The sequence below is a fragment of the Oncorhynchus masou genome, chromosome 13, assembly GCF_036934945.1.
Source record: "Oncorhynchus masou masou isolate Uvic2021 chromosome 13, UVic_Omas_1.1, whole genome shotgun sequence".
NCBI lineage: Eukaryota > Metazoa > Chordata > Actinopteri > Salmoniformes > Salmonidae > Oncorhynchus > Oncorhynchus masou.
The window spans coordinates 31850230-31972308 of NC_088224.1; the positions used below are offsets into that span (position 1 = coordinate 31850230).

The following is a 122079-nucleotide window of genomic DNA, read 5'->3' on the forward strand; positions in this document are numbered from 1 at the left end:
TGATAAATACAATCCACCTGTGTGTAATCAAGTCTCGGTTTAAATGCACCTGCACTGTGATAGTCTCAGAGGTCCGTTAAAAGCGCAGAGAGCATCATGAAGAACAAGGAACACACCAGGCAGGTCCGAGATACTGTTGTGAAGAAGTTTAAAGCCGGATTTGGATACAAAAAGATTTCCCAAGCTTTAAACATCCCAAGGAGCACTGTGCAAGCGATAATATTGAAATGGAAGGAGTATCAGACCACTGCAAATCTACCAAGACCTGGCCGTCCCTCTAAACTTTCAGCTCATACAAGGAGAAGACTGATCAGAGATGCAGCCAAGAGGCCCATGATCACTCTGGATGAACTGCAGAGATCTACAGCTGAGGTGGGAGACTCTGTCCATAGGACAACAATCAGTCGTATATTGCACAAATCTGGCCTTTATAGAAGAGTGGCAAGAAGAAAGCCATTTCTTAAAGATATCCATAAAAAGTGTCGTTTAAAGTTTGCCACAAGCCACCTGGGAGACACACCAAACATGTGGAAGAAGGTGTCTGGTCAGATGAAACCAAAATTGAACTTTTTGGCAACAATGCAAAACGTTATGTTTGGCGTAAAAGCAACACAGCTCATCACCCTGAACACACCATACCCACTGTCAAACATGGTGGTGGCAGCATCATGGTTTTGCCTGCTTTTCATCAGCAGGGACATGGAAGATGGTTAAAATTGATGGGAAGATGGATGGAGCCAAATACAGGACCATTCTGGAAGAAAACCTGATGGAGTCTGCAAAAGACCTGAGACTGGGACGGAGATTTGTCTTCCAACAACACAATGATCCAAAGCATAAAGCAAAATCTACAATGGAATGGTTCAAAAATAAACATATCCAGGTGTTAGAATGGCCAAGTCAAAGTCCAGACCTGAATCCAATCGAGAATCTGTGGAAAGAACTGAAAACTGCTGTTCACAAATGCTCTCCATCCAACCTCACTGATCTCGAGCTGTTTTGGAATGGGAAAAAAATTCAGTCTCTCGATGTGCAAAACTGATAGAGACATACCCCAAGCGACTTACAGCTGTAATCGCATCAAAAAGTGGCGCTACAAAGTATTAACTTAAGGGGGCTGAATAATTTTGCACGCCCAATTTTTCAGTTTTTGATTTGTTAAAAAAGTTTGTAATATCCAATAAATGTCGTTCCACTTCATGATTGTGTCCCACTTGTTGTTGATTCTTCACAAAAAAATACAGTTTTATATCTTTATGTTTGAAGCCTGAAATGTGGCAAAAGGTCGCAAAGTTCAAGGGGGCCGTATACTTTCTCAAGGCACTGCATTTGGATATGACCAAACCTTTGACTAATTGGTTCCCTGTTCACTGCTAAATCACTGGTTCTCAGGTGAGAGAGGATATTTTCCCTTAGTTGAGGAGGTGGTAGATGCCTACAGTTCCACTTTAGTGAAGGAAGGCTTGGCAGAATGCTTAGATTCATGGTCAGTAGGCTATGATTAATCCACTTGAACTTCGAGTCAATTTTAACATGAAAAGCTAATTGAGTCATATTGATGGTGTATGTGCATTTGTCACACTACTATTACTGTAACCTTATACAGTAGCCTGGATTTCACCTGGGGTTCGTTTAGTAGCCTACAACAGAACGGTGTTCAATGTTAATCTGAATGGAAACGGTACTGAACAACAAGCTGAGGAAGAGGACTATGGAGGCCCAGATGGGATTGTGTATTGTGTGTGCTGCACCTGTTTTGCAATGGCCACACACATATTGACCAGGCCACACCTCGCTACACCCACTGAACTGTAGAAAACATACCTCAAAGGATGTAACATAACGCACTGTTTCAGGGAAACGTGTTGTTCAGTAGTATGTTGTTCAGCAGCCTATAAACCGTCACGCAATGTAGCAAACGTTGAACCGAACTGATTGGCAGTGGTGGAAAAAGTATTCAATTGTCATACTTGAGTAAAAGTAAAGATGCCTTAATAGAAAATGCCTAAAGTAAAAGTGAAAGTCACACAGTAAAATACTACTTGAGTAAAAGTCAAAAAGTATTTGGTTTTAAAATACCCCAAAACTGTAATTGCTAAAATATACAGTACTTTAGGTATCAAAAGTAAAAGTATATATAATGTCTAATTCCTTATATTAAGCAAACAAGACGGCACAATTTTCTTGATGTATTTTTTATTGACGGATAGCCAGTGGCACGCTCCAACACTCTGACATCATCTAAGAAAAGAAGCATGAGTGTTTCAAGTTTTAATGTCACATGCACAAGTAAAACTACATACAGTTCAAGTCAGAAGTTTACATACACCTTAGCCAAACCCATTTAAACTCAGTTTTTCACAATTCCTGACATTTAATCCTAGTAAAAATTCCCTGTCTTCGGTCACTTAGGATCACCACTTTATTTTAACAATGTGAAATGTCAGAATAATAGTAGAGAGAATGCTTTATCTCAACTTGTATTTCTTTCATCACATTCCCAGTGGGTCAGAAGTTTTATGATGGCCACTCCAATACCTTGACTTTGTTGTCCTTAAGCCATTTTGCCACAACTTTGGAAGTTTGTTCGGGGTCATTGTCCATTTGGAAGACCCATTTGTAACCAAGCTTTAACTTCATGACTGATGTCTTGAGATGTTGCACCACTGTCCCCTCTGAATGTCAATAAAGATACAATGTTAACTCAGATAGTCTATGTATCAGTCTTATTGCTTGGGGATAGAAGCTGTTCAAGAGCCTGTTAGTGTCAGACTTAATGCACTGGTACCGATTGACAATGCAAAGCAGAGAGAATAGACTATGGCTTGGGTAGTTGGAGTCTTTAATGATTTTCCAGGCCTTCCTTCCACACCACCTGATATAGATGTCCTGGATGGCAGGGAGCTCGGCCCCAGTGATGTACTGGGCTGTTCGCACCACCCTCTGTAGCGCCATTGGATCGATGGTGGTGGTACTGCCATACCAGGCAGTGATGCAGCTAGTCAGTATGCTTTCAGTGGTACAGCTGTAGAACCGTTTGAGGATTTGAGGGCTCATGCCAAACCATTTAAACCTCCTGAGGGGAAAGAGGTGCTGTCATGCCTTCTTCACAACTGTGCGCATGTATTTTGAGCATTTTATGTCTTTAGTGCTTTGGACACAGCTCTTGACCTGCTCCACTGCAGCCAATGTGGGTGGATTGGCGGCGTGTGGATGGGGGCATGCTCATCCCCCCTGTTTCCTGTAGTCCACAATCAGCTCCGTGGTCTTACTGAAGTTGAGAGAGAGGTTGTTGCTCTGGCACCACACTGGCAGGTCACTGACCTCCTCCCTGTAGGCTGACTCGTGTCGTCAGCCAACTTGATGATGATGTTGAAGTGTGCGTGGCCCAGCAGTCATTGGTGAACAAGGGTACAGGAGGGGAGTAAGCACACATCCCTGTGGGGCACCTGTGTTGATGGTCTGTGTGGCAGAGGGGAGGTTGCCTACCCTCACCACCCGGGGTTGCCTGTCAGGAAATTCAGGATTCAGTTGTAGAGGGAGTTGTTCAGACCCAGTGTCCTAAGCTTGGTGACGAGTTTAGAGGGGACAATGGCGTTGAATACTAAGCTGTAGTCAAAGAACAGCATTCTCACATAGGTATTCCTCTTATCTAGATGGGTGAAGGCAGTGTGGTGAGCAATTAAGATTGTTTTATTTATGGATCTGTTGGGGCTGTATGCAAATTAGGTTTAGGGTGTCTGGGATGGTGGAGTTAATGTGTGCCATAACCAGCCTCTCAAAGCACTTCATGTTTAAAGAAGCTAAGGGGGGAAGTCATTGTGGTGTGAAGCCTTACAGTTCTTGTGAACAGGAATGATGGTGGTCATCTTAATAAAACTGTGGGGATTACAGACTGGGACAAGGAGAAGTTGAATATTACCATGAATATGCCTGCCAGCTGTTCTGCGCATGCTCTGAGAACGTGCCCCCAGAATACTGTCTGGACCCGCGGCCTTGCGGCTATTGACCTGCTTAAAGACTTTTCTTACATCGGCCTCAGAGAGCAAGATCACCCAATCCTCTGGGTTGGTGATGGCCCTCACACCCGACATGGTGTTGTTGTCAAAGCGTGCATAAAATGCATTGAGTTCGTCCGGTAGAAAGGCATCTTTGGGCAGATCACGGTTGCTTTTTCCTTTTTAATCCGTATTGGACTAAAGCCCCTTCTACAAGCGACGGGCGTCAGAGCCTGTGTAGGCTTGATTCCACCTTATTACTATATTGTCCATTTTCTCGTTCGATGACTCTGTGGAGGTCATAGCAGGACGTCTTGTACTTATTCATATCTTTGGCAGTAGCCTCAGGTTTGTGTAGTCCTTTAATTTAGTGCCAACCTCAGTGTTAATCCAGGGCGTTTGATTGGGGAAGCAACGAACACTCATGTGGGGACAATGTAGCCAATGCATTTTCCAGTGATGGAGGTGGTTAGCTTGTCAATGTTAGTCTCAAAAGCAGTCCTGTACAATAATTTTGGATTCTGGTGACCATTTCTTAACGGTGTTTAGTGAGTCTGACAGAAGTTGTGCACGGCTGGAGGGAATTTAACAAGGAAGCAAGTTTTGAAAATCTAATATCTTAGGGAAAAAAATCATGTTTACATTTTATAAGATTACCAAACATAATAAGGTAGCTGTGATGGAAGGTTTACTTGACTTCACCTTCCTTACCTCAATGCACAATGCCACTCTGAAGGTGAATGTAGGCCTGTTGGCTAAAAACAGTATTTACTTTGGCAACATATTATTTATTCATTTGTAGCATTGCCATTACATAGATTGAGGGCTTGAAACAAGGTTGCTAATTTGCACACTAAATATGAATGGAATCCAGATCAGCGTTTCACTTGATAGCTCAAGCCACTGAGGAGAAATAGGAAACACGTGATAACTTGTCATTTTCAAAGAAACAACTAGCCTACGTGTGGGGATCCGATTCCTTCAAACAAAGTAGGCTACTTTATCCGTGATATATTATTCATCTCCCGTTTTGTAAAATAATTTTTACCCGGTGCCCGAAAAACGGTCTTTTAAAGTTGCCGCTGTCCATGGTAACGGATGTGATAGGCTGAACCAGGGGAAGAAAGAAGCTCGCCTCGTTCAGAATAGCAGCGGCGCTGGAGTAGCCAACAGTCGTCGTCTTATAGCTCCAGCCAAAACGGGACATCGAACCTTTTTTATTTTATTTATTTATTTGGTTCGATTGATATCCTCTTCTTAAACAAGATGTGACTTTTATAACAAGACTAATACCTTTAGAATATTCATGTCAGGATAGCCGGGAGAGAGAACGCCGAGGAGGTTTTGCGAATGGAAGTTATTTGTTGTGAATTGTTTTGAGTATGTTATGCCGACGTGAGTTTGTTTTTGGGTTGTCTCTGTTCGCCGTGGACCTTTAATTTGGAATCTAACGACGAAAACCAGATCGTCGAGGGAAATCCAGAGTGAGGATTCTACGAAGCCAGAGAGCTCCCAACAGACCGGGGATTTAAATTGTGTTTGGTGTGCTCCGGGAGAAGCGAGAGTCAAAGAAAGAAATTCATGTGGCCATTCTCTCTTTAGCAAAATATTTTGGATTGCAGAATGAGCAAGGAAAGACCCAAGAGGAATATCATCCAAAAGAAATACGTGAGTACTTACTTTCATATTATTGTCCTTATGTGCATAAAATAATTTGACCTTTACAAGTTTGCACGTTCAATTCGCCCGTTTCGAAGAAAATGCATCCACTTCGATCACGGAGTAGGAAGGTTACCATTACACAGCTGTGGCCTATTGGGGTCGAATTGCCTTTCAGATATTGAAGTTGTAGAATGTGTTATCAATTAGACGTCTTTGATTTGAAATAGTCTGTTATATTTATACAGTGTCTGTGTTGCTACAGTTGTTCAACATAAGACAAAGCTATTTATTTGGTTATTAACTCGCAATGGAAGGGCAATGCGCATTGAGGACTCATCACTGTACGATAAATCAATAAACCTCACACAACTTAAGTCAGAATTTTCCACAGGAGCTGGCTAATTGTTTTCATAATATATGTTCTCCTTTAGTCCCTTTCAGAGCCATGAAGAGACCGCCATATCTCCCATGGCTGATTCCGGGTTGCATACCCCCATCCTGAGCAGCCCTCTATACACTGTGGCATTTATAAATTAACACTTGTTTTGCTGTTGGCGATCACAACAACATTCACTTTAGTTATGGTGACTTGAGTGTAACTAAAAAGCAAGGTCCGACCATTACGAGTGGACTGTGGCTCTTTAATTTTCTCGGTAGGGAGAGGACGCAGGGGTTAGGCAATTTAACATTTGCGAAGAATTTATAATCATTTTACAATCGTAGTGGAACGCTCAGGGGGAGTTGCTTGTCTGTTGGTTTACTAACATTGATATGCGATAAAGGGTCTGAATTTTAATTTTGTGTTGCACGTCTGTTACCCCAGGGAATTGAATATATTGCAGCCTGAGCTTGCTGAGTCAGAATGTTAAAGCTTCTCGGACATTTTTTTTCCCCTAAATCCGCATTTATGTTTAAGCAGACGGGAGACTCTGGATGCGGCTGAACGAAGTGTTAAAGGGGATAGTAGATTAAATGCGAACTTGTTTTTTGTTCAATTTTAAAGAGGTGGTGTTTCAGTCGCATTGCAGAGGTTCGTTTTGAAGGGGAGGCAAGAAGCGACCATTTTCTATCTGCAACTACCTAATACCGGCGAATTTGTCAAAGGGGCTATACCAATTTAGGTAATTTCAAGATTTTTACCCTCTGTAACCCAAAAGATTTCGGATATTTTAAATAGTTTTAAAACAGGCGTAAACTAACCAATGACGTACTCTCTCAAACGGAGACACTGGCACATCCCTTGGCTGACTTTAACCCTCACGTTACTGCGTGTCCTCGTGTGAATTTTCCTCACGTGGAAACAATGTGAAGTTATTATGAACTACTTTGAATAATAACATAATTTCAGATTATGTACGTTTTTATTTCCATATATTTAATCTCAAAACATTTTGGCCACGTGTGGGTCTGCTGTTTGTGGCCCACAACACTTGAGTTATCAAAGCACAGTGGGACCCTCATAAGGTGTGAATTTGGCCTTTCCCAAACATACCACTCTAACTGATTAAAACGTTATACTTTTACATATTATGAGGTGAAATAATACTAATTTCCTGAAGTGTTAAGCATATAGTTAGTCTATATACTCAATGCTTTCCCCGGAGTGTGATACTATTTTTCCCTAACATACTCAACTCTCACTGCAATGCTAAAGTAATCAATGCACTACATTTCCAACTTTCTTTGGGACAGGTGAGTTAATTTAACAAACGAAAAGGACGCTAGGGAAATCTCAAGAATGAAATTTAAAATGGTCTGATATTTTATTCATAACTTATGTAATTATAGATGTATGCTTATATGGCTATGTGTGTGTGGAATTGGACTGCACAGAACATGGCTGTCACATCTGCTGAGCTGCAGCAGCTGGGGTAAAAATCTGGTCGGACCAAACCATGCGAACAACAAAACAACCTGGAGGTGCCCCCCTTCTCCTCAGGCCCCCAGGGGCCCCCCACTCAGAACGCCCCCCCCCCCCCCAGAACAACTCTTGGCCCCTCTGATTTAACGTCCCCTTAATTAGCGTTAGAAAATTAGCCATGCTTGGCTCCTCAGGAACACTGGAAAAGAGTGAGTTGTGAATATCCCCCATGTGCTCCATCCATGTTATTAAAGTTCATACGTCAGGGGAAAAAACACTTTATAATGCAAACAAGGCAGTTGCCACTCCTTTGATAAGACAAGGTAACCCCCCCCCCCCCCCAAAAAAAAAAAAATGTTTTATTTTAGAGGCAAAAACACTCTTTCTCTCTGAAATTATATATCTGTATATTCAGAGAATTTGGCGGTGGTGTAATAACTCATTTGGGTAGCAGCGTTTGCTAGATATGTGGTGTTTAACTGAACATACCACTGAGAGAAGACGTGCAGCCAGGGCCATTTTGTCCTGACTAGGCTGTTATCAGGATGTGTGGTGGGTTAGAGCTGCCTCTGATTCAGGCTTTGTGGCGCTGGGCTGGCCTCTGTGTGCTGGGATAGAGCTTGGCTGTGTGGTGGGATAAGCACAGCTGCTGCAGGGGTCTTTACAAATGTAAAGAAGCTGTCAGTGTTTGTTTCATCAGGCACACAACTGATGAGGGCCAAGTTGAAAAATCCACCGCAGTGTGTGGAGCACAAAAAGAGGAAACAAAAATAGAGGGGGCCGGGGTCGAGGCCTGTAAAAGTTCCGTCCCCTCTCTCCCTCCCCTCCCCAGGCCTTCAGCTTTACTATTTAAATTTGTGCCTCATATCCACCCATGAGAGTTTGTGGGTCTGAGCCTGAATGTGCTTCATTTAACCTTCTGTTTTAATGCAGATGGTCTTTTTTTAAATCCTCGTTTTCTTCGTGTGTGTGTAACACAGCAGAGTTCACAGTTCCGCTCTGAGGAACATTGACACTGTAACCGGGCCAGTAAGATGCTGTGAGGTAGGTTTCAACGGGAAGGTTTCAGACACCTCATTCAACACCACTACCTTCCAACTTCTTGCTCAAGCAGTTTTAGTGTTAATCTTGGTTTTTCCTCCTTTATATTGGCGGGACCACTGACTCCACAGTACATGGAGAGCCGGCTCTACATGGAGAGAGTGGAACTGGCAGACAGCCTTTTGATGCTGTTGCATTTATTGATGGCTCTATTCAGTTCTCAGTGTTTTGCTGTCTGCCAACAGACAATGTTCCACTTTACTGCGTCGTTACAGGAGCTCCCCAAACTGCCGGATTTAATTTGGGCCGCCAGTGATCAGCTGCAGCCAGCAGATCGCCTCCTATTCTCTGTCTCTCCCTGATTTTACGACAGCTTTACTTCACCCTGCCCCTGTTACCCTGTTATGTAATGTGACCTTTCTCTTATCAGCCGTTACCATCTCGGCACAAGGCCACAGTTCCCTTTCTGTTCATAAGATCAAACACTTGATGGGCAAACTACCAGCCAGGCTCATGCACTATTTTATTAAACTACCAGGGTAGTGCCATACATGCTGTACCAGGCAGATGAACTGCTGTGATATCATATAAATGGGGGGGGACTGTACCATGGATAATGACTCCATATCTGTGCTGAGGAGGATGTGCTCCTATGTACCGTTTGATATTGTAATCATGTGCTGAAATATACTCTTATCATATGTGTGATTATTCTGAGATGGCTGTCTGACAGTGCTGTATTGAAGGACTATTCAGAATATATGTTATGTATGAGACTCGAGTACACCACATATTCTCACTGAATGCACTGCTTAATTTTGCGCCATGATTTATGTCTTCCTACTCCTGTGGGTTTGGCTGGACTGCCCTGAGTGGGACACAAGCTGCACTACACAGTGTGTGTGTGTGTGGCAGCCAAAGCTTATCTGTTCTGAATCCCGGAGGAGCTGAATCAGCATTTTTAGATGTCTTTGGTTTTGCCTCAACATTCTTCAACCCTGAGGTGGGAGGACACTTGACGGTAGTAGGTAGGCTGTATGGGTGTGACTGGAGGGTAGAACCGGGGAGGAAGGAGGACATTATGAACAAGACACTTTGGCCGAGCCCATTCAGCTGGCGAGGGTTGTGTTCAGAGTGCGGTAGACTTCTTCTAGGGAGTCTCTACTGACTGTAAAGGCTAATGGAACCATTAGTCCTGCCATCCAACCACTAACCTAACGTAGCAGGCATAAAAAGATGCCTCAGCAGAGTCCCTACATCTGTTCTTTAGGGCAAACTGAAGTTAGGTTGAAAACCTGAAACATCTGTGTTGTGCCGACCCTGCGGAGAGTGAGTGCATAGACTGCTTCTATGGTTGAGCTGGGGCTGGACACATCAGTTATACACTCTCGGTCAATCCGGTATTATCTCGAGATCCCCTTCTACCACTCTGACTTACTTTCATCAGGCAGCAGTAAGCCTCCAGGGATAAAGCAATAGAGGTTCCATTCTGACTATATTGATCCATGTTACAGACTCCTAATACCTTGGTGCGTGATGAGCTGCTGAATGGGCAACGAGGAGGCTATTTTAGATATATATTGTTATTCAACATGATTTATAAATCATTATACTCTTATGTCTAAATATAGTTGACAATCAGATTACACAGCTGTGTTATACCTGGTTTATAGAACTCGTATTTACTCATGTCTGAGTTTTGAATCTAGGTTTCCACCAATTTATTCTATATAAATCGGTGATGCAATGATGTTTGTAGTGGTATATAATAGTTATATATTTCATATGTAGCTGTATAATATGTTTCCTGCCAGAGAGCCCCACAGGGACCTTTGGCCACTGCCGTGTTAGCTTGGCACACTGACTTATCCACGGGTTAAGAAGTTTGAGTCAAAAGCATTACTCCGATGTCATATTTACTCTGACGATGAAGGTATCTCTTTATTTACATTTTTATTGCAGTCATTTGAGGCCCTTGAACAAGCCTGTGTTGTTTTCTGAAAGATGACCTCTCCCCCGGTGCATGTTAATGCAGCCTTTTCAACCAGCCCCCCCTCTGAGGACAGGCCTAACTCTGGGTGGCAGCTCCCCTCTCGATTTACTACAGTAATGAGCTTGTGCAGTAAGTGGCTGCAGTGTGTACTCTGCTCACTATAAACTGCTGGAGTAGTTGGGTGGGCTGCATTGGTTTTGTAGGGACCGAGTGGCAGGGGGGAAGGAGGGGTGGACTCGCGCAGCTCAAAGGTGGGGAGGCAAGAGACCGTAGTTAAAAAAAACAAAACAAATGTAGGTCAATGGAGGTGAGTTAGTTATCGCTCTGTGTGCTCCAGCACCATGAGAAACACATTCGTCTCCTGCTCCATCTTGTCTGGTAATAGAATACTGAGTTTTTTGTTGTTGTTTTATTCCCTCAGTGTCATTACTCAGCCAGGTGCAAAGAGCAGAGCGACACCGTTTCCAGTGGGATCAGCATGAGAGCAGAAGCTATGGCAGTTCTCTCCCGCTTAGCCAGAGAAGCTCTTCTAAACTGCTGTGGAGTGGTTGGCGGTGGGATATCTTGCTTCTTACAACACTTGTGTATATTTGTCTGTAGTGTGTTTGTATTCATCTGTTTGGCGGGAGATCCGTCTCCTTGGTGGTTTCTTCTCGCTGCATTCTTCCCACATTTTGTTGTTTGGCTTCAGACTGCCAAAGGAAACATTGGAATCTTCCCCAGATAGATGTAGTGTAAACTGTTGGAATACCTCACCTTGCCTCTCCCTCTCTCACCATAAACAGGCACCCTGTGCTTTGTCCCTGTGGGTCAGCTAAACACGAGGCCAGGAGTTTGGTTAGCTACACATTCTGCTGTTGTCTTGGCGGCCTGAAACTTATAAAGATTATTCACAATATGTGGTTTCATAAAGCACGTTGACAGATGTTCATTATGACCCAACAGTGGGATTAATATTTAAAATAGAAGAATTGTCAGAAATCTGATTCAGACAAAAGTAATGCCTCTTTGATCTCCTCTCTGCACAATGGCAGCATTTTAATGGCACTTCTAGCGGCTAAGTTTTCACTAGGCCTCACAGCAGGGGACTGTAGTGTTTGGTACACCGAGGGAAGGGGGCCAAAGCCCAGGCTGAAAGGCTGGCCCTGCCCCATGGCCCTGGATCAAATAACCCTCCCAAAGGAAGCACTAAAAACCACAACCTGTGACAGTCTGAGAACTAAAGAATTTCGATCTTTACCGTTGCTAATGACCGGGTAAAGGAAACTGATCTAAATGTTGATCACGTCATACAATATATGTAGCTCACGTCAGATCCATATACTGTACAGCCTTGCTTAAATCTCATTACATTGGTAATTTTCAGCAGATTTACACTACAGTCATTTAGGCCTATAGGTGTCATCTAGGCCTATAGTATACTGTGTGACTGAGGACAGAGTATGATATTTAGTAATGCTTCAGTTGGTAATCATAGAAGTTCAATCCAAACCAACTCTGCCATGTAATGTAAACTGAATCTGGGAGTCACCTAAAGACAGGGTTACCATAGTGACCAGAAGTGTTTTTTAAAAATTTCTCCATGCCATCGGAGGGGGCCTAGCCACTCCGTTGCTATAGCAACTGCTGGAGTCTGGGCAGAATGGAGCGTCCATCGGTCTGTTTTGAGACACGACACTCCAGTGTCTGAACATAGTAGAGAGCTGAAGTTAGACTGTAAAGTAGCTTTGCACAGACTCTACTGAGGGGTGGTTGTAGGTAACGGGCTGAGAGGCATGGCTGACTTTGGTATGAAATGTGTGGCAATTTACACTCTTGTGCTCTTTCAAGTATTTCACAACTAAGGCATTGCCTGACAGAACTAGCTGTTTGAGGCCTGTTCCCTTTAATATCACACTATTGTATTTTGAATTAAACCAGAACCACTACCCGGTACTGTAAATGACAGTTCCACTGAAATCAACTGAGCCATTATTACTCCTATCAGTCATTGTTGCCACATTTACTTTACTACCTGAATGGAGAGCAAGTGGTGGAGAAGCAGCCATTTAGTTTCCTCCGAGTATTGAATGGTCTCGCTTGGATTGGTGCTCAGACATAGTTAAGTGGAACCGTTTGCCAACCTTGGAGTGTCTGAGGTACCTATATCACTGGACAATCTGCCAGACCCACTGGCTGGTGTTCTGAGGTTTGGTGTGTGGCTTTGTCTGTGACTTGGCCTGACAGGACAGGAGGTGTGTGACTGGTTCTCCTGTTTACTGTGACGTTGGCAGAGGATCCTGTAAGCGGTGACGCCGTGGTAACTAGGTGTCTCCGTGGCAACCAGGTTTGTCTGTGTACCTGAGACAAAGTACATTTCACCTCCACGGGATCCCTTTGAGCTCAATTACCAACTAGAGGGAGAGAATGAGAAGGAAGGAAGGAGCGAGAAAGGGATAGAGGTATGAATCAACCCTGCTGCTCCTCTCTCTAGTCTGCTGGGGACCCTTCCCTCCCTCCCCTTCTGTATCTGATCTAATCGTTTCTCATACATCATAATATTTTGCGCACGGCCCCACCGTACACTGCCTCCCAGTAACTACACCCTGTCCTACTCCTGCAGCTCCTTCCCCGGGCCTCTCCTCTCCTCCAGTCCCCAGGCTGCAGTGTGGTTCTTTGTGAGGAAACGGGCCAAGCTATGAGGTGAAAATCACTTCTTAATTGTCTGTTTTCTGCAGCTCTGTGCAAGCGAGGGGCTTTAGTGTTGCGAGCCCCAAACAACCCGAGCAGCTCCGCTAAACACCTGGCTTTGTGTCTGGGAGTAGGCTTGCCCACTGTAATCTACAGTCATATAGCCCTGCACTCTGAATGGCCAATTTCATCATGATTTTCTCAGCAGTGGTTTGTGTAAAAAGCATATCAAACATCTTTCCTCCCAATGACGTTTCTACAGTGTGTGATCATTGCCAGAACAAGAGATACAAAAAATGTGTTTGGGCTATACGGGCATGGACCTTTTTCTCTTAGTTTCTGTTGGCTATTAGATTTAAAGGCTGTGGTGTAAGAAGCTAACACTGCGTTGGATGCATGTCCATGTCAGTGAGCGTTTGTGAGCCCAGAGCAGTAGCATGGTATAGAGCCAGGCTGGGGCCCCTCTGTGGTCAGCTTCCTGTCAACTGTCTGTTCTGTTGCGGTCTCCTCCACTACCAGCAAAGTAACGGCTAATCTTATCTCCCTGACAGTTAGCATTACACTCAGCCTTCTCTCCTGCAGCCATCTCTTTTGAGCTTCACTCTACCAGTCCACTCATTGTCTCTGCAGAAAGAGAGCGCTTTAGTGACAGTTGAAGTTTCTCCCTCCCAGTCAAACTGGCCTGTAAAGTCCAGGCCAGCTAATCGCTAGCTGCTTGTATCTGTCATTCACAGTGTGTCCTGTTGGTGACCCTGGGCCTGCTGCAGGAGAGCAGAGCTCACAGCTTCATTAAACCACATGAAATCCTCCACTTAATTTCTGTTGGCCTTGATAGTTGTTTTCCTCCAGCTAACAGAGCTGTGTAGTGCGACTACAACCTAACACAATCATTTACTCTCCCAGCATCTGGCAGGCGACTCTACTCTCTGAAATCCATCCACCGCTATTTTTATGGGGCATGAATCTGTTGAAGCCACGGCTGCTGCTGGCTGTCTGGCTTTTTTTCTCCTGTTGTAAATAACTTGTCTCCATCAGAGAAATAGATTCCATTGTTATGGGTCATTTTCAGGCCTACTTTGTTTGAACGTCAAAGGAGAATAGCTTGTGAATAAAATGAATACGGTTGAAATATGATGGTCAAACGCCTCGACTATATTGAGTAACCGTAGTGCTGAGGAAAAACCAATGACATTTTCTGCTGCTATTGTTTTGGTTCCTGGAACATGGCTGGTAGGTCGGTTAGGGGTTAAGCACAGCGTTTGTATGCTGTGAACCCTCTGACCCTGGACGTTTACAGACGGAACAAAGCAGCTTTGCGTCTCTAAGCTCAGTCAGCGCTCTACTGGCTGTGCTGGGGCCCGGCCTCACGCTTGCATCAACACAGCTCCCCAACCGCGGTGATGGTGCATGATGGGAGCTGTAGAGTGCAGAATACTCCTATGTTTTGGGGTAAGCGTAACCCTCCTGTTACCCCATGTGCTCTCCCATGAGCCTAGTTTTTTTTTTTCTTCTCCCCACTACTAATTGACTGGGAACATGGCTCTGGAAGCACGGTGCTGCATGGATCCCCCTGTCTGTCAATCGCTCTGCTTGCTTGTGAGCGACAGCTACAGATGTGTGCCCCGTTCGGTCTGTCCTCAAACCACAGTACCGTGAAACTGTCAGTCTGCCTCTCTTTCCCCACTCCAGAGAAACTCACAATGCCTTTGACTTGTAGTTTCTCAGGTCGTGTCTACACTTGACACTTCCATGCGACTCCTGCTAACAGAATACAAAGATCGCATTGAAAAGACTGGTCTAGATGTACAAAAGTCGCTTTGTGGTCTAATTGTGTTCAGATCTGGCTGACCACATCAGGTGGTCAGGGATGCGTTGTGTGGGATTTTCTCCTTCGTCTGAATACAGTCAAGCTACCGGAAGCGCATACAGTGGGTGAAGCCCAGCAATCCTCCCACCAGTCTCCAGAAATACATTCCTAGCATGCGAGGAACATTTTTTTTTTTTTGCAGGCCTCATCAATGCTCGCCAGCTAGTTCATATTTAGAAGGAAAAACTCAATTGTTTGACTAGATATATGCTCATTCGTTTGCAATCCCTTTAGCATTGCTTGCTGGCGAACTACAGAGGTTAGCTACTGCCGTCAGTTGCGATTTTATAATTTAGCCTATTCCACCGTTTTGTAGAATGCATACTGGCGTTTGAATATAGCCCGGCAAAAGGGAGTCCGGGGACACTGGACACTAGACTCATTTATGTCGGTGTAGACTCCTGAGGCTTTCAGAATTACATGATCAGAACTCTGATCAGAACTCCAAAGCTGCATGAACTGTCAAGTCTAGACACGGCCCACTGTGTCTTGGGGATCCCATGAGGTTTAATAGAACCACTAATGTTTGTGTAAATGTGGTCTGTGCACAGCCTTCTCAGCTGTGTTGGCTATTTATTCTAAATTCTCTTCAGTCCATGCCACTGAAACCGATATTTGAGTTTGACTATACTCCGTTCTGCTGTATTGGAGCTGGTTATTTGCCTTTTTAATTTATAAAGGTCTGAATGCTTTTCATTCATTGATAAAGGTAGACAGTAGTGCTTCATGCTAGTTTGGTTTAATGTTCTCCCGCCTCACCAGAGAGAAGCTAGTCTAAACCATACTGTTTTATTTCAGTCCTGTGACATTAATTCATGGAAAAGCTGAGTGTCTGACTCTGCAGTGTGCATATTCTCTCCTCAAATGAGGGCATTGATGTATGAAGAACCTGTCAGAGGAGTTGATTCCAAAAGCAGCCGTCTCTTCCTCAAACACACGACTGTTCCCAGTGAGCCCACAGATTGACAGCCAAATTTAGATTATCACCTTATCAGTCAGTAGGACGTCTTGGCGTCTATACCTGTACCCCTCTTGGCTTCAGTTTTGTGTTCAGGGCCAAGTGTTTCTTTCTGTCTCACAGGATTTGCTGAATAGTTTTAATATAATGTTTCCTTTTGCTCTCTGAGAAAATAACTCCAATACAAATCAAATCCAACTTTGTCACCTGCGCCGTATACATGTGTAGACCTTACCGTGAAATGCGTACGACAAGCACTTAACCAAGAGTGCAGTTCAAGAAAAGCTAAGAAAATATTTACCAAATAAAGTGACTGTGCAAGGGTCAAACTGTGAGGTATAGAACGACTACTGCCTTTTATTTGTTCTACTTTATAAACTTTTCCCCCTGTGGTTTCTCCTCACCCCTTCACTCTGTTGTTCATTGCCTGTCTTCTCCATCCATGCCGCCATTGTCCGTTCTGAAAGCGACTCTGTGACAATGCCACATACCCCCCCCCTTCGTTTGTGTGTGTGAACCTGTTCCTTCTGTTCCACTAACCTGATGTCTGCAGGTGTTTGGTGTTTAACGGTGTGGTCAGCCATGCGTAGTGTAGGCCAACTGTATGGTAATATGAGACCAGTGATTGTACAGCAGTGATTCTACTCTGAGCAACAACATGGATCTGGGAAGCACCCGGACCTTCACTCATTCAGCTTCTCTTACAATGGCTGATTGACAGCTGGCCCTATTTAATTGTTGTATATTTCTTATGCCAAACAATGGAGTAACGCGTTAAACGTGCAATGTTTAAAGGTCTTATGTGCCGTGATTTTGAATGTAGTTGTATGTATTTGCAAAGGAGGATGGGACTGACGCGGATTGCCAAGCCCAGTATCAATGTATTGTCTACATCTAACTGGCTTTTATTCTTCAAGGCTGTTTGGACAAAGGCAGTTGTCTGAATAGGGATGTGTGAGATATATGCACAGCTGTGCTCTGCTGAAAATAACATTTCCTCTCTAAAGCCACGACGGACAGAAGAAAGTTGGAATAGGAACAGGACAGGTACACAAGGTATCCTCATAAGAACACACACCACCATGTTTTTGTGAACTTATAATTCATTCTTTATTCAATGTATTCATCATACAATCAAATCTTATTTTATTAGACCTTTCTTGTACTACTTCTACAAAATGAATCAATAGTAATTAAACTGCCCATTCGCAGTAGAGGAAGGCTGTCAGAGCCTGTTTCTCCATCTCCTCAAAAGAGCCACTGCTCATCACTCCTCTCACACCTTGCTGCATGATTCTGTCACTCTGCAAATGAGAAGCATATTCCTCACCTTCCTATTTATGTGGACCAGGCAGCTTTGCTCCCGCTCAGCCTGATGCTAGCTGTGTTCGAGGGCCATGTGTCTGTTCTGCTCGCACTCCCTAAGATGTGGGCTGTCCGCCTCCACCTGGGCTATCCATGGTACAGCCTGGACAAATTGCTGGATATAGTAACGTACGTGCGAACACACACAGGCTGCTGCTAACACCTTTCTGAGCTGAAGGGAAGGTCCTCTCTTTCTTTGTTGCCGCTCTGCTCAGAGTGGAACGAGGTAGTACAACGAGGGGAAGGAGGGAGAGCCACAATGACACAGACCACCCCCACCCTTCTCTTCACCAGATGAAACAGAGCTTCACCTGGTCTTATGTGGACCTGAGCAGTCACAGAGGAACTGACCGGCCGCCATTTTTACTCCGTTATCTTCCTGTAGTGACGATTGAAAAGTAGGTCAGATCAGAGGCCTCGTCAACCCTGCGCTGTGCTGCGTCAAGCAGGCCTACGTAGAGCAAATATGCCTCTGCTGTCTCAGCCTCTCTACTGTGTTTCTGTTCAGTGTTTCCTTCCGCCAGCAACCAGCTTGACTTCCCACTGCTTCTGAGCCCCTAGGCAAGAGGCCCAGGAGGCGTGTGTGTGTGTGACCGCTGAACCCCTGTGCTTGGAGGGGTCTGTTCAGTGTCGTGCTGCAGACATGAAACGGACTGACGAGTGATAGGGTTGAGGGGGAAATGGAGATCGGCGTTGGAGAATAATGACGGCTTCTCCACACAGACCGGCAAAACGGGACCGGAAAGGGGTTATGAACAGAGGGAGTGTGACAGAACTGGATGGAGAGAGATTGAGTGCAGTTAGTCTGCTGAGGAGAGAAAGGAAGCAAAGAGGGAGAGACCAGCATGCTGCTGTTGTTAGGGCATGGGGGGAGAATGGGTGGAGCCACCCACATGCCTTGGCCAATCCCTGCCAAGCTCCCTGCTCACTCTGCTGTGTAGTTGGCTGAGGTCTACATGGCAGAACAAAGTGCTTTTGATAGGCGAGCAGCAGTGTAACCAGACTCTGGGGGTTGAGGGGCTTGGGGGGGGGGGGGGGTAGGAAGGTAGTCTCCCTCCCCTGGGTTTTGTCATGTGTTTAAATGGCTAATAGGAGCTGAAACGAGCTCAGGATGGCACTGCCACTGCCCTCCGTTCCATCCAGCCCTGATCTGCTGCTGACGTAAAATATCCTGAATGTAAAGCTGAATAGAGATCAATGAACTGTATCAATAAAATATAAGACAACAGCAGTTTCACAAGGTCCCCCACTTCTGTGTAATGTTGGCTCAAGATTATTTGAAGCTTCTATCACCCTTATCAAACTGCATGGAATCCCAAATGGATGTTGTTTTTAGTCTACAAGTGGCCAACACTCCTGTCTTTTAACTCTCATGCATGGCAACATCAACTCAGGAAGCATGGAGCCGGTCTGTGTGTTTCCACCACACCAGGCTTTGAAATAATCTACTCTGTCAGTAAGGGCTCTCTCTCTCTTCCTGCTCCTCCCCTCTTTCTCACTCACTAGAGCGTTCCACAGACCCTGGTCACTAAGCTATCCCTCCGGTCTCTGCTCTTCTTTTCTCCTCCTTTCATAATTTAGACGATCACATTTACCAGCATTCAGACAGGCACACACAAACATGCACACTCATGCAAAGATAACTGCCAGAAATGCTCCTGTATTTAATTTACAGTACCAGTCCAAAGTTTAGACACCTACTCATTCTAGGGGTTCTTTTATTTTTACTATTGCAGGAAAGAAATTCCACAAATTAACTTTTAACAAGACACACCTGATAATTGAAATGCATTCCAGGTGACTTCCTCATGAAGCTGGTTGAGAGAATACTAAGAGTGCAAAGTTGCCAAGGCAAAGGGTGGCTACTTTGAAGAATCTCAAATATAAAATATATTTTGATTTGTTTTACACTTGATTTTGGTTACTACATGATTCCATATGTGTTGTTTCATATTTGATGTATTCACTATTATTCTACAATGCGGAAAATAGGTCAAATAAAGAGAAACCCTTGAATGAGTAGGTGTGTCCAAACTTTTGACTGGATTGGCAGCCGGGCCTAAAACCAGAGTACGGTTTGACTTAACACCTCTGCAGCAGAAGTAGTTTGTTTCTTTTCTGATGACTGGCACTACCACCCCCCACCCCCCCCTCTCTCTCACACACACACACACACACACACACACACACACACACGTGAAAGTCACCGTAGTCTCCTGTAAGTGGGTGACTGACCAGCCAACCCTAGTCTGTTGGGTGACTTTTCCAGGTTCCATTGAGGTGTGGTTGAGAAGCTTCCTTGCAGTCCTGGCCTGATGAAAGGGAGGGTTTCATTTATTCCTATGGGTTAGCTAGATGGCAGCATTGCAGGGAAATGTCCAGTTTTTCACCATGGCGACCAGACAGGACCTTTTGGCTGCTCTTCCTGTTCAGGTGGTTACATCATTAGGCCGATGACCCACAATGCCACACTGTCCATTCAGAAATCTGATACCTGATAAGAGTAACCCCACTGCAGTCTGACAGGACGACTGGTGTTAGGAGTTTCACTAATGAGAGAACCACCTAGAAAAAATTGTCAGAAGTTCCGATGAAGGGGAAATGGAAAACGGACATCGCTGATTTGCAGGAGAAATTCTGGTCTCAGTAGCTCTTAATCTTTGACCCATGATGATGCCACAGTTTTTGTCTGGTAGCCTGGTCTGTTGGCCACTAAAAACTGAGAGAACAGACCGTAGTGTGAGTCTGTAGCGAAGCATTACATCATGTGGATGGAGATCCCAGGGAGCAGACTGTGTGTGTGTGTGTGTGGGAGCTGAGGGAAAGTGACGGTATGGAAACAAAGGTTTCTGTGTTCTATGGTTGTTCCGTAACCTTGGCTTTATTCTACGAGGCGAAACGCAAGAAGATGGAGTTTCATACTATATCACGGAAGCCTTTATTCATAACGTCATTGAAGTTCCCTACGATGTGACATGATAAGGTGGTACAGTTGCGCGTGTTAAATTGGAGATGAGTGTGTGTGAACCTGAGGAAAAACAATAGTCACATTGGCTAGAACAAGGGGATCTTCCTCTGTCAAAGGTATTCCCACAGAACTGCCTACTCCAATGTAGTATCTTCCAAGTGTTCCGAAGTAGCTTTTATAGAACAGGATGTTCTAGAGGTCAGGGAATAAAATGTGTGCAAAATAACGAGAAAATAGGGATGCCATTTATGTTTGTGTGTGTGGTTAACATTGCTATTGAGGATACGTAGTTGGTTAGTCTGGTTCAAATCAAAATCCCCACCAACCGCTGACTTGGCTGGACTGCAGTGAACTGGCTGTAGAGGAGATTTGGAGGAACCAGAGGAAAAAGACTTGCACGTTTTCAACTGAGCAGATGAGCAAGAGACTAGTGGTGCACTGTCATGTCACACTTTGATTGGCAATGTCCTCTGGCAGTGACAGTAGTGTGAAGGTGGGAGGAGGACTGGGAACGATATCAATGGCTGCTCTCTGAGTAACAGGCTATTCCTCCCAACTCCTGTCATACACGTAGATCATCTGGCCCAGAGGATGAATAACATGTGAATGCAGACTGAGGTAGCTCGGATCAGCTGGAGGTGGGTACAGTCTGCACACAGACGTGGCTCGAGTGTTGTCATCATCCCTCTAATGTATTTTCTGTCTGCCCTAGGTCAATGCTAAATTTAACTAACTATATTGATTATTCTAATCTAGACAAATACTCTGATTTGAATGCGTTGGGTATTTTATTGTTCAAGTAAAAGTGACCGTGGCCTGAACAGAACAGGAGAAACTTGTCACTGATCACAACCTCAACCTGTCCCTAGTGCCGGTAGGAGATATAACTGAACAACAGCCACTGGTACCCAGCCAGCCTCAACAGCCAGGTGTAAGTGAAGACTGTTTGTTTTTTAAAGGAAGAAGATATGGGGGGGGGGGAGTTGACTGATAATGAAGTTTACAATTAGGAGCCACCTGGGTAAGGCGAGGACCTCCATTTTGAGTTTATTGTGCTGTCAAAAATGGACTTTTAATTCTCTGCAGCCTCCTCTGCTCCTGTGTGCTGTCTCGCAAACTCTTCCACCCAGCAGAAATGTGTTCATGAGAACCTCTGTCCGTAGAATAATGATAAAGAATGATTCAGGATGGCTTAGTCACAGTAGTTTCCTCAGAGCTTCATTATGTTGGTTTTAACCTGAGTGGGTTGTTAGGAAGATGACATCAATATCTGAAGTGGTTTTTACTCATCTGTGTATCGCCTACCAGAAGCTCCTTGCTTTGTTGATGAATGTTTCTGAGATCCTCCTCGGTCATGAGACTGAGCCGAAGGAAACTAGTGTTGTCACCAAAGGGAAACTCTCTTTCTCAGTCATTCCTCTCGCTGTCGGTGCCTTGTGGTGATGTCAGAAGATGTGTGAAATGTTCAGCTCAAATCAAATGTATTTGTCACATGCACCGAATAACAAGTTGTAGATTTTACTGTGAAATGCTTCCTTAATAGCCCTTTCCAAACCATGCAGAGTTAAAGTAATACATAAATAAATTACAATATGCTCTAATATGAAATAGTAACACAATAAAATAAGGCTATATACACCGAGTACCAGTACCGAGGCAATGTGCAGTAGTTGAGGTTTGAGATGAGCGTGTTTGCGTTTCTCCACTTCTGTCGGTAGTGTTTCAGCCATTGGTTCTGTGACCCGGTGGGCATTAGGACTGTTTTTGTGGTGTGGTTGTTTCTCCATGTGTCCTTGGTTTCAGGTTGAAGACCCCTGCCTGCCTCCATGTCTCTGCGGGATACCGCCCCTGGCTAACAACATTACTCTTAGCAGAGACGACTTGTCAAGGAGGGGAGGGAGGGGAGACCCAGTGACTAACCGTTAACCATCAGACAAATTACCTCCAGTGGTTTCTGGAGCGGGGAGGCATTCAGTCACCCAAGCATCTAGACCCTAAAGATGGGACCTGGGTGGGGGGGGGGCTTCAGAAGCTTACGAAAGTGGAACTTGATCGGACGGTCAGGCTAAGTAATCTAACACACAGCATTGGCAAGGCTTGAATAGTCTGTTGCTTTAACTGAGTCACGTGATGCACCTAACTGACTGAACCTCCAGTGGTTTGTTCCCCCCCCACCACCATATTAAACAGGCTCTACTGAGTCATATGGTTGCTGGGTATGGGAATGGTTTTGTGTTAAGGCACAGAGGGGCCCCTCCATTAGTCTGTCAGACAAGATCACTGTAGACCTATTAAACACCAATGCAGACTGTATAAATGGGCTGTTTTTTTTAATATAAACGTTATTTGTCTCAATGTCACCACACTGCAGTACTAGTAGTGGGTTCTCCTGATTCGTCTGGTATGGCTCACCCTACTATGGTCTCTCTCAGGGCTGCCCCCCTCTGTAGCCCAGTCTTTGATCTGTCCTCTCTCTCAGGCAGCTCCAGGCTGATGATTAGATGAAGGGTCATGGAGTTTGGCCCAGGAAGGGGGGGGGGGGGTCGGTCTGCTCTGGGGGCTTAGCTGATTACATGTTCTAATAGAACTGAACTGTTTCAGCAGCCGACCGAAGTATGTTATCTACTAAAGAGATGAACAGGGTCTGCTGCAGCACAAGCCTGTAATGCACAGACAGAATTTTGGGTATTCAAATATAGCCAAGCCATAGCAGAGCATGGCTGGTGACGCCGAGTCCTGCGTTTTTTTTAAATTGGACGCTCAAAGACTCAGTGGAATGTAGTTTACACTAGTGCAGAAGTAGTGATGCACTTAGACATTCATGACCAACCTGAGAGTATAGAGGTGCTAGAACAGATCATTTAAAGCCTATTTGTTAACCCTGGAATGTGCATACCATTTGTTGCATTTCTGCATTGTGTTATATAGATTTTACTGGAGGGACAAATTGCAACTGAACATGTGGCAAGTGTTATGTTGGAAGCACTTAACACTATCAAATCTGCAACAGCACTTGTGAACAGTGTTTATGAATGTTATTCTATTTGGTATTACTGTAGCTCCAGGAAGTCTGTCCTAGGGGATATTCTTGCCTCTCTGTGGGTTGAAAAAGTTCCTAAGGCCTCAGCCTCGTCCAAACTCCACTCTTTCTCTCTCACACTATGTTAACATCCATTTTGTGCCTGCCTGGTAAGGTTTGTAGAATGTGGACCCTTGCCATGTCCTACTTCTTCAGCTCATCCAGCCTCCCACTCACTCTGCTGCTCCACCCCACAGCTCTGGGTTTCTGTGCTGTGGTTGGATCAGGTGAGCATGCACTGCTGCTGCTGAACTGCATGCCATGCACTGAGAGCAGAGCTGCTTCTAATGCAGTAGTCTCCACTGGACTGCATGCCATGCACTGAGAGCAGAGCTGCTTCTAATGCAGTAGTCTCCACTGGACTGCATGCCATGCACTGAGAGCAGAGCTGCTTCTAATGCAGTAGTCTCCACTGGACTGCATGCCATGCACTGAGAGCAGAGCTGCTTCTAATGCAGTAGTCTCCACTGGACTGCATGCCATGCACTGAGAGCAGAGCTGCTTGTAATGCAGTAGTCTCCACTGGACTGCATGCCATGCACTGAGAGCAGAGCTGCTTCTAATGCAGTAGTCTCCACTGGACTGCATGCCATGCACTGAGAGCAGAGCTGCTTGTAATGCAGTAGTCTCCACTGGACTGCATGCCATGCACTGAGAGCAGAGCTGCTTCTAATGCAGTAGTCTCCACTGGACTGCATGCCATGCACTGAGAGCAGAGCTGCTTCTAATGCAGTAGTCTCCACTGGACTGCATGCCATGCACTGAGAGCAGAGCTGCTTCTAATGCAGTAGTCTCCACTGGACTGCACGCCATGCACTGAGAGCAGAGCTGCTTGTAATGCAGTAGTCTCCACTGGACTGCATGCCATGCACTGAGAGCAGAGCTGCTTCTAATGCAGTAGTCTCCACTGGACTGCTCATTTTCTTTTTCTTTTTTTTTTTGTTCTACCTATATCGATTACTGCATTGTTGGGAAAGAGCAAGCAAGACATTTTTACTGTACTTGTTTGTGACAATAATACTTGAAACAAACTCTGCAAATTCACAGTCCTACATGACCAGGAGTTGACGTTTAACTTTTTTTGCCACGAGGACAGATCCATTTTTATACAAGCTGAAGTCACTTGTCCCGACCCCAAAAAGGTCTGCAACACAAAAAGGGTTAAGTACAGAGTGAAGTACATAGAAGGGAATAAATAATTTTCTGTGCTTGTCGATATACTATGTTATTCCTCCCTAGCAGCCATACCAAAAAGTAAAAAAACACACCACTATGCATTAGGGTCTTTTTTGCTAATTGAGGGACGAGAGGAATCCTGACATGGACAAAATATATTTAGTGGATCCAAATCTTTTCGAATAGCCTATTCCACTCTGGTGGAGCTGTGGCACGAAAGAGGCCGAGGCTTCTACACATCTGGCTGTGTGTTCTGAAAAACGCTGAAGAAGCGAGTGACGGTCAACGAGTCTCGCTGGCTATGTGTCTTGTGACGGGTTGAAAATCATCATGGGCTGCAGAGCAACTCTGCTGTCCTCAGACCTGGATAATTATAAACTGAAGGCACTGTAGGCCACTACAGTGCCTTCAGAAAGTATTCATACCCCTTCACTTATTTCACATTTTGTTACAGCCGGAATTCAAATTAGATGAGGATCAATTTTTAATTATTTTTTTTTTTTTTATCCACCTACACACTACCCCATAATGACACGTTTTAGTAAATGGATTGAAAATTAAATGCAATATATAATTTGCATAAGTATTCACATCCCGAAGTCAATACATGTTATAATCACCTTTGGCAGCAACCTACAGCTGTGAGTTTTTCTGGGTAAGTCTCAGAGCTTTGCACACCTGGATTCTACAATATTTGTCCATTTGATTGTTCTCAAAATCCTTCATGCTCTGTCATTGGTTGTTGATTATCAAAATATGGTGCGTGGTAATGTATGTTTGAGGCAAATCCAATAACACTTTGTATTCAGTACTAAACGTGAATTGATTAGTCACACTTTTTTTCAGTATTACTTTAAAGCCTTGTTGCAAACAGGACCTATGGTTTGGAATTTTTTTTAATTCTGTACAGGCTTCCTCCTTTTCACTCTGTCAATTAGGTTAGTATTGTGGAATAACTACGATGTTGATCCATCCTCTGTTTTATCCTATCACAGCCATTAAACTTAACTGAGTTAGGAAGGATGACTTTCTTTGTAGTGATTGGGTGTATTGATATATATGTATATGTGTATATGTATATGTATATGTATATGTATATGTATATGTATGTATATATATGTATATATATATATATGTATGTATGTGTATACGTATGTGTGTGTGTGTGTGTATATATATATATATATATACCAAGTGTAATAACTTCACCATGCTCAAATGGATAGTCAGTGTTGGTATTTTTTTAATCAACCTATAGGTGCCCTTTGCGAGGCATTGTAACACCTCCCTGGTCTTTGTGGTTGAAACGGGTGTTCTGAAATTCACTGCTCGACTGAGAGACCTTACAATTATTATTATATTATGTATGTGTGAAGTACTGATGAGTTAGTGTATAAAGTTTTATCTTTATGACTATTGCACACAGAGGGAATCCATGCAACTTGTGACTTGTTAAACGTATTTAGGCTTGCCATAAGGGGTTGAATACTTCTCATTATTTATTTGTGAAGGTAAACAATTCCACTGACGTGTGTGTGTGTAGGCCAGTGACCTAAAATAATTCTCAATTTTAATCCATTTTCAATTCAGGCTGCAAAACAAAATGTGGAGAAAGTCGAGGGATGTGAATACTTCTTGAAGGCACTGTATATGCATTGTGGGTAGGTTGCGCATTGCTAGAGTAATATGGAAGTAGTTCTAGACCAACTGTGTATAATGGATTTCATAAGCTGTTCTCCTTTTAAAAAAATATATCAATTAATTTTTTTTTCTTCCCATCTTGGTATTGTTTGCTCAATCTCTCTTGTTGTGGCCTAAAATATGTTGTCATTCAAAATTAATCTTTGAATGAGAATGGCATGGACTTCCGTACGGATTCTCATTTCAAAGCTGCAACTATAGGACAAACATTGTTAGAATAGTTTGGTGCATACTCTAATTTGTCATCATGCTTTTGATCTTTCAGTTAGTAGGATTAGGCCTTTGGTCGTTTTGGTTCGCAAGGATGGATCTTTTATTTCTGCCTCATGCATCAATTGTCTTATGATTTGTTCCAATTTCTCATTAGGTTTTTATGTCTTGCAAATATTTCTTCGGTCTCTTTTATTACCTTAGGCCTCCCATGGTTTTTGTGTTGTTCATAAACAACTTAACTTTCTGAGATGGCCTAGAACTATATTCATTCATTGTTTTATTAAAAAATCTCGCATGTATTGCAGTGAGCGGCATCATATGCCGAGTCCTATTTCTATCAAATAGAGGAAATAGAACATTTGGACTTGTATAACAATAAGACAATGTCTGCTATAAAAATCTACTTCGGCTATTGGCCCAGATCATTCGAGAGAGAGAGAGAGAAAAAAAGAGATTCTGACCAGATTGTTTTCCGCTACTATGGAGAGACTAGATCACGTTGTAAATACAACATATTTATTGACATAGGAATAGGTCATTCACTCAATGTCAACCATGCACTGCCCCTCATCCAATTCTGATCAAAGTAATTGTTGTAGTTATTTTTTACATGTACATTCGGACAACTGAATTTAAAAAAATATATATATATATTTTTTTGTGCACCTGACAAGTGGACAAGCATTTGACGTCGAGCCCTGCATGCTGCGCTCTCAGCCAACCAGCTAGCATGGAGGCCTTCTGCCTTTTAGTTCATCACCAAAAACTGGTTGAAGCTACAGTATGGCGCCTCGGACCAAGTCAAGCGTACTCTTCGGTCTCTGTACTCAGTGCATAAGAGGTTAACTAGCAGATGCTGCTGTGGTTTTAGCTGGATGTGGATGCGTCTGGATGCGTGTTTGCTCCAGTGGCTGCCCCCACTGGACCCTCCAGGCTAAACCTGTCATCGTTAATATGTAATAGGGTTATGGTTGGGGGGGGGGGGTAGTGAAGGGTTAGGGGGCATTAGGGTCTCATCATACTTGTCCATGATCTTTGATGCCCCAGTTACTGACTGCCTCAGCTGCTGCTCTAAAGTGGCCTTGCTTCCTGTCCAAATTCTAGCCTTTCTCACAGAAATGTGTTTGGGTGTGCATCTGTCTCGTTTTGTGTATTTGAGTAGGATGTGAGGGACAGTCAGACAAGATCTAATTTCTCGACATACACATTTTCGTTGGCTGCACATCAAGATCATCTTTCTGTTCGCTCCGTCTGTTCATCTTCGAGTCTGCTGCCTGAGTCATATGCGTGCCGACCAGCCCTGTGTCCTCTTATCCCAGCCCAGCACGACTGCCAGTCAGTCAGAATGTGACAGCACTCCCCCTTATGTTTCTCTCAATGTAATTGTAAAGTGGAATCTGAGTAGATGAGGAAGTAGCAGAAAGACTAGTCTTTAATTAGAGGGTTGTTGATCGTACTATGACATTAAAACTGTATCTTGTCTGGAAGAATGTTTAGCACAGTGGATGGTGGGATTGTGTTTTTTCTGAGAGGCTGGAGCCACATCAGTGCTGCTGTCTGTTGGGGTGAGATGTGTCTGTCTGGCAGGCTGCCTCAGCAGATGCCATCCTATATTGTATTTCTATCCTGCCCATGAGAAAAAGGATGTGATTTGTTAGTCGAATCTCCTATAAATATTTAACCCCTCCCCCCTCACTTCAAATGGCTGTTAGCAGTTCTAGTTGCCGTGGGGATGGGCCTAGTGTTTGTTTAGCCAAACGTCATCTGTTTCCCTAGTTCTGCCAAATCGTGAGTTCCTGCATTCATGTCCTTCTGACACTGCCTTCCTAAGTGGCTGCATCGCAGCCGGGGCTTTACTGGGTGTTTTTCCCTGTGCTCATGGACTGCTGTGTGGAATAATCAATAACACATTATATAATGTCACCTCCTAGGCTTTAGGGAACCTGCTGATCTGCCCCCTTTCTAATGCCATTGATTTGTGTCCTATCTTTTCCTAGCCTGGAATCCCCAAACTGATTATCACTATTGTTTCATGATATTCCAGGCCTTTTCAGATGAATCTTTTCCTATGTTATATTGCCATGCCGGTCTGTCCTGTGTGTTGCTAGTATATAGCCCTTCCTCTAGAGGTTTTGGGGACATGATTACAGACCGAGGCTGTTAGCCTGGCCTGCTCCTCCTGCTGCTGTTGCTATTTTAAGCACCTTTTGATTAGTGCAGAGGCCCTTGCACATGTTACAGACCGCCTGGCCGACTTCAGTCCTGTGTGTCTCCTCAATCTCTTTCTCTGCTCGCTCGTGTACACTCTCTCTCGTTCCTCTCTCTCAATCTTTCCCCGCTCTCTTTCGCACGTGCTCCCTCTCGCCTCTCTCTCCTTAATGCACTATCGACCTCCTCCTGCTCTCCCGTGGCCTTGTCCTGTTATGTCAACTCCCTGCTCCACCTTGTCCCTCCATCTCCCTGCTGAACCAGTTGACCTTTATCCTCTCAGAAGCAGACTTGATTTCCAAGATGGCCATATCCAACAGCCCCTCTCCCTTCTTCCTCCCCCAGTAGTAATGTAATTAGACTGTCCTGTCTTCCCGTCCTTGAGGAGCAGGGTAATTCAGTTTGCTCTGCTTGAGGCTTTCTGACTGCCATCACCAGACTCACTCTGGCAGTATCCGCCTCTTCTCCCTCCCTCTCTCCTCAGCTCGTTGACATCATGTCATTTCCTGCCTAAATTGGGTAAATCTGCTCTGGCTCAGTCACCGCAGCGTTAATGAAGCGGAACGCCCACTTTACCTGCCGGTTAACGCTCTGCCTGAAGGATGCCTGGGTAAAGCTGTACCGGTTGGCTGCTTGGTTATCAGTCTGCAGAACATGCTTCCTGGATAAACCTTTACCTGCCGGTTAATGGTCTGCCTGGCAGTGGTGTAAAGTACTTACGTAAAAATACTTTGACGGTACTACCTAAGTAATTACTGTACTTTACTATTTATATTTTTGACAGCTTTTACTTCACTACATTTCTAAAGAAAATATGTACTTTTTACCCCATACATTTTCCCAAAAGTACTCTTTGCATTTTGATTCCTTAACAAGACAGGAAAGTGGTCCAATTCACACACTTATCCCTGGTCATCTTGACTGCCTCCAGATCTGATGGCCTCACTAAATAAGCATTCTTTGTTTATAAATGATGTTGGAGTATGCCCCTGGCGCTCTGTAAATTCAGAAAACAAACAGGTGGTGCTGTCTGGTTTATATTTATATATTTAATTTTGATACTTAAGTATATTTAAAACCAATACTTTTAGTCTTTTACTTAAGTAGTATTTTACTGGGTGACTTTTACTCGAGTCATTTTCTATTCCGTTATGTTTACTTTTACTCAAGTATGACAATTGGGGACTTTTTCTACTGCTGCAGCCTGGTTACGGTTCTCTGTGTCTGCCTGGCATTAACTGCCTGGTTAACATGCTGCCTGGTTCATGCTTCCTAAAATGACTCCTTAATCTGCCCTAACTCATTTATCTACAGGTGTGAATTTCATGTGTAAAGTAAGCTCTGAGTATTTTCAGATTTAAGGGGATGTGTGTTTTATTTCAGGAAGATCCCCAGACTGGGTATATTTAGACAGCATTATCTAGATGTGCAGTTGGCTCATGAGATAAAATCGCTTTAAAGGGCAGCATAATTGCCTGAGATATGGCTCGAATGACACCCATAGGAAAAATATGACCTCACCCAGTGAAATGCACTGACTGCACTCGCCCTCTCCTCCAGGGGCTGACTGGCCATCTGGCATTCCGGGAAAGTGCCAGATGGACTGGTCCATTTTTAGTCCGGTGGCCCTGTAACTTGGGTTATTGGCTCTAAAATTAGTTATTTTACTAATAACTGGCTGGGGTGGCAGGTAGCCTAGTGGTTAGGGCGTTGGGCGAGTAACTGAAAGGTTGCTCGATCGAATCCGCGCGCTGACAAGGTAAAAATCTGTCGTTCTGTCCCTGAACAAGGCAGTTAACCCACTGCTCCCCAGTAGGGCATCATTGTAAATACGAATTTGTTCTCAACTAACTTGCCTTGTTAAATAAAGGTTTTAAAAAATAGTAATAATAATGGGGGCCACGGGGAACAAAATGGGCCTGTGCGTGCCTGAAAGAAAAAATGGTCCGGTGTTATAAATGCCAGGACTGAGTTCTGGTCCCAGTCTGCCCCTGCTCTCCTCTCATCCATCTTTCCCTGATCTGAGTCTGATATTCATATGGCACCTCTCTTCTCGCGCTCTATCCATTTTCCATGTGTTTATTCTTCTCGGGGTGGGGGGGGGGGGGGTGTAGTGGAGTGATTTTTATTTTTTAATATGAAAAGTCTCTCTGCCTAAATGAGCTGAAACAGAGAAGAGCACTGCCAAGCCCCCAAAGAGGAACTTTGGCACAATGAGCTGGTTTCTTTAATGACAATGATCTGGGAACAACAAGACCGTCCTCCCCTACTGTACCCGTTGTCTGAGTATTTGATGCTTTAGTTGTGTGGTGTTCTTGCTCTCCGTAATGTCACTAGAGCACGTCTCCTTCAGACACTCAATGGATGGCTGTTATTCTGCCCTCCCTCTCTGCTCCCCACTCCGCACTCTCCCCACGCTCTGCTCCTCAACGCATCAGCAGAACCCCTCCCTCCCTGAACCGCTAAACTGGACCGGGGAAGTCTTCTGCCATAGTCCTGCCCGCCAGGCGGCAGCCACATTATTGCCCGCTTAATTGTGGACAGGAAATCTGGAAGTCAAGCGTGCCCCGGGGTGCTAAGAGGGGGGGGGGGGGGTCGTCAGTGTCAGGAGGGAAGGAGGCCAGAACCCTTTCTGGCTGGGCTCAGTCCTCTGTGTAAGGCAGGCAGCTTGGAGAAATATGGTTGCTCTCTGGCAGCTTGATTTAATGGTTCTAGGTGTAGCTGGGTGAGTAATTGAACAAGCATTTGTTATTTAAAATGAGCCTGGCACAGGTCTGAACTAGCCAGCATCAGCTAGTGTCATTACAATGCAAGTTAGGCTGTGATCAGACACAGCTTTACTTTGCTAAATGTTTGGACCACAAACATGAGTTTTCTACACCCTAGTAGCTGCTGCTCCTTTTGAGATCCACTTTTGTCATTGCATTTTGTGTCTGAGTATTTCAATGCCCTGACACGGTCATTTGACATTCTCACACTATAGTCCTGTACTGTTTTTGGCTGCAACGGAACAAGCTTTCTTTCTGATCCATTTTTTTTCTTCTTCTATCCAGTAAACGAGTGTTCTTTCTTTTCCAGGAGGAGCCTTCAGCTTAAAATCTCCCACTAATTGAAGAGGACAATTTACCAGCGCAAAACCCCACTGCCATTCACTAGGAAATTGAACACCGCACTTGATTCGATTCCATATTTCAGACGTGTGTATTTTGGAGCTGCATTCAGGCTGATTGCAAGTGGCGTGCAATTATGTCCTGTATTTCTTAGCGTTTTTTTCTTTTCTTCTGCCCTCTCTTTTTCCGAGGCACAGTAAAACTGAGATTAAGGCCCTCAGTGAGCTAATACAGGGGAGTTATTGTGCGGTTCGCTAACAGAAAAATAGGTTAAATTCAACGACACATTTTATGATGCCCTATAAATCCCATAACATGTATAAGAGTCACAAACGTACATTAAAACGCCAGGACTGGTTTAAATGCCTAGTAGGGTTTAATATAACAACCCAGTCCTCTGGTCTGTAGACAGACCAGGGGGGGGGGGGGGAAATGTCCTGAGCCAATACTCTCCTTATTTGCATCTTAGAGAAGACAAATCGACACTGTCTGACTTTGCAGTTAGTTAAAGGTAGATGGTCTCCTCCTACAGTGAGTGGGCCTGTATGTGTGCTGTTGTCAGACCCTAGTATGTAGCCTGCTTCTTCTGTCTGGCCTTTACTGTGTTTTATTCACTGCCCTATTCATTGTGATTCCTGGTGGCAGTGGATTCCTGCAAGGTAGTTTTATTTTTTTTATCTAAAAAAAATTCTGACTCCTTCAGGGTTGGTGAGAGGCCGTTTTCCTGCTCTCCTTTGAACGGCAGTACTATCACTCTCCTTCAGCTCGGGGGATGAAAACGATAGGAATGTTGCCGGTTGGGATGAGGCCATAACCACGCAGGACCAGTCTGGGCAGGGCTGAGTCAGACGTGTCATGATGTGCACAGTGAGGCATTGGGTACCTGTCTGGTAACGGCACTAGTGTAGCCGGTCAGGTTCCCAGTAAGTCTACGTCACTACAGACTCATCAGGATCACCAGGTAATTATGTGACCTGGTTTTGACCTCTTAACTGTGAAATGACCAAACTGGTGTTTGCTCCCAATATGCAGTGTCATTTAGTTTCTTAGTAGCAGGGCTGTGATGACATTATGTCCCAGTGACTAGTGCCACACAAACCATTGCCATTAAACAGCTGGAAGGTACCCAACTGTCTCGGGGCCCCTAAACCAACTGTCTCGGGGCTCCTCATTCCAGGTCCTAAAACAACATGCCGCAATCAGTGGATCCAGTGTATTAGCTTTGTAAATGATATTCCAAGCCAGGGTGCTCCATTGACTTCCTTGAACTACATTCTCTCTTTTAAAAATGTATAATTTCACACACACACTCGGACACAGGCACACGCCGCATGTACACAACCGGGCAGCGATTGAAACTGCCTGACTGTCTTTTTTTTTCTTGTCTTTTTTTTTTTTAAATAGACAGTGATCGATGGATGGAAAGTTTGATTTGTTTATTTAGCTGCTGTCAGTGATTGATGGAGAGACTGACTGAAGGTGTTAAGGCGTCCCAGACGAAATGGTTCCATCTCTGGGGAATCTCGACCCCCAACCGAATCTTTACTTGCACAGATTGATGTTGTAGTGTACGTCCTGTCCCATTGATTCTTCAGTTTAAAAGCAGGGTACTGACGATGGACCTGGTGCCATGGGTGTTTCATCCATCCCGCTATTGTATTTTTTCCCCCCTTTCTCTCCTTGTCCTCCCCCGTTCTTTCCCTTCCCTCGTACCACTTTGTCATGTAAAGGGCTTTATCTAAGAGAGACCCTGAGGTTAGGCTGAGCGAGGCGCAGGATGGTAAATAATCAATATTGATTGACGGGCTCTTTGAGCAGAACAACCTAGAGGTGTCTGCTGGGAGTCCCCTTTAACCCCAGAGGCCACCTGCCTCCCTGACCCCCCAACCCCACACTCCCCTGGTGCAGCTCCCTGGACATGTGATCCTGTATCTCTCTTCTGTTATCCCTCCCCCTGCCTGCTCCCACAGATCTATTCTGTCTCTTCTGCTCCCAGACATCCACCAGTCAATATCAATGTTAGGAAGTATTATTATTTTTATTTTTTTAAATTTAGAGCTCCTGAATTGCTGTGGACATTTTTAAAGTGTCCCAACCATTCCTCTTCAAGGTTCCAGTGTGTTCGGACCTCTGTAAACCCCCAGAAGACCAGCCAGCTCCGCTTTTGTTGTTAAACCCGGCTGGCTTCTGTTTAGTGTGTGATTTGTTATTAAACATTTCACTACATTTATTTAATTTTGTTACCTTTAGAAATTGCACTGTGTTGCAGTCTGCCCACCAGCGTTAGACAGTAGTTTCATATTGTCTTGCAAACAGTCACTAACAATGACAAGTTCATGGAAGCTGGTGAACAGGGAAGTGCAAATTCACAAGGTAGACTTCATTTCCCTTTCTGTCTAAATTGGGTCAGTGTGTCAGACTGAGTAAACAGAACAGTGGACCGTGATGACGATAAAAGGTCTGTGTGCCCCGCACTTGTGTTGATATATGGTACGTGTGGACTTCTCTCCCATCCGTGTGAAAAAAGTAAAGTGTGAGGTCCTAGTGGTTGCTGCCAGATGGTTGGAACGGGTCTGTTTCTGTTGACCTCTCTGTAAAGCTACTGGTTACGACCATACCGCTGCTAACCTTGTGATTTAAATTGAGATGGTCATCTCTCTACTGTGAATCTGCTTTTGACAGACATGTGCTGGCTTACTTCTGGATATCTCAGCTGAACCTTCTATTGCTTTGTCCTTCTTACCTGAGATGCCATGAGGTGTTGACACTATTTCAGTAATGCTGCTAGTCTAAATGCACTGTTTTGAGGTCTCAAAATTAAATGAAGCTCCCAGTACACTGGCTCTCTGTAGAGGGGAAACAGCAGCCGTTTGGTCAGTTTCCATGGCCTCTCTTCTGCAGCAGAATCCCTCTAGGAAGTGAAGTGTGTCAGGGTCGACATATGTTCAAGCTGACCCGTCACTCGCAATTAATGCATGCCCATATGGAGCTAGAGGAGAATGGAGGACTTTGCTGGAGAGTGTGCTGCATCCGCCTTCACACACACACACACATCTTTGGTTTTACAGAGCAGAGGAACGCCACAGAATCTGGCTGGCTCACTGAGCCTGCCGGAGGAGAGGAAGCAGAGCGAGTCAGTGAGTTGGCGGCTGGAGTGGGCGAAAATTGAATTACATCACTGAAATGTGTGTTGAATTTAACATCGCTGAGACAGGTTAAGCAAAGAGAAACGGGTGACTCAGTCTACCAGGACCCCTACCGTCTACCCCCACCCCGCTTCACCCTGCATCACACACTGACTGGGAGTAATAAAATAATAACAGCCTCTTAACCATCTACTCATTGCAAAGGTTTATCAAAGACACCAGGCCCCTGTGCTATGAAACACTGGATGGCTGAATGTTTTGCCTGAATGTGTTGCTCTGATGGATATTATGGAGCTGAGCGGTGCTTGTTGGTTTGGCTAGAGGGAGACCAGCTAGAGGGAGACCGGCTTGACCTCGCGCACACATTACAACTAGCTCTGCTCTTGTTACGGTAGGGCAGCGTTTTTATCCAATTACACATTCAGTCTAATTTGATTTCCTGATGTCTGACTACCTGATCCTCACCACTTTGCCTCTGCTCCGTCTATTAAAACTGTGATGTCATCTGAAAACAGCTGTTCATCCTGTTGTCAGTGTGCATACACACGTACGCTCGATCAGAGCCAAGCGCTCAAGCCCAGTAGCGTGCCACAGGGCCAGTGAGCACCAGGGTTGCAGAGGGCATCCCAGAACACTGTGCATTGTTTACCCCGACACTGTGCTGCTCTGTGCCATCCTGCCCTGTGTCCTGGCACCCTCAGTACTCTCTGCTCTGTGCCACTCGCTGCAACACATCCAGGCTCCAGCCCTTCGCTGCCGCCAACAGTTTGGAAAGTATTTACACCAGCTGTGAGAAGAGGCGCTAAAGCTCCCAGGGTTGACACACAGGAGCTGCCTTGCTGTTATCCCCTACGGCTATTCTTCTCCTCTCGCTCGGCTCTCTCCTCTTCTGTCCTTACCACCTCCGTATTCATAGACTACCACGGAACTACATCTACTCAACATCATGCGGTGCAGTTAGTGGGTCACATGGTGGTCAACAAGGTGGGACAGTGTCATGCTAGGAGCTGTGTCCCAAGGGACAGGGCTGAATAATAAGACCAGGACATGCAGGGGGACATGGGAGCAGCCACAGTGTTCAGGGCATGTTTTATTACTATGAAAGAACAGGTCAGGGACAGTAAAATACAAGTCAGGTTTGACTGGGTGGATAACAGTAGTGACGTTGCTGAATTGACATGCTTCCCTGAAATGATATTGTCTGCTTCGCAAAAACATGCAGGTGTGGGGGCTGGCTGGCTTTCACTGTGCACTGCTGGATTCCATCTCCAGCACAGTGCTGATATGTTTGTGTGGAAAAGAGCTCAGTCTGCTGCTGATTCAGATGCCATTTCAAGCTCTGACCTCATATGAATACCTTACGAATACCTTACGAGCTGAGTGCAGGGGCACAAGTATCCTGTGTGTATGTTTGAGTCGACTCTCCTCCACCACAACCCTTACCATCTGAACTCTCCCGGCTGAACTCTCTCGGTGAGCTACCCCGTGACAATGGCCACGGAGAGAGACCCAGTGCTGACTTCAGTCAGGAAGCGTTGCTAAGCCTGAACTCTTAGGGTTTGGTTGTGCATTAGCTACGCTGTGATGAACATCCTATTGATTTAGTGATCAAGGATCGATTCAGAACTGAGGTATAATGCTGCTTTCTCTTACCCATAGTACGTCCTCTTTCTAAATACAGAAACAGATTATTTTAATCCTCCAAGATTATTTAAAATATGGGGCTGTGTGTGTGTGTGTGTATAGAAAGCAATGCATGTTTACTCTTTGTGGTTGGTAGACCAATGTCTGTAGTATTCAGATCGCCAGCGCTTGAATACAGCCTTCAGCTTTCTGTGTAGAAGTTTGTGTGTTCTGTCAGCACTGCAGTGACCTGCAACCCTCGCAGCCAGATGAGAAAATCCCTGTTCAACACATCCAATGAGATCTCAAATGGGGGAACCCCTGAATGCAGTGTGCTAGTCCTATGACTAATCAAATACAACAGTGAAATGCTTACTTAAGGGTTCTTTCCAACAATGCAGAGCGGGGGAAAAAAAAGTGAAATAGAAAAATAATAACACGAGGAACAAATCCACCATGAGTAACGATAACTTGGCTATATACATGGGGTACCAGTACCGAGTCGATGTGCAGGGGTACGAGAGTTTAGGTAGGTATGTATACAGTGCATTCGGAAAGTATTCAGACCCTTTTTATGCTATAGCCTTATTGAAAAATGTATTCAATTGTAAAGATGTTTTTATTTTTATTTTAGCAAATGTATTAAAAATAAAACACCCGAAATATCCCATTTTCATAAGGGTTCAGTCTCCTTTCTCAGTACTTTGAAGCACCTTTGGCAGCGATTTACAGCCTTGAGTCTTGGGTATGACGCTACAAGCTTGGCACACCTGTATTTGGGGAGGTTCTCCTATTCCTCTCAAGCTCTGTCAGGTTGGATGGGGAGCGTCGCGGCACAACTACTTTCAGATCTCTCCAAAGATGTCCGATCGGGCTCTGGCTGGGCCAGAGGACATTCAGCGACTTGTCCCGAAGCCACTCCTGCGTTGTCCTTTTGGAAGGTTAACTTTCTGATAACCTGTTCCAGAGCACTCAGGACTTCATCAAGGATCTCTCGCGCTGTAATTTGCTCTGTTCACCTTTCCCTCGATCCTGACTTGTCTCTCAGTCCCTGCCACTGAAAAACATGATGCTTCCACCACCATGCTTCACCATAGGGATGGTGATGGGTTTCCTCCAGTTTGGCATTCAGGCCAAAGAGTTTAATCTTGTTTTCATCAGACCAGAGAATCTTGTTTCTAGTCTCATAGCAAAGGGTCTGAATTTTGTTTTTAAGACCTTAGCGAAAATGTCTCTGCCTGTTTTTGCTTTGTCATTATGGGGTATTGTGTGTAGATTGAGGATCTTTATTTATTTATTCAATTTTAGCTTAATAGGCTGTAAAAAAATGTTGGAAAAGTCAAGGGGTCTGAATACTTTCAGAATTAACTGTAGGTAGTGATAAAGTGGCTCGTCAACAGGAAGCATAATAAACAGCAACAGCAGCCTCTGTGATGAGTCAATAGAGTTGGTGCAAAAAGGGTCAATGCCGATAGTTAACCAATAGTCACCCGGACTATTTAGCTGTCCAATGGCTTGGGGGTAGAAGCTGTTCAGGATCCTGATTGGCTGTTTTGATTGACTATGTTCTCCACTGAGAGGTATGGTGAGAGTGGGGCAAAAGTAGTGGGATTAATGGGAAGAGAAAGATCTTGAGTAGTATTGACACATGAAGGCAGAGCGACATGGAGGGATGAGAGCAGAGGGGTGACTGTACCATCTGTTCCTCTTTATCTGGTTGATATTATTATAATTTTTTTTTTTTTTTGCCTGTGTAAACAGAGCTGCACGGTGGGCTCTGGGTTGGATCTCACTGAGACTGCTGATCCACTCTCATGGCGGAATAAGTGGACATTGACACACTAAACCGACCTCCCTCTCCCTGTCCACACTAAACCCTGAAAAGGTGAAGTGGGCCCAGGTCCATCTGTCTGTGGCGAGCTGTGCTGTATTAACCTGTGCTTGGGCTGTATGACGTGTTCATGCCATGTCTGCCTGTGGGATCCAGACCATTTCACCTCAATCAGAATCCAGCGGAGTAATGAGACTTTGGACTTCCTGTCCACCCCCCCCCCCCCCTTCCTTTGGTCACTTCCTGAATCTCTATGCATCCACTGAGGGGCCCAGTACACACACACAGTTATTATCAATTCATTCCAAGATGGCGTAGCAGTCAGACGTCTGTCTTTTGTCCTGTCGTGTCCCTTGTGAATATATCTTTTTACATATTTTTCTTCGCATATCTTTTAAAAATATTTTCCTAAATCTCAACTTCTAAATACTCTCCTGCTACCCGCCTAACACAATGTGGCGTGGATCTGCTTTTTTCTAAAGTATTTCTATTTACTTCGGATCTGGAATCCCTTAACTGAAGCTAGCCAGCTAACTACCTACCAGCTATCAGTTAGCAAACCATTTCTAGCGGTCAGCAGCTAACCTTTAGCTCGGAAAGCTCTCGCCAGTTCGAACAATGTGACTTAAACCAGAGCGTAACGGACCTATTTCTCTCCATATCCCCGGAATCCTACCGCAAACTCTGAACATTTTCATCTGAATCTTCGCAACTAGCTAACCGCAATCCCGGGTGACCACTCCTGGCTAGCGTTCCATCCCGGAGCAAGCCTGAAGCTAGCTCGGACAGGGCTCCTGTGCTACCACCAAAGCCCACTCCTGGGCTACAATATCCGGACCCCCTTCTACTGCCAGTATGGAACCCCGCCGATTCTCTATGACTGGAATACAGACATAATCTGCCCAAGGAGTCCAACAGGCTCCTCAGGCGCGAAGCCAGCTGAAGGCCCATTCTGCTAACCTGGTAGGCCTGCTAGCTAGAGCTACTTGGAACCCTACTAGCTCCACGACTGGTCTATCGACGTCACCGCACAGAGGCAAAAACAGACCCATCGCGACATCCCCCAAAGGCTAGCTTGCCTGCCCCGGTCTGCTAACCGCTAGCTTGCCTGCCCCGGTCTGCTAACCGCTAGCGTGCCTGCCCCGGTCTGCTAACCGCTAGCGTGCCTGCCCCGGTCTGCTAACCGCTAGCGTGCCTGCCCCGGTCTGCTAACCGCTAGCTTGCCTGCCCCGGTCTGCTAACCGCTAGCTTGTCTGCTAACCGCTAGCTTGCCTGCCCCGGTCTGCTAACCGCTAGCTTGCCTGCCCCGGTCTGCTAACCGCTAGCTTGTTTAGCACCGGTCAACCCAACCACTCACTGGACCCATATGTTCACTTGGCTACGCATGCCTCTCTCTAATATCAATATGCCTCATCCATTACTCTCCTGGTTAGTGATTACTGTCTTATTTCATTGTAGAGCCTCTAGCCCTGCTCAATATGCCTTAATCAACCATGTTCTTCCACGTCCTACATATGCGATGATGTCATCTCATATTAAACCAGGTGATATCACCTGGTTTAAATGTCTCTAGAGACTCTCTCATCATTACTCAATGCCTAGGTTTACCTCCAATGTACTCACATCCCACCTTACCTTGTCTGTACACTATGCTTTGAATCTATGCTATCGTGCCGAGAAACCTGCTCCTTTTACTCTCTGTTCCGAACGAGCTTGACGGCCAGTTCATATAGCATTTAGCCGTACCCTTAACCTACTTCTCCTCTGTTTCTCTGGTGATGTAGAGGTTACTCCAGGTCCTGCAGTGCCTAGCTCCACTCCCACTCCCCAGGTGCTCTCATTTGTTGACTTCTGTAACCGTAAAAGCCTTGGTTTCATGCATGTTAACATTAGAAGCCTACTCCTTACATTTGTTTTACTCATTGCTTTAGTACATCCAACCCGGATGTCTTAGCCGTGTCTGAATCCTGGCTTAGGAAAACCACCAAAACCCTGAAATCTCCACCGTTAACTATAACATTTTCCGCCAAGATAGAACTGCCAAAGGGGGCAGTGTTTCAATCTACTGTAAAGAGGCTGTCCTACTATCCAGGTCTGTACCCAAACAATTTGAACTTCTACTTTTAAAATCCACCTGTGAATTGATTGCCCCCCCATCTATCTTCTGAGCTCGTGCTAGGTGACCTAAACTGGGACATGCTTAACACCCCGACCATCCTACAATCCAAACTTGATGCCCTCAATCTCACACAAATTATCAATGAACCTACCAGGTACAACTCCAAATCTGTTAACACGGGCACCCTCATAGATGTCATCCTAACTAACTTGCCCTCCAAATACACCTCTGCTGTTTTCAATCAAGATCTCAGCGATCACTGCCTCATGGGTCGCAGACCCATTACGGATGCAGTCAAACACTCCCTAAAATACTTCTGTGAGCTGGCCTTTTTAATCGACCTGGCCGGGGTATCCTGGAATTGACGTCATCCCATCAGTAGATGATGCCTGGCTATTCTTTAAAAGTGCCTTCCTCACCATCTTAAATAAGCATGCCCCATTCAAAAAATGTAGAACTAGGAATAGGTATAGTCCATGGTTCACTCCAGACCTGTCTGCCCTTGACCAGCACAAAAACATCCTTTGTCGTTCTGCATTAGCATCGAATAGCCCCCGTGATATGCAACTTTTCAGGGAATTTAAGAATAAATATACACAGGCATTTAGGAAAGCAAAGGCTAGCTTTTCAAACAGATATTTGCATCCTGCAGTACAAACTCAAAGTTCCGGGACACTAAAGTCCATGGAGAATAAGAGCACCTCCTCCCAGCTGCCCACTGCTCTGAGGCTAGGAAACACTGTCACCACCGATAAATCCACTATAATTGAGAATTTCAATAAGCATTTCTCTACGGCTGGCCGAGCTTTCCACCTGGCTACACTGACCCCGATCAACTGGACCCCTATAAATCAGCCGGGCTAGACGATCTGGACCCTCTCTCTCTAAAATGATCTGCCGAAATTGTTTCAACCCATATTTACTAGCTTGTTCAACTTCTTTCGTATCGTCTGAAATTCCCAAAGATTGGAAAGTCGATGTGGTCAACCCCTCTTCAAAGGGGGTGACACTAGACCCAAACTGCTACAGACCTATATCTATCCTACCCTGTCTTCGAAAGCCAAGTTAACTTCTTAAGGTATAGGGGGCAGCATTTTCACTTTTGGATAAATAGCATGCCCAATTTCAACTTCCTGCTACTCATGCCAGTTTGAATCATGTCTGTGAGTATAACAGAACCTATGTAGCAGGGAAAACCCCGAGGACTAACCGTTAAGGGAAAAAAATATTTTGATTCACTGAGTTCTCATTGGCAAATGATATTTTTTTACATTTATTTTACCTTTATTTAACTAGGCAAGTCAGTTAAGAACAAATTCTTATTTTCAATGACGGCCTAGGAACAGTGGGTTAACTGCCTGTTCAGGTGCAGAACAAACACTAACCACTAGGCTACCCCGCTGCCCCAAATTTCTTAGGAACCTGTTTTCAGTTGCTACCGCTTCTACTGGATGTCACCAGTCTTTGGAATTTAGTTGAGGTTATTCATTTGTGCAATGAAGAAGTAGGCCATCTAGGAACTGGGTAACACTGTTGAGAGTGCGCAAGATGTGAAAAGTAGCATTTGTCGTCTTACTGTATTGAACACAGACCATTTGCTCGATTTTATTAACATTTAAAAATACCTAAAGTTGTATTACAAAAGAAGTTTGAAATATTTTGGCAAGGTTTTATAGGCAACTGTTGAAATATTTTGTAGTGTTGTGTTTTTTGGAAGCTGTTCTTTTCTGGATCAAACGCGTCAAATAAATGGACATTTGGATATATATGGACAGAATTAATCGAACAAAAGGACCAATTGGGATGTTTATGGGACATATTGGAGTGCCAACAAAAGAAAAGCTTGTCAAAGGTAAGGCATGTTTTAAATTTCTGCGTTTTGTGTAGCGCCTGCAGGGTTGAAATATGCTACCCTCTTTGTTGACTATTGTGCTATCATCAGATAATAGCTTCTTATGCTTTTGCCGAAAAGCCTTCTAAAAATCTGAAGTGTTGGCTGGATTCACAACGAGTGTGGCTTTATTTGAGTATCTTACATGTCTGATTTAATGAAAGTTAGATTTTTATATCATTTTTTTTTATTTGCCGCACTGCATTTTCCCTGTTTTTTTGCCCAAATGGGACGCAACAGTTCCCTATACCATAATACCAGATTACCGACGATTTCGAATCCCACCGTACCTACTCCGCTATGCAATCTGGTTTCAGAGCTGGTCATGGGTGCACCTCAGCCAGGCTCAAGGTCATAAAACACATCATAATCGCTATTGATAAGAGACATTACTGTGCAGCCGTCTTCATCGACCTGGCCAAGGCTTTCGACTCTGTCAATCACCACATTCTCATCGGCAGACTCAATAGCCTTGGTTTCTCAAATTATTGCCTCGCCTGGTTTACCAACTACTTCTCAGAGTTCAGTATGTCAAATTGGAAGGCCTGTTGTCCGGACCTCTGGCAGTCTATGGGGGTGCCACAGGATTCAACCCTCGGGTCAACTGTCTTCTCTGTAAACATCAATGATGTTGCTCTTGCTGCTGGTGATTCTCTGATACATCTCTATGCAGACGACACCATTCTGTATACTTCTGGCCCCTCTTTGGACACTGTTAACAAACTTCTAGACGAGCTTCAATGCCATACGACTCTCCTTCCGTGGCCTCCAACTGCTCTTAAACACAAGTAAAACTAAATGCATGCTGTTCATCCGATCACTGCCCACACCTGCTCGCCCCTCCAACATCACTACTCTGGACGGCTCTGACTAAGAATACGTGGACAACTACAAATACCTAGGTGTCTGGGTACTGTAAACTCTCCTTCCAGACTCACATTAACTTCATGATGCACCCATCCCGGTAGCAATATCATTTATCAATGATATTCGTTGAATTGTAGAGTGCCAAATTCAAATTAAAGTACTAAAAATGTAGCAAAACACAGCTTAGCTTGTTGTTAATCCACCTGGCATGTCAGATTTCAAAAAAGCTTTTCGGCGAAAGCATACCAAGCGTTTATGTAAGGACATCTCTCTCAGTAGACAACATTACAAACAGCTAGCAGCCAAGTAGATTGGTCAGAAAAGCAATAAAATAAATAGCTTACCTTTTTGATCTTTGGATGTTTGCACTCACGAGACTCCCAGTTACACAAATGTTCCTTTTGTTCCATAAAGATTTATTTTTATATCCAAAATACCTCCATTTGGTTGGCGCGTTATGTTCAGAAATCCACAGGCTCGAGCGGTCACAACATCACAAATTCCAAATAGTATCCGTAAAGTTCGTAGAAACATGTCAAAAGTTTTTTATAATCAATCCTCAGGTTGTTTTTTACTATGTAATTGATAATATTTCAACCGGGACTGTGGCTTCTTCAATCGGAGAGAGAAATGTCTGCTCCAAGCTCTTGCGCATGCAAAACGCTGCTGGCAGCCAGCCATACAATGACGCGATATGATTTTTCTCGCTCATTAAAAAAAATAAAAGCCTCAAACTATGTCGAAAGACTGTTCACACCATGGGGAAGCCATAGGAAAAGGAATCCGATGGCCTGCCTTCGCTCCATTTAAAGGGATATCAATGGAACCGAGAGCTTTCAGGAAAATCCAAGCCGGAAGTGACGTTTTTCCTAAGGTTTTCACATGCAACATCAGTTCTGTTTTATACTCGCAGACAATAATTTGACAGTTTTGGAAACTTTAGAATTTTCTATCCTAATCTGACAATTATATGCATATTCTGGGCCTGAGAAATAGGCAGTTTCATTTGGGTACGTTTTTCATCCAAATATCAAAATACTGCCCCCTACACTCAGTTAAGCATCTCTAATCCAAAATGTAAATCTAGAATTGGCTTCCTATATTGCAACAAAGCATCCTTCACTCAGGCTGCCAAACATACCCTCGTAAAACTGACCATCCTACCGATCCTTGACTTCGGTGATGTCATCTATAAAATAGCCTCCAACACTCAACAAACTGGATGCAGTCTATCACAGTGCCATCTGTTTTGTCACCAAAGAATACAAGCCTGAAACCCTATCAGACACTATTGTAACAGATTTGGAAACTTTAGTGTGTTTTCTATCCAAATCTACCAATTATATGCATATCCTATCTTCTGGGCCTGAGTAGAAGGCAGTTTTAATTTGGGAACTCTTTTCGTCCAAAGTCTGTGGCTACAATGCTGCTAGCGGTACGTGGTCCCACAATGCCACGTACTGTGGCAAATCAACTAGATTCTTGTGATGCAGGCATTTGCAACATCGTGCTAAAACATGCAATCAAATGAATTATATATCGTCCAACCCTACATACTCCAGTTTAATGACTCTGACAATGACAGGCTGAATGACAGTGCAGTCTGTCACTGTCAAGGGAGGAAGAGAAACCACACCATGATAAAGCTCTTGTTTATTAAGCTCTTGTTCACCATGATAAAGCTCTCGCATTCTGTGGCGCCTGGTAGTGTGTCTCAGATCAACGCAGTGTTTTCTCTCAGGGTGATCATGGTAGATCCCTGGGTACTGGAGATGGGTAGGAGGGCAGGAGACACACACAGAGATGAAGCGAGGCAACTCTTCCCCCTCCGAGTCGACAGTCCCTAACATTTCAAAAGTTCCCAGAACGGGATAATGTTTAGCGACGGTGCAGATGGAAGTGCTCTGGGTCTGAGACGGAGAACAGGAATGTGGTCGATCCCAGCATGAGGGTGTTTTAATGGTGGATACGGCCCGGGCATTCCGATGCGCTGTAGAGGTGTAATGAGGTGAAGACATTAAGTTCCTCACGCACCCGTTAACTCCCAGTTAGTTAGGCACTCTTACTAGGAGCAGACTTAGTGACCGACTCAGCCCTGCACTCTGGAATGGACTTCTGCTTGTGACTCAGTGAAATCCTGTCTGCTCTGCAACCCCTCCAATTAATTCGCAGCTTGCAACTTGTAGAGGTCGACCGATTAATCGGAATTGCAGATTAATTAGGGCCGATCGGAAATCGGTATATTTGGGCGCCACATTTTTTTTAATACCTTTTAATTTATTAGGCAAGTCAGTTAAGAACACATTCTTATTTTCAATGACGGCCTAGGAAAGGTGGGTTAAATGCCAGATTTTCACCTTGTCGGCTCGGGGGATCCAATCTTGCATCCTTACAGTTAACTAGTCCAATGCTACAACCACCTGCCTCTCATTGCGCTCCACAAAGACTGCCTGTTATGCGAATGCAGTAGAAGCCAATGTAAGTTGCTAGTTAGCATTAAACGGATCTTATAAAAAACAATCAATCATAATCACTAGTTATAACTACACATGGTTGATGATATTACTAGTTTATCTAGCATGCCCTGCATTGCATATAATCGATGCAACGCTGGAGGATGATCTAACAAAAGCGCATTTGCGAAAAATTGTTGGACCTAACCGTAAACACCAGTGCCGTTCTTAAAATCAATACACAGAAGTATATATTTTTAAACCTGCATATTTAGCTAATATTAGCAGTATTAACCAGATGAAATTGTCACTTCACTTGCGTTCATTGCACACAGTCAGGGTATATGCAACAGTTTGGGCAGCCTGGCTCATTGCGAACTAATTTTCCAGAATTCTACGTAATTTTGACAACATTGAAGGTTGTGCAATATAACAAGAATATTTAGACTTAGGGATGCCACCCATTAGACAAAATACCGACCGGTTCCGTATTTCACTGAAATAATACACGTTTTGTTTTCGTAATGATAGTTTCCGGATTCGACCATATCATTTCTGTGTTATTTTATAATTAAGTCTATGATTTGATAGAGCAGTCTGACTGAGCAACGGTAGGCAGCAGCAGGCTCGTAAGCATTCATTCAAACAGCACTTTTGTGCGTTTGTCAGCAGCTCTTCGCAATGCTTCAAGCGTTGAGCTGTTTATGACTTCAAGCCTATCAACTCCTGAGATTAGGCTGGTGTAACCGATGTGAAATGGCAAAATAGTTTGCGGGGTGCGCAATAATAGCGTTTCAATTGGTGACGTCACTCGCTCTGAGACTTGAAATAGTTGTTCCCCTTCCCCTCTGCAAGGGCCGCGGCTTTTGTGGAGAGATGGGTAACAATGCTTCGAGGGTGCCTGTTGCCGATGTGTTCCTGGTTCGGGGTGAGGAGAGGGATGGAAGCTATACTGTTACACTGGCAATACTAAAGTGCCTATAAGAACATCCAATATTCAAAGGTATATGAAATACAAATGGTAGCGAGAAATAGTCCTATAATTCCTATAAGAACTACAACCTATAACTTCTTACCTTGGAATATTGAAGTCTCATGTTAAAAGGAACCACCAGCTTTCATATGTTCTCATGTTCTGAGCAAGGAACTGAAACTTTAGCTTTCTTACAAAGCACATATTGCACTTATACTTTCTTCTCCAACACTTTGTTTTTGCATTATTGAAACCAAATTGGACATGTTTCATTATTTATTTGAGACTAAATTGATTTTTATTGATGTATTATATTAAGTTAAAATAAGTGTTCATTCCGTACTGTTGTTATTGTCATTATTACAAATACATTTTAAAAAATCGGACGATTTTAATCTGTATTGCCTTTTTTTGGGTCTTCCAATAATCTGTATCGGCGTTGAAAAACCATAATCGGTTGACCTCTCGTCACTTGTATCTGCAAGCTAAGTAACGGTTTGGGAGAAAAGCTGTGAATGTGTTAATGATGTGGGTGAAAACCTCTCCTGTTAGTGCTGGGACACGTGGAGACCCTCATGAGGGGAAGCGCGAGGGAGACCCTTCCTAGCTACACAAACACTAAGCCCTCTTCACCCCCTAGGAGAATGTGTGTTGTACAGTACTAAAACACATTTCAGACGGATCTGTTGGCGCGTGGCCCACATTCTCCAGTTGATGAGATCCAGACCTTCAGCACTGTTATTAGTAGTCTGCCATGTGAACCACGGCACGCGTGTTCCTTTTTTGTTTTGAAATTGGGACAATCCCTCTCCTGTGTGTGGGAGGGTGTTCTGTTCCTGTCAAATGAATCCATGGTGGCTGACAATCTGCAGACGGGGGTGTGTGAACTTCCTGCTTGGTTAGATGGACTTCCTCTCGGCATCAAATCTTTCAGCCAGTCCTTAAATTTGAAAAAAAACGTACCTTTTATTTAACTAGGTAAGTCAGTTAAGAACAAATTCTTATTTACAATGACGGCCTACCGGCGAACAGTGGGTTAACTGCCTTATTCAGGGGCAGAACGACAGATTTTTACTTTTACCTTGTCAGCTCGGGGATTCGATCCAGCAACATTTTGGTTACTGGCCCAACGCTCTAACAACGAGGCTACTTACCACCCCAAGTGCACAGTAGGTTCATCCAATCCCCGTACAGTACACAGTAGGTTCATCCAATCCCCGTACAGTACACAGTAGGTTCATCCAATCCCCGTACAGTACACAGTAGGTTTGAAGAACCAGTGTTCTTTTATTCCTCATTGCAGTGACCTTGTTTTCATTATTGTTCACCTCACAAGACAATTTGTATTTAGTCATGCGTCAGCGCTACGGACATCTCAAGAGCTTGGGAATGAATTAATGAATGGATAAATTACATTTATGTTCGTGTCAAATCGCCAGTTGGCAACCCATCTCTTATGAGATTAACAAAAACAAACCTTACAACAATTCAGTGATAATTATTCTGTTGATCTGTGCATTAATAAATTAATAATAACATTTATTGTTATTATATCCTTAGAGCAGTAAAAAAAAGAAATCTATATATACACAGATATAAACTTAGTATTTATCAGCATTTTTGTCAAAATTGAGTTGACAGCTCTGTTCTGTTCAATGGTCTCTACCTAATATAGTACTCTAAATACCTCTCATATCAAGTTCAAAAGAATACGTTGCTGACACAATTCAAACCAATGAGGGTTCAGAACCTTAAAGCCAATGATCGCAATCATTTTTGCAGATTGAGAGCACTTAGAACCTTACAGTCCCATCTACAACTACATTCAAGCTTTTCCATCCATCATGCAATGTTCGAGTTGACAGACGAAACTGAGTTGTCTCTGTCCTGGTTATTATATTAGTCCTGGTCTTAATGGATCAGGTGGCTTTGGACAGGAATGGTTAGAGGTTTACAACCCAGTGATGTGTTAACATGGGACGTCTCACTGCTCAATAAGATGCACAGGACCCGCAAACGCCTCCCACTACTACTGATGTTGCTGGTAAAAGGACATTTCAAAAACAGTAAGAATCTACAGCGCCACCCCAACAATAACATATGTGAAAATGGCTTTTTTTTTTTTTTTTTCCACAACATAAACACTCCATTTTTCACATGTGCTGGAGATAATGAATATGAAGTTGAAACATTTTTGAAGTTTCCCTTTAAGACTTGCCCCTGCTTTAGACTCCGGTACCAACGCTATAAATAACCAATCCATTGGGCTTCCAGTGTAAACGGCAGCCTCCGAACAATCAGGTGTAGACTACTTATCTTCCTGAAGCCGAGTGGGGAGGTTCCAGACCGTAAAGCGTTTACAAGTTGACATGGTTTCTTTCTGACGTCTAAGTCTCTACTGGCGTGTGTTTACAGTGTGGGGGAGCCAGCATGTTGTCTGATGTAGAGTCTCCTCCGTCTGCTGTGACAGACGTCTGTCTGGGACTTTAGTCTCGGTCTGCGGATATTCACCTTCCCCATCCTGGCTCGTCTCAGTGGGAATGTTGAAGGAGTAGATGCTCTTGATGTCATTTAGAAGAGCCTCCGTGTGTCTTTCTGTTCTCTGTGTTTGCCAAGGTGGTGCGCTGTGGTATGAAAGGCAGCGGGTTCTGAGTCCCTTTGGGGCCCCTAAAACGTGTGCGTGCTGTGTGCCAGTCGTCCCGCAACAGTAGACACACAAAGGCCTCAGCGTTCATTAGCAGGCTGTTGGTTCCCAGTGGGAGCGGGGGGGGGGGGGCGGGTGTAAGCGGGCAGGGGTTGTCAGCTCAGTGCTGCGTGTTGTCTCTGTGTGGTGGTGCCAGCTCCTCAGCTCTCATCTGAGCCCAGGCACTACTTTGCTCTGCCAGCAGCCCGACTCTCCCTCTGAAGAGGCCTGGCAACCCTCCGCCAGTCAGCCCTCTCAACGGCCTGCTTACCTGCCTAACTACCAAACTCCTGCCTCTGCTAGTCTCTCTGCCTACCTACGGTCTGTCGGTCGTGCCAGGAAAAATGCATTTACTTACAGCAAAGGCACGATAGCAATTTTGGGATAGCAATGTTGGGTTTTTATACAGTTTTTGGTCTCTTCTGAAAGCATTCAGATGAACATGTTGTGACGTATGACACAAGGATTGAGCATTTAGAGAGGGTTTAGCCCTTACTAAGCAGATGGGCAGAGCTGCTTTCTGTTAAGACAAGCGATCTGCAAAATAAAGTCCTATTTTAATGATTTAAGTGTTGCGTTTCAGTAGAATGTTGGAAATCTTTTTGACCTCTTTCAGTTTTTTTTTTCATTTCTGTTGATGTTTTACCTTGTGTTGTAAAAAAATTTGCTACATTTTGTTGCATCTCTTTGCGGGGCTCGGCTGACGATGCCTTTCGGCTGAGGAGCCCAGCACTTCGCAGTTTCCAACTCTGCGTCACTCCGTGTAGGGAGATGAGGAAATCACTCCGGCAGCCTGCCAGCCTCAAAGAGGAAGAAGGAGAAACACACACACTTGCAAGCACATTTTTGATCTGCTCCCAGAGTTCAAAGCCAGAGGTGTCAGCTGTGGGTGTGTGCTAGCTTGCGTGTGTTTGTCAGTCAAAGCTAAGTGTAATGAGGAGCATTGTTGCACAGCATTGGCGACACAGTTGTGTGTCTGCAAGGAAACATGGCTGTCACCCCTCCGCTTCATCAGGAGACAGTAGATTGTCTCGAACTTCATCATGTTGATTCTCATGGAATATCTCAGTGATGTCCACTACTACAACTTTTTTTTAAACTTTAACATGTATGCCAAACAAATACCACATTTTTCAAAGTTTAACAAAACATACAACTCTATGCTGAATGACTACTTCAAACAAATTACACAGTATAAAAAAATATATACTTTTGCTGGAAAAACTTATCAAACTTTCCATGTGCAGGTTTTTCCTGAAATGCGCTTTTATAAAATGTTCAGTGGAATTGTTGAAAGTAGTCCTTGATCGTGCAGTTTTTTGGTTTTGTTAAACTTTGAAATCAAGTTTTTTTTTTTGCTATAGATTTAAAACTGAAATCTTGAGTGTAATTTCGTCATCATGGAATTACCCTACGGCTACACCATATATACAGAAGTATGTGGACAACCCTTTAAATTAGTTGATTTGGCTATATCAGCCACACCTGTTGCTGACGGGTGTATAAAATGTAGCACACAGCCATGGAATCTCCATAGATAAACTTTGGCAGTAGAATGGCCTGTACTGAAGAGCTCAGTAACTTTCAATGAGGCACTATCCTAGGATGCGATCTTTCCAACAAGCCAGTTCATCAAATTTCTACCCTGCTAGAGCTGCCTTGGTCAACTGTAAGTGCTGTTATTGTGAAGTGGAAACATCTAGGAGCAACAATTGCTCGGCTGCGAAATGGTAGGCCACACAAACTCACAGAACGGGGCCAGCGAAGGCTGAAAATCCTCTGTTCTCGTTTGCAACACACTAGTTCCAAACTGCCTCTGGAAGAAACGACAGCACAAGAACTCACGCTTCATGAACTGGGTTTCTATGGCCGCGCAGCCGCACACAAACCTAAGATCACCATGCGCAATGCCAGGCGCTGGCTTGAGCAGTGTAAAACTCGCCACTATTGAACTCTGGAGCAGTGGAAACGCCTTCTCTGGAGTGATGAATCACACTTTGGCGGATGGCAGGAGAACGCTACCTGTCCCAATGCATAGGGCATTGTAAAGTTTGGTGCAGTAGGAATAATGGTCTTGGGTTGTTTTTGCATGGTTCAGGCTCCTTAGTTCCAGTGAAGGGAAATCTTAATGCTACGGCATACAATGACATTCTAGACGACTCTGTGCTTCCAACTTTGTGGCACCAGTTCGGGGAAGGTACTTTCCTGTTTCAGCATGACAAAGTCTCTGCACAATGCGAGGTCCATACAGAAATGGTTTGTCAAGATTGGTGTGGAAGAACTTGACTGGCCTGCACAGAGCCCTGACCTCACCCATCGAGCACCTTTTGGATGAGTTGGAACGACGACTGTGAGCCACGCCTAATTGCCCAACCTTACTAATCCTCGTGGCTGAATGGAAGCAAGTCTCTGCAGCAATGTTCCAACCAGAGGTCGACCGATTTATGATTTTTCAACGCCGATACCGATTTATTGGAGGACCAAAAAAGCCGATACCAATTATTTTAAATGTATTTGTAATAATGACAATTACAACAATACTGAATGAACACTTATTTTAACTTAATATAATAAATACATTTAGCCTCAAATAAATAATGAAACATGTTCAATTTGGTTTAAATAATGCAAAAACAAAGTGTTGGAGAAGAAAGTAAAAGTGCAATATGTGCTTTGTAAGAAGGCTAATGTTTCAGTTCCTTGCTCAGAACAAGAGAACATATGAAAGCTGGTGGTTCCTTTTTTAACATGAGACTTCAATATCCCCAGGTAAAAAGTTTTAGGTTGTAGTTATTATAGGAATTATAGGACTATTTCTCTAAATACCATTTGTATTTAATTAACCGTTGACTATTGGATGTTCTTATAGGCACTTTAGTATTGCCAGTGTAACAGTATAGCTTCCATCCCTCTCCTCGCTCCTCTCTGGGCTCGAACCAGCAACACAACAACAGCCACCACATCGAATCAGGGTTACTCATGCAGAGCAAGGGAAACGACCACCCCAAGGCTCAGAGCGAGTGAAGTTTGAAACGCTATTAAGGGGGTGCTAACTAGCCAGCCATTTCACTTCGGTTACACCAGCCTCATCTAGGGAGTTGATAGGCTTGAAGTCATAAACAGTGCAATGCTTGACTCACAACAAAGAGCTGCTGGCAAAACGCACGAGAGTACTGTTTGAATGAATGTTTACACGCCTGCTTCTGCCGACCACCGCTCAGTCAGATACTTGTATGCTCAGTCAGATTATATGCAACGCCGGACACGCTAGATAATATCTAGTAATATCAACCATGTGTAGTTAACGATTAGCGATTAGGATTGTTTTTTATAAGAAGTTTAATGCTAGCTAGCAACTTACCTTGGCTTACTGTATTTGCGTAACAGGCAGACTTGCCAAGTCAAATAAAGATTAAATAATGGTGTAAAAAATTGGTCAAATCGGTGCCCAAAAATACCGATTTCCGATTATGAAAACTTGAAATTGGCCCTAATTAATCAGCCATTCCGATTAATCGGTCGACCTCTAGTTCCAACATGTAGTGGAAAGCTTTCCCAAAAGAATCAGGCTGTTATAGCAGCAAAGTAGCCTAGTACAGCTGCACTGTGTAAGAAGCAGTGCTTTACTGTGAGGGGAAGTAGGGTTATAACAGTGTTATACATTAAATCTGCTCTGTGTAGGAAGCATGTTATTTCTGTATTCAGACACTGGAGACCTTAATAATGAAGCGTGTTGGAAAGTTAGTGCAATGTAACGGAAGTTTGACACAATCCTATTCTTCTGTCTTTCCTGGTGGGGTACTGCTGTGAGTGTCTGTGCCACATTGACCTCATGGACTGTCCCTACCATTGTTTTACAATTCACAATAAAACTGAGATGGAACGAGGGTTATTGTGAAAGATGACAAGTGATGAAGGAAAAGGAAGCAGTGTGATTAAGACGTCTGTCACCCTTGTTACAATAACATCCTGTGTCTTTGTCAGCCAAGGGAATCAACCAGAATCTGTCATACTAGGCAGCCGTAGTCTCCCAATTTAATTTGTTATTAGGCTTTATTGGTTCTGGGTGCTCACAAATATAAATATATGTAAAATACCAACTCCAAAGGACCCTTCTATGGATTACATTTTGTGAAAATCCCCCAAAACATGGTTTTGTGAGCAATCACCCTTCTGTCTTTTATGTTGCGAGACACAAGTGAGAAACTTGATTATGTTGTGAGAAACGCGATGCTACTTGTAACGATTTGCTATGTTATGCTAATGTGCCTTGTTATTCTTATACTAACGTCTATCATCTACTATGCTGTTATGTTGCTGTGTTATGATAATCAGTAGTCCTCTGTCCTGTGTTTTTTTAGGATGATATTGATGGGATTCCCTGGTCAGAGGAGAGGGATGTGAGGAAGGTGCTCTATCTCTCCCTGAAGGAGTTCAAGACTGCTCAGAAAAGGCAGCTCGGAGACGGCATCGGCGATGGAACCAAATACACTAATGGTGAGTTTCTCCTTGGGTTTCTCCTGACCCAGTCAGGCTTTTGTCTGGATGCTCACAGACCTGCGATAGGCTGCTCTGTCTTTTTGTTTGCAGTGGACCAGCTGATAATGATAGGAGTGATAGAATAGTGACACATTAATATAGCAAGGTGCTTTGGTATGCACAATGAAACAGAGGATGTTGCAGGTTTTTTTTTCTAAGCTGGTGCAATAACATCCAGGGAGCTCAGGCTGCCTGTTTGTGTCCGCCTGCGGTATAAAGGCTGGTCTGAATGATCGACTGCTGCTTTGTTTGACACCTTCGCCGTGCTTCACACGGGCCTCTGAACCTATTCTCAGCTGTCACGACACAACCCAGAGGCCGAGAGGGAGAGAAAGGCCTCTGGAAGTTTACACCGTGCCAAGCGGGCATGGAGAAGCCTCAGCTCAGATCTAGGTCATAGGATCAGTTGCACACAGACTGCCCTGTACCGGCCGAAACTGTCCCCCCCCCCCCCAGTGTTGTCAGTCTCTTAGAGGAGTGTGTCTGACTGGCTGTCTGGAGCCAGCTACCTACAGAGGGATGTGAGGAAGGTGCAAATTAGATTAGGACAAGATGACCAAACAACACGCTGGATCTCTACTGAAATACACTACATGACCAAAAGCATTGATCCAACAGCAGAGTGAAGGGACCGAACCTGCAAGGCCCTAAGCGTGTCTCCCCTCCTACTCGGCCCCCTCCGTCTATCTCCCATCCCATAACTGGCAATCATGCCATCTCCCTTACCACTTTACCTCTCAGTGTTGGCAGGCGTCCATCTCTCCATCTCTCTTCCTCTTTCCCTCACTCCCCCCCTCTGCATTATTCAACTAATTACATGATGCCCCTTTTGCATCCTCTCCCCTCCCTGTTATCCCTCCTTAGATGGAAGGCATCATTACATCAATAGGCCCCTGGTTACTGCTGCTCAGGAAGCTTTCCTCCTGCTCCCCCCCCCCCCTCCTGCTCCCCCCCGCCCCCATTGATGAAACTACTGGCTGTGTTCCAAACCATTTGGAGATGGTGGATGGTAGTGAGTGTCTGCCCAATAGCGCCACTGGCCTTGTTCTGTCTGTCCCTTAGCACTGACCCTGTCCTGTCTCATGGGGACCTCAGGGCTTGACACTGGAAGTTTTGACACGAACATAGTGGAAGAGGGCAGTGGAAGAGAGCCTTGGTGGTGGAGCTGGCTTTCTCTCAGATAGGGCGAGTGATAGACTGACAGTCTGCAGCATGTCATTCTCACATAAATTTAAAATAATTTGAGTAGATGTGTTAAGGTATATTTAAGTTATTTTATGAAGATGACAGTGGGGAAATAGAGGTTGTGTCAAAGGGCAGTAGGCCTGAGTCCAACCTTTGCCAACACTGTAGACATACAGTATGTGCCAGAGGAGGTTGCGGTTTAGACTGCTAGACCACCCTAGGCCACATTGACAATAGTTACTAAATAGTATCTGTCTATTTCGGTCTGGTGTTGATTTGTGGTCAGAACTGTGTGGTTGAGACAGTCATTTTAAAAACACTACTTTTCGTTGTCCTCTTATAGGGTTGTCTTCAAGAGTTCCTTTTTTAGTATCCCATTCTATTGTCAGAAGGGGTTAAAATGGGTTAAAAATCCCACACAACAAACACATTGTTTATTTTTATACACACTACAGTCCCAATCATACTGTGTCATTAACTGAGAGAAATAAGTATTTTGTTACTAGCCACAGTACAGTGGACCAGTGAGCAGGTTACTGCTACAGGCTGCTGATGGACACTAAGCTTACTCCATTAGAAACATTAATATTCAGTCGTAATCACTCTCTGTTTTGTAAAGGTGATTTAAGCTGAAGTAATGCCACTTTCCTGTCTGTTTAATATTTTCTGTCTGCATCTGGGCTTCCTGTCTGCATTACTCCACCTCCCACTAATGGGCTACACTCTGTGACTTGTTGTGGTACGCACCCCCAACCTCGCTCCTCTATCTCCTTCATTCTCTCACTCTCTGTCTGGAGAGCAGGAGTGAACATAGCAAGGTGAGGGGCTTATTGAAACACGCATAAATCTGATTTGAGTCCCTTGCGGATCAGCCGTCATCCTCCTTCCCAGCTAGGCCTCACTGGGACCAGGGGAAAGAATTTAGGCCCCAGCCCAGTCTGGCTCCCTTTCGTGACTGCCAGTTTGCATCCCTGTCTCGCCCTCCTTGCCCGGCCCCTCACAAAGGCACTGAGGTGAAACCAACATATGTAAAACGTCTCGGAAGGGCGGAGAGGGGAGGGAGTAGAGAGGAGAAAAGATGGCCCCTCACCAGGCTGTTTATGCTCAGTATGAATATTATTAGTCACCTAGTACTACAGATTCGACTATAATAGCTGAATCAGAAGAATGGTTTCGTTGAGTTCTTGGTATTATACTCTTCACCCTGAGCACAACACACACAAACCAAACATAACCCAGTCAGTTCCCTGAGCATCACTGTGGTTTGACTCATACTGCCAGAGCATGTTAAGAGGTCTACAGACATGTTAAGCTCTATGGCTGGTCTCCTGCTATCAGGTAGTGACCTGCACTCGGTACACAGACTTCAACTACCAGCTGCCTGGCTTTGTTCTGGGTTCTTCAAGGTTTTCAGAGGAAGCCGCCACTCAACTCAACCATTAGCCACTCATTATTACCATTCTAATTTATGTTTCTTTGACACCTGCAGTTAAGGGTTGTGGTTTTAGGTTGGCACGTGATTTAAGGACTCAGTCCTAAGGAATGTGATGGGAGGGTCATGTGTCAGCTAGAAATGCCAGTACCAGGTAGACTTTTACTACCTACAAAGATTTAGTGGATCATAATTGATCTGTTTTTCTTAACCATGATTGCTACTTCCACCTTGTTTGTGTAATTGCAGTGAATGCTGTTTCGTTTGATCAAGAGGGTTTCACTTCAGTTTCATGTCTTGGTTACGTGTCAATGCTGTCTTTATTTGACTGGAATGTATTTTTGAGATCTGCTCAAGTCCCGACTTGTTCACTTTGTTCAGCTAACGGGCTCCAAACACAAATCAGCGCCCTTACTTTGGTCACCGTGTTTCTCTCCAGTCAACATGTCCTAGCAGTACATTGCATGGTCTCTAACCCATGTCTTGTCTCTTTTTAGGTTCCCATGCCCGCGGGCAGCTCAATGGCTCAGGGCAGAAGGGCCTCAATGCTGACGGGTCACGGTTCCAGAGCACCGACGGCAGCAGCGAGTACTCTGAGGATGGCCCTGCCAAGAAGAGGTGAGCGTGTTAACCTGTACTCTGGAGCGATGGCTCTCTCGCTCTGCTCTCTCTCTCTCTGATCGGCAGCAGCTTTGAACCAGAGAGTGCTTGAGTGAAGGTATTGATAGGCAGGGGGAGCTCTACAGTACCTGGGCCCAGATTCACAAAACCTTAAGAAGAAATGTCTTAAACTGGCATTTTTCCTTTAATTATAGACTTAAGAAAATGTAAGCAAAGTTGATATTCCTCAAAGTTATTGAACATCTTTCTTGTGCCATTTCTTCATGTTTCTCCTTAAGCTAAAAGTTAAGAAATTTGATTATTGAAAATAAAATTATTGGGAATGTTCCTATTTCCAAGATGGCTAAACCCTTAATCTTAGGGCAATGAGAGAAAGTTCATGAAAGCAATTGAAAATATTAAATTCACAAATGTCATCTGATAGTTTCAGTATTGATTATTTTAAACCCAACAACATGTTTTAGACCATTAATCTTAGTAAGAAATATGCTAACATGATTGCCAGATAGCTAAAATGGTTGCCTAGCAACATACATTTTAAGAAGATATTTGAGAAGTTAGTGAGAAAATCATTCCATTTTAAGATATTGTTGAGGATTTGCTCTCATGAACTTTAAGAAGCTAATGTTTTTTTTCGTAAGTAGTGTTTTGTGAATCTGGACTTAATTTAAAAATATATATATTTTTTTTATGGCCTGCAGTACAGCCGAGGTACAGTATCAGAGGTGTTTTGATCCTGGTGATGTCAGCATTGGTTAATTCAGCGCTCTCAGATTCATGTGTGTGAATTATCAAAATAAACAATTGTGGTAGTAAATGTATAAAAAGCCTCTGTCTTTTTATTAATTAACTTCCTTTTTGCTGTATTCTCTTCTCTTGTTCTCCAGTAATGTGTTTGGTTAAATCAGGGAATTACAGTAATGGGACATGACAGCATCAACAGTGAAGGGTAAAGAGGAGTTTGATTCAGAAGAATGGGAGCTCTTTAACCAGCGTTCATTCTTAAAAGGCGGAAAGATGTTTCAGTTTTTATTTAACTAGGCAAGTCAGTTGAGAACAAATCCTTATCTACAATGAAGGCCTACCCTGGCCAAACCATAGCCCGTACGACGCTAGGTCAATTGTGCGCCGCCCTATGGGACTCCCAATCACGGCTGGTTGTGATACTGCCTGGAATTGAACCAGTCTCTGTAGTGAGGTTCTGGGCTTTCTAGGGAGTTTTTCCTAGCCACTGTGCTTCTACACCTGCATTGCTTGCTGTTTGGGATTTTAGGCTTGGTTTCTGTACAGCACTTTAATATATCAACTGATATATAAGAAGGTCTTTATAAATACATTTGGCTGGGAGGCGTGTGGGACTAGAGGAGACTGGGCTGGGGGGCGTGTGGGACTGGAGGAGACTGGGCTGGGGGGCGTGTGGGACGGGAGGAGACTGGGCTGGGGGCGTGTGGGACTGGAGGAGACTGGGCTGGGGGACGTGTGGGACTGGAGGAGACTGGGGTGCAGGAGTGGTGTGAGCACACTGGTGGGTTCAGACTGGGATGGATTCCCTCTCAACTAGCAGGTCCTGGTTCTATAACAGACCAGCCACTGTGGATTAAATGCATTGCTTGGCACACACACACACACTCACAGCTACATTAAATCATATATATTCATATGCACATACTGTACTGCAGCGGCCATAGCACAGAGATCTGCTCTGTAATCTCTCACCGTGAGACCCTCCTCTGTGTAGCCAGCCATCGCATGATTCCTCAGCTCCCTGTCTCCACCACCTCTTTCCACCCTCCGTGTGTGCAGTACCTGTTATTTAATAGTCCAGCAGAACTTGTCTGTAAGAGGTCTGGCAAACCTGAAAAGGAGAGCAAGAGAACAAGATGGACAGGGAGAAGCAGAAAGGCGTTGCGTCAACAACAGGCTTGTGTTCAGTACAGTGGTTTGATGGTTTTCATTAGTTCTCATGCTGGAATAAAAGTAGGCTCTCTCCCTCTCTTAATGAGCAGCCGGCTCAGAGTGCTTGGCAATAGCTCAGGTCTTTTGGTGTGGGGAGTGTGTGTGTGTGTGGAGGATGACTTCTTGGCCCTGGCATCTGCAGCCCACGCCACTCTATAACAGGGTGGCTGATTGAGGAGGTGCCAGGACCTTTCACGCCTGGCAACGCAAGAACTAGTGGAGAGAGGCAGCGCAGGTATGTGATTTTGGCTGCTTCATCCTGGGGTGCAGGGGAGGGTCCCAGTGTGTCTCGGGAGGGGATGGGCGGTCCCGGGGAGGCGTTTGGGGACCTTAGGTGTTTGTCTTCCTAGAACACTGAGATTAGAAATCGGGCCCCAGCATCTTAGAACCCTGCCAAGTACTGGAGAGGTTCTTCCCTCCTCCCCTTCCCAGCCACACCACGAGGCTGGAGTAGGAAACACACGGTTCAGCCATGGTGACCAATGTTGGAAAGCTCCACTTCTTAGGGAGATTTTGAGGCAAATTCTCCTCAGTAATAAGAGCCAAGTAAAGCTCATTGAGCTGCTTGTTGTTTGTTTTAATGAATGCCAAGTTAGTAAGCACTGCCTTTGTCTGCCGTTCTGTTGTCGACGTCCCCCCCCCACCCCCCAAGTTTTCTGAGAAAAAGTGGAGATCAAATACTTTTTTAATTGTGGGAATGTGTTCCAAGGTATTCCCATGTGTAATAGAGCAATGCTTACATTTGTACGCAATCACAAGGTTTGAAATGATTGTTTTTAATCAAATTATTCTATCTGCTTGTGTTTCTTGCGGTCAATTTGCAGTCTACAAATGATTTTGTAAATATGTTCCGGCCCCCTGACCATACGCTCAAGAAAGAATCGGTCCGCAGCTCAATCTAGTTGATGATCCCTGCATTACATACTGTCACACATTCTGAATAAACTCTCACAATACTGTCTGCTGAGCGGAGGAGTGTGTATTATCATGCATTGTGATATTGTATACCCTGTTACCAAGCAGGGAAGACGATAGGTGAGATCAGAGGGAGCAAGGCATCGTCATGAACAAACACTTTCAGTTTCTCTATTCTCTGCAGGCTGTTTGTATTCACTGAAGACAATAGGCACATCAAAGGAATAAAACGGCAACATCACAACAAACTATACAGCAGTTCTGAAGAGAAGTAGTTTTGTTCTATCATAATCGGATGTGGACTGGATGGCATATCCCATGTTCCACTGCTGTGGCCAGAACTAATCAGAGCCTGTGATGTCGTGGCTTATGTCCTGATTTTAAAGTGATGTCGGCAATAACACAGCTTTTCTCTGAGCTTGCTCGTTATTGATCTGGCTTAGTGTGATTTTTAAGATGGCCGCCAAGCTCATGGGTCAGAGGTCAGAGACCAGGGTAAGTCCAGTGAAGTGGTCGACACACTGACCCGAGGAGAAGGTGACGTTGTCCAGTGAAGTGGTCGACCCACTGACCCGAGGAGAAGGTGACGTTGTCCAGTGAAGTGGTCGACCCACTGACCCGAGGAGAAGGTGACGTTGTCCAGTGAAGTGGTCGACCCACTGACCCGAGGAGAAGGTGACGTTGTCCAGTGAAGTGGTCGACCCACTGACCCGAGGAGAAGGTGACGTTGTCCAGTGAAGTGGTCGACCCACTGACCCGAGGAGAAGGTGACGTTGTCTAGTGAAGTGGTCGACCCACTGACCCGAGGAGAAGGTGACGTTGTCCAGTGAAGTGGTCGACCCACTGACCCGAGGAGAAGGTGACGTTGTCCAGTGAAGTGGTCGACACACTGACCCGAGGAGAAGGTGACGTTGTCCAGTGAAGTGGTCGACACACTGACCCGAGGAGAAGGTGACGTTGTCCAGTGAAGTGGTCGACCCCACTGACCCGAGGAGAAGGTGATGTTGTCCAGTGAAGTGGTCGACCCACTGACCCGAGGAGAAGGTGATGTTGTCCAGTGAAGTGGTCGACCCACTGACCCGAGGAGAAGGTGATGTTGTCCAGTGAAGTGGTCGACACACCGACCCGAGGAGAAGGTGATGTTGTCCAGTGAAGTGGTCGACCCACTGACCCGAGGAGAAGGTGATGTTGTCCAGTGAAGTGGTCGACACACCGACCCGAGGAGAAGGTGACGTTGTCCAGTGAAGTGGTCGACACACTGACCCGAGGAGAAGGTGACGTTGTCCAGTGAAGTGGTCGACACACTGACCCGAGGAGAAGGTGATGTTGTCCAGTGAAGTGGTCGACCCCACTGACCCGAGAAGGTGATGTTGTCCAGTGAAATGGTCGACACACCGACCCGAGGAGAAGGTGATGTTGTCCATTGAAGTGGTCGACCCCACTGACCCGAGGAGAAGGTGATGTTGTCCAGTGAAGTGGTCGACACACCGACCCGAGGAGAAGGTGATGTTGTCCAGTGAAGTGGTCGACCCACTGACCCGAGGAGAAGGTGATGTTATCCAGTGCCAACTTAATACACAGTTCATCAGCTCGCTCGAATGTACTGGGACCAATGGTGGTAGTATACTAAAGCACAATAGTGGACACTGTAACGTCATAGTATACAGTGGTGTAAAAAAATACTTAAGTTGTTTTCTGGGGTATTTGTACTTTACTTTGCTATTTTATGTTTTTGGCTACTTTTACTCCATGACATTCCTAAAGAAAATATGTACTTTTTACTCCCGTATGTTTTCCCTGACACCCAAAGGTACTCGTCACATTTCTCAGGCAGGACAGCAGTATGGTTCAGTTCACACACCTATCAATATAATACGTTGTCATCCCTACTGCCTCTGACCTGGCAAACTCATTAAACACAAATAGTATGTATGTAAACGATGTCTGATTGTTGGAGAGTGCCCCGGTCTGTCCGTAAAATAAATAAATAACTAGAAAATAGTGCTGACTGGTTTGCTTAATATAAGTAATTGGATGTATAGCATTTACTGTTACTTTTACTCAAGTATGACAATTGTGTACTTATTCCACCACTACATACGTACATTTTAAAACTACTGGCTAATTTTAACTTGAGTCATTTTCTATTAAGGTTTCTTAACTCAAGTATAACATTTCAATTACATTTTCCACTACTGGTTCTATAATAGAAATAGTGGCCACAGTAACATGGTAGTACTATACTAAGGGAAATGGTGGACACAGTAACATGGTAGTACTATACTAAGGGAAATGGTAGACACAGTAACATGGTAGTACTATACTAAGGGAAATGGTGGACACAGTAACATGGTAGTGTGGTAATGCATTATGCAACACGTAGGCTTAGGTTGCTTTAATTAAATTATGCACAAAGTGGATTGTGTGAAGGTCATCGTGTAGGACTCATTTAAGCCTTATGTACACATCACACACCAACACTGCCCCAATATATTTGTTAGTCTGTGGTAACTCTCATTGGAATGCTCGCCAACACTCAGTTTCACATAATTTAAAAGAGAAATGTGTTCACTGGTTTCTTTTTTTTTAAACTAGCAACTCGGAAAAATGAGGTGAAATCATGACGTCAATGATCTTCAGGTTGGAAAGTCAGAGCTCTAGAAAGAGTGGTGAGTTGGAAGACAGTTCAGAATGATTTATCCCAGTTGGAACTTGTTTTTCCCCTCAGAGTTCCCAGTTTTGTTGAATGCACTGAAGTCGGAAGTCTGAAATTTCAGAGATCCCAGTTTTGATTGTGGCAGAAGTCTTGGTTAAGTCTTGGTTTTGAATAGACTAGAAACTGCCAGCCAGCTTGGATCTGCATCAAGCAGTACTATCAGGGTCATTCTGGATCAGCAGATTCCACACAATGGTATAGTTAGAATGTTTCAAGGTGAAATAGTTGTAATGAATTCTTAGATGAAATTCAAGAGTTCCAGACTTCAAGGGTCTTGTTTGTCTCTCACCCTCATAGCCTTGTCTTTCAGCTTCTCTGACCAATGACCTGTTATGGCATGGGGAGTGTTGAGCCCTGGGGGGGTTACAGGGTCACCAGGTCACGCAGTCGGCTCAAGCAAGGCCGTCTCTCCTCCAAGCGCTCAACACTCAGACAGAAAAGCAATAACACATTAGCCGGAGTGGCTCTCTCCGTGAGCGCTGTTTATGCTAACCCTGACCCTAACCCCCTACTTTAGAATCCCAGTCATTTGATTCATCCAGTCTTAATGTTTGTATTGACAGCCGTGGTTATGGTGTTGATGTTCTAGGAGAATGGTGCTGCTGTGAGGAGAGATGTTTGGCTGTAGTTTCAACTGGATACTAAACCCATCGGTTTAATCAATCAAATGTATTTTTAAAGCCCTTTCGATGTCCGCGGATGTCATAGTGCTATTCAGAAACCCAGCCTAAAACCCCAAACAGCAAGCAATGCAGGTGTATCAGCCACATACTCCCCTTGTGGCTGTATTGTTAGTTTGATGACAATCCAATACTTTTAAACAAGGATGCAGTAACCATTACTGCAGCGTAACTGAATGTTGCTAGTCTGGCTACCTTGTCTTTACACTCTCTGTCTCTCTCCGTCTGTCTCGCTGTCTCTTCTCCCGCATCTGCGTCTGACGGTCTCCTGTCTCCTCTCCAGCTGCTGAGCGCTGCAGTGTCTGCTGGTAGAGTTTATTAGGACCATGTGGACCATCTGGAGCGGTTTAGAACCTCATTCCTCCCTTCATTTAGCCGGGGGAATCTAGACATTGTTTCTGTTCCGGCGCTGGGTCACCCTCCTGTCTGAGAGCTAATCAATGATACAGAGCGGAAGCACGTGTAACATCAGAGGAACGGCAGCTTTGAAGAGCGGTGGAGGCAGAGGGGGAGGAGGAAGATTAGTTTGGGATGAAGGGGACATCCTGCAGTAATCCCTCCCCTGTAAGCCTGTGCCTCTACTGCAGGTGCTCTGCTCTCCCTCCCTCTTTCGCTCCCGATCTCTCTATTAGGCGTGTGTAGAGCAGTGCCTAGGCAGCGAGTATAAGTCTGGGTTAGGTGGTGGTAATAAACGGCAGACATAGCATGTCTTTAGACCCCTATAGAAGGATTGCACCTCATCAAGCAACTCCAGTTTTACCCCACTTCTGACACAGGGCCAGTGTTAGAAAATATGCTTATCACATCTGCTCATATATATATTTTTAAAGATCATAGACGTGACGGTGTTGAAGTTTGTGCGAGAGCTTTCTACAGGGAGGCTCTGGGTTTGAGAGGCTTGGTGTCTGCTATTTGTCTCTTAAGTCCTGCTGGGCATTGTGGGTACATCATGGCGCCATGATATCCTGACTAGATGGTCTGTACTCTGCCCTCCTGGGGAAAGGGTCCAGGTTTTAGTCTTGTGGTTCAGTTCACTGTTGAATGTCTTTAACTTGCGCCGAGCAATCCCGTATCCGGGAGCGTAATCATAGCCTCAAGCTCATTACCATAACGCAACGTTAACTATTCATGAAAATCGCAAATGAAATGAAAGAAATATATTCACTCACAAGCTTAGCCTTTTAACACTGTCATCTCAGATTTTCAAAATATGCTTTTCAACCATAGCTACACAAGCATTTGTGTAAGAGTATTGATAGCTAGCATAGCATTAAGCCTAGCATTCAGCAGGCAACATTTTCACAAAAACAAGAAAAGCATTCAAATAAAATCATTTACCTTTGAAGAACTTTGGATGTTTTCAATGAGGAGACTCTCAGTTAGATAGCAAATGTTCATTTTTTTCCAAAAAGATTATTTGTGTAGGAGAAATCGCTCTGTTTTGTTCATCACAACTGGCTAAGAAAAAAAAACGAAAATTCAGTCATTACAACGCCAAACTTTTTTCCAAATTAACTCCATAATATCGACAAACATGGCAAACGTTGTTTAGAATCAATCCTCAAGGTGTTTTTCACATATTTATTCGATGATAAATCATTCGTGGCAGTTGGGTTTCTCCTCGGAAGCAAATGGGAAAATATACGCAGCTGGAGATTACGCAATAATTGGGACGGGGGACACCAAGCAAGCACCTGGTAGATGTAGTGTAAAATGGTCAATCTTCCAATGATATGCCTACAAATATGTCACAATGCTGCAGACACCTTGGGGAAACGACAGAAAGTGTCAGCTCATTCCTGGCCCATTCACAGCCATATAAGGAGACATTGGAACACAGCGCCTTCAAAATCTGGGGCACTTCCTGTTTGAAATTTCATCTTGGTTTCGCCTGTAGCATCAGTTCTGTGGCACTCACAGACAATATCTTTGCAGTTTTGGAACGTCAGTGTTTTCTTTCCAAAGCTGTCAATTATATGCATAGTGCATATATGCATTATATGCATAGTCGAGCATCTTTTCGTGACAAAATGTAAAATATCTTGTTTAAAACGGGAACGTTTTTTTTATCCAAAAATTAAAAGAGCGCCCCTATATCCAAGAAGTTAATAGTCAACAGGACGAGCCCCTCCAATAAAAGCCACTGTGCTCATTGGGCTCAGGTCTGTCTAGAGCCATTGCACTTCTAATAGTTTAATGGGCTATCCTACCTTTTAACAACCACGTCCAGTTAAATGGCTCCTATTTATCGCTGGCTCTATTCTCATGAGCAAGATCATATCATAAGGGGTTTATTGAAAGCCATGTTTTGAAAGCCATGTTTTTCTCATGTTACTGTCTGGGAGGCAGTCAGTAAATTCCATCATCCACGTTCTAATGGTCCACTGCTGTCTGCAATGTTGGTTCTGCCTTCATGGAGCTGTAGTGTTGGTTCTCCCCCAAGTAAGTTGTAGTGTCGGTACTGCCCTATGGGAGACATGGTGTCAGGGAGCCACTGTAACTAATGCATTCTGCATCTCTAATCTGCACCAGTCTCCATGACTCACAATATCTCGCTCTCTCTCGCCATCCTGAGGCCCTGCCAGCTATAGGGCCATGAGTCGGGCTGTTTAAACAGCTCATGTTTTACCAGTCTGGCAGGGAAACTAATAGCTCCATTCACAACATAATGATGGGCTGGTGACACCTGTCATGTTCAGGTGTTTGAACCATGTGACCTGCAACAGCCATTGGTCTTTCCAGGGGGAACAGAACCTTTTTTGTTGTTCTCTTCACTGGCTGAACTAAAGCGTGAGAACAGATTGGTTATCATACTGATGCACCTGCTCATCAAATACAGAATCATTCTTGAACAAAGGCTTCTCTCAGGAACTGAACAGATTGTTCCGTCACTGAACCCAGTGTATGAGTGTATCGACGCCATCTCTTCACAGCTTCTTGTTCAAGGTATTTAGTCAGGGTTGGTGTTATATAGGCTGTGTATTGCTTTGTGATTGAAGTGCAATTGGAGAGCTGTAGGTTCCGGGGGTTTGATGGAAACAAAATACACTGGGTGTTTCAGGGTATAGTTTGCCAAATGTCATGTGTTCTTTTTTTTTGGGGGGGGGGCGCTCACTGTAGGATATCATGGAGCATTTCCCTCCCTACATGTAGCGCAATGAGACAATCAGCCGAGTAGTCACAATCTGTCTGGAGCAAGTGGCTGTGGTCTCAATTGATTAGTAATGCTGTCTGTGTCTGTCAACCTGCCTGGAAGGCCTGAAAATTCTCCTCTAAACAAGCATCAGATTGAATGGGAGGCTGTTTCAAACAGGATGGTGGAACACAGGGAGGCAGTATGAGCGTGGCATTGTCTTTTTCGGTTTACCGTGAGACCGGCCTGTATCTGGCATCAAACCTCTTTGAAACAAGGAGATGGTGAAATTAAATGGCACACTTCTCTTAAATGCAGGGTGCTGTGTGTGTGATAAAAGATGAAGAGCTGTGACCAGGTCCATCTCCAGACAGGCTGCTCTTAGTATTCCATCCTGTCAACCTGCTCCCTCTGTGGAATCAGAAGAAAGAACGGACGCAGAAAGCGATCTGGCCTGGAGAGACGGAAGGGGAAAAAATAAATCTGGCCTTGAAAGTCTGTCTGCAATTTGACACCTCCTTTGTACTTGTTATCAGTTGTCAGCTGCTGCAGATGTCTTGGCTTTAATGCAGAACTTAATTACAATTCAGAGTCAACATGGATCAAAGTCTTTTATGAGGTGGACGGCTGCTTGCAGGTGCTGCTAGGGGTTATTCTGAAGGAGGATTATCATTGTTTTAGCCCCCGTGGACACTTCAGTCAATGGCCACTGCAGTGTTATTAAAGACTGACTAAATTAGGCATACTAACTACTGAGGCCAGAGCTCTGTTTAAACCGCTGAACAGAGGGGTATACAACAAACCAGGATTAATGACCCCCCACAAAAAAAAAAAAGATTTTTGGGTTCATTATTAAGAAATCTAATTGGATACAGTGTTTTTTTTGGTTGTCGGGTCAATTAGACTATGCCCATTTCAGGTCCTAGGCTGTGGTCTGCGGTTGTGAGGCCGGACGTACTGCCAAATAATCTGAGACTACATTGTATGCAGCGTATTGTAGAGAAATGAACATTTCAATTACCTGGCAACCGCTCTGGTGGGCGTTCCTGTAGTCGGCATACCAATTGCACGCTCCCCCAACTTGACATTTTAAAGTAGTCTATTTCATTGTCCCTAGCACAAGTTGCTCCTGTGTAATGATCAATATCAGCTTGTTAATATACCACACCTGTCAGGTGGCTGGATCAGCTTGGCAAAGTAGAAATGCTCACTAACAGGGATGTAAACAAATTTGTGCACCAAATTTGAGAGAAATAAGCTTTTTGTGCGTATGGAACATTTCTCTTGATCTTTTATTTCAGCCCATGAAACGTGGGACCAACACTTTACATGTTGTTTATTTTTGTTCAGTGTAAATTTAAATGCATACACAAAACAGGGTGAGCTATATGTCAGTTCCTATCGTAGGTCTGTGTAAGAATGTATGGAATAAAACGTATCTCCTGTCTCTTCCCAGGCCCAGACTGCAAGCACAGAGGAAGTTTGCCCAGTCTCAGCCCAACTCTCCCAGCACCACCCCGGTCAAGGTGTCTGATACCGCCCTGCCCGCACCCTCCGCTCACATCAGAGACATCTCCAGACGAAAACCCAAGACCGAAGATTTCCTCACCTTCCTCTGCCTGAGAGGTACAGTAACCCTGTGGTCCATGCCTCACATCTCACCTTTTCATCCACAAACCCCTTCATCCACCCCCACACACACCCAGTCCTTCATCCTCCCAACTCACTAATTTACTCATTCAGTCGGCCACTTACTTGCCCAGTCACCCTAGCACCATGAGTCTCGTCACCAGGCCAACATCAGGGCCCTGCTTCTCTGACCTCCGCTAGGGCTTCAGTTCAGCAGCCACACATCTCAGGAGAGTTCCAGGCCTTCCTCCCGGCCTGCCTTTGACCTAGATCCAGGCCTAGCTGTGCAGAAGGAATCGTTCAGTCAGAGGTCCAGGTTCATTGACCTTGATAAGGCAAACACCAAACCCATTCTGTCCTCACAGGTTACACATTGGATAATGTTTCAACAATGAATATTGAATATTGTTATCTGCACACAGTCAGCTTTGAGCACCCCCTACGCACACACCCACACATACATCCTGGTAGAGCCAGATAACCCTGCTCCTGTACCTCAGAGCACAGAGAGGCCTGGGTTGCTCTCTGCCGCCCACCAACGCAAACACGGCCAAGCTAGGGAGAACAGGGCAGCATTTCAGCTTCAGGGTTCAGCTGAAATCCCACCTCGCCTCATTTCTGTATTGGTATAACAGGTTTCTTCAGTGCTATACAGGACTCAAGAAGTTCACTATCATGGACATGTTCCCCTTTACTCTTTACCTCAATGATGAATTGAAACACAAAAAAAGAAATGGAGAAACTGAGTGGAGTATAGCCTCACCTCAGGAACAAAGAGGATTCTTGGATGTTTGTTTTTTTAATGAACAACCTTGGCCTTGGCTTTTACTGATGTCTTCAATCCCAGAGAGTGTTTAACTCTGAACAGTGTCTCCTCCCACCCAGCAGAACCCTCCCCGACTCATCACAACCAGAAATAGCCCTTTAGGAAGAGTAATGCCTTGATTAGATTAATTTGGTATTGCCATTAACCTCGGCTGGCAACATGAAGTAGGTTAAAACGAACTGGAATCAGCTGGGAGCTAAGATGCCCAGAGGAGAAGATGAGATGAAGACTCGTGTTTTAAAAGCCAATGTCACTTCAATGTAACGTAATTAGCGATCAGTCAAACGGACAGGGTTGGCAGCCTTATTCTTAATGGAACATATCTGTTCTCAGAATCTTCCAGTAAATGTCTTCTATTGTTCAGGTTTTGGACAACTCCGGGATGCTATGCTAACTCCTGACCAGTTTCCTAGTATTATTATTATTATTATAATTTTTCCTTTCCACCCCACCGTGCCGCGCTTGGTTGACCGCTGCACCCAGTCTCCATGGCAGCCTTATTTATAGCTCTGTTACCCTGCCGAGAGGCGGCCTGATTCCTTTGCAGAGCTCATGCTGCCTTAATGGCATTTTCATACACAGGGTTGTGCTCTCTCTTCCTTCACTTTAATGGCCCGTGTGGAAGATACCAATACATCGAGGAGACGTGCAAGAATGTCAGGCCAGCGCAGGGGTGTGCGTGCGCACAAGCACGGTCGGTGTCCTGGGGACAGAGATATAGACCATTAAAGCAGCAATGTTTTTAACGTTTTATTTTTCAAAGGCGCCTTTGCCCTTTTGATTTAATTCAAAGGATTTTGTTCATCTGAATCCACTTTGGTGGCCCACGCTAGCTAGGTATTTCACTGTAGTGGCCCAAGACCAGGCAGCTATGTTTGAGTCTAACACTTACACTTTGTATCAATGTATTTATATTTTCCCCAGAGCTGAGAGGGAGGGGCTTGGGAGGCAAGGGGCCGGCACACGGTCTGTTCTTCTAGCTCTGGAACAGATCAATGGCGTTCCTGGTCGATATTAGAGGTCAAACGGTCATTCTGTTCAAACAGCTCCGCTCCTCTCATATGTTTATCTTATCTGACAAACATGCCACATTTACCCAGCAAGCCTCCTGTCTGACCGCTTTAGAAAAGCGTTTGATAATAAAGCGTTGGTTATGAAAGCAGGCCATTTCCACCATGATTTCATGGGGAGAAGTTTTCCTCTGTTCTCTACCGCAGCAGCAGCTTGTAATCCCCCCTGCTTATTCATCTGGGACTCGGCATCATAATGAGCTGTTTTCTTTCTCCCGATTTTGTTTTAAACAGGAACGATATATTTTTAATCCCTCTTGGGAAACTGCTGGCTGTTCTGATGCAATGTGGAGTAACATGCGGCGGTCACAAAACGGAGTGAATCGGTCGTGCTACGTGCCTTCTCGCGTCCCTTTTTATTGCGGCGGTGACAATCCATTTGGAGCCTGTCCAGCCAGCTCGTCTCTGAGGCTGGGGTAGTAGTCCAGCCAGCCTGTCAGCTTGTGTAGGCTGTCGTAGTATGCTGCAACTCTTGAGTCTTTAGCCTTGGATACAGGCAGCACAGAACCTTGCCTGTAGAGAGGGTAATTGTTGGTAGTGGCTGTGACAATGTCCACGATTCCTCATTGCAGCTGCGCCTCTCTCTGTGTACACAAACACGCATGGCTGAGAGTGCCAGATATAGTAGATGAGTAACCCCCACTAATATGCTTGTCCAATGTTACATAACAGCTACTACTATGTGTGTGTGTGCCATGGCTGGCTGAGCATTGAATGTGTATGGGTCTAGGTCGGAGGCTGCGGCCGTGGTTGTGTTTACGAAGGCTGATTTAAAAAAACAAACAATGTTTTTCTAAATAAGCCAGCACCTCCTCGAGCTGACTGGAGCCGAGGGCAGCATGGGTTAATGGATTTGCAGACCTTCAGGAATGTAAATCAGAGGCGATATGATCCCCAATCCTCGTAGATTCACTCTGCTGCAGCAGCCTGTAAAACCATATTGAAAAAGTCCCAGTCCACTCTCTTCCATTCCCTCCCCTCTCCACCCATCTTCTTCCTGACGAGGTGAAGTGGTGAAGTATGAGGGTTTTGGAGAGGGGTTGTCTGACATGGTCTCTCCACACACTGGCTCTGTCTATGACGGGGGATTCAGCCAGGGATTGGCCCCCTACTTCCATCGAAGAGGAAGGTCATACACTTGACTCGATGGCGTCTGCTTTTTTTTATACACATCTTGGAACTGCTTTTCTGAGAGGCTCGAGAGATTCCGGAGGGTCTTTAGGCTATACCCGAGAACCAGTAGAAGTGCTAATTTTCCCTAACATGGATGTTAGTCCGATTATACATTTGTGTAAAAAAAAAAAAAAAAAAAATCAGTTAAAGCTCTCGATTGGCTGTTTAAACTCATTGTTTGAACTCTATTAAAGGACAATGTTTAAGTCGACCATTTTGGTTGTAATTACGCCTGTCTAGTGAAAAATGACAGTCATAATGGACTCTTTCAGCCTTAATTATGATTGTGGTTCTGAGGCACATGAAAGGTCCATAATTGAGGATTGGGAGGAGGGAGAGGAACAGGCCTGGAGGAGGGACGCCTGGGTTATATTTCTGTGTCTGGGAGCTGACAGACTGAGTCTCTGAACCAGAGAGAGCGGCTGTTGTAAGCCCAGCACCACCCGCTGAAAACGCAGCCTAACTATAGACCAGACACCAGTGACCAGAGGAGCCAGCACAACAGGCTTCTTCTCTCCCTCCCTCTGACTCTGGGGGTTACTGTAAATACATGGGAGTAACAGGCTTATTTTGGGCCACTGGAAAGGATTACAGGATAACATTGTCCAGTCTCATCCTCTCCTCTCTTTCCCACTTCCCCACAAAGAGATCCCTCACCCATTTAGATGCGAACTCACCCCCATGCTCCGCACCACCTCGCCAACCCCCTGTCCCCTTTCAAGTCCCCGTGCCCCCCTGGGCCTGCTAGCATGTTGTTAATGAAGCAGGTCACTTAGAGTCAACAAACTCCCAATTGGCTCTAAGTTCCCCTGGCCTCTGTCACCAGGAGAAAGGACCAGTTTGGAGAGCTGACACAATTGTGCTACTATCACACTCCTCTGCAGTCAATCAGTCGCATTTGTTTTAAAAGCCTTTTTACATCAGGCGTCACAAAGTGCTTATACAGGACCCAGTTCTCTACCGTCTTAGCCTGACCTGGAGCCGAGACTGAAACCAGCACCTCAAACCGAGTCCAGACATGACTTCTTCTCACGTTACACATTATACTGTTATCCTAAACCTTACACAATGACCCCTAATAACAATGGACTGGCATCTGCTCTCTCCACATGCAGGGATAGTCAAAGTATCGAGTCACACTGGCATGTTAGTCCTGTTGTGATAAGCTTTTTTTTTAAACAATGTACGTAACCTTTTAATTAACTAGGCAAGTCGGTTAAGAACACATTTTTATTTACAGTGATTGCCTACAGGGGAACAGTGGGTTAACTGCCTTGTTCAGGGGAAGAACGACAGATTTTTACCTTGTCAGCTCCGGGATTCGTTACTGGCCCAACGCTCTAACCACTAGGCTACCTGTCGCTTCAAAAGCTGTGTTGTATTGTGGGTACTGACTGTATTGTTTTTTTTTGTGTGTTTTTTTTTGTAGGCCTACTAACTATTCTGATGTGCGCGTGAGTCAGAAGGATCCGATATCACTGTAATTCATTACTGCATTCAACGTAACCCTAACCCCATTGGCTCCCCTATTGTAACCATAACAATAAGTTGCTTATTAATGATGCTCAGCTTAAAGCACAATTTGCTGCAATAGACCAGTTCCTATCATACTGATGATTGTATGGATTTGTATCCAATTTGATTGAAGTTTTGATGTCTGACTAATTCTAGCTTCACCACATCTAATTTCAGGTTACTCCTCGTGGCCAAATGAAGGTTAGTTCAATTTCTACCTTTTTTTAAAAAGTCCATATTATCTAGACAAATGTTAATACACAATCATGTACGGTACCTTCGGAATGTATTCATTTTGTTCCAGCCTTATTCTAAAATGGATGAAATTGTTCCCACCCCCCTCATCAATCTACACAATACCCCATAATGTCAAAGCAAAAACAGGTTTTTAGACACTTTTGCTCATCTATTTAAAAAAAAAAAAATTAAATGAAATATCACATTTACACGAGTATTTTCACACCCTTTACGCAGTACTTTGCTAGGCACCTTTGGCAGCGATTGCAGCCTTGAGTGTTATTGGGTATGATGCTACAAGCTTGGCACACATGTATTTGGCGTTTCTCCCATTTTCCTCTGCAGATCCTCTCAAACTCGATGGGGAGCGTCGCCGCACAGCTATTTTCAAGTCTCTCCAGAGATGTTCAATTGGTTTTCAGTCCGGGCTCTGGCTGGGCCACTCAAGGACATTCAGACACTTGTCCCGAAGCTACTCCTGCATTGTCTTAGCCGTGTGCTTAAGGTCGTTGTCCTGTGGAAGGTGCACTTTCGCCAGAGTCTGAGGTCCTGCGTGCTCTGGAGCAGGTTTTCATCAAGGATTTCTCTCTATTTTTCTCCCTTCATCTTTCCCTCGATCCTGACTAGTCTCCCAGTCCCTGAAAAACATCACCACAGCATGATGCTTCCACCACCATGCTTTACCGTAGGGATGTTGCCAAGTTTCCTCCAGAGTTCAATCTTGGTTTCATCAGATAATCTTGGTTCATGGTCTGAGAGTCCTTTAGGTTCCTTTTTGAACGCCCCAAGTGGGATGTCGTGCCTTTTACTGAGGAGTGGCTTCCGTCTGGCCACTCTACCGTAAAGGCCTGATTGGTTGGAGTGCTGCAGAGATGGTTGTCCTTCTGGAAGGTTCTCCCGTCTCTACAGAGAAGCTCTGTCAGTGACCATTTGGTTCACCTCCCTGACCAAGGCACTTCTCCCCCAATTGCTCTCTATGGCCGGGAGTCCAGCTCTAGGAAGAGTGTTGGTGCTTCCAAACTTCTCCATTTATGAATGACGGAAGCCACGTTGTTCTTGGGGACCTTAAATGCTTCAGAATTATTTTGGTACCCTTCCCCAGATCTGTGCCTCGACACAATCCTGTCTCCGAAATCTACGGACAATTCCTTCGACCTCATGGCTTGGTTTTCTGAAATGCACTGCCAACTGTGGGACGTTATACAGACAGGTGTGTGCCTTTCCAAATCATGTCCAATCAATTGACTTTACCACAGGTGGACTCCAATCAAGTTGTCGAAACATCTCAAGGAGGATCAATGGAAACAGAGCTCAATTTAGAGTCTCATAGCAACAGGTCTGAATACCTATGTAAATAAATTAATTCTGGGTTTTTTTATGTGTAATGTGCCAAAATATCCGAACCTGTTTTCGCTTTGTCATTATGTGGTATTGTGTGTAGATTGCTGTTACGTAACGAAAAGTCGATGGGTCTGAATACTTTCCGAAGGCCCTGTATTTCCCACTGTCATTAGGAATGAGCATTTTTATTTTATATACTGTGACATGAACATGTAATGATTGATAACACAAACTTAATTCAACCATCTTAACATAGGTCTAATCAAAGCTCATTGGAGACCATTACAACGGTTTAAACCGATAAATCACAATGGAGACCGCTGATGCATACAAACCAGCTTTCTTTTCCTCTGGTGTCTCTAATGGCCCTAGTCTTAAAGCGGTTCCTACTCCTACGGAGGACTGGGTCCTTCGCCAGCTGGCCATGGAATGGCTTTCTCTGTGCTCCGGGTTAGGGTTCTGCAACTGGCGGCCGACGGGCAGAATTTGGCCAGCGGGTGATTTTATTTGGCCACCCAAATATGTTGTTGGACATTACACAATCAAACATTTGTGTTAACAAAGGGTTCCTAATGTTTGATATACTCAGTGTATTTGATCGTGTACAAATACTTTTGGTAGTGTATGTGGACACCTGCCTGTCAAATCTCATTCCAAAGTCATGGGCATTAATATGGAGTTGGTCCCCCCATTGCTGCTATAACAGCCTCCACTCTTCTGGGAAGGCTCTCCACTAGATGTTAGAACATTGCCGCGGGGACTTTCTTCCATTCAGCCACGAGGATTAGTGAGGTTGGGCGATGAGGCCTGGCTCGCAGTCTGAGTTCCATTTCATCCCAAAGGTGTTCGATGGGGTTGTGGTCAGGGTTCTGTGCAGGCCAGTCAAGTTCTTCCACACCGAGCTCAATAAACCATTTCTGCATGGACTTTGCTTTGTGCACAGGGGCGTTGTCACGCTGAAACAGGAAAGGGCCTTCCACGAACTGTTGCCACAAAGTTGGAAGAGCAGAATCGTCTAGAATGACATTGTATGCTGTAGCATTAAGATTTCCCTTCACTGGAACTAAAGGGCCTAGCCCAAACCATGAAAAACAGCCCCAGACCATTATTCTTGCTCCACTGAACTGTACAGTTAGCACTATGCATTGGGGCAGGTAGCGTTCTTGTGGCGTCCGACATACCCATATTCGTCCGTCGGACTGCCAGATGGTGAAGCGGCAGGGTAGCCTAGTGGTTAGAGCGTTGGACTAGTAACCAAAAAGGTTGCAAGTTCGAATCCCCGAATAGGCAGTTAACCCACTGTTCCTAGGCCGTCATTGAAAATAAGAATTTGTTCTTAACTGACTTGCCTAGTAAAATAACTCCAGTGAAAGTGTTTCCACTGCTCCAGAGTGCAATGGCAGTGAGCTTTACACCACTCCAGCCGAAGCTTGGCATTGCGAGAGGAGATATTAGGCTTTTTGTTTGGCTGCTCAGCCACGGAATGCCAATTCATGAAGCTCCTAACAGTTATTGCGCTGACGTTGCTTCCAGAGGCAATTTGTAACTCTGTAGTGAGTGTTGCAACAGAGGACGGACAATTTTTACGAGCTTCAGCACTCGACGGTCCTGTTCTGTGAGCTTGTGTGGCCTACGACTTCGCGGCTGAGATGTTTCTCAGAACAGGGCAAACTGGCGAGTGGAAGGCCCTGGTCCTCTTGCACATTTGTGCACAAGTAAATTAGTGTTTAGTTTGAGAAACAGACGCCTCACAAGTCCTCAACTGGCAGCTTCATTAAATAGTACACGCAAAACACCAGTCTCTACGTCAACAGTGAAGAGGCAACTCCGGGATGCTGGCATTTTTGGCAGAGTTGCAAAGAAAAAGCCATATCTCAGTCTGGCCAATAAAAATAAAAGATTAAGATGGGCAAAAGAACACACAAACTGGGCAGAGGAATTCTGCCTAGAAGACCAACATCCCTGAGTTGCCTCTTCACTGTTGACATTGAGACTGGTGTTTTTGTTGGTAAAATTAATGAAGCTGCCAGCTCAAGAAAAGATCTGCCCGCTGCTCAATCTACTTGATGATCCCTGCTCTAGGGGTTATAGGTGAACTACGGGTGTAGGACCACATAAGGACCTATACACTGTCAACGCTATTAGTATTCTGCGCCCTATGAATGTTCTATTGCAGTGTTAAATTATTCATATCAACATACCTATGACTCACCTGTATTTATTCAATTATCCCAGTGTCCCATAATGCACCGGTCGCACTCCTATATAATTTGAGAGACACTGGAACATGGAGCAGACAATGGGAATTGTTATGCATGTTAACACAGGAGAGCAAGGAAAAGGCGGGAGGGAGAGGAGATTTAATATCACCCGTTTATTTTATTTATTTTATTTTTTTACATTTTCTGGGATGCTGTGATTTTACAGTACTGGTGTTTGCCAGCACATTACACTCTGTCAGAAGGCTGCAGTAGTTCTCTCTCCTCATATCTGCTTGGTAGGTTCTCACTGGTTTTAACACTGTTCTCTCTCTCTCTCTCTCTGTTCTCTCTCTCCTAGGGTCATCAGTGTTGCCCAGTAACATGGCGTACTTTGGGAGCTCTCAGGATGAAGATGCACTGGATGATGAAGAGGAGTACGAGGATGTAAAGCCAGACGTCAGCGTGGCATCTACTTCCTGTCAGTCCACGCCCAGGAAGGGCAAACCCCAAGGGAAACATGCCGTCAATGGCCACGGTATGACAATGTCCTCTTACTTACCTAACCTCAATGCTAACCTTAACCCTACGAAACTATCCTCTTTCTCACCTACCCAACCCTGAACCTCCTGGGAAACACACCGTCAACGGCTTCAGCCGTCATACTGCCAGCTCCCTTAGTCTCTATAGAACTCTGTACATGCAATAGAGCACGGTACCACACCCCACTCTGACCAATCACAACAGACATTTAACACCGACCAATCATGACTGAGGGCCGAAGGAAAACGGGTGGATTGGTTCAAATGGACCTAATGTGCACAAGAGACCCACACGGTTAGAGCTGTCTGCAACCGAGCATGGCTGAGTTGGATGGAGGGAGGTAGGGAAAGGGAGAGCATGGAGACTGAGGAACTCACATGGGAGTGTGGCAGGGAGCATTCCATCTTTCCACTCCAATTAACACTAGGAGGGAACAGCAGTAACAAGGTGTTTATGCATTCAGCTCACAGCTGGCCAGGGAGGAGGGGAACAGGGATGGAAAACGAGGAGCACACACCCCAAAGCTCCACCGCTCTCTCTCACACACACACACACACACACACACACACACACACACACACACACACACACACACACACACACACACACCCACACACAGTGTGTGTGTGTGTGTGTGTGAGGGGAGCTTGTCTTAATGAAACACGTCATGTTAAAACACAATGTGTCAGTGGTGATGAAGGCTACAAGCAGGCAAAGCCACGCAATAAATAGCTACATGTTATCAGTGGCATATGCTTGGTGTTGCTCAGCAACTTTCAGTGGTTATTATAGAAACACACGCACTTGTAAGTACAGTGCTATGTTCCTGACTTTGTCGTCCTCCTCCCTGTGACACCAGATCCACCAGCCCAGGCAATCCCCATGGAAACAAGGCCAGTGTTCTTAGTTCCAAGTACCTGAGAAGCCTGTCTCTCCGTCAGAGGCCATTTTTAGCATGTATATCTGGGTCGGGAAAACTTTCTTTACATGCATGCCAGCAAAGCCACTAGACTAGATGAATTGCGCTATAATGGTGACAAACTTGTTATGGCCTACATGGTGCTCTGCTGTTGGTACAGCTTCAACAGCAGTCCCAACACCATACCACCGCGACACCTGGATATCAGCAGACTTAAACAAATGTGGTTTCTACTGACAATTGAGATGTACAAACTATGGCATAAGGGGACAACGAGCTTGTACGAGGCAATCTGTAATTTCGATTAAGACATTAATGAGTGCGCTAGGACGGACGTAGTCAATATAACCATTTGTTCAGCACTTTTGAAATGTACAGCGACAATTCATAACATGGGCTCATGGTCTACTAACAGCTTACACCCCAACATACACGTAGTATTACTTTCTGAGCTACAGTATACATATCGCTCTGGCATATCACATCATTTATGCATTTATACAAGATATTTTTGGACTCGCCTTGCTGTGCTCCCTTGAACAGGAAGGTGATGCTTTGCTCCTTTGTGGGAACATTTTGTCATCAAAGTCTGGTATTCTCTTGATTTATGGTGCTTTCAAGATAACTTGGGGGGGGGGACGGACAAGGTCGAATCATGATGACGTAAGGAATCTTCAGGTTGGAGCTCTCGAAAGAGGCCCTTGCAATTCCGATTTGGATTAATGTTCAAAATGTATTTTCCCCATTCTGAGCTTGTTTTCTTCCAATTCACAGTTGTCTTGAACTCACTGAAGTCAGAGATTTCCAGGTTTTGAGTGTGGCAGACGTCATGCTGGATTGACAGCATGGCCAATGTTGAATGTTTATCATTTTAAGCTTGGAAAAGAGACCCTTAAACCCAGACTTGGACCACACAGCCACTCCACTGAATAGCAGGCTAATGATTGCTTTGCAATGCTTGCAGTTAGGCACTGATTGTTGAATTTGCGATTTCCAACTGTTGTAATGTTCTCTTCATATGACAAGGATTGAAAAGGATTTGCCAGTAGATGTCGACTTGATTCATGATGATGACTGCTAGCTAAGATTTTGAAAGTATCAGTCCAATCAAAGCTACTGTACATATGTGATTTGACATCATTTTATTTGTGGCCAATGACCTTGAGCCGCCTTGGTTGGGTTCTTCTAATGTAACTCTATGGCAGCACCCAAGGGGCTTGAGTTTTCGAGCATTACCCATAGATGTCGCAGTGACGTAGTGTCCACATGACTGACTGAACACTGAGCCAATCACGGTGCAACTAAAGAACATTACCAACCCCAACGCTACGTATTGTCCACTGGCTGCCACGGAAGGCACTGAGCTCGGCTGAAACAACTGCATTTTCGAGCTGCCTTAAGTCAAAAAGAGACCAAGTTTGTATGCAGCTTTATTAACTCAACGATTATTATTACTTTTGCATTGTTTGCAAACTGATGTGACGTATTAATGCCAAATCAACATGCAAAACAGGCACACAAAAAAGAGTGGTCGCCACTGCTCCCAGTACAGTGTTAGGCCTGGTCTGTACGTACCATAGAAGCCTGTATCCCAGTACAGTATTATACCTGGCCAGTACAGTACACTATAAGGCCGTGTGTCAGATGTGACACTTTTAAAATGTAGCGTGGGCAGTACTTCAGTAGTTTATTTGAGCTGCTGTGCACCGAGTGAGAAATCATAGAGCTCTGCTTTCATTACCCTGCACCTTGCTCACCCCAGCCATGTTTACATTTTCTAAATTAAACACCTTTTTATTGAGTTCAGTTTTCCAGTAGCTTTTCAAAACGCTGAAGGGACTTAGACAGACGGGGGGGACGACGAACCATGTCGTTTTATAAATGCCAGCGACTGTTGATATTAAAACATTGTAAAAAAAAAAATGGTGAACCTCCATAAAATATAAAGAGAGCTTTTGAATGTGTTAATTGGAGTGGTTCAGGCGGCTAATATCGATGCTTCTGCTCTCGTCTGAGGTTAGCAGGGCTGTCTGGTGCTTGACCAATATCATGTTCACCACAAGTCACTGTACAAGACTGGAGGAAATATTTCATTGAAATTATAAATTCTTGTTCAAGTTTTAATATACACCGTGCCTTCAGAAAGTATTCACAACCCTTGACTTTTCCCACATTTTGTTACAGCCTGAATTTGAAATTGATTAAATGTATATGTATTTTTTTGCCTCACTGGCCTATACACAATACACCATAATGTCAGTGGAATTGTTGTTTTTATTTTGAACAAATGAATGAAATGAATTACTAAAGAAAAGCTGAAATGTCTTGAGTCAATAAGTATTCAGCCCCTTTATTGCAAGCCTAAATACGTTCAGGAGTAAAACATTGCTTCAGTTCCATGTACTCTTATTGTGTCTAATAGTGTTTAACATGAATTTTGAATAACTTCCTCATCTCTGTACCTCACATATAATTGTCTGTAAGGTCCCTCAGTCGAGCAGTGACTTTCAAACACAGATTCTACCACAAAGACCAGGGAGGTTTTCCAATGCCTCATGAAGAGCACCTATTGGTAGATGGGTAAACATAAAAAAGCAGACGCTGAATATACCTTTGAGCATGGTGAAGTCATTAATTACACTTTAGATGGTGTATCAATACACCCAGTCACTACAAAGATACAGGTGTCCTTCCGAACTCTGTTGCCAGAGAGGAAAAACCGCTTAGGTCAATGGTAACTTTTTAAAAACAATTTAGAGTTGTATGGCTGTGATGGAGGAAAACTGAGGATGAATGAACAACATTGTAGTTACTCCACAATACTGACCTAATTGAGTGAAAAGGAGGATGCCTGAACAGAATAAAAATATTCCAAAACATACATCCTGTTTGCAACAAGGCACTAAAATAATACTGCAAAAAATTGTGGCAAAGCAATTCACTTTTTTTTTTCCTGAATACAACACATTACGGAGTACCGTTCTCTATATTTTCAAGCATAGTGGTGGCTGCATCATGTTATAGGTATGCTTGTAATCATTAAAGACGAGATTTTTTTCAGGATATAAAAGAAACAGAACGGAGCTCAGCACAGGTAAAATCCTAGAGGAAAACCTGGTTGTCTGCTTTCCACCAGACACTGAGGGACAAATTCACCTTTCAGCAGTACAATAACCTAAAACACAAGGCCAAATCTACACTGGAGTTGGTTACCAGGAAGACATTGAATGCTCCTGAGTGGCAGAGTTACAGTTCTGACTTTAAATATGCTTGAAAATCTATGGCATGACCTGAAAATGGTTGTCTAGCGATGATCAACAACCAATTTGACAGAACTTAAAGAATTTCTGAAAACAATAATGTGCAAATGTTTCACAATCCAGGTGTGTAAAGCTCTTAGACGTACCAAGAAAGACTCACAGCTGTATTCTCTGCCAAAGGTGCTTCTATTTACTTATGTAAATTAGATTTATATATTTCATTTTCAATACATTTTAATAAACATGTTTTCACTTTGTCATTATGGGGGATTGCGTGTAGATGGGTGAGACGTTTGTATTTAATCCATTTTGAATTCAGGCTGTAACACAACAGAATGTGGAATAAGTCAAGGGGTATGAATACTTTCTGAAGGCTCTGTAAGCCAGCAGCATCCCTCCTACACTGCCCTGAAATCATATTTTCCTCTGTTGGTCCGGTGTTCAACCTCCTAAGCTGATCTAAGATCATCTTTCTTTCCTGTTGGTTCAGTGTTGAACGGCCCCAGCAAGGCGCCCCGAGACAGCCCCAAGCCCAGAGGGAAGGAGTGGGTGCAGGTGAGAGAGCGCAGTGAGAGAGCCGAGGCCCGGAGGGAGCAGGCCCTCAGCCAGCTAAAGGCTACAGCCAGGGGCCACACTACCAACGGACTAACCCACAGGAGGGCCGCAGAGGAGCTCAGCAAGCAGGTACTGTATCATACTTCATCCATGCCTGAACAGTATGCTTCGTTGATTTGGCTAATATGTAACTCTCATGGTCATAAAGATGGCTGACCAGCATGCCTCCGTAGCCACCAGGCGCGTGATTAAAGAGCAGACATTATCGTCATTAGAAGAGCAGTAATGTGTTATGATAAAAAAAAAGATTATACATTAATAGAGTAACATGATAGCAGCATGCTCAGTGTTGTGTGAAATCCCTGAGCTCCTCTCCTCCCTTTGTCTCCGTGTAATGATTGTATTTCAGTCTGCTACTATATTTAGTACTGAGGCTGGGTTGTGAAAGCTGCCTTCCTGTCCAAGACGTTCTGTTGGTTTAAAATAGCTCTAAGGAGGAGAGGTCGGGAGGAGGATGGAGAGTAACTTTGACTCGGCTCAAAAAGCACATTGTGCTTCTGACAACTGCATGAACTAATCAGAATGGAGTGCTGGGGGCTTTGCCTCGTCAGAGAGGGTAGCATCAAGACTAGCAGCTCCCCCAGACGGCCAGCAGACGTGGCCGAGCCACGCTGTCTCATGTTGATGCCGGGCCTGTCGGTTTTAAGTGCCGCCAACTGACTAATTAAGGAACAATGAATCTCAATGAGCAGGGGAGAGCCAAGACAAACTACGCTCAAGTTATTGGCCTTTGTTCTATCCCCCTCCTTCTGCCCTCCTCTCTCTGCTTTCGCTCTCTCCTTCTGATTACCCCCCCCCCCCCTCTCTCTCCTTACTCTTTACCTCTGTTCATGTGTTATGCTGGCAGATTTACCATCCTTGGCAACAGAGCTCCAATCATTTTAAGGTATTAGCATTTTGTGTTTTCTGATATTAACTGTGAGTGCAGCAGCAGGCTGATGTCCAATCCCCTGGCCGAAAGCATCAGGATCCCTTATCTGTGGAAGGAAATCAGCCATAGGTTAAATTCTTATCATACAAGAACCCAATGGCCCTGTTGTATAGCAGTTCGAGTAAGCCAGAGTCATGATGTTCGATGAGATCCAAACTGAGGAATGTTAATTGCGCAGGAATATTGGGTTGCTGCTCCGGTATCCCGTTGACCTTTCTGTCTCAGTTTAAAAGTCAATATTCTGAAGGCTATTCATGAAGACGAAGGCCACATCTTTTCAGCTATCACATTGGTGGGTTTGTTTGTTTGTTTGTGTGTCTGTTTCTCTAAGCATTGGAAGGGTGACGTTTCCAGCTCCTCTTCCTGATCCAGTCTGTTTGTTGAGATGGATCCAGTCTGTTCCTATAAGCAGCTGAGTTGCAGATGTTCCATGTGAATCTTCTCGCCATCCTGCAGATTGGCTATAGCACCACATGATGTCATCCTGGCCCATCCCCCGCCACCCCCCCCTCTTCCCACTCACGTGTGACCAAAATCCACTTCAGAGGGTTGGCTGTGTTTCTGTTCTCGTTCTCTCTCCCCCTCTCACCTCTGTTTCCGGCACTGAATTTTCTCCTTCGTTCTCACCAGTCTTTTGGTGCTTTCTACAGTAACATGGGGCCTTCTCCTGCTCCATGGGGCTGGGATGTAGCCTGTCTTCTCTCTCCCTCTCCTCTTTTCTCTCCTCTGCCTGGGACCAGACTATTACAGTGCAAGGCCAGGGCTCACGTGCACACCAACCCTCAAGGCTTGTGCATCAGCACTGTGCCCGTGAGCTCTCTAGTGGTGAAACTAAAGTAGACCACCACCCAGCCCGCTGTGCCTTCTTGTCAGCATATCTGTTCAGTCACAGTTGGCCGACTGGCTTTCTGTTTCTATTACTTTGGTCTTCGAGGCCAAACGGATGAGTTTGACCCCAAAGGAAGGTGTTTAAATTCTGCAGACGGAAGTCTTGAGAGTCTTATTTAATCTTTGGTTATGACCCTGACCTTCTAGAGTTCTAGAATTTGATGTGTTTGTTGGTTCTTTGCGTTATGTTTCGAGCTGCTGGTAGATGTCACGCTGCGTTTAGACATCATCACTCTGGCCTGCCGGGGCGACGCCGTTCTTTCTCTCTCAAAAATACAAGGGGCTTTTATTGGCATGCGAAACGTGTTTACATTGCCTAAGCAAGTGAAATAAATGAAAGTTATAACTCAAAACCGATTAGTAACATTGCACTCTAAGGTTTGAAAATGATAGACATTTCAAGTGTTATATTATCCGCTATGTACAGTGTGTTAGCAATGTGCAAATAGTTGTAGTATGAATAGTAGGCGACGATAAATAAACAAATTATTGGTTGTATTTACAATGTTTGTTTGTTTGCTTCACTGGTTGCCATTTTTCTCATGGCAACGGGACACATCTTGCTGCTGTGATTGCACACTGAACAGATATGGGAGTTGATCAATGTTTTTTTTTTTTTTTTTTTTTTTTTTTTTTTTATTCATTGTGGGTCCATAGGATCTGTGGGAAATGTGTATCTCCTAAGGTGGTCATACATTGGACAGGAGGTTAGGAAGTGCAGCTCAGTTTCCACCTCATTTTGTGGGCAGTGTGCACAAAGACTGTCTTCTCTTGAGAGCCAGGTCTGACTATGGCGGCCTCTCTCAATAGCAATGGATTTTCTTAATTTTGCGTCAGTCACTGTGGTCAAATATGCTGTTTTTTGTTGTTGATTCTTTCCAGTGTCAATTAGATATCTTTTTGCCTTTTTCATAATTTGTTTGGGTCAAATTGTGTTGCTGTCCTGGGGCTCTGTGGGGTCTTTGTGAACAGAGCCCCAGAACCAGCTGGCTGAGGGGCCTCTTTTCTCGGTGGATCTCTCTGTAGGTGATGGAATGTGTAGGCATTCTGTGTGTCTCTCATCTCCTCTCTCTCTGTCGCCTCTCGCTGTCAACTCCCCTCTCTCTCTCCCCTCCCTTCTCCCCCCTCTCACTCTCCATCCTCTGTATTTTTCCACTGTTGGAGTGGAAGGGGACAGGTTTGATGAAGGGGGTCACATTTCACTCTTCTTATCTTTTAATAGCCTCTCTTTGTGCTGGCTGCACCTGATAGGAATACAATACAGCTGCGGCCCTGCTTCAAACGCAGCCGTCAAGCCTGCTGTCACCTCCCTCTGGCACCTCGCTGGTTCGATAACGCCATCCTCTCATCTCCTCTGCATAGTTCGCTTACAGCAGGGCCCTTTAGTTTCACTTACAACAGGGTGCTACTCAAACGGACAGGGATGTAGTGGGAAGAACAGCAGAGCAGCTAGTGGGGTCTAAGCAGAAAGCTGGTGTCCAGCTGCCAGAAACCCCAAATGTATCCATCCCAGGGTCTCAGTCCAGACATCCCCTCTGTTTTGACTACACACAACTTTTCCATTTTACTACACACACACACACACACACACACACACACGTACGTATATGAACATGAATGACGTTTGTTCCCATTCAGGTTGATGCTAGTCTGTATCATGTTCTGGGGCAGGGTGGTTTAGGGGCAGCACTAAAACTAGGGCGAGTAAAAAAACATGACGGGAGAGAGGGAACTGAGAGTCGACTCTGCTTCTTCCACTGGTGGGTCTGGGTGGCTTTATTCCCCCAGCTGCCATTAGCCAGTGAGGTCCTCGATGTAACCCAAACTACCTACATTAGAGCTCACATGTTCAGCAGGGGTTCTCAGATCTGCAAAAAAATAAAAACGTATTTTCGCCGTTAAAGAAACCATACCAAATAAAACTGGCTTTCTGCTGGGATGGGGTTTCAAGTAGTAACCCGTTTTGTACATACAGCAGTTGGCTCTGAAGTGAACCTCACTCTCCATGTTAGGGCAGGGATGGCTTTTTCATCTGTTGAAGCTGATACTGATCTGTTTTTTGCCCTGTGAGGAGTGTTTGTCTATAACTAGCTGATTTGAAAGTACAGCAACCCTGTATAGGCTTTAATGAATGGCAGCAATTTCCGCATAGCATTTAGTTCTAACCCTAACTCTTTACTTTTATAGCTGTTTCAGCGAGTTAATGTTTGCTTGGAGTTTTACTTCAATGTCAAGCGCCAGCTCCTGAGAGTGTTAGTGCAGTCAGTCTGTGTTCTATGTTGCTGCACTACAGTATGTGAATAAACAACTCCATGTTTCTGGTCTCTCTCTCTCTCTTGCCTCCCACTCTCAGGTCTCTAAAGTGAACGGAGTCACACGGGCGTCCCAGACAGGCATGCACACGGCCGGTGCCAAAAAACCGAAAGACTTCAGACTGCCGTCCAAAACTGTGAATGGCCTCGTCACATACACCAAAGGAAAACGAGAAATGGTCAAGAAAACCAAACTGAACAAGCGCAAACACAGCACTGCTGCTACCCATAGAGCCCATAGCAACAATCGCCACCACAACCACCTCCAGCGCCACCAGCGACTCCCCCTCTCCAACTCAGGAAAAGCCCAGAATAGCAAAGCAAAAACAAGCAAACAGGTGCTATTATCCAATGGGGTGCACAAGGTGACCAACGGGGGCGGAATGCGCTTCAACGGGCACCTCTGTGCCAAGCAGGAGGTGGGCAGGCAGGGGCGCGAGGGACTGAGGAACTCCAAGCGGAGGCTGGAGGTGGCGGTGGCTGCCATCGGGGCGGTGGCTGACTCCCAGGGTCAGCTGGTCATCCTGGAGACTAACCCCAACCGTAAGAAGACCAAACAGAACCAGAGCAGCCCCCTGGACGGTAAGACCAAGCACCAGACCAGCCCTCTGGAGACACGCAGTAAGAAAGCGTGTCAGGGCAAGGCCTCGGTCCCTAACGGACACATCGTCATGGAAACCACCCCTCCCCCCTCCCTGCTAGCCCCACCCCCTCCCTCCACACCACTAGCCAATCCAGAGCCAGGGCGTCAGCGGCCCAAGCGGGCGTCAGCCGGCAAGTTGATGTTCATCAGACAAGCACAGCACCGGGCGCAGGCTGCCTCTAACCCTAACCACACCCACACCCTTAACCGCTCAACTACCTCAGAGTCGCCTGGCCACACCCCTGGCCACACCCCTCACAAACCAGCAGAGCCCCGGCCTGACAGGGAGTGGGAAAGGGAGAAGGAGCGGGATAAAGAGAGGGAGAGGGTGGAGAGGAGCAGGGCGAGCTGGGCAGCATTGGGTGAGGCACCAGAGTTCTGTCCCACCCAGCGGGAGTTCCAGGACCCCCTGGTGTACCTGGACTCTGTGCGGGAGGGGGCGGAGCCCTGCGGACTGTGTCGGGTGGTTCCCCCGGCTGACTGGCGCCCAGAGTGCAAACTGAACGATGAGATGCGCTTTGTGACCCAGGTGCAGCGCATCCACAAGCTAGGCCGTCGCTGGGGCCCTAACGTACAGAGGCTAGCCTGCATCAAGAAGCACCTCAAATCTCAGGGCATCACCATGGAAGACCCCCCACTCATCGGTGAGTCTGACTGTCCATACTTTACCAGCAACACTACCCTAACACTGGTCATCAGTTAGTCTGACAGTCAGACACACTCACATAGGCTGGACGACTGTCGCAAAACGGACCTCTTTAGCAAACATCACAAAAATTGGGTATCGACATTATTGACAATCCAATAAAATGTTTGTTGCATTCCACCAAACGTATCTGGTATTTATACTGTGAGGTCAATATCAGTGTTCAGATGTGGCCTGTATGTCTGAGACAATATAACTATACCCAGCAGCTTGTCTGTCATTTTAGATTTCTCACTCAGCAGCTTGATGTGTTTTAAACAGCCTCTAGCCCAGTCAGTCTATATGGCTGAAATAAATGTTTACTGAATCGGTTTGAGAATACGGTCCAAATTTGTAGTGCTATCATACTACTGCACTGTTGGCGCGAGGAACACAAGAATTTCGCTACACCCGCAATAACATCTGCTAAATATGTGTATGTGACCGATTTGATCATTACTGTAGGAGTGTTAAACTCATGGCCATAGACCCTAACCCATCTCTCTCTCCCCAGGCAGCTGTGGGTTTAGGGTTAACTCTATCTGACTCCATCGATCTGTCTCTTCCCCCCAGGTGGCTGCGAGGTGGACCTAGCTCGGTTCTTCCAGCTAATTAATGACATGGGCGGCATGCAGCAGGTTATGGACCTGAAGAAGTGGAGTAAACTGGCTGATCTGCTGCGGATCCCCAAATCAGCCCAGGACCGGCTGGCCAAGCTGCAGGAGTCCTACCTCCAGTACCTGCTGTCCTATGACTCTCTGTCCCTAGAGGAGCACCGGCGCCTGGAGAGGGAGGTGCTGCAGGAGAAGGAGGGCCTGGAGCGCCGCAGGGGGCCCCTGGAGGGCCACACAGAGAGGAGCCTGACCCTGCCACGCTACGAGCCCAAGAACGGGCTGGTCGGCAGTCTGGTGCAGCACAGCAACGGTCAGCTGTGCAGCCGGCTGAAGGAGCTGGACAGTCAGCAGCTCAAGGTGGGACGCCGGAGGCTGTTCTCTCAGGAAAAGAGGAATGGGGAAATGACACAGCAGGAGGAAGATGAGGAGGAGGAGAAGGGGGTTCTCAGCGACCAGCACAAGTGTATTTACAAGGTGATGCAAGGGCAACAACTTTGCACATCCTTTTTAAATTAGTGTTTTTGTTCATTACTCTCATGCTCTGCTCATGCTACAAGGCAAACCTGGTAGTGTAGCTCCAGTCTTCCTGTTTGTCTGCCTGCTCTGTTCTGTTCGAGCTGATGGAATGTAGGTCAATGCTGAGCTGGGTGAAATGTACCCACAGACACCAGGCCACACTGCCTCTCTACTCAACATCGTTCTGATCTGCCTCTGTTACCCCTGCCCAGACATCGACACACACACACACACACACACACCACAGCTCCGTGACCCAGATGTTGCCCCTGCGGCTCTTCTCATGGAAGAGCCTGAGTGTGATGTTGTTTCTAACCGTCTCCTTCCTCTGAACCTGCTGTGTGTCTGATCATGGCATCTCGAACACTGTTCGAGTCTGGATTCCATTTCAATCTCTTCCCTCTTTTTCTTGTAATCAAATCCCCAACACAAGCAGACCCATGAGATGTGAGTTCAGTACAGTAACCTAGCTCTCACATAGAAGAGGTTAAATCCAGGGACGGTACAGGCAGATTTATAGACTATCAACACCCCTCCATTCTGAGGTGTCCCGGCGAAGGTTATTATTAACTACAGTCAAGCTCGGAAACTTTCAGGACAGACATGCAGCTGCAGAGACTTGCAATACAGTCTGTGCCTTTCAGGGTACCTGACTTTGTTTGATGCTAGCTGTACTGTCCTGATGTGGCTCCTCTTGTTGCAGGGTAAATCTGTATCGCTCACCAACTTCTTCAGGATAGCCAGGAACACCATGATCATGTGCTTTAACAAAGAGCCTGGGGCTGCTGAGGTCGAGGTAAGAATGGAACTAGTCTCAATCCCTACTGGCCTTCATGTAGAGGTCAGCTCACTACTGTAGCATTCCATTGACCTCCATTTATTAGTCACTGTACATTTTTGTTTTGTTCAGTATGCAGATTTATCTATCACTTCTCCTATTTTTCTTCCTTTACAGCAAGAATACTGGAGGATAGTGGAGCAGAGGCACTGCCATGTGGCAGTGCATTATGGGAAAGTGGACACCAACACACACGGAAGTGGCTTCCCCGTGGGAAAGTCAGAGCCATTTTCTAAGTAAGAACCCAATGTCATCACACCCTAAACACAGTAATACGTGGCGTAATAACCATAGAGTTAAAAAATATATCTCTTGACTGGCCACTGTGTAATGACTGTTCTTCTCTCTGCTTCAGACATGGATGGAACCTCACTGTCCTCCCTAATAATTCTGGATCCATTCTGCGGCATCTTGGAGCTGTGCCCGGTGAGATTTCCAACCCGTCATCCTCACCCCTGAGGCACACGTCTTTCTGAGACAATGTGATGCCTGTTGTGGTGTCTGCTATGTAAAAACGGACTTTTCTCTCCCCGTAGGGGTCACCATTCCTTGGCTGAACATTGGCATGGTCTTTTCTACCTCATGCTGGTCTCGAGACCAAAACCGCCTTCCATACATTGATTACTTACACACTGGTGCTGACTGCATTTGGTAAGTATCCCAACATGACCACCGCTGGGTCTCTCTTCCTCCTCACAGGTACATGTGTACTGTATAAAGACATTACAAAGATGTGTGGTTTTTCTAAGGTGACATGAAATACGTGATATAAAACATAATGCCATTGATAACTCTGATCAGACTTGTAATTAGCTGATCAAATTCCACCTTCATTGAACACACGCCAGTCTTTTGAAAATATGTTTTGATGCCACAGTGGCTCCCATTAAAGCTACATTTTACTTAGAACAAGAAATGACTGGGTGGCAGCGAAAGCCACAGGCGTTAGCGTGTTGTGTATTGACCTGTTATGAAGGCAATGTTTAATCTCTTTGCATTAGCCCAACTTGAATGTAATGGTAATGAAGGGTTTGAGAAAGGGCGGTGGCTCTAGACATCCACCAGCCAAACCCCTCCCTCCCCATGTGCGCTACCTGCCCATTGGTGGTGACACAGGTGAGTAGAAATGTGCTAGGAGGTTCCTGAGATGAAGGCAAGTCCTAATCATCATAATTGACTGCCTGATATCTTGAAGTATGAATGTTTCACTCATCTTTTCATTCTGTCTGAATGTCCGAAAGTTACAGGAAGTGCTAATTTGGGATGCGCTAGGACAAGCATAAGTCTGTTACACTATTCCCAGAGTACTTAGTTTTCCAGTGAATGTTAAAAAGAGGTCTCATTCTAATATGCAATCAACATCCTCCATTTGACAGATGAAACCACAGACAGACAGCTCTACCTGCAGTCTGTCTACAGGCTATGACACCCACAGGAAAGCCACCTCTTTAGGATCTCATTCTCGCTCTCAATCTTTCTCTAACCTTTTGAGGCAGAGCGTAAGCACAGACCGACCTAACTCTGACTGTTCAAAGCTGAGGGGTTACACAGCACAGCCGATGTCCAGCATAACACACACTCTTACATGAGCCTGATTGGTCCTCTCTCGCCCTACCAGGTATTCTATTCCTGCTGAGGAGAAGGTGAAGCTTGACAAGGTGGTTCACACACTGCTGCAGGCCAACGGGACCCCTGGGCTGGAGATGCTGGAGAAGAACATCATGATCTCTCCAGAGGTGCTTTGTCGAGAGGGTATCAAGGTCCACCGCACGGTCCAGCAGAGCGGTCAGTTCGTGGTCTGCTTCCCCGGGACCTTTGTGTCCAAGGTCTGCTGTGGCTACAGTGTGTCGGAAACTGTGCATTTTGCCACCCCCCAGTGGATGAACCTGGGATATGAGGCTGCGAAGGTGAGTCTGAAGCCGGAGCTACCAGCATGTGGCCATTTAGAGACATAGCTCATTGTCTGCCACAGTGTCTCTATTTATTTTTGATTTAACCAGGCAAGTCAGTTAAGAACAAATTCTTATTTTACAATGACTGCCTACCACGGCCAAACCCTCCCCTAACCCGCCCTATGGGACTCCAGATCACGGTTGTGATATAGCCCGGGATCGAACTAGGGTCTGTATTAACGCCTCTAGCACTGAGATGCAGTGCCTTAGACCGCTGCGCCACTCGGGAGCCCTAGCCTAACCCTGTTCCTGGAGAGCTACTGCGTCCTGTAGGTTTTGGCTTCAAATGTAATTTAGCACACCTGATTCTAATAATTAGGTGGTTGATAAGATTAATCCGGTTAGTTCCGACTGGGGTTGGAGCTGAAACCTACAGGAGGGTATTGTAGCTTTCCAGGGACAGGGTTAGGCAGCACTGCTCTACAGTCCTTACAGGTTTTTGTTCCTGTTGATTAGTGTAGTGTCATGTGTAATCTGGTTGATACAAAAGGCTGTAGGATATTCTGTCAATGTTCTGTGTTAACGCAGTGTCTCTCTGCCTTCCCACTTGTAGGACCTGAAATGCCGGCACATAGCCAAACCCTTCTCCATGGAGAAGTTACTCTACCAGATCGCCACGGCCGAATCCAAACGCGAGAACGGGCACATTCTGACTACGATCTCCGCCCTTCTCAAAGACCTCAGGTCGGTAGCCATGGAAACCGGGCACATCAAAACATGAATGCTGTCACGGCCTTGTTCTTCATCCTCTGTTGCCATGCCAGTATGATCATAGACATAGCTCAGTCGAACTGTGCTCAAAGCCAAGTTGAAAATATCCCAAAATCTTCTGTTTCAAATACACTCCATGATTTAATGGGTGGGCTTTCTGTCTACGTACGTCAGGGCGGAAAGACTTTTAGATAGTACTGTTTGCTGTACTGAGCTTTAATCACAACGTTGTGAATTGTCGTGTTCTGGATCACTGAGTTGTTGCTCCGCTCTAATAGGAACATAGAGATGAGACAGCGGCAGGAACTGTACGAGGCAGGGCTTCTGTCCTCTGCCCGCTACGGAACACATGATAACAGCCTGTTGCCCGGTGATGGACGCAAGAAACCCAGGAAGTGGCTGGCGCTGGAGTCGTCAGAGAGACGCTGCCAGACTTGCCAACACCTCTGCTACCTGTCCATGGTGAGAGCTGGCCCATGGGGAATAGTGTTAGGGTTCATTTGGGTCGGGACTAGAGCTGGTGCTGGGCAAGTGTGAATGTAGTTAACCACTCCATGTACGGGGCGGCAGGTAACCTCGCGGATACGAGCATTGGGCCAGTAACTAAAAGGTCGCTGGTTTGAATCCATAAGCTGACTTGGTGACAAATCTGTCCATGTGCTCTTGAGAAAGGCACTTAACCCTAATTGCTCCTTTGCGTCGCTCTGGATAAGAGCGTCTGCTAAATGGTTTAAATGTAAAGATGAATTTAGTTTACAATTCCATGAAAAGATGTGTTGAGTTCTGAGTTGTGATGTCCATCCCAGGTGGTCCAGGAGAATGAGAATGTTGTCTTCTGTTTGGAGTGTGCTTTGAGATACGTGGAGAATCACAAGTCCTGCAGAGGCCTCAAGATGATGTATCGTTACGATGAGGTAAGATTCCATCCCAGAAACCCCGGGAACATTCCCAGGACATTAGCTAACATTCCCATTAAGGGCTCTATTCAATTTATCGCTGAAGCGTTACAGATTGCGCGATGGAAAATGATCATAACATTTCTGATTGAACCATCATATGCAGCATTTAACATGAATACTGTCTCTGCCACCGTGGAAACATTGCCTTTTACATTGGGCTTTAAGGCTGAACTTCCACGATACGGATTGAATAGATGCATAAGTTCTAGTTCGGCTTTTATCGAACATTATGATGAGAACATTATTTGAATGTTTTAGATAAAATGTTTTTTTATGTTTTAAATGAAATATCCTTTGAATGTCTTCCTAACATTCACAAAAATGTTGTCCACAACATCTGTAACAACCCGCACAGAACATTCCCCTAAGTTTCTTATGTTTCCAGGTAATGTAATAAATGCGTTCTGGGAACGGTCTTGCAATCAGGTGAATGTTTTATACAAAAATTGTATAATCATCAGCACAACTCTAGACAGTTTTTGTGTCATTAGAATTTTTTGGTTTGCTGGGATGACCCGCTCTTATCTGGGTAGAATTGATCCAGAACCTTCAACAGCGGAGTGGTGTAACGTGCAATGTTTGGATAAATATGATATTTGTTAATTTATAGTGTAGTGTTCATTATAACACACGTTCTGTCTAATTCCTCCATTCTCTGGCTGTGCCCCCCGTGCCCCCCCCCCCCCCCAGGAGCAGATCAACAGCTTGGTGAAGCAGGTGTGTGGTAAGGCCCTGGGGAAGATGGCTGAGAAATGTAACGGTGCAAGCCCCATCAAACCACCACCTAAACGCGGACCCCGGAAGAGAGAGACCGTGGAGGTGTCCCTGTCCCGCCTCTCCTCTTCCCACCTGTCTCCTGCAGCGGTCACATGAGGACGTTAACACCCCCCCACTGCCCCTCATCTTAGTTTGGAGAATCACTGTTGTCCTTTTTTTAAAGAAAGAAAAAATATAATGCCCCAAATCTCCCACGCAACCTTACTATGACAAACTACCCCACCCACCCCCTTACTATGACAAACTACCCCACCCACCCCCTTACTATGACAAACTACCCCACCCACCCCCTTAGTATGGCAAACTTGTGAAAGCAAGCAGTCTTTTTTTTGCACTAGCACGGAAAATGTTTTCTGAGGGTGTGGGGGATGTTAGCATTAATTGAAACGTTCACAGGTAAATGTTGTGCCCCTTTCACTGCCCCCCCCCCCAATGTGTGCAGTCAGACCCATCGCCATCTGTCACTCAACTGTGAACAAAGGGATGAGTGGAGAAGGTGCTCCTTTCTTCATTTTATTGAAATGACACAAGTAGAACCCAAAGTTCTCATCTTTAGTTTATGAAGATGAGTTATTTTTATTCTCCTCTGCCTGCAGAAGCTCCTGTTGTTCAGGGCCTGTTGCTCCCTAACCCACGCCAGGTAGAACTTGAAAGGCAGATGTGTTTTGGCTGGCTTGTTTTATTTGGGATTTTAGCTTTGATTTTTAGATTTTGAGGAAGTCTTCTGTGTTTATTTTGTCATCGTTGTTTCCTTTTTCTTTGTTACTTGTGGAACTAGTGGTGCCATGGCTGTATGTCAGAAACACAGCCTGGGGTGCCATGGCTGTATGTCAAACGGACCAAGGTGCCATGGCTGTATATCAGAAATACAGACGTCGGTGTCTCTGTAGTAGGAGGGAGGCCTCCTTCACTAGCAAGTGAAAACTGTGCCTGATGCTCAACAAAGAGATCCATTGTTTTTGGTGCTGTTGGTTATTATTACTGTATAACAATACAAAAGAAAGGTGGGGTGCTGGCTAACTGCTAGCCCCTTCTCCCACAGGGCGGTAGCCTCTAGGCTCTCCTCTCCCATAGGGTTAGGGTTCTCGGATCTCCTCTTCTCGATGTGCAATCATGTTAACATTCCATTCTTCCAGTCCTACTGTTTCATCTGTATCAGTTAACATTAATAATTTTATTCTTTTCTATTTTGATTGTGTTTTTGTTCTAATGTGCGAGTAGAGTCACTAGTCAAAGGGTGTGAAATGTGAAATATGGAAATCCAAGTTTATTTTGTTTTGGGGTGTGTATTTTAGGTTTTTCACTTTTTTTCAGATGTATTATGAATTATTTTAGCAGAAGGTCCAACACAACATACATTTTTGTACATAATCCTGTAAATGTCTTTAAATACTCGAGCCTTTTCTGGGGTGAAGGAAGGAAAATGATACCATTTAAAGGTATTACAGGAAGCAAGGGAGGAAGTGCTTGATGAAGAAAAGCCTTACGTTTCAGTTTCTTCATCTGTGTGAGTTTGATGCTTACAGGGTTGCTCTGGTTACGTGTATACATTTTAAGTGCTGCTTACATCACCAAGACAAAGATATGGAGTAGCTATGGCCCCCTAGTTTTTTACAAGTGTTTTTTTTTCCTTTAGCTTTACTTTTTTAAAGAAAAGGGAACATATGTTCACAAAAATGTACTGAAAATTCAACAATGTAGTAGCTCCTCATGTTGCACTGAGCTTGCCAGTGGTGGCTGACAAGGTGATCCTATTATCCAGTTTGTTGGTGGTTGTTGTCCTTTACAGAAGACTGAACTGTTTTAGGAATATTTAATGAAAACCAAGTCGGTCGTTTTCAACAAAAGTGGTTAAGTTTTTATGGCCTTACAATGTATTTTATTCAGATTTCTTTGCAATTTTCTTTTTCTACAGTATAAACTATTGCTCACGGTCTGGCAAGTTAATTTATTAGCACTGCGTCTCCAGCTTTCCTTCCACTTGGAAAGAGTTCATGTTGGTTATATTGCCAGTTTTTTACTTTTGCAGTTTGTACTAAAGGTTTAATAAAAACGTACAGACAATTCACTGTCTTTTCTTTTGAACCTGCGTGTCTGTCGTTGTGGTGTTCTGAAGCTGTCATGTTACGAAACTAGTTAGCCATTCTACAAACAAGTATACTCCATGTCTAGGGGTCCAAGCCTGATACAAGTGTGTGCATTCAGTGTCAAACAAGGGTAAGCGGACAGATGTCTTTAATGTACCCAGGAAACAGTGTACTTACCAGGGTCCAGGGCGAGTTCTGTCCTGACACTAGACGGCCAGCCCTACCAGACCCATTTAAGTTCAAATGGTGATAGCAAAAATGGAAATCTATAAAAGGTGTAATAACAAAAAGGTGTCAAACCAACACTGTAAGACCCAACCAGACCGAGAGGATACTTCGTCCACCTCTCACTCTGCAATAACCTGCCAATCACCCACACCTGTGAGCCATTAGCAGGCAGTGCTGGCGCTTCAAGCAGCTGTATGATATAATCATGTTCTGAAAACATATTCAGGTGTGTACAATGGCCTCTAGTAAAGAAAAGAAACGTACGTAGCGCTCGTCTGCGGTGGCGCCGGTCAGCTGTCCCTGTGTTCAAAGGGTTCAGGCTGGGTTATAAATCAACAGACTAGTGGAGCGGGACTATGGAACATTGTCGTTCTATTCCAGTTTAATTTCATTCTGAAATAGCACTAAGGGATCAGTATGAGAAATGGCAGTACAAAGGGGGTGAAATGTTTATTACCAAGTCAAGAGATATGGGGGGAATAATTCTGTAACCACAATGTTCAACATGGAATTTAGTTCTTTACAAAACGGATGAAAATACAGTGAACATATAAATAATGCGTCTCTTCTTCCATGCATCGCAACCAGTCCTCGCAGGGTTTTGGGCCGTTCAGTGTCTTCGTTTCTACCCTGGCCCTTACGTGGCCTGTGAGCTGCTGTCCTCAGTGTTTAAGTGTCTGGTTTCTGGGTGGCTGGAGCAGTGGCCTCCCTGCTAGGCCTGTGTTTGGGGGAACCTCTGTCTCGTATGATTGCACCCCGGCAGTACAGTGGATGTGGTCCTCCCTACCCCCTTCATCCTCCCTGGCCTTGGTGTCCTGCCTGTCAGTGGAGGAGAGCGTGTGTCTTAGCTCAGCCTGGGTGGGAACCTGCAGTGTGATCTCTGTGGTTAACGACTCCACGTCTGGACCTGAGAGACAGAGGGACGTTTTGTGCAGTGCCCGAGAACTAATCGAAGTATGAAGTTGCTGTTTATTGTGCATGTTTGTTTATATGTGTGTCTGTGTCATACCCAGCATGGGCGAGGCAACGCTGTTGTCCTCTCCCCCAGAGTGGAGGAAGACGTCAAGGCTCTCATGGTCGGACATGTCCGTCAGGTCCATCTGCTCCAGCATGTCTACGTTCACCTCCATGGATGAAAAGCTGCCTATTGGCCCTGATCAGCAAGACATAGGTGTTAGTCACCAACACACAGCAACCAAGAATGCAACGGCAAGGGGCTGAGTCCAGGAAGAGCCTCGAAGCCTTTTTGTTTTAAAACTCTCAAACAAATAAAAAGCCAAAATCATTTACTGTTTTCGGCAAATATTTATATTTGAACCCGCAACAGAATCTTGCATGCTAGCTAACTGACTATTCTTCAGATTATTCAAACCCAACCTTCAAGAAATCATGTTCCATTAAAAGAGCTGATCTTCATCTGAAAAACGGTTTTAATCAATCTTCACTGACTTGCCAGAAACCCTGAAATTGTTCTAGGTTGATATCTGTAGGGTTCTATCCTGTCTAAATTGATTCCAGCCTGGTGTCTAGGGTTCTATCCTGTCGTAAATTATTCCAGGCGGTGTCTGTATGGTTCTATCCTGTCTGAAGTTATTCCAGTTTTGTGTCTGTGTTCAATCATTGTCCTGGATTCATCACCTTGCAGGAACAGTATCTGTTGTGACACTGGTGTTATCACACGTTACAAACACACAGTGCACTGTGAGGGATGATTGACAGCTGAGGCGGCATACCTCAAGGATACGAGGAGAGCAGGGCAGGACAGCAGGGTGGGGCAGAGTAAAGAGAGAGGGAACTGTTACTAGCCAGCCACGCAGTCACGCACACACAACCGGGGCTTTTCCAATGAGACTTACCCCCACACCAGTGAGTCGCCAGTGTTTTATCTGCATGTAAGCTGTTACACTAAAGACTTGTGGTGAGCAAAATCAACAATGTGTTGATAATTCAAATCTGTTTTGAGAAGGTGCAGGTCTTCCAGAGCCATGGCCTAGTGTAAACCAGATTCCGGCCCATGTAGTTCGAAACAAAGTGTGAACCTTTTGGGTAAAATATGGGTAAATCCTTATTGGAAATGCACCAGTGTACACAAACACCATCTGTCACTGTGACCATACGTTTCCATTGAAGATAAGGCGTTAAGGGGGGACTCTCACCTCTCCTCTCACTGATCTGCAGGTAGCCGGTGGACTGGTACTGATCCATGTCTTGCTGGAATGCCTCTTCAAAGAACTTCTGCCTCTCCTTCAGATTCACCAGGGCAGGCTCCACCTCCTTCAGCTTAAACTGGCTCGACTCCACCTCCTTTGGCTTCACCTGGGGAGGATCCGCCTCCTTTAACTTAACCTGGGCAGGCTCCGCCTCGTTCACCTGGGGTGGCACCTTATCCGCTACACAGGGCCGAGATATTTAAATGAAAATCTCAATAGCATCATTTCTGGGTAAAAATGAAGTAGATTTCTGTGATTATTATTTTATTTTTTTCAATAAAATTTTGCTAGGAGATTCTGGGGATGGTCTGAGTAGGGAGGGGAAACTGAAAACTAGCTGTTATTGGCAGAGATATTTTGACCTTGTCTGTATTGGTCTAGTCACTAGGCAGGCAAAAACTCCATCCCATCAAAGCAGGCAAACATTTCAGGCATTCTTTTCAAACAGCTCATACATTGAAAGGTCATTATCATAATTTTCTCGATTTCACAGTGTTATTCCAACTGCATAGTGTGGAAATATATATAAAACACAAGAAAATCACATTTTTGCCTGCACTGGGCTTTTAACAGCTAAACTCAAATAACAATTAATGATTACCGGCATTGATTACAGGTGGTTACTAGCGTGGATTACAGGCGTGTACAGCATCCCATATACACTGTTGTAGCTCTGTTGCATAAAATAATTTGATACAAAATGCTGTGATATCAGATGCCCTAGAGCTTGGGCCTTTGAAAATAAACTGGCTGTCTGTGTCTGGACGATGACAGCCTACTGACCATCTCTGTCGGTCTGGATGATGACAGAGCCTGGAGATTTCAGATGACACAGTGTCACTTCAGCTAACTGTTTCTCTCAGACGGGGAGAGTCCGTTATATAAGAACGATCTAAGTCACGAAAGGGAGAGAGAGACTGGGACGGCTAGAGTGGGAGAAAGAGAGAGAAAGAGACAGTTGACGTCCCCATTATCAGCAGCTGTCCCCCGTCTCTCTCCCCCTTTCTTTCTTTAGCTTCCCCTCTTTCTCTCCATCACTCACTGTTGCCCTTCCACTCTTTATCTTTGTATGTGTGCTGCTGAGTGTGGTTTGTGTGTGTGTGTGTGTACAGTGTCTGTGATTTTTTGTGTGTGTTTGTGTGCCTGTGTACGTGCATAAGTGTTTGTGTTGTGCTCTTTTTTTGAAGATGAATTAAAGGTAGTGGGGTTCCTAAGGGACTCCCGTGTGTTTTCATTACTGTGGTTAGTTGGCTTTGACTTTGTTAACCCTGAGAAATAAAGATATTCTGCCCCTGTAGAATATGTCTCCACTCGACTTGACATAGTAAAAGTGCACATTGTAAATATGAAATTAGTCATATATACTGTGCCAAGATGATTGAATCACGTCCCGGACCTGCTGTTTTTGACCCTCTCTCTCTCTCTCTCTCTCTCTCTCCTTCTCCCCCCCCCCCCCCCACCACACCTGTTGTCTCGACCTCTGAATGCTCGGCTATGAAAAGCCAACTGATATTTACTCCTGAGGTAGTGACCTGTTGCACCCTCTACAACCACTGATTATTACCTATGAACATTTGAACATCCTGAAGAACGATCTGGCCTTAATGGCCATGTACTCTTATCTCCCCCAGCACAGCCAGAACAGGATTGGCCACCCTTCAGAGCCTGGCTCCTCTTTAACTTTGTTCTAGGGTCCTTTCTTCTATATCTGCATTGCTTGTTGTTTGGGGTTTTAGGCTGGGTTTCTGTATAAGCATTTTGTGGCATCTGCTGATGTAAAAAGGGCTTAATAAATACTTTTGATTGATTGCTCATGTATGTGCTATCAAATAGAATATTTGTATGTTGACTGATGAAGAAATCTGTATTTATCGACATTAGTATTTCATCCAAACATGTTCCAACCATACCAATAAACAGGTGTGTGGGTATTACTACATAACAACTCTTAATGGGTTGTAATCAGAATGGATGACCAAGGTTCACTTATAAAGCACGCAGTGCATTTGGAAAGTATTCAGACCCCTTGAATTTTTACACATTTTGTTAATTATAAAATTGATTTAATTGCTTTTTTCCCTCATCAATCTACACACAATGCCCCATAATGACACAGAAAAAAACAGGTTTTTATAAAGGTTTGCAAATGTATAAAAAAATAAATTAAAAAAACGGAAATATGACATTTACATAAGTATTGAGACCTTTTACTCAGGACTTTGCTGAGGCACCTTAGGCAGAGATTACAGCCTCACGTCTTAGGTGTGACGCTACGAGCTTGGCACACCTATATTTGGGTAGCTTCTCCCAATCTTCTCTGCAGATCCTCTGAAACTCTGTCAGGTTGGGTGGAGAGCGTCGCAGCACAGCTATTTTCAGGTCTCTCCAGAGATGTACGATCAGGTTCAGGTCCAGGCTCTGACTGGGCCACTCAAAGACAGTCAGAGACTTGTCCCGAAGCCACTCCTGCGTTGTCTTGGCTGTGTCACTGTCCTGTTGGAAGGTGAACCTTCGCCCCAGTCTGAGGTCCTGAGCGCTCTGGAGCAGAATGTTATCAAGGATCTCATTGTCCTTTGATCCTGACTAGTCTCCCAGTCCCTGCCACTGAAAAACATCCCACGGCATGATGCTGCCACCACCATGCTTCACAGTAGGGATGGTGCCAGGTTTCCTCCAGATGTGACGCATTGCATTCAGGCCAAGGAGTTAAATTTTGGTTTCATCAGACCAGAGAATTTTGTTTCTCATGGTCTGAGAGTCTTTAGGTGCCTTTTGGAAAACTCCAAGCGGGCTGTCATGTGCCTTATACTGAGGAGTGGCTTCCGTCTAGCCACTCTACCATAAAGGCCTGATTGGTGGAGTGCTGCAGAGATGTTTGTACTTCTGGGTTCTTCCATCTCCACAAAGGAACTCTGGAGCTCTGTCAGAGTGACCATCGGGTTCTTGGTCACCTCCCCGACCAAGGCCCTTCCCCCCCAATTGCTCAGTTTGGCCAGGAGGGTAGCTCTAGGAAGAGTCTTGGTGGTTCCAAATTTCTTCAATTTAAGAATGATGGAGGGTGTTCTTGGGGACCTTCAATGCGGCAGACATTTTTGAGTACCCTTCCCCAGATCTGTGTCTCAACACAATCCGGTCTCAGAGCTCTGCAGACAATTCCTTCGACCTCATGGCTTGGTTTTTGCTCTGTCAACTGTGGGAACTTATATAAACAGATTTGTGCTTTTCCAAATCATGTCCAATCAATTAAATGTACCACCGGTGGATTCCAAGTTGTAGAAACAAGGATGATCAACGGAAACAGGATGCACCTGATCTTAATTTCGAGTCTCACAGCAAACAGTATGAATACTTTGTTTTTTTAGTTGTTTTTTAAACATTTGCAAACATTTCTAAAAACCTGTTTTCGCTTTGTCATGATGGGGTATTGTGTGTAGATTGAGGGAAAACAATGTAATCAATTTTAGAATAAGGCTGTAATGTAAAAAAATATGAAAAAGTCAATGGGTCTGAATACTTTCCGAAGGCACTGTATAAGCAGTAAAATTATATTAGTATTCTGTGAGAGGGTTTTGGCTGGGCCTCTATGAAACTGGACATCATTATCTGATTGCAGGTCTCCATTTAGAGTGTTGCCAGACCACACAATCGAGCTGTCACGTCCAGCCCAATAGTGGAAAGTAGGCTAACTCAAGCACATCCCACCACAGAGGCAACAGATTAGCAATAAACACCATTCACGAGGACACATTACACACAATACAGAACAATGCTGTCAATTTCCCTCCCTTATTCTTCTGAAACGCATCAGCTCAAATTGTCTATTATTAGATTTTTTTAAATGCATATAAATAATGCATATAATTTGCTTCTTATAAACTCAAAGGAAGGATTGTCTACTCTGAAATTAATTTTTTATGCATGGTTAAAAAGAAGATGTACCAGTGGCCTGATGAACCTCACATTCTTGACAGTTGTAGCAGTGCATTTATGCAATGTTACTTTTAGATTGCAGGTATCTTCCTCACAAGTGTTCAGATTTAAAGCAAGGCAGTAGCCAACATGAAAATAACTTACGCTGTTAATAGTGGCGAGTTATAAGTAAAGGATCAGTAAGCAGTAGTGGAGAGTTAAAAGTAACGGATCAGTAAGCAGTAGTGGAGAGTTAGAAGTAAAGGATCAGTAAGCAGTAGTGGAGAGTTAGAAGTAAAGGATCAGTAAGCAGTAGTGGAGAGTTAGAAGTAAAGGATCAGTAAGCAGTAGTGGAGAGTTAGAAGTAAAGGATCAGTAAGCAGTAGTGGAGAGTTAGAAGTAAAGGATCAGTAAGCAGTAGTGGAGAGTTAGAAGTAAAGGATCAGTAAGCAGTAGTGGAGAGGTAGAAGTAAAGGATCAGTAAGCAGTAGTGGAGAGTTAGAAGTAAAGGATCAGTAAGCAGTAGTGGCGAGTTAGAAGTAAAGGATCAGTAAGCAGTAGTGGGGAGTTAAAAGTAAAGGATCAGTAAGCAGTAGTGGAGAGTTAGAAGTAAAGGATCAGTAAGCAGTAGTGGGGAGTTAGAAGTAAAGGATCAGTAAGCAGTAGTGGGGAGTTAGAAGTAAAGGATCAGTAAGCAGTAGTGGAGAGTTAGAAGTAAAGGATCAGTAAGCAGTAGTGGAGAGTTAGAAGTAAAGGATCAGTAAGCAGTAGTGGCGAGTTAGAAGTAAAGGATCAGTAAGCAGTAGTGGCGAGTTAGAAGTAAAGGATCAGTAAGCAGTAGTGGAGAGTTAGAAGTAAAGGATCAGTAAGCAATAGTGGAGAGTTAGAAGTAAAGGATCAGTAAGCAGTAGTGGAGAGTTAGAAGTAAAGGATCAGTAAGCAGTAGTGGAGAGTTCGTATGGGTTAGGGTTAGTGATTGAGGCTGGAGTTGAACTGGGATGTGGACATAAAGCTTGGGTTAAGGTTAGGGTCATGGTTGAGGCTTGGATTAAACTGGGATGTGGGCATGAAGCTACTGTAGGGTTAGAGTTGTGGTTGAGACAAGGGTTAGGGTTGAAACGGGATGTGGACATGAAGCTAGTGTTAGGGGTGTGGTTGAGACAAGGGTTAGGGTTGAACCGGGATGTGGACATGAAGCTAGTGTTAGGGGTGTGGTTGAGACAAGGGTTAGGGTTGAACCGGGATGTGGACATGAAGCTAGGGTTAGGATTAGGCTAAAGGTTATGGTTAGGATTGAAGCTAGGGTTAAACTGTGATGTGGATATGAAGCTAGGTTTAAGATTAGGGATAGCATCATGCTCATCTGTGCTTGTCTGGCACACAGGATTAATTACATTTATGTATCGAGCGCCTCATGACAAAGTGAACTGATGGTGAGCTGCTCATGACAAAGTGAACTGATTAATGACCGTGAGGGGGGCGCCAGAACGACAAGACCACTCTGTCTTTGTTTGCTTCGTTTAATAGCTTCATTTGCATCCAGCGTACATGTGCTATAATGATTATGGCAAAGCAAACACACACACACACACACGTACACACACACACGTACACACACACACACACACGTACACACACGTACACACACACACACACACACACACACACACACACACACACACACACACACACACACACACACACACACACACACACACACACACACACACACACACACACACACACACACACAGAGGAGTTTCCACTACAGTACTCACGGGAACACAGTGCCCAGGCTATCTGCATTCTACTTTGGTTTGTGCAGACAAGAAAAGCGTAGGAGTGGGAACCTGGGGGCAAACTGAGTCACTCTACTGCTGTCAGGCCCACTCAACATCCTAGAGAGTGCTGGCAGAGTCAAATTAACAACACTCTATTAGAGCACTAACCATTATATCTACCAAACACTATATATATTAGAGCACTAACCATTATATCTACCAAGAACTATATCTATTAAAGCAACAAGCATTATATCTACCAAGAACTAGGTCTATTAGAGCAATAAGCATTACAGTGAGGGAAAAAAGTATTTGATCTCCTGCTGATTTTGTACGTTTGCCACTGACAAAGAAATGATCAGTCTATAATTTGAATGGTAGGTTTATTTGAACAGAGACAGAATAACAACAACAAAAATCCAGAAAAAAACACATGTCAAAACTGTTATAAATTGATTTGCATTTTAATGAGGGAAATAAGTATTTGACCCCCTCTCAATCAGAAAGATTTCTGGCTCCCAGGTATCTTTTATACAGGTAACGAGCTGAGATTAGGAGCACCCTCTTAAAGGGACTGCTCCTAATCTCAGATTGTTACCTGTTTAAAAGACACCTGTCCACAGAAGCAATCAATCAGATTCCAAACTCTCCACCATGGCCACGACCAAAGAGCTCTCCAAGGATGTCAGGGACAAGATTGTAGACCTACACAAGGCTGGAATGGGCTACAAGACCATCGCCAAACAGCTTGGTGAGAAGGTGACAACAGTTGGTGTGATTATTCGCAAATGGAAGAAACACAAAAGAACTGTCAATCTCCCTCGTCCTGGGGCTCCATGCAAGATCTCACCTCGTGGAGTTACAATGATCATGAGAATGGTGAGGAATCAGCCCAGAACTACATGGGAGGATCTTGTCAATGATCTCAAGGCAGCTGGGACCATAGTCACCAAGAAAACAATCGGTAACACACTACGCCGGGAAGGACTGAAATCCTGCAGCGCACGCAAGGACCCCCTGCTCAAGAAAGCACATATTCAGTGCCTTGCGAAAGTATTCGGCCCCCTTGAACTTTGCGACGTTTTGCCACATTTCAGGCTTCAAACATAAAGATATAACACTGTATTTTTTTGTGAAGAATCAACAAAAAGTGGGACACAATCATGAAGTGGAACGACATTTATTGGATATTTCAAACTTTTTTAACAAATCAAAAACTGAAAAATTGGGCGTGCAAAATTATTCAGCCCCCTTAAGTTAATACTTTGTAGCGCCACCTTTTGCTGCGATTACAGCTGTAAGTCTCTTGGGTTATGTCTCTATCAGTTTTGCACATCGAGAGACTGACATTTTTTCCCATTCCTCCTTGCAAAACAGCTCGAGCTGAGTGAGGTTGGATGGAGAGCATTTGTGAACAGCAGTTTTCAGTTCTTTCCACAGATTCTCGATTGGATTCAGGTCTGGACTTTGACTTGGCCATTCTAACACCTGGATATGTTTATTTTTGAACTATTCCATTGTAGATTTTGCTTTATGTTTTGGTTGTCTTGTTGGAAGACAAATCTCCGTCCCAGTCTCAGGTCTTTTGCAGACTCCATCAGGTTTTCTTCCAGAATGGTCCTGTATTTGGCTCCATCCATCTTCCCATCAATTTTACCATATTCCCTGTCCCTGCTGAAGAAAAGCAGGCCCAAACCATGATGCTGCCACCACCATGTTTGACAGTGGGTATGATGTGTTCAGGGTGATGAGCTGTGTTGCTTTTACGCCAAACATAACGTTTTGCATTGTTGCCAAAAAGTTCAATTTTGGTTTCATCTGACCAGAGCACCTTCTTCCACATGTTTGGTGGCTTGTGGCAAACTTTAAACTACAATTTTTATGGATATCTTTAAGAAATGGCTTTCTTCTTGCCACTCTTCCATAAAGGCCAGATTTGTGCAATATACGACTGATTGTTGTCCTATGGACAGAGTCTCCCACCTCAGCTGTAGATCTCTGCAGTTCATCCAGAGTGATCATGGGCCTCTTGGCTGCATCTCTGATCAGTCTTCTCCTTGTATGAGCTGAAAGTTTAGAGGGACGGCCAGGTCTTGGTAGATTTGCAGTGGTCTGATACTCCTTCCATTTCAATATTATCGCTTGCACAGTGCTCCTTGGGATGTTTAAAGCTTGGGAAATCTTTTTGTATCCAAATCCGGCTTTAAACTTCTTCACAACAGTATCTCGGATCTGCCTGGTGTGTTCCTTGTTCTTCATGATGCTCTCTGCGCTTTTAACGGACCTCTGAGACTATCACAGTGCAGGTGCATTTATACGGAGACTTGATTACACACAGGTGGATTGTATTTATCATCATTAGTCATTTAGGTCAACATTGGATCATTCAAAGATCCTCACTGAACTTCTGGAGAGAGTTTGCTGCACTGAAAGTAAGGGGGCTGAATAATTTTGCACGCCCAATTTTTCAGTTTTTAATTTGTTAAAAAAGTTTGAAATATCCAATAAATGTCATTCCACTTCATGATTGTGTCCCACTTGTTGTTGATTCTTCACAAAAAAATACAGTTTTATATCTTTATGTTTGAAGCCTGAAATGTGGCAAAAGGTCGCAAAGTTCAAGGGGGCCGAATACTTTCGCAAGGCACTGTACATGCCCGTCTGAAGTTTGCCAATGAACATCTGAATGATTCAGAGGACAACTGGGTGAAAGTGTTGTGGTCAGATGAGACCAAAATGGAGCTCTTTGGGGTGTTTTTCTGCTAAGGGGACAGGACAACTTCCCCGCATCAAAGGGACGATGGACGGGGCAATGTACCGTCAGATCTTGGGTGAGAACCTCCTTCCCTCAGCCAGGGCATTGAAAATGGGTTGTGGATGGGTATTCCAGCATGACAATGACCCAAAACACATGGCCAAGGCAACAAAGGAGTGGCTCAAGAAGAAGAACATTAAGGTCCTGGAGTGGCCTAGCCAGTCTCCAGACCTTAATCCCGTAGAAAATCTGTGGAGGGAGCTGAAGATTTGAGATGCCAAACGTCAGCCTCGAAACCTTAATGACTTGGAGAAGATCTGCAAAGAGGAGTGGGACAAAATCCCTCCTGAGATGTGTGCAAACCTGGTGGCAAACTACAAGAAACGTCTGACCTCTGATTGCCAACAAGGGTTTTGCCACCAAGGACGAAGTCATGTTTTGCAGAGGAGTCATATACTTACTTCCCTCATTAAAATGCAAATCAATTTTTAACATTGTTGACATGCGTTTTTCTGGATTTTTGTTGTTGTTATTCTGTCTCTCACTGTTCAAATAAACCTACCATTACAATTATAGACGGATCATTTCTTTATCAGTGGGCAAACACACAACATCAGCAGGGGATCAAATACTTTTTTCCGTCACTGTATATCTACCAAATACTATATCTATTAGAGCACTAACCATTATATCTACCAAGAACTATATCTATTAGAGCAACAAGCATTATATCTACCAAGCACTATATACAGTATATTAGAGCACTAACCATTACATCTACCAAATACAATATACAGTATATTAGAGCACTAACCATTATATCTACCAAGACCTATATCTATTAGAGCAATAAGCATTACATCTACCAAGAACTATATCTATTAGAGCACTAAGCATTATATCTACCAAGAACTATATCTATTAGAGCACTAAGCATTATATCTACCAAGCACTATATCTATTAGAGCACTAAGCATTATATCTACCAAGCACTATATCTATTAGAGCATTATGCATTATATCTACCAAGCACTATATCTATTAGAGCACTATGCATTATATCTACCAAGCACTATATCTATTAGAGCACTAAGCATTATATCTACCAAGCACTATATATATTAGAGCACTAAGCATTATATCTACCAAGCACTATATCTATTAGAGCACTAAGCATTATATCTACCAAGCACTATATCTATTAGAGCACTAAGCATTCACTGCCATTAAACTATCTAATGTTCATTTTCAACCGCTTAACTCACTTGATTGCTGGACCTGTCAGTGTTCTATGTCAGCAAACTAATTTAAACCAGAGGCAACTGTAAACCAATGGTGGCTTGTTTCTGTGACCAACACATATATTTTCATAGCCTCCAGTGATGGTTTATCTCATAGTAACTCCTATTTTAAACACATTTATGGACAATGAATAGATTGTGCAAGATGGACCTCTTCCTCCTCCATCTTCTCCTCCTCCTTCTTGCAGCATTCTCAAGCCCGATGGACAATCAGCACTAACCCTGAGTGGGAGAGAGAACCATGAGTAGGGAACATCACTGCCAAATCAGCAAGTAACCAAGCAACCAGTACAAAGTAGTACCACACAGTATAGCACTGGTAATATTCCACTGTTTCCAACTTCTTAGTCTGTTAAAACTCCTTGCACTGCAACACATTCCAATGTGTCACCTTCTCCTAAGTAAGCATTTCACTGTTAGTTTATACCTGTTGTTTATGAAGCATGTGACAAATGTGATTTGGTTTGATCCTTCCTTACTGACCCAATACCTATCTGGCTGCGTTTACACAGGCAGCCCAATTCTGATATTTTTGTCCTCTAAGAACATTTTACATCAGATCTTTTCCAAAGCTAAACCGATTGGTCAAAAGATCAATTAGTGAAAAAGATCAGAATTGGGCTGCTTGGAAGGGCCTCCCTCGTGGCGCAGCGGCCTAATGCACTGCATCACAGTTCACTACAGACCCGGGTTTGATCCTGGGCTGTGTCACTGCCAGCTGTGACCGGGAGACCCATGTGGCAGTGCACAATTGTCCAGGTTAGGGGAGGGTTTGGCCGGCTGTGAAGTCCTTACTCAAACGACTCCTGTGGCAGGCTGGGTACATGCATGCTGATACGGTCGCTAGTTTTCATTGGCGCGGCTGGTTAAGAGAGAAAGTGTGTCAAGCCTCAGCCTCTGTGTGAGTCTCCTCCCTAACCAAGCAGACAGTAGATTAGAGCTTCTCTGTATATGAATATTCCATAACCTTGCAGTATCACCATTTCAGATGATACTTTACTTAGTTTTACTGGAAAAAAAACTCACACACAGGTTATGCTAAATCATCTCTGGAGAGCCCTGTCGAAGCAAGAGGCAATATGGTTCTACAACAGTCTTTTAAAAGATTATCAATGATAGATAATCTCATCCGTGTTCATCTCTCGTGTACAGATATACAGTTGAAGTTGGAAGTTTACAAACACCTGAGCCAAATACATTTAAACTCAGTTTTTCACAATTCCTGACATTTAATCAGAGTAAAAATTCCCTGCCTTAGGTCAGTTAGGATCACTACTTTATTTTAAGAATGTGGAATAATAGTAGAGGGAATTAATTATTTCAACTTTTATTTCTTTCCTCATATTCCCAGTGGGTCAGAAGTTTACATACACTCAATTAGTATTTGGTAGCATTGCCTTTAAATAGTTTAAGGTCAAATGTTTCGGGTAGCCTTCCACAAGCTTCCCACGACAAGTGGGGTGAATTTTGGCCCATTCCTTCTAACAGAGATGGTGTAACTGAGTCAGGTTTGTAGGCCTCCTTGCTCACACACGCCTTTTTAGTTCTGCCCACAGATTTTCTATGGGATTGAGGTCAGGGCTTTGTGATGGCCACTCCAATACCTTGACATTGTTGTTCTTAAGCATTTTGCCAGAACTTTGGGAGAATGCTTGGGGTCATTGTCCATTTGGAAGACCCATTTGCGACCAAGCTTTAACTTCCTGACTGATGTCTTGAGATGTTGCTTCAATATATCCACATAATTGTCCATCCTCGTGATGCCATCTATTTTGTGAAGTGCATCAGTACCTCCTGCAGCAAAGCACCCCCATCCCGACCGTGCTTCACGGTTGGGATGGTGTTCTTTAGCTTGCAAGCCTCCACCTTTTTCCTCCAAACTTAACGATGGTCATTATGGTCAAACAGTTCTATTTTTGTTTCCTCAGGCCAGAGGACATTTCTCCAAAAAGTACAATCTTTGTCCCCATGGGCAGTTGCAAACCGTAGTCTGGCTTTTTTATGTCGGTTTTGGAGCAGTGGCTTCTTCCTTGCTGAGCGGCCTTTCAGGTTATGTCGATATAGGACTTGTTTTACTGTGGATATAGATAGTTTTGTACCTGTTTCCTCCAGCATCTTCACAAGGGCCTTTGCTTTTGTTCTGGGATTGATTTGAACTTTTTGCACCAAAATACGTTCATCTCTAGGAGACAGAGCATGTCTCCTTCTTGAGTGGTGTGACGGCTGCGTGGTCCCATGGTGTTTATACTTGTGTACAGATGAACGTGGTACCTTCAGGCATTTGGAAATTGCTCCCAAGGATGAACCAGACTTGTGGAGGTCTACAATTATTTTTTTCGAGGTCTTGGCTGATTTCTTTTGATTTTCCCATGATGTCAAGCAAAGAGGCACTGAGTTTGAAGGTATGCCTTGAAATACATCCACGGGTAGACTTCCAGTTGACTCAAATGATATCACTTAGCCTATCAGAAGCTTCTAAAGCCATGACATCATTTTCTGGATTTTTCCAAGCTGTTTAAAGGCACAGTCAACTTAGTTTATGTAAACTTCTGACCCACTGGAATTGTGATACAGTGAATGATAAGTGAAATAATCTGTCCAGAAACAATTGTTGGAAAGATTACTCGTGTCATGCACAACGTAGATGTCCTAACCGACTTGCCAATACTATAGTTTGTTAACAAGAAATTTGTGGAGTGGTTGAAAAACAAGTTTTAATGACTCCAACCTAAGTGTATGTAAACGTCCGACTTCAACTGTATGTATGCATAACTGGTACCATAGAATCTATCTGGAAGGAATGGGATGCGCGGGATAACGAGAAGCAATATTTTTTTTCTTTTCTTTGGTTGTCACTGGTTATTTGGAAAAATCACGATTTTGCAGGTGTTGGTATCTTTCGAATTTCGTAAGGGGAGGGGACATTAACTTGCAAAGAGAGAGGGTGGAGCTACAGTTCTGCTCCTCGTTCTGGCATCTTTTCATCTCTTCTCTTCACACGTATGGACCCAGAACTTAATCAAGCAGCTGGCCAATTACGTGGGACTTTATTTCTGAGTTAATCAAGACTAACCCAGTGTACAGTATACATCTCTAACCCTAACCCAGTGTAGACATCGTGCCAACCCAGTATAGGCATCATGCCATTCGTCAGGTGTGCCAACATCTGTCAAATAGGCTAAAATACTCCAGACTGCAGTAACTCATTACATAACATTTCCTCGTTTTACTAGCCTTGTGAGGACTTCTGATACCAACAAGGATGGTAAAAACCAAACCACACACATACACACAAGCGCACATGCCACATGCACACACAACCACACCGCAAACAATGCTTTGGGGGCAACCTTTAATTCCTTCAATATACAGTTGCTTCTTCTTTCATTTTCTCTCTTTGGCTTTGCTAATGTTGTTGGTTCCCTCTGGCTTTCATCATAGAGGGCTATTCAGAGCCACCAGCTAATGTTCCCTCTCCTCTACAGCACTGTTATTGTGAAGCTTTTCAATAGATTACAGAGACCAATGTTCAATGTCCTGTCCTTTCTTCCTGTCCTGTTCTATACTGCCCTGTCCTATCTCTGTCCTGTCCCATCTTTTTCCTGTCCTCTCCTACCTCTGTCCTGTCCCATCTTTTTCCTGTCCTGTCCCATCTTTTTCCTGTCCTGTCCTTTCTTAGCTCTGTCCTGTCCCATCTCTTTCTTGTCCTGTCACATCTCTTTCTTAAACACTGTCAAACCATTCCATCGAAACCATCCAATATTCTGCTTTCAAAATGTGTGGCTGTGTTAACAGACCATGGAACATGAATGTTCTGAGACATACAAAGGGGATGGATGGGTGGATGGATGGGTGGATGGATGGAAGGGGATAGGGAGGAGGGAGTTGAACATGGTGGTGGAGAGGTGGAGGAGGGAGTGGTGGAGGAGGGGGATGGATGGATGGGTGGATGGATGGAAGGAGATAGGGAGCGGTGAAGGGGGGATGGATGGATGGATGGATGGAAGGGCAGAAGGAGAATGGATGTGGGGGGTTCAATAATAATGAAAGCAATAAAAAGCTTTCATTCTCTCTGTGTGTGTGTGTGTGTGTGTGTGTGTGTGTGTGTGTGTGTGTGTGTGTGTGTGTGTGTGTGTGTGTGTGTGTGTGTGTGTGTGTGTGTGTGCACACTGAGCTGTCACAATAAGTCACATCACCCATCAATCACTGGTAGTTACAGCACCAATAATTTCCATCCCAGACGTTTTGTTATTCATTAATAACATACGCATCTTAGTATTACTGTGTGTTCAGTTGTGGTTGAAGGCTTGCATCTTATCCTCTTCACTCCAAATGTTTGACATCAAATAATGTTGATATGAATTCCAAGCACGCTTGAAACTAAATCCATACGTTTGAATCTAAATCCAACCCGTTTAAAGATTCATCTACTGCCACCAAAAAATTACTACTTTTTTGTGACAACTGTGACCATTATCAAAGTTCAGATAAAAAAAATAGAAAAGAAAACCAGATAAAAAAAGGCTACCAGGAAAATGAAGAAGCATATCTACAAATATTACAACTATCTAATAATCACGCATGGATCAACCTCTGCGATTCCACCATACATTAGCATGTAGACATTATGACACAAACAGAAAACAATAAAGAAATAACCAATACAAGCCGGTGTCAGTACCATAGAAATATAATTCTAGCGCTGTATTATATGCATATATACTGTACGTATAACTATGGTGGGTACCTACAGCTATTCCTCTGGCTGCCGTCCATGGATCCTGGAGAAGAAGACATCCCAGCGGTGTTGTAGATCAGAGCCAGAGGAAAGGGAGAGGAGGGCAGGATGGGCTGTGGACAGGGTGAGGCGGCAAAGAGAGGCGATGTTACCAACTCTCAATCACAGCACCGTCTGTCTCCCTCTGCGCTCATCCTAAGAGGCTGCTTAAACCACTATCTCACACACACAGTCATGCACATATACAGTATTATACACACACACACTCTCACACACAGGAGTACGGCAGCAACGTTCTCCCCCACCCTGGCTGTCTGAAAGGGTCGAGCTGCTGCCTGCAGGCTGAATGGTCTGGCTGTGGAGACAGAGGGGCTTCAGCACGGCTAGGAGCTGGGGATGGACCAATCTCATGGCTAGGAGTTGGGAATGGACCAATCACAAGGCTAGGAGCTGGGACTGTATCAATCACATGGCTGGGAGCTGGGAATTGACCAATCTCACGGCTAGGAGTTGGGAATGGACCAATCACAAGGCTAGGAGCTGGGACTGTATCAATCACATGGCTGGGAGCTGGGGATTGACCAATCTCACGGCTAGGAGTTGGGAATGGACCAATCACAAGGCTAGGAGCTGGGACTGTATCAATCACATGGCTGGGAGCTGGGGATTGACCAATCACATGATTAGGAGCTGGGAATGTACCAGTCACTCAGCTAAGAGCTGTGACTGTACCAATCACACGGCTAAGAGCTGGGAATGTACCAATCACATGGCTAAGAGCTGGGAATGTACCAATCACATGGCTAAGAGCCACAGTCATAGAGCTCCGATAAGAGCCGGGAGAAGCAAAGAGAGGCAAAAAGTGTGAGTGTGTGCATTTGTGCAGATGTAAGACAGAGAGAGGAGGAGTAAGATAACCTCTGATATGATGTGTTGTTATCATTTACATCTGTCTGGACAATAATCCAAATCCAATAAGGCTGAACATCATAACAAAAATCAGCCCCTCTTCTTCTCTCTTCTTCTCTCCTCCCTCTTCTCTTGGGGCCCAATTCAGATTTAGGAAATGTACGCCTTTTATTTCCTACGCACTTCTCAGTAGTTGGTATTCAGACTTACAGATCCAGTCAAACGTTTGGACACACCTACTCATTCAAGGGTATTTCTTTATTGTTACTATATATACTATATATTGTTATTATAATAGTGAAGATATCAAAACAATGAAATAACACATATGGAATCAATTTAGTAACCAACAAAAACATATTTTAGATTTTAGATTCTTCAAAGTTGACACCCTTTTCCTTGATGACAGATTTGCACATTCTTGGCATGCTCTCAACCAGCTTCACCTGGAATGCTTTTCCAACAGTCTTGAAGGAGTTCCCACATATGCGGAGAACTTGTTGGCTGCTTTTCCTTCACTCTGTGGTCCAGCTCATCTGAAACCATCTCAATTGGGTTGAGATAGGGTGATTGTGGAGGCCAGGTCATCTGATGCAGTACTCCATCACTCCCCTTCTTGGTCAAATAGCTCTTACACAGCCTGGAGGTGTGTTGGGTCATTGTCCTGTTGAAAAACAAATGATAGTCCCACTAAGTGCAAACCAGAAGGGATGGGATATTGCTGCAGAATGCTGTGGTAGTCATGCTGGTTAAAAGTGCCTTGAATTCTAAATAAATCACTGACAGTGTCACCAGCAAAGCACCCACACACCATCACACCTCCTCCTCCATGCTTCATGGTGTGAACTACACATGCGGAGATCATCCGTTCACCTACTCTGCATCTCACAAAGACACAGCGGTTGGAACCAAAGATCTTCCACCGCTCTAATGTCCATTGATTCTGTTTCTTGGCACAAGCAAGTCTCTTCTTATTATTGGTGTCCTTTAGTAGTGGTTTCTTTGCTACAATTCGACCATGAAGGCCTAATTCATGCAGACTCCTCTGAACAGTTGATGTTGAGATGTGTCTGTTTCTTGAACTCTGTGAAGCATTAATTTGGGCTGCAATTTCTGAGGCTGGTAACTCTAATGAACATATCCTCTGCAGCAGAGGTAACTCTGGGTTTTCCTTTCCTGTGGTGGGCCTCATGAGAGCCAGTTTCATCATAGTGCTTGATGGTTTTTGACAAATTTTCCGGATTGACTGACATTCATGTCTTAAAGTAATAATGGACTGTCGTTACTCTTTGCTTATTTGAGCTGTTCTTGCAATAATATGGACTTTGTATTTTACCAAGTAGGGCTATCTTCTGAATACCACCCCTATCTTGTCACAAATCAACTGATTGGCTCAAACACATTGAGAAGGAATGAAATTCCACAAATTAACTTTTCACAAGGCTCACCTGTTAATTGAAATGCATTCCAGGTGACTACCTCATGAAGCTGGTTGAGAGAATGCTAAGAGTGTGCAAAGCTGTCATCGAGGCAAAGGGTGGCTACTTTGAAAAATATCAAATATATTTTGATTTGATTAACTCTTTTTTTGGTTTCTACATGATTCCATGTGTATTATTTCATAGGTTTGATGTATTCGCTATTATTCTACAATATAGAAAATAGTTTAAATAAAAAATAAAAAACATGGAATGGAGGTGAAGGTGTGTCCAAACTTTTGATTGGTACTGTACCTTATGCAGGTGCATAACGGGCTCTGCAGGTGTGATCAGCCAACTTCCTGCATTTCAACACATTGTGCCATGGTGCAGAGATGTTTTGTTGTTGTTGCTGTTTTATTTATTACATTTATTTATTTTTTATTTAACCTTTTTTAACTAGGAAATTATTTTTAAAAAATATATAAAGAGAGACCTAAGACAACAACATAGCAAGGCAGCAACACATGACAACACAGCATGGTAGCAACACAACATGACAACAACATGGTAGCAGCACAAAACATGGTACAAACATTATTGGGCACAGACAACAGCACAAAGGACAAGAAGGTAGAGACAACAATACATCACGCAAAGCAGCCACAACTGTCAGTAAGTGTGTCCATGATTGAGTCTTTGAATGAAGAGATTGAGATAAAGCTGTCCAGTTCGAGTGTTTGTTGCAGCTCGTTCCAGTCGCTACCTGCAGCGAACAGAAAAGACAAGCGACACAAGGATGTGTGTGCTTTGGGGACTTTTAACAGAATGTGACTGGTAGAACGGGTGTTGTATGTGGAGGATGAGGGCTGAAGTAGATATCTCAGATGGGGGGAGTGAGGCCTAAGAGGGTTTTATAAAAAAACATCAACCGGTGGGCCTTGCGACGGGTATACAGAGATGACCAGTTTACAGAGGAGTATAGAGCTCAATGAATTGTCCTATAAGGAGCATTGGTGGCAAATCTGATGGCCGAATGGTAAAGAACATCGAGCCGCTCGAGAGCACCCTTACCTATCGATCTATAAATTATGTCTCCGTAATCTAGCATGGGTAGGATGGTCACCTGAATCAGGGTTAGTTTGGCAGCTGGGGTGAAAGAGGAGCAATTACGATAGAGGAAAGCAAGTTTAGATTTAACTTTAGCATGCAGCTTTGATATGTGCTGAGAGAAGGACAGTGCACTGTCTAGCTATACTCCTAAGTACTTGTATGAGGTGACTACCTCAAGCTGTAAACCGTCAGAGGCAGCAATCACACCTGTGGGGAGAGGGGCATTCTTCTTACCAAACTACATTACCTTTGTTTTGGAGGTGTTCAGAACAAGGTTAAGGGTAGAGAAAGCTTGTTGGACACAAAGAAAGCTTTGTTGTACAGCATTTAACACAACATCCGGGGAGGGGCCTTCTACTCCTCCTATGAGAGAGCTTCCTACTGCCTGAGCTATGTTGTTGATGTAAATTGAGAAGAGTGTGGAGCCTAGGATTGAGCCTTGGGGTACAGGCAATAGCTGAGACAGCAGATTTTCTGACTTTATACACTGCACTCTTTGAGAGAGGTAGTTGGCAAACTAGGCCAAAGACCCCTCAGAGACACCAATACTCCTTAGCCGGCCCACAAGAATGTAACGGTCTACCGTATCAAAAGCTTTGGCCAATAGCAGCACAACATTGCTTAGAATCAAGGGCAATGGTGAGGGCAATGGGGACATTGATGGCCTTTACGGTTGCAGTGACACATCCATAACCTGGGTGGAAACCAGATTGCATACCAGAGAGAATACTATCGACATCAAGAAAGCCAGTCAGTTGATTATTGACAAGTTTTTCCGACACTTTTGATAAACAGGCCAAAAATAGAAATAGGCCTATAACATTTAGGATCAGCTTGATCTCCCCTTTAAATAAAGGACGAACCGTGGCTACCTTTTAAGCAATGGGAACCTCCCCAGAAAGGAGAGACAGGTTAAAAAGATTGGAGATAGGCTTGGTGACGATAGGGGCAGCAACTTCAAAGAAGAAAGGGTCTAAACCGTCTGTCACATCTGCTCCCGCTCTTCCCTCCCCCTGGCGCTTGAGGGCGCCAGGTTGCCCTGCATCACGCACTCCTGGCATCCATCATGCACACCTGCCTTCCCTTGTCACGTGCATCAGCGTTATTGGACTCACCTGAACTCACGTATCACATGTTCATTTCCTCCCCTATATTTGTCAGTTCCCTGCTCTGTTCCCCACTGCTGCATTGTATTATTTTAGTCTTTAGTATTAGTTTGCCGATGCTGAACCTGTCTCGTTCTATGTCCGTCTTTATGAAATGTTTTTACTCTCCGTACCTGCTTCATCTCTCCAGCATCATTCCGGTGTGACAGAAAGCAACAGCCAACATACGAAGCATTGGGGAGTACTGGCGTTCCGGTTGGTATGGTGACATCGGCTCCTGTTTGCCACCGATGGACCACCGAGGGTGCCTAGCCAGCTCGTTGGCTTCCACACCCAAGCTGGCTCGACAGGCGTATTGCCTCAGCTGGATTGTCAGGCTCCCATGCCTCAGCCCGGCTCACCAGGCTCTCACGCTCCTGCCGGTTCGTCGGGCTTCCACGTCCCAACCGGCTTGCCCAGCGCCCATGTCTCGGCCGGTTCGCCCAGAAGGGACGCCGAGTGGCGCCCCAAGAGGGAGGGGGGGTACTGTCAGGTCTGCTCCCGCTCTTCCCTCAAAGTAGTATTAGTTTAGTATTAGTTTGCTGACGGTGTTCCTGTCTCGTTCTATGTCCGTCTTTATTAAATGTTTTACTCCCCGTAACTGCTTCGTCTTTTTGGGGTCAAGTTTCAGGATCTCCTGACTGACTGCAGTGACTGCCTGCAGGGAGAAACTTTGTAGCGGGGCAGGGGAAAAGAGGGAGAAGCATCGGGGATAGTCACATTAGAAGGGGTGGGAGATGAAGAAATGTTGGAAGGGCAAGGAGGCATGGCTGAGTCAAATAGGAATCCTGACTTAATGAAGTGGTGATTAAAGAGCTCTGCCATGTGCTTCTTGTCAGTAACAACCACATCATCAACTTGAAGGGACATGGGCAGCTGTGAGGACGAGGGTTTATTCTCCAGGTCTTTAACCGTTTTCCAGAACTTCTCGGCGTTAGACCCACAGAGAGAGAGAGAGAACTGCTTCTTAAAGTAACTAACTTTGGCCTTCCAGATAGCCTGAGTGCACTTGTTTCTTATTTGCCTGAACGAGAGTCAGCCAGCCTCAGTATGCGTATGCCGAGCCTTTAGCCAAATGCAATTCTTGAGGTGGAGTAACTCTGCAAGATCATGGTTGAACCAAGGGCTGAACCTGTTATTAATTCTCATTTTCTTAGTGGGGGAGTGTTTATTAACAATACCACTGAAAACATCAAAAAAGAAGGTCCAAGTGTCTTCGACAGAGGGGATCAAGCTGATTCTATACCATTTTAAAGAGGACAGTTCATGAAGGAAGGCTTGCTAATTAAAGTTTTTTAGCAAGCGTCTATGACAAATCAGGACAGGTCGTTTCACTGAGCAGCCATTACAAACACAGGCAGTAAAACAGTGATCACTAAGGTCATTACAGAAAACACCAGACTGATACCTATCAGGATGATTTGTGAGGATAACATCGAGTAGAGTAGCCTTTTCTGGGTGTTTGGAGTCATACCTTGTGGGATTGGTAATAATCTGACAAAGATCAGGGGAGGCCCATTGCTTTAGGACTTAGTCAGGTGGTTTAAGCATGTCCCAGTTCTATTTCACCTATCAGGACAAATTCAGACTTGGTGTCAAGGGCCAGGAGAGAGCTTAGGGCAGGTAGGGTACAGGCCGGTGCTGATAGAGGACGATAGCACCCAGCAACGGTCAGCAAAGAGCTATTTGAAATTTTAATACTTAAAACCAGAAAATCAAATTGTTTGGGGACAGACTTGGTGGAGACAACCGAGCACTGATGGTGATCCTTGGTAAAGATTGCCACTCCCCCACCTTTAGAAGATCTGTCTTGCCAATAGAGAGTCAGAGTCCCGAGTGTGGGTACAAACATGGTCTGTCCCACGGTTGGGTGAAGAAAGTTAGTGGTCAACAAAGCATGCAGGTGTCATGATGCAATTATCAAAATATCAAATCAAATCACAATAATTTTTTCAAATATATAACGACTTGGGTCTAGCCATTGCAAGTTCAGTCACTCACCCCAACAGTGCATGTGTGCTGGAGGCGAGCGAAAGCTCGGGAGTGTGAGGGAGGAGAGTTATAGCTCATCTTATGCTTTTGTTCACATTTTGCCATGAGGCCGACGTTTTAAAGCTAATTTCCAGGAATTCTACACATTTCGTAATTATATTCTATCTGGGGGCACCCCAATTTCCAACTATGTTTTTGGATTGGGGGACCCTGGTTCAGTAATCCAACCTTGACTATTGCAAACCTCAGGAACAACCACATGAACATGACAGAAGGAAAGAAATGTAAACTAAAGATGTAATGGAATGATGCAAAAAGTGACAGTTATAAATGTATAGTATGTGGGTATAACTGGCGGTGGCTTCCAATAGGGGCTAATATTTAACATGATACAAAATGTAAAAACTACAGTGAAAAGTCAGGGCATATAGTTTTTAAAATTGCTTTGGTACTATTTTCACAAGTATGTGATACATGTTCACAACTCTTAGTATAAAACTTCAAACAGGTCACACTTGTAACGCTTTCCTTCAAAACCTGTCATTATGCATTACTTTGGATTGTAAACATCTCTCACCACACAATTATTGATTAAAAATATACATTTATTGTGAAATGTAATGAGAACATTGGTTAAATCACCAAAACACAACATAATGATATCTTTTCAATTTAGTATTTTTAACTGCCAATTAATCCAATAGCAAACAATGCAAGCTACATGTTTCAATTAGCCCTTATGTAACAGTATATATAACTTTAGACCGTCCCCCCGCCCATACCCGGGTGCGAACCAGGGACCCTCTGCACACATCAACAACAGTCACCCACGAAGCATCGTTACCCATCGCTCCACAAAAGCCGCGGCCCACTGCAAGGGGAACCACTACTTCAAGTTCTCAGAGCAAGTGACGTCGCCGATTGAAACGCTATTTAGTGCGCACCGCTAACTAAGCTAGCCAACTCCATGCTGAAATAAATCCTCAATAGGGTTGAGGAAAGGAGAGTACGGGGGCAGGTACAGGATCATGAATCAGGGATGGGCCCGAAACCATGCCTGAACCACCTTTGCATGGTGGAACCTGACATTGTCCCACACAATGACATAGGTGACCCCTTTACCTTGACAAGCCTGTTCAAGTTAAATGAGAAACACAATGAGGTGTGCAGTGTTGTCGGATCCATTAATGGCCTACGTCCTACCACCCCATCTTCAGAGATACTGTATGTGCACATGGAGATGTTTCCCCCACGTTTTCCAGGCACTTGGACGGTCGCCCATTAGCCGATGAGGTTCCGCCTACGGCGCCAACTTTTGGCCAGGTTGAAGCCCGCTTCATCTAAAAATATACACTTGTGATGGTTCACAGCAGCATCAAGCAACATCACCCTTTAAAAATATATTTTGGTTAGTTATTCTTTACAGTACAGTTCCAATATGATATTGTGAAGTAGCATGTGCATCAAATAGTAACAGTAATACAGTATATAGTGCTGTACCGGAACACTCGGCCCGCAGTTGTTTCACCCGGTCGCTGTTTCTCTCAAAAGGCACCAGGTAAATACTTTTCATAGACACCTGGTGCCCCTTCAAAAGGTGGGCGATTGTTGTTGGTCTTCTGCCAATTCTGATGGTAGAACAGAGTATCAGTATACTGTAACATGTTTTGTGAATTTAATTGCATTACAATATGTCATTTTTTGTAAATGTAATGGTAAAGCATAGCGCACATCCTGCAGACTGCAGACATTTTACTTGGCAAAATGTTCTCATGATGGAATTGACAGTTGATCTTTTCAGATTGGGGTGAACTAATGTGTCAGCCTCCACCATGGTAAAGCCTCTGGATACATGGTCAACGACGATGGCTAGGACTTTATTAGACATAACTGTTCCCTGCCGTCTGCCTCCCTCTCTCTGATGTCCACATCTTCAATGGGGCCCATGCCCACCTCGTCGACCTCTTCGATGGGGCCCATGCCCACCTCTTCAATGGGACCCATGCCCACCTCTTCAATGGGACCCATGCCCACCTCTTCAATGGGACCCATGCCCACCTCTTCAATGGGACCCATGCCCACCTCTTCAATGGGACCCATGCCCACCTCTTCAATGGGACCCATGCCCACCTCTTCAATGGGACCCATGCCCACCTCTTCAATGGGACCCATGCCCACCTCTTCAATGGGACCCATGCCCACCTCTTCAATGGGACCCATGCCCACCTCTTCAATGGGACCCATGCCCACCTCTTCAATGGGACCCATGCCCACCTCTTCAATGGGACCCATGCCCACCTCTTCAATGGGACCCATGCCCACCTCTTCAATGGGGCCCATGCCCACCTCGTCGACCTCTTTGACGGGGCCCATGCCCACCTCGTCGACCTCTTTGACGGGGCCCATGCCCACCTCGTCGACCTCTTTGACGGGGCCCATGCCCACCTCGTCGACCTCTTTGACGGGGCCCATGCCCACCTCGTCGACCTCTTTGACGGGGCCCATGCCCACCTCGTCGACCTCTTTGACGGGGCCCATGCCCACCTCGTCGACCTCTTTGACGGGGCCCATGCCCACCTCGTCGACCTCTTTGACGGGGCCCATGCCCACCTCGTCGACCTCTTTGATGGGGCCCATGCCCACCTCGTCGACCTCTTTGATGGGACTCATGCCCACCTCTTATTTATTCACATTGAGATTTACGTCTC

General features: G+C 44.7%; 2 protein-coding genes across 4 annotated transcripts; one reads left to right on the top strand and one right to left on the bottom strand.

The window, feature by feature from the left end:
* The first annotated feature begins 5089 nt into the window (after positions 1–5089).
* On the top strand, positions 5090–95849 carry LOC135552091 (protein Jumonji-like). Of its 2 annotated transcripts, XM_064983488.1 has the most exons (18): positions 5090–5666; positions 53818–53953; positions 57110–57230; positions 68090–68259; positions 73024–73047; positions 76984–77160; positions 81835–82028; positions 86132–87377; positions 87992–88506; positions 89252–89344; positions 89504–89622; positions 89742–89812; positions 89923–90037; positions 91005–91293; positions 91892–92022; positions 92328–92511; positions 92856–92963; positions 93699–95849. In XM_064983488.1, the coding sequence occupies exons 1-18, from the start codon at positions 5622–5624 to the stop codon at positions 93879–93881; spliced, it is 3921 nt and encodes a 1306-aa protein (XP_064839560.1). In that variant the 5' UTR covers positions 5090–5621; the 3' UTR covers positions 93882–95849. The 2 variants fall into 2 exon arrangements, with proteins under 2 accessions (XP_064839560.1, XP_064839561.1); XM_064983489.1 differs by lacking the exon at positions 73024–73047.
* Positions 95850–96515: 666 nt separating this feature from the next.
* LOC135551401 (dysbindin-like) lies at positions 96516–113132 on the bottom strand. 2 transcript variants are annotated; one of them, XM_064982621.1, is made up of 5 exons: positions 112808–113132; positions 108208–108278; positions 98257–98490; positions 97110–97244; positions 96516–97007 (listed from the first exon to the last, which is right to left on the bottom strand). In XM_064982621.1, the coding sequence occupies exons 2-5, from the start codon at positions 108245–108247 to the stop codon at positions 96763–96765; spliced, it is 654 nt and encodes a 217-aa protein (XP_064838693.1). In that variant the 5' UTR covers positions 108248–108278; positions 112808–113132; the 3' UTR covers positions 96516–96762. The 2 variants fall into 2 exon arrangements, with proteins under 2 accessions (XP_064838693.1, XP_064838692.1); XM_064982620.1 differs by lacking the exon at positions 108208–108278.
* Between the last annotated feature and the right edge of the window lie 8947 nt (positions 113133–122079).

Coding starts and splice junctions, on each gene's coding strand:
- LOC135551401 (XM_064982620.1), bottom strand. CDS start 112,853: ATGTCTTCTTCTCCAGGATCCATGGACGGCAGCCAGAGGAATAGCT. Junction 98,491..112,807: donor CGGCAGCCAGAGGAATAGCT/GTAGGTACCCAC, acceptor GGCCCTGTGTAG/CGGATAAGGTGCCACCCCAG. Junction 97,008..97,109: donor CGTTGCCTCGCCCATGCTGG/GTATGACACAGA, acceptor TCTGTCTCTCAG/GTCCAGACGTGGAGTCGTTA.
- LOC135552091 (XM_064983488.1), top strand. CDS start 5,622: ATGAGCAAGGAAAGACCCAAGAGGAATATCATCCAAAAGAAATAC. Junction 73,048..76,983: donor CTCCTCGTGGCCAAATGAAG/GTTAGTTCAATT, acceptor TCTCTCTCCTAG/GGTCATCAGTGTTGCCCAGT. Junction 87,378..87,991: donor GGAAGACCCCCCACTCATCG/GTGAGTCTGACT, acceptor TCTTCCCCCCAG/GTGGCTGCGAGGTGGACCTA.